The sequence below is a fragment of the Tiliqua scincoides genome, chromosome 8 (assembly GCF_035046505.1).
Source record: "Tiliqua scincoides isolate rTilSci1 chromosome 8, rTilSci1.hap2, whole genome shotgun sequence".
Lineage (NCBI taxonomy): Eukaryota > Metazoa > Chordata > Lepidosauria > Squamata > Scincidae > Tiliqua > Tiliqua scincoides.
Genome location: NC_089828.1, coordinates 17,838,115 through 17,982,293, shown reverse-complemented (window position 1 = coordinate 17,982,293; position 144,179 = coordinate 17,838,115). Strand labels below are relative to the sequence as shown.

Below are 144,179 nucleotides of genomic sequence, written 5' to 3'. Positions count from 1 at the left end.
GGTCCCAGGCAGCGGGCATGATGCTGCACCATTGCTCTGCCCTCTGCTGGTTTTTTGGCTATAGCTTTTGGTAGAATAGAGATATTTCACAGGGTTGTTGTGAGGAGCAAAGGAGGGAAGGGACTATGTACACCACCCTGAGCTCTTAGAAGGAATGGTGGTATAAAAATGTGGCAGGGGCAATCATGAGCCTCTAACCTGATCAAACCATATAGCTGTATCCATTTTATTTGTCCATTTAACTTCATTGCTTTGCACCATGTTGGGAATGCTTGTTGTTGACAGATATAAGTTGTTACAATACAGGTGTGTATTGTCAGTCATGGGATACTACCAGTGGCATCTCTAGGGGGTGAGGGGTTGCAGTCCACCCTGGATGATGCGAGTGGGAGGGGGTGACACCACTACTGGCCAAAATTTTTAAAATCTTGGTATTTATGAATAATACCATCATGTTATATATCAATCGATGCGTAATTTCATGCAGAATGCAATGAAACAAACTGCATTGAAATATCTCTATTCTATCAAAAGTTTTGGCCCCAAAACCAGCAGGGGTGGGGCGATGGTACATCACAATGCCCACAACCCGGGGCACTGCCCCACCCACTGCATGGGAAGAGGTCCATCATGGGGGTGATGCACTGGCCTACCGTACCAGGTGACACAAGCCCTAGTGATGCCACTGGGTATTACAGTACATTCTTGCTTTCAGCCTCCTCGAAACTCGTGTTCAACACCAGCTAAACACTTTCCACCCCAGGAGAAGCAGAGGCATTTCCACCACAATAATGCCAAGTAATGACGGGACCTTGCCTATAAAAGTGTAGAACTTTGTATCAAGTAATGCTCCAGAAACATCAGCTCTCCTGATTAATTTTCAATGGGCCTTCAATGAGACGAAGGGAGGAATTCATTCATCTCCCAGCTCAGTCATTTACCTGGGATGTAATGAGGGTCTATAATGAAGCATGAGCCTTAATATGATGAAGTGCATACGGAAACGGTGAAGGTCTCACTGATTCCCTTCCCGCTGCCAAAGGGCCCTGGGAGCTGTTGCTAAACACAGCTTCTTAGGTAAATTACTTACTCAGGGGAGTCTCATCAGCTTGCTGTTCGAAACGGGAGCTGTGAAATGAACACTGCTTAATGGGCTACGTGCCCATGCTTTCACTGATCCTTCCTGGGATGCAGCACCATGAGATTGAATCCATGAGATGGTGAGAGAAGCTAAGTATGAATTAAAAAATTAAAAAAAAAAAAACCAACAGCCACAAATACCTTTCTTTCCCACTCTTGCCAGAATCTGAGACACACACAAATTCATTTTTTACAGCAGTGTTTCTCAAACTAGGTGGGTCACGAGCTAATTTCAGGTGGGTCCCCATTCATTCCAATATTTTATTTTTAATCTATTAGACTTGATGCTACCATGGTCTATGACTGCATCTATACTTTTAACACACTACTCTGTATATGCTTTTGACAATGATAGTCAATGGGACTTACTCCTTGTGGACAGGATTGAGGTTAGGATTGTCAAAAATTTCCCTGCTTGATGATGTCACTTCCAGTCATGACATCACTTCTGGTGAGTTCTGACAGATTCTCATTCTAAAAAGTGGGTCCCGGTGCTAAAAATTTGAGAACTACTGACTTAGAAGACTGGTGGAAAAGAAAAGAAAAAATTGTCCCTGAATATATCCTTACTGACTCCTTTCCTATCCTGAGCTGAATCCAGTTCTTTCACTCCTGTGAGGCAGGGTCTCTGGGAGGAATTTTATCAGGAGGTACAAAGTTTCTTTTGGGCCCCTTTGCAAAGGGGGAAGGGTGAAACAGAGCAAGAGAGGGTGGTGACGGGTGAGCAGAATAGGGGCTGGGAGGGGTGAAATGGTGGGGTGAGGATAGAGGCAGCTGGAAAAGTCTTTGGAGCCCAGGTCTACCAACCCATGTGGCATCAGTCGTGTCCCCAGTATCCCCAGTCATGGTAGTGTCCCCAGCATCGAGTACGGGCAATAGGTAGATAGGAAAGCATAGGATCCCAGGAAATTTCTGGACCCCCTCCTTTGACTTGAGTTCCCCTTTTGACCCTGGGCCTGGGTACAAATTACCCCCTTTATCCCCCCTCTATTAGGCCCTGCTGTGAGGAGTAGTTGATCCTCCTGGCAATGCACCAGATCCACTGTTTCCTGAATACACTAGGGCTGGTGTTGAGATCCTCCTCCTTTTCCTCCAGGATCTTGCCTGGTTGTCATTTCAGCTGGTCTGGGAAGTGGTGGTGGTGGTATCTGGGCATGGTTGGAGACTGACTGCCATGACAGGCTTGGCAGCATTTGCATGTGGAAGAAAGGTATAGAGCCCAAGGTCATTTTCATCGTTTCCAAACCATGAGTGACAAGATGCCAGGATACTGGGAGAGCAAGCAGCTTCCCGACAAGTCACTTTCAGATGGCCTGCCATGTCACGCTGCTCAGCCAAGTCAAATTCAAAGTGACAGGCACCGTTCCTTTTCCTTGTCAAACACCCCAACCAGAGCCTTCGCGCAGACAATTCAGTCCTGGGCACGACGACGCACCAGCCACCTTTTCGAGAAAAGCAGCGCAGTGGAGGTGGCGGGAAGATCGCAAATTGTAACAAAGAGGAGTTTTCATAATCTGTCATGAGTACAAAATGTCTTGTCTTCTCGCCGCCGGAGCCTCTCGCTTCAAAGCAGAGTGCAGGTTTTCGAAAGTGGCCTTAATTTCATCAGCTGTGAAAAAGCCATTAGCATCCTACTCAGGCCTGCCTTAAATATTCATCGGCAAGAGATTTTATGCAAAACCACTCTCTTAAAAGGAGCAGCCAAATTTCATGTCAGCTTTTAAATCCCTCACCCCTGCCACTAAACCCCCTCCCCTCCCACTAATTCAAGAGAGAGTGTTTGAGGAGCAAAGCAAAGGAGCTGTGTGATTATAGGAAGAGTTGTAAATGATGCGATTCTCAAACAGAACAGATTCAGAGTTTGGGGCTGGCCCCTATATGTGGCCAACTGAGGGCCCGATTCAGCGCTATGCGTGCTGGCTTACCGCCGGCATGCACTGTCGCAAATGTGCCGTAAGCCTTACCGTGGGCCCTGTAGCCCAGCGTGAGCCCATGCTGGGCCAGCACCAGCACTGGGGCTGCAGTTTGCCACCCAGCACTCTGTGCAAAGCGCTGGGTGACGGAGAGGCAACACAGGGTGGGGGGGATGCAGGGGGAGATGTTCCAGAGTAAGGGGAGGGAGTGGGGCAGGACCAGGGGATCTCAGCTCCACCAGATCCAGAGCCCCATGTCTGGCCTCGCGGCCTGACATGAGGCTTCCTGATTCTGCATTGACTAAGTAGCTGGTGCAGAGGCAAGTAGCCCCATTGTGCTGCCACCGGCTGACTGGTGTGGTTAGGATGTTACGGCAGCTATTTTGGTGCCGTGAGAACCTCCCGTGCTGGGCAGCTCAGGATTGGGCTGTGAGTCAGTTGTCTCAGGCAACAGATTGTCAGAGGGCACCCAGCAGTGGACTCTTTTGCCCTCTCATCAAATCTATGTCTGCCACTTATCCTGCTCTCTGGATGAATGAAAGAAGAGGGCGACAGAGTGGAAGAGGAAGTGTGGGGAAGAGAAGAGGAGAGTGGTGGGCTAGAATGTCAGAAAAGCTATAAGCTCACTGGATGACCTGGGCAGGTCAAAAATTTACCATGCTGGGAGGCTGAAATACGTCTATGAACCCATTGGAAGAAAAGTGGGAAACAAATATAACTACAGGTATTAAACATTTCTACTCCCAGAATGAAAACACTCATGTCAAAAGTAGTGATGTCACTACTTTTATATTTACCTGCCTCAGAATGCAAACATCACCAGCTTGCACTATTCTGTTTACATTCTAGCTGAGCTTCTGTTATTGTGGCTATTTAAAACCGCAATAATAGATGCTCAACTAAAGTGTAGGCCACAAGTTCTAAAAAAAACTCTGCGCATGCTGGAGAGATTTGATTCTCATTCCATTCCAATTCCATTCTCTTTTTATTACCCCCCTCATTTCCGAGAAGCTCCCCCTTTGAAAGTCAAACATGCCAGTGTTGGACTTCTTTGGAAACTTTCTGGTGACATAGGGCCCAATCCTATCCAATCTTCCAATACCAATGCAATCACAATGCAGTCCGAGATAAGTGAGCAAGCATTTCCTTGTCTTGCGAGGACCTCCGTGACTGCCCCCCCCCCGCAGAACATCGTGGGTAACCCATTGGCTCAGTTGCGCCGGTGCTGGAAAGCTGGATAGGATTGGGCCCATATACAGTATTTGGAATGGGATAGCATAGAGTCACTGTTCCCTGTTGGTTCTACAACACTTACTTCTCATACAAGGCCCCCAGGTAACATCTGATCCAGTGCAGGCAGCCTCCCATATCCACAAATCCAGTATCCATGATTTCACTTTATCCATGGATCTAGGAGGAGGCACACACACACACACACCCCATTGACATTGTTTATTTGCTTACCAATGAAAAAATGTTCTTCCTTTTGTAGGTCGCAATAAGCATGCAGACTTAGAGTGCAAAGTATTGGCAGGCTGCTGGCAGCCTGTATGCTTGAAAAGACTAGACTGAATGCTGATAGAAAGCAGTTGAACTTCCTGCTTCCTGTTTCTAGTCTTTTCAAGCATTCAGGCTGCCTGCTGTTTCCATGGCTGTTTCCAGGCCCTGGAATGGATCCCCACAGATATGGAAGGGGGTGCCTGTAATTGAAGTGAAGGATGAGGCTATTGGAAGAATTATGAAGTTCTGATTTCAGAACAGGACTTTAAAAAAAAAAAACCCAAAACCCCTATTTATTTATTTAAATAATTACACCCTTTTCCCTGCCGAAGCAAATGCCCAAGGGCAGCTTATAAAACAATAAAATCATGCAATAAAAACCTACAAAAAATTTAACGTACCAAACAAAAACATCTGGGGCAGCAATTCAGTTCAAGCAATATAACAAGGAGTAAAAACAGCATCTGTGGACAACAAACAATACACAATAAAGTATACAGATGCAGGAGGCTGACCGCCAAAACCATCACACAAACCACAAAAATAGAATTTTTTTTAGCATTCGATGATTTTTATTTTTTTTAAAGATAGTTTGGCAAAGTCAACTGCACACTGAAGTAGGGGAGTTCACACAGCCTCGACAGCCTACAGTCCACTCCATAAATATGTATACTAAACAGAGGTAGATATGCTATGAGTTCAGGGTTCTTGCCTCAAGATAGCTGAATGAGCAAGTAAATGCAAGTCCATGAAAAAAAAAATGTGATGGGATCATTGCCCTGCTGGGACTAAAATTCTTCAGGTTTGAAGGGGCAGGTGAATATCAACTGATGTTAGAGCCAATGTACAGTAGTGTAGGATAGATTAGATTTGGGAGGTTGGGGTTTAAATCTCCATTTAGCCACGAATCACAATGGGCAGCCTCTGACAAAGCATTAGCTCTTAGCCTAACCTCACAGAGTTACTATGAGGGTAAAATGGGAACAGGTCTGTGAACTGTTAGCACCAGGAAGTTGAATAAGAACAATTGTTTAAACATCCAGATGCTTTGAGTCACTTATAATGAAGATCCTCCTTAAAATATCCCCATTTAAGAACCAGATTCTATTTGTGACTTACGCTGGTGGATCTCGTGGTCTGTTGCCATAAAGCCTAGGCCACTGGCATGACAGGTGCTCCTCTGTCCTGCAGGCCACTGCTGACAGTGTAAAGCCTCAGAGGTCACACGCAGGTGATACTGCCTGGCAGAACCTTTGCTGCCACTGGTAAGTTGGCAGTAGGGGCAGATCAGGTCAGGACATTTCTCAGCCCAGACCTACCCCCAGTCCATTGGGAGGTAAGTAAAAATATTCTTTACTCAGCTCTTCTGGGCTGTCTGGTCTCCTGCCAACATGTTCCCTGTCCACAGCACTCCATGCTGTGAACCAGTGGGGGATAGAATTGGACAGTAAGGTACTCCTTAACAAGAGGTGGTCTAGCAATGAGGCTGGCTGAAAGGGCTATCTTGAGCAGCAGGGAACTGTTATCCTGCACATGCCTGATCTCGTCTGATCTCGGAAGCTAAGCAGGGTCAGGCCTGGTTAGTACTTGGATGGGAGACCGCCTGGGAATACCAGGTGCTATAGGCTTATACCATAGTCTTTCGAGACTGGAGGTTGCCAACCAATGGGTGGTGGCAAACACATGGGGTACTGGTGCCCTGCAGCTGCTGCTACCAACCTCCGTCCACCATCTGCCTGGCTGCTACCCAGAGGCATCCCTGAGGCAGATGCCACCTGGGACAGAGGCTCTTACCTGAAGGAGCTCAACGTTCCGAAAGTTCGGGGGTGATGAAATAATCATATCGCCCCCAACTTTCCAGGCTCTCACATGGATTTAAACATGAAAGCGTACCTCCCTTTGGTATCCTCAGACTGCTTTGGGTCTCTAGGTGCTATGCGCTCTTGCTGGTGAGAGGCGAAAAGGCGGTTGATGGTGAGGACATGCAGCAGTTGGGCCAAAAGTGGCCCAAAGATAGCCAAAGGATGGTGTGGTGACATGTGGGGGCTTAAGCGGGGGTGGCCCATCTCCCCCCCTTGTGACGCCACTGCCACTGCCCCATCCTCTTCTCACGTCCTCTCCTTCCTTGATCAGCAGGTAAGTCGAGGATGAGTCTGTTGCAGGCTTACCTCCTTCTTCAGTGTCAGTGCCCAGGATCACAGGGATGGTGCTGTAGAATGTCATCACTGCCTCAATCATTTTCCCGAGTACTCTGGAGCACTTGGGGAAAGGACTCCCTGCTTCCTCTTCTGCTGTGATGCTGCTGGTTCTGAGAGATTCTGTTCCCAGCCTGATCAGTTGAGAACCAGCAGCAGGTGAAGTGCAGTGCTCATGTGTGTATGTGTGTGTGTGTGGGGGGGGAAACAATGTGTTAGTTGGCTGACTGGCTGGCCAGACGGTGCAGGAAAGGACACCAGAATTGCATGCCAGTTGGTGGATCATCTGTCATTTCAGGGAGCAGATGAGCCCAGGCTGCCCCTGACTTCTCAGCACCCTTCCATATTCACAACAGCAGTGCCTCCTAAAGGATATCTCCCCCCCCCCCCAAAGATCGCTTAAGCATGCGGGTAATCTTGAACCATCCATCAGGAAGAATTTTGAGCAGGTCAGGTGGGTGGAATTTGGAGCCCTGCCACTTTCTAGGGAGGGGGAAGGAGGAGGAGGGGACCAGTTGCTACTGGAGACTTGAACCAAAAATTGAATACTTGCCCTTTAAAGAGACATGCCAAAAATTTAAAAGTTTGTCTTATAAAAAAAAGGGGGGGGTATTCTCTCCAGGTGAAGTGGTCAATCCACTGGCCTCACCCCAGTTATTATCCTGCTCTAGGAACAGAGAAAGGAGAGAATACTGGCTTGGCGTATGAGGCCAACAGTCCTGAAGGCATCAAAAGTGGCTACCAGGATTGTGGTCCTTCCTGCAGGAAAAGTGAGGCACGGAGAGGCCAAGATGCAGTTTCCTCCCAGGAGGGAAGGAGGAGAAACTGCTTACTTGCTGGCAAGAGATGGCTGTTGCCAGGGTGACAAGGATTGATGACCTACCAGATGCAAGAGCTGGTTCTGACCATTTGGGACTTACCTGTAAGTCATTTTGTCCAGCGCTCTTCACTGCCCTTGAAGGGGCCTATAGAGACCTTTATCCTAGAGCCCCATCCTATGAGTACATGTGCTGAAGGAGCAAATCAATGGTTCTGCTATAGGGGTCCTATGCCAGCATAAGGAGGGGAACACCACTTCCCTGACCTGCAAAAACCATGAGGCCAACTGAGGTGGGTGCATCAGGTGGTGGGCTGGCCGGGGGCACCTGTCCCTCCTCCACTGCTTCTCTTCCTAGATTGAAGAAGAAAGATGAGAACAGTATTTGAGGGATCTTCTCCTTCCCATATAATCCTACCCATCCTCTTAGATCATCAGAGGGGGGCCCTTTTGTTTGTGCTGCCATCAGCAGAGGTCAGGGGGATAGTGGCTAAAAACAAGGCCTTCTCGGTGGTGGCTCCTCATTTGTGAAATTCCCTCCCCCTGGAATTCAGTACAGCTCCCTCGTTGGAGACCTTTCAAGACTTTTTTTATTCAAGAAGGCACTTAACTGCTGGCATAGGCTGGTACTTTAAATGAATGTTTAAGTTTAATGGCTTTGTGTGATCCATTGGGGGTCTAATCTGCTTTATTGTTTTAATTGTTTTATCTTTTAATGTTTCACTATTGGTTTGAATTGTCACTTTTTGTTGTGTTTTTATGTTGTAAGCTGCCATGAGTGCCCCCAATGTGTGGAAGAAAGGCAGGGTAGAAATTCTCCAAATAAATAAATAATGGAGCCGAAAATAGTGGTGGGCTAGAGCAGGGGTGCCCAAACCCCGGCCCTGAGGCCACTTGTGGCCCTCGAGGCCTCTCAATGCGGCCCTCAGGGAGCCCCCAGTCTCCAATGAGCCTCTGGGTCTCCAGAGATTTGTTGGAGCCCACACTGGCCCGACACAACTGCTCTCAGCGTGAGAGCGAATTCTGACCTTTCATGTGAGCTGTGGGATGAGGGCTCCCTCCACTGCTTGTTGTTTCACGTCTGTGATGCAGTAGTGGCAGCAAAGAAAAGGCTTTGTGCGAGGCCTTTTATAGGCCTTGAGCTATTGCAAAACCTTCCTTCATTCATTCATATAAGTTCATCTTTAATATATTCATTTATGTAAACTTATGTAAATTTATTCAAATTTTAAATGTAAATTAATTCTTTTTTTCCCTGGCCCCTGACACAGTGTCAGAGAGACAATGTGGCCCTCCTGCCAAAAACATTGGACACCCCTGGGCTAGAGCATCCTCTCACTTCCTTTCTCTCTACACTTCCTCTTTTGCTCTGTTTGCCTCTTCCTTTTCAAAGTAAGGGAGCAGAAGAAGCAGCAGAGGAGATGCTACCAGGTGGGAGGAGAAGGCAGCATCAGGCACTGGGAGGTCTTGAGTTGACTCTACAACAGGTCACCGGCATTGCCAGTTAAAGAATTCACATATAAAACTGATTCATACCGACTGACACCATCGGTTCATCTCACCCACTACGGCAGCCGTTTTCAACCACTGTGCCATGGCACGCCGGTGTGCCGCCAATAGTCTGCAGGTGTGCTGCAGCAGTTTGGGGAAGGGTCATTTATTAGAAGGGCTATTGGCGGATGTGTGCCCGCCCCACCGGCAGCATGGTGTGCCTTGTCAATCTTCAAAAAACCAGATGGTGTGCCTTGACCATTTCAGCACCTTCTCAGCATGCCGTGAGATGAAAAAGGTTGAAAATCACTGCACTACAGTCTTCTCTGACTGGCACACAAAGATAGTACAGTGAGTCATGGCATGACCCCCAACTCCTCCATCAGCTAAGTGGACCAAGAATCTGACCCACTACAAGGCAGCTTCAGTTCATTCACAGGGAGTGAGAAATAGAGGTAAGAAGAGCGGGGGGTCGGGTGGGTGGGCAATGCTGACCCACTTACTAAATATAGGCTATTCCTTCAGTGACTGTGACACAAAGTACTGTTTACACAATAGCAGCTAGAGCACACTCCCTAAGATGAGCATGAAACAGACCCACAATTTAACTTGTTTTAACTTTCCTTCCTGTGATTCTTATTTATGTAATGCTATTTGTGTACAAGACACTTTGGTGAGTAGTTCCCACCTCAGAGCAAGAAAAGCAAGTCCCTGCCCCAAAGAGATTACAAACTAATTGTGCTCCTGCTGAACATTTCTAGGCCTGAGGCCCAGCTGTGGAGGGAAGTTGTAGGTAGGAGAGCAGATGAGAGAGGAAGGGCATGCTGCTTTGATAGAAATCAGGATACTGCCTTTGGTCTACTGCTTTAGATATTCCTTCCAGGAATCAGAAGCAATCTATGTTCTAAAACTTTCAAACGTAGCTCTGCCTGGACACCTCTCCTTGCTACCTTGTGTATTTCTTATTTCCTCTCTCCATTCATTCTCACTAGAGCAGTGGTTTCCAACCTGTGGTCCAGGAACCACAGGTGGTCTGTGAGACCCTGAGAAATGGTCCACGAGGTCTCAGGCAAAAAGATGACAACCTTCTAGTGTCTCATCAAGTGAGCGCTCCCCCATGGACCACTGAAGTATTGGCTGTGGCTTTAGGTAGTTCATTCAGCACTTGCTGAAGTGCCACCTATGAAAGGGACCATTCTCCACCCTTTCTGGTAGTCCGTGGAGGAGCAGTCACTTGGTGAGGTGCTTCCCCATGGACCACCAGAGAGGGCAGAGAATGGACCCCCCACAGTTGGCATTTCCACTCTCCCATAGGGTACCAAATTGAATTCTATTTTGTGTGTGTGTGTGTGTGTGTGTGTGTGTGTGTGATGGGGATGGAGGGGGTTGCATGTGGTGCACAACAATTCCAATGTTTGCCTCAGTGGTCCATGGGCTCCTAAAGGTTGGGAACTACTATACTAGAGAAACCACTGCTCAGATCTGAGCTGTAGCTGAAAGGACACTTTCTAGAGTTATGAAGGCATCGATAATACCACTAAAATTCAAACTGTGATGATGTGCTAACAGGCACGTCTATACCTAAACATATAGGAATGTGATCACTCCGCAGTGGTGCAGATAATCTCTCTCTCTCTCTCTCTCTCTCTCTCTCTCTCTCTCTCTCTCCAGGTAGGTCGTGGGGTATGGATTCCATTCATCCACTTTCTAGGAACCTTTGCAAGCCATTTCCATGGAAACAAAAAGCTGCAGGAAAGAAAGGGACACGCTCTTGGATAAGCCTTTCAACCTGTCTTCCTGTCCCTTGCATCAAAGAAGCACATTGGGTATTAACTGAGCTTGTAGGCTCTGAAAGTTTAAATATATTGGGTGATGGGCAAGATGTTGGCTGATGTAAGAGAAAGAAGAGGAGGACAAAGCAGAATGTAAATTTCACCCAGCCACAGGTTTTTTTCTGTTCAGGGTGCTGCTGAAGGTCCAGCTTGATGATGTCACTTCTGGTCATGACATCACTTCCGGTGGGTCCTGACAGATTCTCATTCTAAAAAGTGGGTCCCAGTGCGAAATGTGTGAGAACCACTGATCTAATGATATGAGCAATTTTGCACCTTTGCTGAGTCAAACAGGAACATAAGAAGTGTCCATCTAGTCCAGCATCTGGCTTCCAACAGTGGTTAACCAGGAAGACTGCAAAGAGGCACAAAACAAACAACCTTCCACATACTGTTTGATAGTCCCTCAGCAGGCTATCATAGTTAATAGCCATTGATAGGCTCTCCTCATCCCAAGATCTGCCTAATCTCTCTGCAAAAGCATCGAAACCGGTGGTCATCACCACCTCCTGCAGCAGCAGATTCCACCCTCTCATTGACTGTTTGGTTAAAACATACTTTCTTTTCTCCATCCTGATAACCCTGAGTTGTGGTGCTTTGGGAGTAGAAATTCTGACATCAGGGGTGACAGACATGAGGCCTGCGGGCTGAATGTGACCCCTGGAAGCAATTTATCCAGCCTCCGTTATAATTGGGCTCTCCCATGATGATAATTGGGCTCTCCCATATCTTGAAAATATGAACAAGATTTGCACATTTTCTCTTCTGTCATTTGCAGCTCATGAGTTTCTATGTGAGAACAAAGTGCTTATTTCTGGCCATCATCTGCTTAATGATGTCACTTCTTGCTTAACGATGTCACTTCCAGCCCTCAGCAGGCGCCATGAATACTAACTTCAGCCCTCTGTATGGAACGAGTTTGACATCACTGGTCTGTGTCATTTGCACAGTGAACAATTTAACAAATCTCTGTCACATCCCCCTTACATGGCAGCCTCTCCTCCCTCCTCTTCTCCCTCCATCTCTGCTCCTTCTCCTTCTCTCTGGATCCAAACAGGAATGGAGCAAGAGAGGAAGTGTGGAAGAGAGGTGAACTAGAACATTCCACTCTCTTCCGTGCTTCCTCTTCTGCTTCAGTCTCCTCTTCCTATTTCAATCCAGGGAGCAGGTTTGGAAGGGCAGATGGAGATGGATACCCTCTTGTCAATCTTCTACCTGATGCCACTCTATTAGGGCCCAATCCTATTCAGCTTTCTAGCACTGATGCAGCTGTGCCAATGGGGTATGAGATGCATCCTGCAGTGGTGGGGCAGTCACAGAGGCCTCCTCAAGGTAAGGGAATGTTTATTCCCTTACTTTGGAGCTCCATTGTGTCTGCAACGGTGCTGGAAAGTTGGATAGGATTGGGCCCTTAGTCAACCTCAGGGACAGGCCGGACCTGGGTATATGCCCATCGTACAGCACAAAATCTGCATGCACGTAACATTGTGATGTGGTCCCACTTCTATAGGTAGTGACAAACTCCAGAGAAAGCTCTATAGTGTTTTATTTCCTTCCTTTGAAAGAGCACTGGAGCCTGCAGGTGAGGGATGTTTGCTGCATTCAGAAATAAACACTGAGAGGCAAGCTGCACCCATACGAACCACCAGATCTGTTACTTTGCATCAAAGAGAGAGAATGACCCTGCACCCCAAGGTGTTTTCAGCTGTAGCCAGCACACAGCTCTAGCTAATTAAAGCAAATCGACTAATTAGCAACCCCATGTGGGTGCTTTGAAGTTTGGGGAAGTTTCATAACAGTAGGAGAGAATATTTAACCTTTTCCTCTTGTGCCTTTGCCCTGATCTAAATGTTTCCCCCTCCTTCCAGCTCCATGATTTCCGGGGGGGGGGGGAATAAAGACAGGTGCAGGTGCTTCTGTTTGCATTATAGCAAAGGGTTAAACAGCCCTCCCAGAGCACCACTTCCCTGACCTGCAACGCCTAGGGTTGCTAATTACTTTTTTAAAAAATGGGAAAAAATGCAGGTGATCCTAATCACAGATCTGTCTCATTCAGTTCTACAAATTCAAAACTACCAAGTGTTGTTCCTTGCACGCAATTCGCCAAGCAGTCGTTGCAGCTCCTCGAGCCCTGCAGGTGACTTGCCAGATCGGGAAACATTCACAACCGTTAAAGAAGATTAAGGCTCTTTGGCGTCCGATCCTCGACTCCTCTCCAAATTCACTTGAGGCAAAACGGTAAGGAAAGACCCATTCACAGCCATCAGACAAGCACAGTCACCACAGTCAGGGCAAGCCTGAGATCTCCTGCTTGCTCCCCCAGCTCCTCCCCGTGCACTTGCTGTACACAGCAGGCATAACACCTGCTACAGGCTTGAGAGCATCTGCATTCTCAAGTCCCACAACATCACTCTGAGCTCCTGGAAGCACAGGTGGGTTATAAATGGACTAAATAAATGTAATAAGCAGGTAATCTTCAGGGCTGTCAGCTTGCCAAGAATGATCCTGATTCTCCAACTTTTTGCTTGACTGATTTTTCCAGTACCAGATTTTTTCCCCCACCTTCCAAGCTGCCAACCTCATTCATTCATTCATTCATAAATTTATACCCTGCTTTATCTCTCTCATGGCACTCAAATAAGCTCTGATGGTAGCTTATCACACCACCAGGCCCTGCCTTTTCACATCACCAGGCCCTGTCTCAGAAGTCTCAGGTTTGTGGATGCACCTGACCTGGTAACCCCAGTTGAATTGTACTGGCAGATTTCCCCCAAATAGCCTAGCAGTTGTTGGTGCGCGGTTTGTCTATGTTTCATGACCCGCCCCCCCAAAGTGAAGTATGGAAATTGCCAAGCAATAGTGGAGATGGAGGTTGTGCAGTTAAAAAGACACACCAAACAGCCAGCACAGTCTATATTTCAAAGGCTCTGATATTAATTATGCTTATTTGCTGTGATTAATTTGGGCAAACACAGTGCCCAATCCTACGCAGTGCGCACTGGCTCAACACTGGCATGCACTGTCGCAAATGTGCCATAAGGCACGTTTGCAGGCCCTAGTGCCAGTGTTTTGCTGGTGCTAGCCCAGCTAGCGCCGGTGGAGCACTGGAGCTCTGCCGCTTGGTGGTCGCACAGACCGCCAAGCAGTGGAGAGGTAGGTGGGGGCATGGGAGAGGTGGGGAGGAGGCGTGCCAGGGGAGAGAGCTGGGTGGGAGGGAGGCAGGATTGATGGAGCTTTGTTCCAGGCTGGCCACCTGACAAGGGGCTACTCGCTTTATCCAGGGGAAGGGGACGAATGTCCCCTTCTCCCGAGGAGGAGGCAGCAGCTGCCTAGGGCATGCTAGATACAACATCAGCCATTTTTGGTGCCACTGCAGCCTGCATGCCAGGCAGCTCAGGATTGGACTATCAGTCTTCTCTTCAGGGTATCCTCCTGAAACTGGTGGGTGGGACTCACACATAACCCAAGGTTGGCTGGATCCTATTGGACACTAAGAAACAGAGAGCATGACTAGACGCAGTGCAGGGCAGAGCTACTGCATCCTTAGTAAAGGCACAAAAGAGAGCAAGTAAAACCTAATGTATGAGTTACAAATTAAGACATCCTCTGTGAATTTTCACAGCCTTCCCCTGCCACAGATCTATTTGCAGCCTGCCAGTATTAATGATAATAATTATATCTGAGACCCATTTTCCACTTAAGGAGTGTTAACGTGATATCTGCTAAGGATAAAATCTTTTATTTCCTTCAAAAGCAAAAATAATAAAACTCATCTCCATAAATTTCAAAGCGGTAATCAATGCCATCAGCTGGTGATGGCATTTAGCGGCGGTCCAGCAAATGCCAAAAGACCATGACAAATGGCGCATTTGCACCTATAGCCTCAAAGAACAGGAGTTTATTCTAAGCGGTAACTTCAGGGGACACACAGTTTCCTTCTGTGCTATCTGCACTGTCAACTCTGCATACACCCCACTGAGTCAGCAGTGCAGAGAGTTCAAAAGGGAAATATTTGGTTTCTCTTATTTATTTATTTCAGGCATTCTAACCCCTCCTTTTCATTAAAACAATAACGGTGGCAAACAATATAATAAAACCAGAGGCGTAACTAGAAGCCCCGATGCCTGGGGCAGTGAGGTCATGATGTCATAAGAACATAAGAACAGCCCCACTGGATCAGGCCATAGGCCCATCTAGTCCAGCTTCCTGTATCTCACAGCGGCCCACCAAATGCCCCAGGGAGCACACCAGATAACAAGAGACCTCATCCTGGTGCCCTCCCTTGCATCTGGCATTCTGAAATAACCCATTTCTAAAATCAGGAGGTTGCGCATGCACATCATGGCTTGTACCCCGTAATGGATTTTTCCTCCAGAAACTTGTCCAATCCCCTTTTAAAGGCGTCCAGGCTTGTCGCCATCACCACATCCTGTGGCAAGGAGTTCCACAGACCAACCACATGCTGAGTAAAGAAATATTTTCTCTTGTCTGTCCTAACTCTCCCAACACTCAATTTTAGTGGATGTCCCCTGGTTCTGGTGTTATGTGAGAGTGTAAAGAGCATCTCCCTATCCACTCTGTTCATCCCCTACATAATTTTGTATGTCTCAATCATGTTCCCCCTCAGGTGCCTCTTTTCTAGGCTGAAGAGGCCCAAATGCCATAGCCTTTCCTCATAAGGAAGGTGCCCCAGCCCCGTAATCATCTTAGTCGCTCTCTTTTGCACCTTTTCCATTTCCACTAATGATATTCCAATATCACATGATATTGTGATGTCACTTCCAGGTTTTCTCTGGTGGAGGAGGTGCTGGTGGCCTCACGCCCCCTGTTCCTTCTCCCATGAAGCATCCAACGTCTCCTTCTCCAGGGAGAACCCAGAAGTGACTGCCTTACACCAGTGGTTCTCACACATTTAGCACCAGGATCCACTTGTTAGAATGAGAATCTGTCACGACATGCCGGAAGTGATGTCATGACCAGAAGTGACATCATCAAGCAGGAAATTATTTTTTTTAACAAGACTAGACTAGACTATGGCAACCTTCAGTCTCGAAAGACTATGGTATCGCGCTTTTTTTAACAATCCTAGGCTATAATCCTACCCCACACTTACCCAGGAGTAAGTCCCATTGATTATATGGTAGCTTGTTAAAAGTACAGTTCTGTAACATTTCCCCAAATGCAGTCACATACCATGGAAGCATCAAGTCTAATATATTAAAAATAAAATGTTGAAATGAATGGGGACCCACCTGAAATTGGCTTGGGACCCACCCAGTGTGTCCCAACTCACAGTTTGAGAAACACTGCCTTACACATTGTGCCCTGATATGGTGCCTGGGACAGGTGCCCTTCAGGTGCCACCCTAATTACACCCCTGAATTAAACTACCTGAACTGTAACTGGGCAAAAAGGGACCTTTTTTCCAGTGGTGGTTCTCTTATATTTAGCAGGGGAAGACCAATTGTCCCTACTCTATCCAGCACTTTCCCGGTGACTGCTGGTATAATTCCCCCCCCTTTTTTTTGTATATAAACTGCTTTGTGAACATTCCTGTTGAAAAGAGGTATATAAATATTTTTAGGAATACTACTAAAATCAGAGAAGGAAGAGGTGATCATGCAACAAGCAAAAAATTGTGATCGCACAGCAAAGTTAAAATTACTTTTACCATAAATCAACAGTGAGTCATGGAGACTGATGGCAGCCGACAATCACCATCTTAAGAAGCCCGACCTCAAAAAGCCCACTGTAAAAGGTGTGGCGGCAGCCTATCGAAAAGCTGAGCAGGCAGGACCAGACAGATTGGCAGGACCAGTCTTTCTTGGGAAGGATTTCCAATGTCTTGGGCCACAGCAGAAAAGGCCCTGTCCCTTGTGCCCAGCCCATGCATCATGAGAGATCCTCTAGCCCACCACTCTCCTGTCCTGTCCTCCTCCTGTCTGCTCTTCATTTTCCGTTTCAAGGGGAAGGAGGGTGAGTAGAGATTTTGAGATAAATTGATCGAGGAGCTCAAAATACTAACCTTCCCTGGATGATTTCTTGCCTGCATGAGTGGGGCAAACCGAACCCTGGTTATGTGCGGATGCACCGAAGCAATCATGGCTCAGTTTCCCCCAATCCTGTGAGCTTTCTCTGCCACCACAACCTCCCCTCCTTCTGGCCTCAAGATACCCTAAAACTCCTTCAGACTGGAGGAAAACACTGGCCATGCCAGCAGAGTGGGCACTCCAAGCCCAGGTCCTCAAGGGCTTTCTCCTGGCCGAAAAAGGCACATGGAACCTCATTTAGCTGCAGAGTATTACATCCCATTGGAGCCCCAGTACCCAGAGCTAGTGCCCCCAGCACTTCTTTTCCCAAGGAAATATATTGCATTTGCTCATCACTAATGGTTCCTTCCTTCATAATAACAAAGGCAATTCTTCTCTCATAATAAACCCACATAGCTGTAACACTCAACCTGAAGGTAAAGGGAGGGCTGGAACCCACCCAGGTAGCTGTGGAGACCCCAAATCTGGAGCCAGCTCTGTGAATACGGCTCATGGGTTGATGTGAGTGGGAAAGATTTGATCTGTAACCTCCTTGGACATTATCCAAGTTTTAGATGCTGCCCAAGAGCCACATTTCTGCTTTTCTCTTTCCTTCCTGCTTTTCGGGTTTCATAAGGGATGGACGCGAGGCAGAATTTTCCTTGCTTTTTGTAACCGTGTCTGCATTACAGGCGAGATAAACAGCTCCCAGAATACCAAGGGCTGGGGAGAGCTGCCGACTAGCGAGAGCGATTTTGAGTTTATTGACAAGCCCCTGCTAATGAGGGAATGAGGCTGCTGATGATAAATACGTTTGGCAGGGATGGACAGAGGTAGTGGGGGTGGGAAGGATCGCTCGAGGCATTGTGTTAAAAAAAGAAAGTGCCCACAAGTCGGTGGGAAGCCACTCGTTTGGAGACAGACATGATCAGGAAGGCGGACAGGAGCTAAGCGGGGCTGGGAGAGGCTGCAGGTCAGTTTCAAAACTTGCATGGCCATGAAGGAATGGAGGTAGGCCCAGGATGTAGACAGGTGGCAGGGCACCTCACAAAAGCAACTCCCCCCCCCCCCAGTGAATCCACAAGCAAGGATCAAAGGGGGCAAATCCAATTCTGATCACAGTCTGCTGTTAGCAGGGCGAGGAAGGCTGTGGTTGTCTGAGTCCTATGAGCTGCTTCACCATCCCCTGTCCCTAACCCCCCCAGGCACTTACTTTGGGACAGAGAGACAGGCAGAGGCCTTTGCAGAAGCAGTAAACATTCCACACCCTGGTGGAATGTCCTGATGCTGCAACTGGGCTCTACCTCTTTCCCACTGAGATTCCCCCCTTCACCTCTGAGCCACCCCCGGTACTGGTTCCCCCCCCCCCCCCGGTTTTTCAAGGGTTGGCAGTCTTACGATATCAGCATGCTCCACCTCAGAAATTTCAGGTTTTTGGATGTGCCGGACTTGGCAATCCGAATTCTTTCCCAGCTCCAAGTCTCCATGTCATTTTCAAGAATGGTCCTCAAGATTCTTGCTATGTAGCGATGAGGTTCTATGTCATGATGATGTAATGGTGGGCAGGAGGTGTGGGCTGAATTGCCTGTACCACCTGAAGAGTTAAGCAGAGGAGATACCATGGTCTCATTTCTGAATGGGAGATGGAATGCCAGGCTATGACAAGCTGCAGTACCCTTTGTGGCAGAATGGAGTCAGTGTTGAGCTGAGTCGCCACCGCAGTGAGAGTCTGGGGGAGAGTGTGTAGGCCAGCAGGCAAAGAACAGACAAAACCTTGAGAACCTGTCCAGGCTTGATTTGTGATGTCTGCTGAAGCTCGATGGCTTGCAGCCAGAAGAGAGAATCCACTCTGTGAAGGCAACAACTGGAGATTGAGGGTTCTGTGAGCCTTCCACAGAAGGAATGGTAAAAACCCCATTGAAAAATAGTGGCTTCGACTAAGCCTGCCTATGTAAACCACCTTGAATCATTGGACCATTGGTTGAACCACTGTCGGAAAAGGCAATACATAAAGACTGATGTATGTTTATATGTATGTTCATTCCCCCCTCCCCCAAAAAAGAGAGATAAGATTTATAGAATATCCACCTCTGTAACAAACACCAGATTTTGCATTTATACAATGACCTTGCACAAAGGCAGCCCTCTTTGACATGCACATACACACACAAAGCCATAGCAGATCTTCCCTGAAAAGTGTGTGCAGGCAGAACCCAAGTCCCCTTCGTTAAAGAAAGGACAACGGCTGGTCGGCGAACAAATGAAAGGTACTGCAAGGTTGTAACTAAGTGTAAATGAAACGGAGAGAGAAGGGAAGGGTTTTGTTTTGTGTTTTTTTTTAATTCCCCACCAGCTCCATTTCTGGAGGCAGCTGGCCACTTTGCAAAAGAAGAAGGAGATTAAAAAAAATCTAATTAGCACAAGCTGTCCTTGAACAGGGTCAGCAGGCTGGGTTTCTCCATCTGATTGATATTCTGCCTGCAGAGGTCATGCCAAGGATGAGGTCACTGCAGACACCATCAAAGGCACCTTAATCTTCAGCTGCTAGATTTGCTGCGGCCGTCTTTCTGCACTGTTAACGTGTTGCATAGCTGACAACAAGCAAGCCTGCCAACTGGAAAAAAAAATCTGCAAAAAGAAAACCAGAGAAGCTTCACTTCCTGAATCTGGAGGCTCCTCTGACGGTCTCTACGACTTGATGCAAGGTGGAAGTAACCCAGAAAAAAAACAGCTTGCATAGCATGAGAAGGCCACCCAGAGGGTGCAAAAGCAGCTAGCTACAGTTAATGCAAGAGACTGAAGAGAAGCCCTCAGCGAGATCTCTCTGCAGACAATGCTGAATAGACCAGAAACCCAGAATTGTGCTTAGTCACTGAACTCAAGACGCATTCTGTCTGGGATGACAAGTGTGGTAGGAGTACCAAAGCATTACATGGAGCAGGCAGGGCCAGCCCATCCATGAAGCCAACTGAAGTGGTCGCCTCCATCTGTGGATTGGTTGGGGGTGCTATTCTTCGCCCAGTGCTGCTCCTCCTTCCACCCCCCAGATTGGAAAAGGAAGAGGGAGGCCGAGAGGAAGAAGAAATGTAGAGGGAAGGAATCCGCTGAGTCAGAGCATTGGAGAATGAGAGCAGTGGAGGTTGGCACATCATTGGGTGAAGAGGGAAGCATTTGGTGTGCCTCCTAAGGCATCCTGGGCCAACCCTGGAAGTATTGGTCTGTTCACTCGGATCATATTTGAGAATGTATGCAGAGAGAGAGAGAGAGAGAGAGAGAGAGAGAGAGAGAGAGAGAGAGAGAGAGTTACATGCTTCATGCTGAATTGAAACTTTAAATGGTTTCTGCTGAGCAATGGCCTTGCTGGGGGTGCAGAGAGTGTAGGCTGCACTGGGTAACACACGTGGGGTGAGATGCCGCTACTGGACAAACTTTTTAAAATCTTGGTACTTTTGAATAACACCATCATGTGATCTATCAACCGATGTGTGATTTCACGCAGAATGCAATGAAACAAACCGCGTTGAAATATCTCCGTTCTGTCAAAAATTACAGCCAAGAAAAGCCGCAGGGGAAGTGTCAGTGGTCCATCACCACCGATGGTACATCAAACCAGCAGGCCCAGGTGTGGGAGGAGGTCCATCGTAGGGGTGATGCGCTGGCCTCCCTCACCGGGTGATGCAAACCCTAGTGGCACCACTGCTGTTGAGAGACCTCACCTTGCTCTCTAAATAACTGGTGCTAGGAAGAAAGGCTTCCCCTGAAGCTTGACTATTCTTTGTGGTGCAGGCATTGCCCCTCTGGTCACATCAGGGTACCAGGATTCCGCCTGCCTAATGTGTGTGCATTTTCTCTCCCTTAATTGCCAACTAGGGCCTGGGAAGCCATCGCTAAGCCATCACTCCCTTCACGTTCATCAGCTGTTTGCACAGCTCACACTCAGTTCAACATGATCCCTGCCTCGATTCTGCTTCTCGCACACGGGGGTGATTAATAGAGCTTCTCCCGTAAAACAAAGGGCCATTAAGACCTTTTAATATTTGCTTTCCTTACTCCCTGCCTACTTCATTTCATAGTTCAGTGCAACTTCTGTGTGTTTTTCCCTCAGTGAGGAATTAATAAGCGAGGAAAGCTATATTGATTTTGGAGTCCGTGGCTGTTTTCCAGGGTCTGGATGAGAGTCACTGAGCAGCAGGAGGGAGCGGCTCTCACGCTGACCCCCCCTCCTCCCTCCGTTTCACCATTTCACATGAGGTTGCACTTCAGGCAGCAAGGCTGGTGCCCTTGTTGGGTTCTTTGCTGATGTTGCCCAGGTGTGCTGACTTGAGGGTTCACCTCCTGCCCTGATCAGAGATAAGTAAGTGGTATGGCGTGGGGTGTATTCATTATAGAAAGATGTTCATGCTAGAGGGCTGCACATGATTGCGCTCTGCAGTTCTCATGGAAGCCAGGGCTGGCTTGCATTGCCAGGAAAAGGCTCCTTTCCAGAGAGGTATGAATTGGTCCTTGTAGCATCTCAGTGCTGCCCTCTGCTGGGAACATTATATCATGAAGACTTTCAAGCAGGGCCAGCCCAAGACCACGGCCACCTCAATCTGCATGCCAGATCCCCCACCCCTTCGTTCATTGGCATCCTTCAGTCTCGGAAGACTCTGGTATCATGCTCTGAAAAGTGGTTCTGGAACAGCGTCTAGTGTGGCTGAAAAGGCCAATTCAGGAGTGACAATCCCTTCCACGCTGGGAGCAAGTGCAGTCTGTCCCTGGTCTGTCTCCCTGGCTACGGGCCTTCCTTTTTTGCCTCTTTGCCTCAGTCTGTTGGCCAAGTGTCTCTTCAAACTGGGAGAGGCCATGCTGCACAGCCTGCCTCCAAGCGGGCCGCTCAGAGGCCAGGGTTTCCCACCTGTCGAGGTCCACTCCTAAGGACTTCAGATCCCTCTTGCAGATATCCTTGTACCACAGCTGTGGTCTACCTGTAGGGCATTTTCCTTGCACGAGTTCTCCATAGAGGAGATCCTTTGGGATCTGGCCATTGCCCATTCTTACAACATGACCAAGCCAACGCAGGTGTCTCTGTTTCAGCAGTGCATACATGCTAGAGATTCCAGCTCGTTCCAGGACTGTGTTGTTTGGAGCTTTGTCCTGCCAGATGATACTGAGGATGCGTCGGAGGCAGCCCATGTGGAAATCATTCGGTTTCCTCTCCTGTTGTGAGTGGAGAGTCCATGACTTGCTGCAGTACAGAAGTGTAAAGACACAAGCTCTGTAGACCTGGATCTTGGTAAGTTCCATCATACAGCAGCATACCAATGGTCATGTCCATTGCTCCTCCTCTTTCCACTTCCTATATTAGAAAAGGATGATAGGAAGAAGAGAAAAGAGGAAGTGTGGAGGAAAGAAGAGTGAGACACTCTAGCTCACCACTCTTCTCTCTTCCTGCTGTGTTCCCATCTTCCTTTTCTAACCCATGAACTACACATGATGAAGAAGCATGTCATTTCATATGCTCTAACTGTCCCTATTAACCAGGACAGTCCCTATTTCCTGAGCCCTGTCGCTTTTAAAACATTGACCCCTATTTTGCCTTTGGGGGGAAATTAGGGTGGCTGCAAGGCCAGTTCTAAGGCTGCAATTGTTCCTCATTATCATCTGGTAACTCAGACCCCATGGAAACACTCACCAGGTTCCTGCAGGAAAGCAATGGCAGCAAGGACTCCTTCCTTCCCCTAGTGTGACGTTACAGTTCCCAGATATCCCGATGCTGCTGTTGAAACCGGAACATCCAAGAACCATGAAATAATTCCAAGGAAGTTTCAACAGCCCAACTGCTGCCATCTGCTCTTTGCGGTCTCCCAGTAAGCCTCTCCACTGGGTGCCCAGCTGGGAAAGGTAATCTGGAAGCTGGGCAGCAGAAGGCAAGGCTCCTCCTTTACCACTTCCATGGTAGCTGCAAGTGGCACCATGAAGAAGGATTCAACTGGGGCATCATAAAGCCAAGCTTAGCCTCTGCACACACTTTTCAAAGCATGGGAAGGGCACCATGGTGGGGGCCCGCAGGGGTTTTTGAGCCCCCAAATCTGGAGCCACCACTGGGGGAAAATGTTAAATCTTCAATCTTTTAGAAGCCAACCATTTTCTGGTTCCTGGTGCCCAAGCTACAGATGTTTTCTTTCTTTCTTTCTTTCTTTCTTTCTTTCTTTCTTTCTTTCTTTCTTTCTTTCTTTCTTTCTTTGGAGAGTTAGAAAGTTGGGTTAAAAGATACTGTTGCTGGTGGAGTGTACAGCCATTCCACTGTCATCTCCAGGTGCTGCAAGTTTATTGCGTTTTTTTAAATTTTCTTTCCATTTTGGACAATGCTGTCAGGAGAAGGGATGGTTTCTAAGCCCAAATAAAAATTGTTTTTTTGCTGATAACATTTTTTTTGCTTTGTTTTCTCCTTTTTTCCCAACTGGCAAAAAACAGGATCTATGCTTCGGTCCCTTAAGGTGCAACAGCTTGCAGCTCCATCTCCAACCCTGGGTTTATTGTTTGAATATGACTGAGGGTCGAAAACTGTGCCCCTCAGCTACCCAAATGCACAGTGGTGCCTGAACAGCCACTGCTGTACCCTGAAGGCTGGAGAAGCAACCAGAGGTCTCCTTGGGAACAATGGGAACATTGGTTCCCTTATGCTGTATAGTGCCACCACAGTGGGTCTACTCGGATCTGTGCCAGCTCAAACACTGGTGCAGAACCTAGGAGACCCGTGTTGGGCTCCAAGGCTCAAGAGGGGGGATGAGATCCAGGGGGATAGCATCCCTGCCCCCTCCCTAAGCCTCATCTGCCCTCCGGCCCTTCCCTCTTCCCTCCACCCAGTTTCACCCCCTCCCCATCTTCCTCCCACCCAGAAAATGCCTCCCTGCCACTCAGCAAGGAGCTTACCATGTGCTGCTCCACCTGCTCCTGAAGCTGACTGGGAAGCCCAGGGCCAAGTGGACCAAGCTGCTCATATGGCGTCTGCCACAATGTGCCTTATGGCCTGTTTGCAACCACTGTTGCCTGGGCAGCAGGTAAGTGAGTGGCCCTCCCCAGGCCCAGGATCGGGCTGCCCGGCATTTATACTTCTAACAGTGCAATCCTATGCATGTTTACTCAGGAGCTCCATTGAGTTCAACAGGGCCTACTCCCAAGTAAGTTCGTGGAGGATTTCAATTTAGATGTCATAAGTATAGCAAACAGCGCCATCTTACATGCTAATGAAGTTATGCATGATGCATTTCATTGCTTCAAGGAGTACAGTAACATTAGCACTGATAAGGTAAGAAGTAGTGAAATTACCGTATGTCAATTTTTCTCCAAATTCCCTGTTTCTCCCCCCCCCCCAAAAAAAGTTCCAAAACCCTTTCCCATGGCTTCAAAATACCTAGAAATTTTACACCTCTCTTTGTTCTCTTTGTTCCAAGCTGCCAGCTTACCTTGGAGCAGGAGAAGGTATAATTTGGCTCTACGTCCCACTGAAAAACAGCAGGAGCGGATGATCTGTGTCTCTCATTTCTTTACATGGCGTGTGATTAGTCTGTGGAACTCCTTGCTGCAGGACACGGTGATGATGGCTGGTCTAGATGCCTTTAAAAGGGGACTGGACAGATCTCTGGAGGAAAATTCCATCATGGGTTACGAACCCTGATGCATATGTACAGTCTGAGATTAACTGGTCATGAGAGCTGAGCAAGAATTTTTTTCTATCATCCAAATTGGCTGTGGATGGCAGTTTTTTGGCCTACCCCAGCCTGGAAAGGGAAGGACGGTGTGTTTAGTAGTTTTAATGTTTTAAATTAGTCACTTGTATTTAATAAAGTGACCCAAGTTAAACCCAAGTGCAGTCTGGGGTCCTCACTGGGGAGTGTGAGGGTAAATAGAATGCCATATACAGGGGAGTAGCAGCGAGATGCAAGTATCTTGTGGTCTTGTGGTCTTGTGTGTGCTCCCTGAGGGATCTGGTGGGTTGCTGTGAGACACAGGAAGCTGGACTAGATGGGCCCTGGCCCTGATCCAGCAGGGCTTATGTTCTTATGTTTACCACACACATCCACTTAAAAAAAAAATGGATTAGTAGTAGGAAGAGGGAGCAGCAACAAAGTTTCGACCCGTAACGGAGGTGGGCAGTCTGGACACACGCTAAGGCAGCAAACAGAAGCAGCAAACAGATGTGGGGGTGCATTCAAAGCTCCCGCCCCCCACTGCCCCACATCAATCCACTCTCTGAGATGACCACTACATCTGACCTCATCAGTGGGCTGCCTCTGAGAATCCTCATGAATCTCCACTGACAAACATGGAATCCTCAAAAGTTCATGTGGGGTTGTGTGTGGCATGCGTGTTTATGTACATGTGCACTTAAATGCCAGCAGACTGGGCCTCCATTAGTGGAACAAGCCCAGAATAACCAATGAAGCTGCAGCAGCTTTTTAGCATCCAAATGGCATTGCTGGCTGATCGGAGATCACCATTGCCTGTTAGCTGGGCCTCTGCTGCTGCCCTGTTCCATTTCTCTTTTCCTTTTTGCTTGTCTTCTCCACTATCACCAGAGCCTCACCATCTGTTTCATAACTAGAGCATCCCAGACTTGGAGGAATCAGAAAGAAGGGCACAAACCAACCCAATCAGAGCACTTTCAAGACCTAGTAAATGAACTTGGGCTTTAAAGAGCTTTTTTTTGGGGGGGGGGAGTTCCCAAAAAGAGGACTTCTGAGCACATGCAGAGTGTTCTCATTAAAAAAAAAAAATATAGTCCAAGCTTTTGGGACTAGGAAATCACAGACTTCCAGGAACATAGCTTTAGATGGCACATTGCAATGCATTTATATTCCCTCCCTCTCCTATATATTTATATTTATATTTATATTCCTTCCCTCTCTTGGGGGAAGTGCAGGAGCCCAACATGTCAGCAGTGTGGCAAGGAGTTTTTTCATATAGACCAGTGGTTCCGAACCTGGGGTACATGTACCCCCAGGGATACTTGCCAGGACCTTCAGGGGTACTTGAAAAAGAATTGAATAATGGTGGAAAATGGCAGGTCTGTATTAGAATGTTCTGCGTGGCTGGCAAGGCAGGCAGCTAGCTGGCTGCAAAAGCCCCAGCAACTGCTAGTTTCTGGTAATCAGTTCATGTATTATCAGATATGGATCAGTAGTTGAAAATATAGCAATTTGAAACAACAGCAATTATATTAGGGCACGATCCTAACCAGGTCTGCTCAGTAGTAAGTCCTATTTTGTTCAATGAGGCTTACTGTCAGGAAAGTGTGGTTAGGATTGCAGCCTCAATGACAAACATTTGGCTAATATGAGGGGTACAATTTATGGGAATGGGGTGCCAAGGGGTACACTTGAAAAAAAAATCATTGGGAACCACTGATATGGACATACACCCAAAGCTGGTATATCCACCAGAAAGCTGATCAAAAGTACAACTTCTGTACCAATCAGAAGTGGTACAGTCCATTCTAACATTGGACCTTCTTGTTCCCCTGAATGTATGTAGGTCAGGCCTGCAGATCCAGCCTCAGGAAAAGCACATGAGATAAAATGCTGGGAGCAGAAGGAAGGAAGATGTTTCAGAGCACAGAATAATGTTCAGTTGGAAAGGAGGGTGGCTTTCCTCTACTACAGCATTCTCAGTAAGCGCCATTCAGCTGCTGGAATTCAGTGCACTCCGGAGGCAGAAACTGATAGCAGGCACAGTATTTCTGTGTCCCCGCATCTTTCACAGGCAGTCTTCAGGGAAAGAGAAATTGACAAAATCATGAAAAAGTGACTGACGTTTAAATCAAAATATAAAAAAAGAAATAAACGGCTCTGCAAAGGATCGTCTTTAATTAGGAATTATATCTTCATTGGTGATGGGTGGCAAGAGAATACCTAGGAAATTGCACAGTGATGCATCAAACGCTGTGGAAAGAGGAATGTGCTATGCGCACAGCTAAACCCAGAATGGAAATCATTGATGCCACTGAGTCCATGTATGCATCTGCCATTGCTCAGGGAAATCAGGACTACTTCAGTCTGCCCTCTAGTGGATGGTGGTCAAGGAGGTACATGCTCAAGTTCATCTATGGATTGATTTGAACTAGTGAGTTAGTTGGTGGGTTAGTAACCCAACTAGTGGGTTATTTTTCAGTTAGTGGATTGGTTCACAACTGGGTCGTTCTCCATTCTACGGTGTGCTACATGAGAGCATCACAGGCATTTTCTGTTCATTGATTATTTTTTTAAGGAGAAAGTGGTAAGAATGACAAGTGCATAGAAAGAGTGATAAGGAGCAGATGGGGAGACAGAGAAAGGAGAAAGATAAGAGGAGACAGAGACTGGGAGAAAGAAACTAAGAGTTCAATCCTATGCATGTCTGCTCAGAAAGAAGTCCCATTATAGTCAATATGGCTTACTCCCAGATAAGTGTGGATACGATTGCAGCCTAAATATGGGCCCCATTTTACAGATGGGGGTTAAAAGTGGGTCCTAGGTAGCCAAAGATGTGGATTGCCAATGAAATGGCCAACTGCCACGGAAGGGCAATTTAGCTGTAACCACCAGGAGAGGACAACAGAGGCCAATTGATTGATTGACTGACTTTAGACGTAAGACCTGGAATCTGCCAGGACCCACTGGAAATGATGTCATGACCGGAAGTGGCATCATCAAGCAGGACCATTCTTAACAATCCTAGGCTGCAATCCTACCCACACTTACCCAGGAGTAAGTCCCATTGACTATCATTGTTAAAAGAATATAAAGAGTAGCCTGTTAAAAGTACAGATCTGTAACATATCCCCAGTGCAGTCGCATGCCATTAAGTCTAATATATGAAAAATAAAATATTGAAATGAATGGGAACCCACTTGAAATTGGCCCGCGAGCCACCTAGTGGGTCCTGACCCACAGTTTGAGAAACACTAGTCTATAACATCCATGCCAGGGGTGGCTAACCAGTCACCAACTATGTTCTTGCATGGTACTGACTGTGGTGCCCATTTCCTCCACCACCAATCCCAAAGTTTGCCAGTCCTTTTGGGGATCTGTGTCGACTGGAGTGCAGACCTCACTCCTCTTGCTATCTTCTCCCAAAGGGAGAGAGATGAGTAAGATCCAAGCTTGAGCCAGGATATTGCTAGGGGACACCTCTCTCTGATGATTTGCGCACCTTCCCTGCTTTGTACCCAACACTGCCGCTTTCTTGACAAACTGTGCTAATTTGGCTAACAAAAAAATCCTGTCTGTCTGTCTGTCTGTCTGTCTGTCTGTCTGTCTGTCTGTCTGTCTGGGGAAATGGTGTCACAACTACACTAGCAAGCAGGGAATTTTGAAATTCTAAAAACGTTTGCATTGCGGGAGTGAGATGCCTGACGGAGTGTACACATTCATGACAACTAAATGTGAAGAAAACAGGCTTTTTGAGCTGTCGGAAAACGTGTTTTGAAATCCCTCTTTTTAACAGTTTGCCGGAAATTGTGCAATATGCCCCAACAATCAACTCCCTTTCCCCCCAAAATGAGTCTCTTGACCCTTTAGAGCTCCGTGCCTGCAGAGGGTTCTTACTAGTTCTCCTTCTTCCGGAGGGTATTTGGCTATTGAATCCCTGGGTGTGAGTTTCTCGGATGCAGAATCCACTGTTCTGATGTGTGTGGGTCACTCGGTGGGTGTTTCTATCGCAGCTATTTGAGCGGGCTCTCTTTGGAAAGGTTGCTTTTGTCATCTTATGCCTGTAGGAGAAGCATTCAGATTTGTTAGCATGGGGTCATGCATTAGAAAATATAAATAAATAACTCGTGGGCAGAGCTTGAAATACAATCTTCTTCTCCTTGAAAAGTCTGGTCCCAGGTGGCATTGGAGGGCAGCCAGGACAGGCGCTGACCAAGGGCGGAGGTGGACTCACTCAGCAGATCTACCATCTAATCAGGTCTACATCTGAATCTCCAGTACCTTTGGCAGTGTGCAATGTACAATCAGTGGGCTCCATGGGGGCCCAGTGCAGGTCTTTGTCTCAGAGCTCCCGGCAACCTGGCATCAACACTCTCTGGCCCCATTGTGAATTGGGCTCAGACCGTTCTAAGCTGGACTCCAAGTGGGGTGCACCAAGCCCTGCTGCTGCCCATCCCTCTTGGCAAATCCCCCACCTGTCCGTTTTCCCCAAGAAAAGAGGGGATTGGACAAATTAAGAGAGAACTGAACAAATTTCTGGAGGAAAAATCCATCGCGGGTTACACGTCATGATGTGCAAGCTTCTGGTTTTAGAGATAGGCTACTGCAGCATACCAGGTATAGGGGAGGACACCAGGATGCAGATTATGTCTTGTTGTCAACCCCCATCCACCCATTAACCTCAATTTCTTCTCCTCCTCCTCCTATTCTCTGGATTAGAAAAGCAAGAGAGAGACAGAGAAGAGAGGAAATGTGGGAGCAGAGGTGTAATACGCTGCCCCAGCACTTGGGGCAGCGATGTCACAAAACCATATGACATTGTGACATCACTTTTGCGTTCTTCCTGGAGAAGGGAGCACTTGCTACTGCAGCTTCATGACCCCGTTCCTTCTCTTGCAGAGGCTCCAAGAGGAAGTCGCCTGCACCTTCTTCTCCAGGGAGAACATGGAAGTGACTGCCTTGCCCCTTTTGTGATGCAAGACAGTCACTTCTGGGTTCTCCCTGACTGAGGGAGCTCTCTGCGGTGGCTTTGCTCCCCTATTCTTTCTCCTGTGGAGGCTCCCATTTGGAGGAGAAGGAACTGGGGGTGCAAAGTCACCAGCAGCTCCTCTGAAGCTAGGGCGGAGTCTGAGGGGCAGCCATGTGCTCCTCTCTCAGCATAGCACCCAGGGTAGGTGCCCCTCAGGCTCTGCCCTAGTTATGCCTCTGTGTGCCTCTAGCTCATCACTCTCTTGTCTTCTATACCTCCACCTTGTCCCCCTCTTCATCTTCCAATCCAGGATTTAGGAGAGGCAGAAGTTGGCACATCACCAGGTTTTTTTGGGGGGGTACCATTTGACACACTGCCTCAGGCACCTTCAGTCTTGAAAGACTATGGTATAAGCCTACAGCACCAGGTATGCCCAAGCGGTCTCCCATCCAAGTACTAACCAGGCCTGACCCTGCTTAGCTTCCGCGATCAGACGAGATCGGGCAAGAGCAGGGTACAATTGGGCGCTAAGTCCTTATTGATGAATTGTTCCATAAGTGAACCTTTAAACCAGGGGTGTCAAACACAAGGCCCACAGATTAAACATGCACCCCCCCCCCCCGAATCAATGTATCTGACCTCCACTATAATTGGGCTCTTCCGGCTTGGTAATTGAGCTCTTTCATACCTTGTAAATATGAACAATTTGCACATTTTCTCTGATGTCACTTGCAGCTAATGAGTTTCTATGTGATAAGATGGCTTATTTCTGGCCATCTTCTGCTTGATGATGTCACTTTCTGCTTAATGATGTCACTTCCCACCCTCAGCAGGCACCATGAATGCTAACTGCGGCCTCCTGTATGAAACGAGTTTGACATCCCTGCTCTGAACCATGAGACTGTATAGTCTGGGCAATCCAGTGCAGAGTCTGAGCCTATTGATTTCAAGGGCTGAGTATATACTCATTATCCAGATGTAAACAGACAGCATAACAATTATAGAGTATATATGGCTATGGTAAGTGATCTAATTTGCCGAACAGTCTCCGAGTTCCAAGTCGTTCAAAGTCATCAGGCATTCATAAATAGCAGCAGGCTAAGGACAACACAACACAGACTTTGAGAAGTGCCAACTGTTCAGTTTTTATTGGCAACATTCAGTGTTGTGGGTCCAGCTCAGGTTTATCTGGTGTGGCACAACTTGAGCAGCAGCCAAGATGAATTTGGTGCCACCACCATCACCCAAAATTCATTCCCAAGTGCCAATGCTTTGATCAATAGCACCAAGAGGATGGTGTAGCAATTTGGGAGTTGGACATAAGACCTGGAAGATCCAGGTTCAAATCTCTGCTCAGCCATGAATCTTTCCGGGTGACCTTGGACCAGTCACTACGTAATAAATAAATTAGTGATCAAGAGTTTAACCCAAAGCAATGCATATAAAAGGCCCATTCTTTCTTTTTGTTAAATAGGCTAAAAAATGTTACACTGTCCTTAATGGTGTGTTTATTTTCAAATGTCATCTTAACCAGGATGGTTAGACCACCATGCAGCATGCCTTCATCAACCAGCGTTGACCCAATCCTGCCTCTGCTCACCTTCTTGCTTCACCACTACTCTGCCTCTCCCTAAAGGCTGGTGATGTGCCAGCCTCTGCTCCCCCCACTCTCCAAGGTTCTAGGTCAGCAGTCTTCCCCTCCCCCCCAACAACATTTTTTCTGTTCCCCACTTCCTTTTCCAATCTAGGAAGTGGAAGGAGAAAGAGAAGCTGTGGAGGCAAGGAGACTGATTGAAATGGGTATTCCCCCACCAATCTGCTGCCTGAGGCAATTGCTTCAGTTGGCCTCATAAATGGGCCAGCCTCGGACCAGTGGACCATCCACTCCAATTGGCAGACTTCCACCCTCATCGCAGAGTCTTTCCTGGCATCCAGTGCCTGGTTCTAACTAGTTATATGTGGGACCTTCTGCATGGAAAACATGTGTACTACCACAGAGCAATGACCCCCTGCTTGTACCTGAGGCACCTGCATCACTCAACAGCGCCTTGAGGTGGAACCACTATGTCACAAGGCACTCCAAATGCATGGGGTGCAGGCTAGAGAAAAGGGTGGATGTAACCCTGCAGTTTTGGTTTGAGAGAGTGATCATTAATAATGATGATGATGAAGAAGAAGAATATAAATCTGGAGGCAAAAATCTGCAACTCTGCTAGGGAATAAAAAACAGTTCCTTCCTTCTTTCAAGGCTGGTGTGCCATCACCACGATCTGAAGTGGATGTATTGATTTCGTAATGCTTTTAAGAAGTGAATTATTATAGAACAGTGGAGCCATTGATTTTAATCCAGGGCAGCTCAACAGGGATGGAAAAGCTAGAGTCCTTGACTGCATTTGGGATTCCCTACCGCCTACCCCCACTTGTTCACTCTTTATTTATATATTTTTATTTTAGAACCTCAAAGTGATGACTGCAATGCTAATGATGGTATGCAACTCAGAGAGCTCTCTTCTCTCTGAGCAAGGAGTCAAGAATCAAACCTGAACTGGTTCAGGTAGAGGAGTTTGGTGAACCTGAACCTCACCCAAACCAAGAATCTCTGGATTGCCTTGAATCCAAATGAGAACCCCTGAACACAAAAGTGTTCAGACTCAGGGGTTTTCATAATCTCCGTTGGCATCTGCTTTGAGACCCACCTCTCCCCTGAGCCCAGTAGATGGTGGTAGGCACCCTCGCCCACTAGAGCAGGGGTCTCCAAACCCCAGCCCGGGGGCCAGATTAGGCCCATAGCAAGCCTCTTTCCGGCCCGCAATCAACCTCTTGTCCCCTGAAAGCCTCTGGCCCACTCAACGGAACATGATCAGAACTGTGCTCTGATTGTGTCTGGAGGGTGTTCTGAGGGCCAGAGAGGTTGAATGAATGAGCCCATTCATTCATTTAGTCACTCATCTAAGTTCCATCTCTAATTTATTTATTTAAATTTTATATTTAAATTTTTTCCCGGCCCTCCACACTACACCAGATATTGGATGCGGTCCTCTGGCTAAAAAGTTTGGAGGCTCCTGCACTAGAGGTAGGCACTCTCACCCACTCTCCTCACTCACTTCCGCTCAGCCTTCCTAGCTGCATTATGGGGTTAATCAAATTTCCAGGGCTGTTTGCATCAAGGTGATACACGAAGTGCATAATGTATTCAGAAAGAATTACACAAATGCACTGACAAATGTTATTCTAATTGCTTGATTCATGTTTTATTTCCCTGTTTGTTTTTAAATTCTGTTGCTTGGTTGGTGTTAGAAAAAACCTTTTAAACAGTAAGAAAGCTCATTTTAAAATTATGTTTTCTGAGGTGAGACACTCACTGTATTCATGGTATAGAGTTATACTGCAAGCCGAAGAGTTTGATATTAGCCTGTGATGCATAGTTCTAAACTGATTCAAAGAGTCTGGACTGGTTGCTCTAAAGTTGATTTCTGAACCAGTAGTGTAGCTACAGGGGGGGAGGGTTTTAGAAATGGGTTATGTCAGAATGCCAGATGCAAGGAAAGGCACCAGGATGCAGGTCTCTTGTTATCTGGTGTGCTACTTGGGGCATTTGGTGGGCCGCTGTGAGATACAGGAAGCTGGACTAGATGGGCCTATGGCCTGATCCAGTGGGGCTGTTCTTATGTTCTTATGAGGGTTGTCTAAGTTTTGCAGAGCATCACAGTGCATTGTGCAAGCTGCCCCTCTCCCTTGTTGTCAGAGCTATTCCTGGCAGTGAGACCGAAGCAGAGGTGTCTCCTCCACTTGAGCTGCCCTGCATACAGAGTGCTAGAACCCCCCTGTAGCTATGCTGGAGAGTTTAAAAAGCCACCACTGCCACTGGAATTGTCAGGGGAATCAATCTGGGCTAGTGAGCCCTCTATCTGACATGAGCTTTTGGTCACTTTCTGACATGCCCAACCATCAATTCTGTATTCATCTGCTTAAGACCACTGAGGGTCTTTCCCCTGGGATCTTTCCCCTGGGGGCTGGGGGTAAGAATAGGCCCTCAGTTTGGCTGTACTTGTCGTAAGAGGCGACTAAACAGCCACCGGGTAGATGGGACTCGTCAGTCTGGGAAGGCAGCTCATCTGAGAGAAGGAAAACTCTGATCTCAAACCTCCACTACCTTGTGGCTACATCCAGTTATGGAAAAGGCTTCAGGAGTCAACCTCGAGGCAAAATCCGGAGCCGGAGTCCCTGAGGCAGTTCATGGCTGAACACAGTCACGTTCTGGCAACTCCTGCGACACCGCTGGAACCAACCGTATTGGCCTCTGCCTTTCCATTGGACCATTTCAGTTACGTGGAGAGGGGGGATTTGCTGCATGGGTAACAGCCTATCCTCCATACCTACTTTACCCAGGCTTTGCGCACTGGAGAGGACACTCTGTTCCAGAACCACCATTCAGAGCGTGACACCATAGTCTTCCGAGACTGAAGGATGCCAACACAAGACCACTGAAGCACACTACATGATCTTTCCTTTCCTAGAGTGTGAACCTTTGTCTGTCTACTCAGGGGTAAGCCCCATGAAATTCAGTGGAACTTACTTCCAGATAAATGCGTATAAGATTGCAGTTTAAGGACAGTCCAGAATACCTGGCAGTCATAAAATAGATGAGATATGAAATATGCGTTTTCATCTCTTTAAACTTATTAAAAATCACAGCCATGGGGGGCACTGATCTCCATTGGAACAATGGCACTGGGGCTGGCCTTAAGAGCTGTAGGGTCCAATGCAAAACATTTCTGTGGGGGGGCACCCACAGTATTTACAGTATTCCAAGTCAAATCAATGGCCCGTCTAGCCCAATAAGAGTTGACAGTACAGCAAAAAGCAGCCTATATTCTCTCTATCATGAATCATTAGAATATCAAAGGCCGCTCAAGTGCTAACGCAATTTGTGCTTATATATAATCATTAGCTGAGTCTAGCAGCCTTCATGACTAGCGGGGGGGGGGGGAAGCATTTCAAAACATGTCCAAACAGCTGGATCAAGAAAGAGCAAAGACAATATACAGTTGACTGGAAAAGTTAAGTTAGCCGCAATTGCTACACAGTCTAGCACAGAGCTGGTGATCGAGGTGACCACATACCTGCCAATGTTTCATAGAGAGAGATCTTGGATGCTCGTAAAAGGGGGAAGAATGGGGAGTTCTGGGGGAGGAATCAGGGAGGTTGGGAGGGGGAGGAAGGGAGTGGGTCTGGAGGCAATGGTGCATGCTGCATCTTATCCCCTCTTTTGGAAACCTCCCCACCCCTTTTCCCTCCTCAGACATACGCTTCCAAAATAGGTGTCATATTTCGGAGGAGACCCATAATAGCCTGAGGGCTTACACAGAGGTAAGTAAAAAGCACTTTGACTTGATTCCCATTTGCCTTCAGGTCTCCCCCTCCCCACCATAGCATACCGTGCTTGCCTTTTCGGCACGGCTGCATCAGTGTTGGTGCCAGGGAATAGGCTTGGGGCCTGAGAACTTTGAAGGGGGCATCAGGAAATAGTTGTCCAGATCCAGAAGGAACAATCTGGTAATGTCTTTATTAGGGTTAACCAAAAAGACACAGAAACGTAAGCGTGTTGTTTTTTGCTCTCCAGAACTGTTCATCAGACTGGATGTTAAGAGCAGCAAAAAAAAGAATACATAAATAAAAGGGGGTGACTAGACATGATGTAATAGCCTCTAAAGTTTGCAGTTTATAACAGTCTTCAGATGGAGTTATGTAGATATCGATCAGTTTCACTAGACAGAGCAATAATAGCTTCCATCTCTGCTTTAACCAATATAAAGATGACCACGGTTCGCTTTTTCTTGTTTTCCCTGCCTGGCAAAGGCCCCATGTGTTTCAATTAGTGCCGGGATAGGAAAGAGTAACTGCTGAACTTTATGTTTTCAGAAAATGAGAGCATAGCCACGGTCATGTCTTCATCCCAGAAGTTTCTAACTACAAGCTGAGATCCTGACTGATGCCCACTGACAATGATCAACACGAACCTGTTTCATTCCCAGCAGTGTAGTGGTCAATTTGAAAGTGCAAAAGTTTCTAATGCTCTCCCCTCCCAATCCCCACCATCAAAAAAAAAAAAAATCAACTTTAAATTTATTCACTAGAGCCTTTGCTTTCCCTGCCACTTAGGCCTGCATTGAAACTTACTGCATTTCATTTCAAGATCTAGCTCGTTTCATCCCCAGCTCTCGGAGTGGATTGCAATAGTTGGAAGCGAGTGTGTAAAAAATGAAAAAGGGGAGCTGAGAAATTCATAAGCAAAGACTGCAGGAAGCTGGCGATGAGCAAACAGTGAACACAGCTACACAAGGGGGGGCCTGCTGCCCAGCTTTTTATGATCAACTTTGCCATAGGGGAGGAGAGAGACTATTGTGGAGTGAGTTCATCAAGGACCTTTCTTTTGTTTGTTGGAAGGTCTTTGATGAGCCATCACTGACTTGAGGGGGTGACTCTACTCTTTGGCACCCTACAGAGGAGAGTCCTTTGATTGCTCTGGAAGTCTGTGCCTTAACTGTCCATACAACTCTTGATTGAGTTTGCACTGAGGTTGGTGAAAGAAGCCTAGGTTAGGGGTCTGTGTGTCTTTCCTCCCATACTCCATTTTAAGATTGTTATAATAAACTGCAGATTACACAATGCCCAGCCATTCTCCCCTCCTTTAAACTTTGCTTTACAGCCAGCCAGATTAAGTGTTCTGGAGAATTTGAAATCTTGCTTTAGATTATGCATCTTTTTGGTTGGTATTACTAGACTGTAGTTGGGGATGTTTTTTATGGATCAACACAGCAATGTTGATTTCATTCATTGTATGATTTCATTCATTCATTCATTCATTCATTCATTTTGGAGGCGGGGAAGAAACTGTAAAGATAAAAAGAGAGTGACCTACAGTGGAAATTAACACTCATTGATGTCCCTTTGATTTTCAGATGAAGGTTGCTTTTCTGTTGATCAGCCAGCAGAGCAATCCTATAAACGTCTACTCAGAAGTAAGCCCCATTGATTTTAATGGGACTGACTCTCTAGAAAGTGTGCATGGGATAGCAGCCCGAGTCACCTATAATGTCATGCTCTCCCCCCGACCTGAAATAAATAGTCTCCCAACAGAAAGGAGCAGGGACTCACATATCATGGGGAACTCTTTGTTCTTGCAAGAGCAAAATATCCAATGAATCAGATTCTAAGAAAAATCATAAATAAACATGGAGAGAGGGAGGGGGAACACATGAATAGATGCCATAAAATGCACCTCTCATAACAATCCAGGGTGATTAATCCATCAGTGGCTCCGAGTCACCGCTGCTGAATCTACAGCCTACACTCCAGAATAATAAAGACTTGAATCTACACTTCAGCATTAAAATGTTGTAACATGATGCTTCTTGATTATTATTATTTTTTTCTTTTAGCACACATCTGGGAATATGAACACAATGAACACAAATATCAGAATACTGTACTCGCTCTGGTTTCTGTGACAGTCTCTTCATTCAACGTTCACCCTGCGTGTGCAGACTTCCGCATCCTCTGAACTCTGCACAGATCAAAACAGAGAAGCACCTGTAACACCCCATTGCTGAAGGTTCATCTCCAGTCTGTCTGTTGGCTGGATTCTATTATGCAGGGGCAGTTTCAGGATTGCTCATTTAAGGACTACCCAGCTGGGTCAACCCCTGAACCCCACAGGGCTTGTGATAGCAATGACATAAATTGAAGAGATGTGTCTGCTGCATCCAGAACCACCCCCCCCCATACAAATGGGAGTGTTCCCCAGAAGCTCCAGCTTCATTGTTGGACCTCAGAGGGATGCTCCCATTGAAGGGAGAAGAAACAGCAGCTGTTTCATCACCAATGCCTATTACTGGTACATTTAGGGGATGTGGGGACCCCTTGTGATTCCATGGGGTCTCTAGGCCAATGCTTTGCCCCAGAGCCTGCAGCAACCTGGCACTGGTACCGCTATCCTGCAATATTACATAATATTAGAATTTTGAATTGCATTTAAAATGTGTCTGTATTTTACAAAATCTGTTGTAATGAGAGATTTTCCACATTGTTTATTTTTCACATTTTATACCGCCCTTCCTCCAAAGAGCCCAGGGTGTTGTACATGGCTCCATCCCTCCTCACAACAAACCTATGAGGTAGGTGAGTCTGAGAGATACTGACTGGCCCAAGGTCACTCAGGAAGCTTCATGGTTGAGCAGGGATTTGAACCTGGCTCTTCCATGTCTACGTCCAGCTCCCAAATCACTACACCATCCTGGCTCTCCATCAAACATAGGTAGATTCCACTGGGACTACAGCTTGGGGTTGGAGTAAATCCTTTGCTTGCAGAAGGCCCCAGGTTCACTGTTTGGCATCTCCAGGTAGAACTGGGAAACAGCCCTGAATGAAACCTTGGAGAACTTCTGCCAGTCTGTGCTAATATGATATGAGAATAGTCTGTGCTGGGCTAGATGGCCTGATGGCCTGATTCAGTTCAGTATAAAGTCAAAGGGGTAAGCATCACATTATAAAAAGAAAGAAAAATCTCCTATTTCCTTCTGGAAATTCTGCAGGATGATGCGACTAGCCTAGGAATTTCTTGCAGGACCCTGGTCAGTATTTTCGTGACTCTTGGAGCCGAGTCAGGATCATTCATCACAGCACTATGCCATAGTGATAATGAGAACGGAAAGACAGGTGTGAAGGATTGGGAAAACATCATGGAAAAACAGCACACAATATCCATCGCTAAACCTAAGGCAAAATGTACAAGTCACCTGCACTGAAATCCTGAATGAGTAAGAAGCAGCTCAAAGAGGAGACAAGTTTCAGTTGAGAAGTGCTCAGGAGGAGGCAGTGGTACTTATCATTTTTCTTTGCCCATTGCTTTATCTTTCCAAGTACCTGGAACCCAGTGGCTAACAAAGTGTGTGACTGAGAGGGACCACGGGCCCTGGGTTCCAGGCTGGGGGGGGGGGAGTGACATGCCTCCCCTTCACAGTCCTCCAGGTGTTTCCTGGGCTCTCCACCAGGGCAGCGAATAATGCTCACTGCTTAAAGTGGCGGGTGCTTCAAAGTTGCACCCACATGCCCTCCCTCACCTTTGTTTGCTTCTGAAATAGAGCCATTCTGGAAACAGAGGAAGGTGTCTGGCACAGGATTGACATGATAATATGGAAAGGGTGATTTTTCTGCATCACCGCATTGCCCGGCTCCAGGTGCCAGGAGACCTTTGGATGCCACTGCTGGAATCTGTGTATGTTAATGTTTATCCTCCACCTGCTGGGGTGGAGAGCTAGAGATGGGCATTACAGAGAAAAGGGAGAAGGTGGGGAAAGGGTTAAACATCCTTTCCCTTCCCACTTTGGGGGAAGAGCAGTGGTTCATTGGAAAGCAGAAATACTGTGAATCAAGAAAGTCACAGGGTCCATACCAGGCAACTCTGCGTAGGGCTAGGAAACCACTGCTGTGTTGACCACACTGAGCTAGAGTAGACAAACCAAATGTTATGTCCCAGTAAAGCAGTCCCTTGCGTACCTAGACACTTGGCTGAATACTGCCCTCTCCAGTAGCCTTCCATTACAAGAAAGAGCTGCTGCAGTTGAAATGCACACATTTGAGGATAATGTGTGGTTTAGCCCTCAGAGTGCCAGTATAATGTTATGGCTGATTTGAAAAAGCATAATTCTTTTATTATTCATTTTTCAAGTGTCTAACATGCCCCGCCATTGTATAAAAGAACATTACCTGCTTTCATCGTTGCACTTTCCTTTCATTGCTTGCGCTGTGGCAGGCAGCTTTCCGGGAGCACTTTTCACATGCCAAAGGCTACAGTGAGTGAGGCTGTGCTTAGTGCGCATCACCAGAAATGGTTTCTAGGAATATACCCTCATTGAATGGTGAGTAGGCCTGCTCGTCTCAACTGAATTTTTTGGGTTTACCGCAACTTGTTTAAGCAAAAACATTAGAAATCACCCATTGTCCTGGTTTTTTTTTTTTTTTAATTTCCAAATACATTTGCACACATATCTTTTATGCAACTTTCAGTTCCTCCCACAGTGTCAACATGCACCATGCACAATGATAAAGGTTGTAGGTTGGCAACCTTCAGTCTTGAAAGACTATGGTATAAGCCTACAGCACCCGGTATTCCCAAGCGGTCTCCCATCCAAGTACTAACCAGGCCTGACCCTGCTTAGCTTCCGAGATCAGATGAGATGGCACAAAAAATGACCATAGCTAAGTCTCATATGCTTACCTGTGGAGGATTTTGCTTCATACATCTCATGTGGTCTACAGCCCATGAATGCTTATGCTGAAATAAATGTCTTCATCTTTGAGGTTCTCCAAGGCACCGTATTGTTTTGGCTTCCACGGGTGAACCTGCCAGCTCGCTTTGAAAACTAGACAAAATCCACCTTGAAGGAGTCGTACGTTTTTTTGCATCGAGGTGATTCATGTGCAGTGTTTTACCAGTGTTCAAGAGTGTACGTGCATGTTGGTAAAACTTGGTACAAAAGGCATCTTGATGCAATGATACATACGAACACATCAGTCGATGTTGCCCATGTTTTATCAATGTTCGCATTTATATGAGTGGAATAATAATATTTATCAGTTGAATTGCAGTGTCTGACAGCCCAAGCCTATCCCCAGCAGCGCTATCAGGTGCAGCGGTGCCAAAATGGCAACTGCTGTAACCAGCAGCCCCACTGGGGCTGCCGAGGTCTCCTTGGGGGAAGGGAACTTTTGTCCCCTTCCCCCAAGGAAGGCCACAAGCCCTGCAATGGGTCTCCTTAAGTCTGCGCCAGCTATTTTGCAAGCGCAGACAAGAGAACCTTTGTGTCAGGCTGCAAAGCCCGACACAGAGGATAGAATCTGGCTGTTTCTCTCTCCTCCCACCCTGAGAACCACTGCCCTAGTGAAATCATGGCAGTAGTGAAATTTGATCCAGGAAGCTTACAGAGCAATCTCATGTATAGCACTCAGAAGTAAGTCCCACTATGTTCAATAGATGTATATAGTAGCTTCCAGGAAACTGCATAGAATTCTAGCCGGAATCTCTGAGTCACTATATCAGTGTTCTTCAATCTTGGGGTTGGGACCCCAATGGGGTGGCGAAGTTGGGGGAGGCGCCCTCAGTTGTGGGGTTGCAACAACTTCCAGGAATGAAAAAGGTTGAAGACCACTAGACTAGAGAACTGTCAGGTAAAGGGGGGAGACATCTGGTGTGCCCCTTCAGGTCCCAGGAGATGGTGTCCCAGTCCTGCTCAGGTTCTTAGCCATCGTGCTAAAATAGCTTTCACTAGTGCCAGGCTTCATGGTAACTTTTTCTGCTCGATCTAATATTTGGTTACAGTGAACAGTGTTGGGAGGGCATAATTGGGCCAGGAAGTGGGCTGGTAGGGGACAGGATTGATGGTGGAGGTCCCCAGTCCTGTACCTCGATGTGGCACGGAAAAGCTTGAAGTCCACTGCACTATGTTATATGAGGGAATGGTTCAAATGACCTGAAGCTACAGCACTCTGCATATGCTTCAATTCCAGAGCATTTTTAGAAATGTTCTTCATGAAACCAGGAGTCAGGAGGAACACAAACCAAAGGCAGAGCCAACCCCCAGGGTGTTCAGGAGGGGTGGGGTGGGGGAATCCACACTTCTCCCTAATGGGAGTCCCAGTAGAGCTTCCTTGTGGTCATCAGCACAACTGCAAAGCCACACTCCCTCCTCCTTGCAGCAAGCCAGATCAAGGGCACCTGCAGGCAAGAGAGACTGGCAGGAATGCCTCTATATACAGAAGTGGAACGCCTTCCTTGAGAACCCTCTGAATAGAGCCTGGGGGAAAGGGAAGAGAGCTACACCAAAACAAACCAGTGTAGTAGAGCATCAGACACTGAAAATTAAAGGGGGGGAATCATGTTGGCATTTATGCAAATCACACACACACCCAGGTTGGGAACCACAGTATTAGAGCATTAGACACTGAAAATTAAAAGGGGGGAATCGTGTTGACATCACACTCACTCACTCACACACTCACTCACACTCACCAGGTTGGAAACCACAGTATTAGAGCACTGAAAATTAAAAGAGACAAAAAAATCATGTTGGCATTTATGACACACACAACACACACCAGGTTGGAAGCCACAGTATTAGAGCATTAGAGACTGAAAATTAAAAGGGGGGAGGGGAATCATGTTGACATCACACTCACACTCACCAGGTTGGAAGCCACAGTATTAGAGCATCAGACACTGAAAATTAAAAGGGGGGGGAAATCATGTTGACATCACTCACACTCACACAGAAGAACTGTGTACGCAGCTGGTGGCCAAGCTGCTCAGGGGCTCTGGCTCTTTAAATCTCTCTCCTCCTCCAAGGCCCCGCCCCTTTCTCTGACACAGCACAAGCCAAGCATCTTTAAGCTGAGCAATAGCCTTCAGGCTGGCAGACTCGGAGGATGCGGGGCGGGGGGACCGGTGCGGCTCTGCGCGGCTTTCTAGCGGGCAGACCTGGCTCGGGCGTCTGCAGCGCGCGCACCTCCACCTGGACTCCGCCTGCTGAGCAGCCGGCCGGCCCCAGCAGCTGAAGCGCGCCCCGGGAGACCTGTCTTGCAAGAGGATCCCAGCGCTCCGCTTCTCTCCTGCGCTGAAGCTGCGGGCATCGCGAGCTGCTGCTGCTGCTGTCAATCAAGGCGGAGGGCTGGAGAGCCCTGAAGCTTTCCAAGGAGACGTGCGTTCTTTCCCCTCTGCCTTGCCCCGCTGCCAAGGGGCGGCTCCAGCAGGATGTGAGCTGCAGTAGCCTAGCTTGGCTCCGGATGGGTCCCGAAGAAGCAGCCGCCTGCTCCAGAACAGCCTCCTTGGGGGCTTTGCCCAGCTGAAAAGCAGCTCCAGGGTGGCTGCTGGGGAGAAGCTGACCTGGCAACATCCTCTGTGCTGGTGGGATGGGGTGCAGGGAGAAGGATGCTGACTTTCTCCCTCTCTTCCTCTGCCTCTTCCCATAGGCGTCTTCAGCTGGAGCCATGTCACCTGTGGACTGGTGCCCAGGGCCCCTGGGCCAGTGGAGAGGTGCCCTTCTGCTATGCAGATGGAAAGGCTGCAAAGCCAGAGCTTCTGAACTGAATTGATTAGTCTCCCCAGCTGGTTGGCTAGCTGGTTGCAGGAAGAGGGGCTCAGTCTCTCCTTCTCTCTCCATGCAAGGAGTGGGCACAGTTTCCTGTTTGCCTCACTTCTCTCTCCTCCATACTTGAAGGGAATTGAAAGGGCAATAATCACCAGGCATCTCTGTGCAGTGTGAGAGGGCTCATTGGAAAGCAGGGTTGGCATGCTCTGGATTGACTCTTGGATGTACCTGATGGCTCACCACCCATGTCCAGGTTCACCCGGCCCCACAGATGGGGCTGAGGACCCATGGATTGGCCACTAAAGTCCAAAGGCACAGGAGGAAAGGAGCGCAAGCTGAAAATGGGAGCTAAAGGGAACTGAAGCAGCTGCTTTGCTAGTAAGTTGGCACTTTGAGTCCTCGTCCTAATTCAGGAATGAGCCAGTTTTATTTTTTTCTTTGCAGAGAAAATGTTTTTTTTTAAGAATCACTTTGAGAGCTTGCAGGCATTTGCCAGGGAGGCACTGCCATTTGAGGGCCCCAAAGGAGAAAGCATTGTGCTGTGCTGTGTGCGTGTGAGTGGTAAACTTTGTGCTTGATGTGACTGGGAGAGATTCAAGGGCTGTGCCAAAATCAGCACACACTTCAACACATTTTGCATAGTTTGTGCATAATATGCGTCTTTGTGTGTAGTGTTAATGTTCTACCACTGCTAGCTGATTCTCACCCAATGCCTGATCCTTCATGTTGAAGTTGGAGCTGCTTTGGAAGGGATGGAGTTTGTGGGACAAGGCAAGGAAAGGGGGGGTCACAGAGCATGGGTGATTCTTCTCAGGAGGCAAGGTTTACTTTCCGTAGAGCAAATCCCTATGTGATGGGTTCTCTGGGGGGGGGGGGGAACAGATGGCTCTGAGTGTTCCCAGAGGGAATGGAACCCCAGGGGCCTGTGTCACATTGATGCAAAGATATTTGAAAGGTTGATTATATTAGAGGGACACTTCTGATGATGCTTGATGTGTGTGTTTTTTTTTCCTCTTCCCCCCCCCCCCTTGCAGGAAGTGGTATGGGTTTGTCAGTGCTTCCAGCCTCTCATGAATGCCCTCCCTTTTATGCTTAAAACCACACTTGTCATTTTAAGGAGCTTCCCAAGATCCCAACAAGAAACCTCCAAACATATGTTGGTTTTTGGAAACCTTGCATCAACCCACCAGGCAATAGCGATGACTGTGGTGCCAAAGTGAAGACCCCCCTGAAGAAGGAATGTGGGGAAGGTGCAGAGGAAGAAAATAAGACACTGCCTTCAGGATCACCAGGAATTTTCTTCTCCCAAGGGACTAGCTCATTGGCTGTAATGCCCAGGCTGTTGGGATAGCCAGCATGACATAGATTGGCACAGTCTATCGGCCTCGTTCTGCACTTTATCTAGAACCTGGCATTTTGGAGCCGGCAGAGTTGGCTGTTCGTGGCAGTCCTTTGCCACCAGCTGTGCAAGCCAATGGTGGCCTCTGTTCTCTTATACTCATGAGCATTTCTTAGATTCTTTTCTTATTTCGTCCTACTCCATTCACCCCAGCTTTGCTGCCCCAGTCCAGCTAGGCTGGGAAGATCAAAAGGTGGCAAGGGAGCGTGCAGCTGGCGTTTTCTGGGGCAGGGGGGGACGTTAAGATGTGGAGATCTCCCCAGCCAAGAGGGGCTCCGTGGAGGCACAGTCAGGCTGGGCTAAAGCAGAATGCCCCCCGCAGCTCTGCCCCAGCACCCCGGCATCCTGTGAAGGATGAACTCCCGGGGCTTGCAAGATAGGCAGCCCACGGACAACGCGACCAACGGCGGCAATACCAGTGAGAGGGAGCGCATCAGGGGGCGCATGAAAATGGTGATCGGACAGCTCGAAGGCATCTTGCAAGAGCTCAAGGAGGTGGCCAAGGAGCTCCGTGAAGTAAGTGGAGATCTCAGAGAGTGGGGGAATGTGAACTATATCTAGAGCTGGGAATTTGGGGGACAGTGAAATGTAGACTCATACATTCATAGACTGGTTGGTTCATAAATTGTGTTTGGAACTAGGAACACTATGTACAAGAATGTGCAAAAGTTGCTGGAAGAGGAGAGGCAGCATGTATGAAAGTTATAAGTGCACTGACAGGAGGTTCTGTTTAATTCTATATTCAAAGCCTGGTTCTCATTGCCTACCTTTCCTTTGATATTGTCAGTGGCTTGCTTCAATTAAAGGTCCTTTTATGCTGATGAGCCTAATGCATCATGGGGCTTGTTGTCTCAAGGCTGTTTAAACGCTCTGTGGACCTGTGTTTCATTCTTGGTCACAATGCATCATGGATTTTGTAGTCTTCGAAGCTGCGCAAATATTTGTGCCTAATGGACACCGAAGCAACTTGTTCCACCTTGAGATTCTGAGGTTTTGTGAGATGCTTTGGGCTCAAACAGAATATTGCACGGATGAAACTGCCTTGTTGCCTGGCAGATATTGTGAGAATAGATCAGTGTCGTTGATGTAAGTGAGAAAATATCTTGGTCCAATAACAGCACGCTGATGAGTCTTTGCATGCATTGCGGGATGGGTCATTAGTACATTCCAAGTAGATTTGAACTGAGTAGAACTCGGTGTATATCCTGCACTTTTGTGATATGTGTGTGCCTATATGGGCAGCCTACAACACACATTTTTGTGCCTAATATGTGAGAAACCAAACAAGAACTGTATTCCAAGAATGTGAAATTATGTGGTTTATGGAATGTTGTACCCCGTCGTCTAATGTTACCAGGCTTTGATTGCCCAAAGCGCAAGGCACAGCAGAATAGATTCCTCTGTGCAAGGAAAGATCCTGGAAATCAACTTCAGGAAAAAGGAGGAAGGTTATCGTCTTACTAAAATCCATCAGGTCAAGGAACTGAGACACACTCCATTTGATCTGAAATAGTGTTTACTAAAGGTCGGTTCACTGTTGAAGCTGGGTGAAGCTACCACCTGAGGCTGTGGATTGCCTCTGCCATCTCTGATGGTGGGTGATGACCCTCTGCCTCTGCCAACTCTGCTGGCTGCCTGACTGCTCAGTTGTCCTGGCTCTCCCTGGCCTAACCCAGCTCTGCACCAAGCAGCAATTATAGCTGCTGCTGCTGCTGTTGTTCCTCCTCTTCTTCTTCCCACTTGCTTCCCAATATAAAGAAGAGAAAGGTGGAAGAGCTTGGAAAGCACAAGATAAGAATAGTACTTTGCAGAATAGTAATAGCAGTGACCTAATAAGAACATAAGAAGAGCTGTGCTGGTTCAGACCAAAGGCCCATCTCGTCCTGCTTCCTGTATCTCACAGTGGCACAGTTGTCTTGACCAGACAACAAGATACCTGCCTCCTGTTGCCACTCCATTGCATCTGACATTTTGAGGTTGCCTACTTTTAAAAGGATGTCTATGATGTCTCCTGGTAGATACAGGTTGCGATTCTGTCCATGCTTACCTGAGAGCAAGCTCCATTGACTATAATGGGACTTACTTCTGAGTAGAAATGCATGGCTCACATTCTGTTAAATTCATCTGGTCACGCTTTGAGACTGAATTCTGCCCGCTTAAAATCAATTCCTGTTCATTTCTCTAAGTCAGGGGTCTCCAAACCCTGGCCCGGGGGCCAGATGCGGCCTGCGTACGGCCTGCGGCCAGCCTCTGATCCCCTGAGAGCCTCTGGCCCAGTTGACCAAACACAACCAGAGTTGTGCTTGTGGGGTAGGGGAATGGGGGTCCATTTGAGTGTGTACTTTATTTCTTGGGCTGTGTCGGTGCTTGGAGAAGTCCCGGACATTTGAGCCCATTCGTTTATTCATTCATCTAAGTTCCATCTCTAATATATTTATTTATTTAAATTTTATATTTAATTTTTTTTCCGGTCCTTGATACCATGCCAGATATTTGATGTGGCCCTTCAGCCGAAAAGCTTAGAGACCCCTGCTCTAAGTTATCAAGGGGGAAGTTAGAGAATTTAGAATGCCAGCCAACATGGTACACTTGTATCTGGATCGTGTCACCTCAGATTGCAGGTGGGGGTGCATTCTTTCCACAGATCCCTGTGTACATGCAGGAACACTCCCATCATGTGGGCAGTCTCGAGTGGTACAGCCCAGACAGAGGTTTATTAATTTGGTGAGATCTAGGCCGCAGATGCTGGGCTTGGCACGGGTGGATGGGCAAACTTCAGATTGTCGGTTGTGTGTTATTTACAACCTGGATTTTATGTTGTCTTCACAAATCAATACGGCTCTGGGAATATGAGGAGGGTAAAAGAGCAGGGCTGCTGTTGAACCTCTTGCAGCATCTACTTTGAATGCTGGAGCATCTGGGACTCTTGCAGTTGCTGTTGTTTCAGTATGAGCCCAAAAGGTCAAGAAAACAGAGGCTGGGTAGCTTAAAGAGTTGGTAACAAAAGCTTTTGCTTGTGCTCTTAGTGACTTGGATTATGAAGCAGTGCAGAGATTAGTGCAGCAAGCTCATGGACAATCCCATTTCTTATTTCCTGGTACTGTTTGGGAGAAGCACAGACTATAAGCACCTCCAGAGCATCCAAAACCTTCCGTGGGGGTGGGCGGAATGGAGTTGCTTTCCTCCATTGAGCGGTGGGTCAGTGGTATCACTAGGGATATGCGGGGGGTTCATGTGGGGTTGACAATACTACTGGCCAAAATTTTTGAAAACTTGGTATTTTTGAATAATACCATCATGTTATATATCACTCGATGCATAATTTCATGACAAATGCAATGAAACAAACCACATTGAAATATCTTTATTCTGTCAAAAGTTATAGCTAAGCAAACAGTAGTGGTGCCATGATGGTGCCTCCCCAGGCTCACCGCAGGGGGCGTTGCCACGCTCACTGCATGGGAGGAGCTCCGTTGGGGGGGGGGTGATGCTCCCGCACCAGGTGACACAAACCCTAATGATGCCACTGCGTGGGATTAGTACTTGGGAGATTTGAAATCAATTTAATATTCTGTAACCAACATTCTAAGTCCATCTGGAAGTTCTGAAAATGCTTTTGATTGGTGATGCATCTCCAGTTGCCATTGGACCTTTCCCATCCTCTGCCCATTGAGATCTGTTTCACCTGGAAACACCTGTTTCATCTGTTTCACCCTAGGGATCACTCCTAGAAATTTCTGCATGTATCTGCCCCTGAACTACAGCCCTACCCCACAAGGACCATTCAGCTCTCACTACAGAAGAGGCTCTGCATGTAAAATTTACAGAGAACTAATGAACACCTCTGTGCTTACCACTCGCTGCACTGTCAGCGCAGTTGAAGTTCATGTGTTCCCCCGCATTGCTCCCACAAGCCACATTTGTGGCAGGCATCCCTGATGCTAACTTTGGCAACAAGGATTATTATCCAGGGGACGATGATTGAAATTTGTTTTAAGTGTAATCAGCTCCTCCTGGACTTGCTGCCGCAATAGGCAACAGCAGGTAGACAGAGCAGAGGGAAGCGATTGCCTGTCCTCAGGGTTGATGTGGCTAGCAAGCCAACCCTGCAGTGCTGTGAAAAGGGGCGTCAGGGCCCTGGGGAAAAAAGGGTCCATTCACATTTTATGTAGTGGATGTGTCTGGTGCTTCTCCACTACGTTTTCAAGATGAAGCCAATGTCTGAAAGGGAAATGCATGTAAACGCACAGGAAGGTGCATTGCAGAACCAGGATTAGCCACTGTTCCCTGGAATATGCCCATAGCATGCTTATAGGCACAGCTGCCTCGGGGAAGGACTGCAGCTTGTTAGTAGAGTACATGTGGAAGATTCCAGGTTTCATCCTTGACATCTCCAGGTAGGGCAGAGAAAGATTCCTACTTGAAATCTTGGACAGCAGCTGCCAGTCTGTGTGCAGCAGTACAAAGCTAGATGGACCAATGGTTTGACTTGGTATGGCAGTTTCCTGTGTTTCTCCAAACATTGTGGAAGAAACAAGGCAAAAACGTACCTTCCGGGTGAAATAAACCCTTCTCAGTCTTGTGATCATTACTATAAATATACTGCTTGCAGCTCTTCAAAGTACTTCATGTGTATTTCCTAATTATAATCCTTACAACAACCCTGTAAGGTAGACTGACACTTATCTCCTTATGTTGCAAATAGGGACTGACTTGCCCAAGGCCACCAAGGCAATTCTTGGTAGGGTTGAGATCTGTAAGAGGGGTTTTCTGATTTGCAAATCAGGTGCGTAGCCAGGATTCGATCCTACCATAAGGCAATTTTTTAAAAAAGTTTAAATAACTTAAATCTTAATTAAGTACTTAGACATCCCAATCTTAGAAGATGCATTTCACCTCTTTTTTCATATAGGAGGGAGTGCCTTTTCTGCACTGATGCCTGCAGGGAATATATATATATGAATCGTCTAGAAAGAAATATTCCGAATGATTGTTTTAGTCATAGGCACATTTATACAGGTATAATTGATCAATCCATTATTATAGTGGTTCTCACACATATAGCACCGGGACCCACTTTTTAGAATATGAATCTGTCAGAACCCATCGGAAGTGATGTCATGACCAGAAGTGACATCATTAAGCAGGAAAATTTTTAACAATTCTAGGCTGTAATCCTACAGTTACCCAGGAGTAAGTCCCATTAACTATCATTGATAAAAGAATATACATAGTAGCTTGTTAAAAGTATAGGTCTGTCACATTTCCCCAAATGCAGTCACATCCCATGGAAGCATTGTCTAATAGATGGGCAGGAGGTCCATCTAATAATGGGCAGGAGGTCTGGTCTAGAGGGTTGAGCCTCCGTTTGCCTGAAGATAACATCCGAAGGTCGCCAGTTCGAGGCCACCGGCACCGTGCAACCTTGAAGCAGCTGACAAGCTGAGCCGAGTTATTCCATCTGCTCTGAGCGTGGGAGGATGGAGGCCAGGATGGAGGCCAGATCAGAACGAAACAAATCTGAGGATCTAGAAAGGTGGTATAGAAATACCTGTATTATTATTATTATTTAGATTAAAAATAAAATATTGAAATGAACAGGGACCCACCTGAAATTGGCTCGAGACCCACCTAGTGGATCCCGACCCACAATATGAGAAACACTGCATTATTAGATTCCAAGCCATGAATTCGTAAAAGGTGTTGCACACCCCTACAAGACAGCTGAGAGTTGTACGCTTAGCTTTACTCTAACAGGGTTGACAATATACTCAGTGAGTCAGGATTTGTGCTCTATTGGCATTTGCCTCACAGCCTCTGAGCTGGATAATCCCTAAAAGCAGATGGGATGAGTCAGAGGCCTTACCTTCTTGCTAACAGGCTCAGAAATATCCTATGTTGTTTCAGAGGTTGTGAATGCTCCTTAGCTTTTGCATTGTGCTCTTGAGGGTTCAAAGCAAGGTTGGCCCAAGACTTCCCAGCATGCCAAATGCTGCCACCCTCCTTGTGCAATGTTTTGCCATGCCAAACTCAGGCTTCCTCTTAACCCAGCTGCATGCCAGCTTCAGCCCCCCACTGTTCCTCTTCCTGCTCCTTGGAACTGAAAATGACAAAGAGAACAAAGTGGGAGAGGAATTATGGAAGAGAGTGTTGGGCTAGACATTTCTGGAGGCACTCTAGCCCACCACTCTCCTCTCCTCCACACTTTCTCTTCTCCTTTTGTATTTTTTCATTTTTGAATCCAGGGAGTGGGAGGGCTTGCGGTGGAGTGGTTGAGGTGGGTTGCTGGCTCACTTCTGGGTAAGGAGAAGTGGTGTGGTGGAATGCACCACCTCAGACTCCAGGAGGTCTTGATCCAGCCCTGTATTCAAGTTTAACTCTGATTGTTCACCTTGCTTTAACCATATTTACAAGTGACGCATTCCAGACTTAAAAGTGAACCATCCTAGCATCACCTGTGACAACACCCACAGGCTTCCAGCATGGAATGAATGAACCAAAAAAGCTCCTTTGAACTCCTTGCAGAATACAAGGCCCTGGCCTGATTCCAGGAAAGCTAATCAACACTGAGGATCTCCCCTGTGATATTAATCAGAAACTTATTTTCTTGTTCATTTTGTGCCCTTCTGTTTTTTCTTGTTGTTGCCTTTGCCTTGTTAAACAGTTCCCTGGGTGCCGGTTCGCAAGTGAAAGAGGGAGGGGTGCATGTCGGTGATGGGGAAATTATTGCGGTCTGTTGGCACTGCCTGCAAATCAACTTGGGAGAAGGTTGAAATCTGTGAGTGAAACATGTAGTCAGAGACCTGGAGATCAGCATCAATATTTATGGCCAAAGAACAGCTCTCTGCCCACTGTTCTGCGAGAACTGACCAAAGCCCATAAATTTCCGCCCAGGCCTGCTATGGGCTTGGTTGATCGTTGGCCTCCCAAGTGCAAATCAAAGCCTCAGAGAGAGCTTTCTCTCCTGACTAGCAGGCAGCCACTGCAGCAATAGGGGACATCCACTAAAATTGAGTGTTGGGAGAGATAGAACAGACAAAAGAAAATATTTCTTTACTCAGTGTGTGGTCGGTCTGTGGAACTCTTTGCTACAGGATGTGGTGATGGCGACTGGCCTGGACGCCTTTAAAAGGGGATTGGACAAGTTTCTGGAGGAAAAATCCATTACGGGGTACAAGCCATGATGTGTATGCACAACCTCCAGGTTTTAGAAATGGGTTATGTCAGAATGCCAGATGCAAGGAAGGGCACCAGGATGAGGTCTCTTGTTATCTGGTGTGCTCCCTGGGGCATTTGGTGGGCCGCTGTGAGATACAGGAAGCTGGACTAGATGGGCCTATGGCCTGATCCAATGGGGCTGTTCTTATGTTCAGCTGAGTCAAAAATCCATTAAGCAAAACCCAGAAGTTGGGACAGGCCTGGTTTCTTCTCAGAGAACCAAACTACTACTTGGACTGGCTTTGAAAAAAATAAGTTGTTCAGCTGTCACTGTATAGGTCAAAGACATTTGCCCAAGACCTCAGTGGCATACTAAATGCTGCCCCTCTTTACCTGCTGGTGCATCAGCTGTGTCCTTTGCTGCTACTCCTCCTGGTTAGGGAACCAGGGACTGGAGAGACAAGTGGACTGTACCCAGGTCAGACCCTCTATGCCTGAGGTGGCATGCCAAATGCTTCCCCACCCTTACCTGGTGGTCTGCTAGTTTCTGTTCCTCTTTCCAGTTTGGAAAAGAAAGGGGGAGAAGCAGAAGTGTGGAGGAGAGGAGAATGTTGGGCTAGAGTGTCTCCAAAATTCTCTAACCCACTATTCTCATCTCCTTTATACTTCCTTTTCTGACTCTCTAGTCAATGCTCTCTTCTATTCCACACTACCTCTTCTTTTCTCTCCCCCTGTTTCTTTACTGGGCCGAGGAGGAGGAGAGGTGGAGGGAAGTCGGCAGACAAAGATAGGTTCCTTTTGTCATCTGCTACCTGAGGTGACTGCCTCAGTTGCCCTCATTAATTGACCAGTCTCGACTGGACCATAATGGAGCTCACTTGAACTGGAAGCGTATGGTATCCTTGCAAGGCAATGATATTCTGCAATTTGAGACTTCTTAAGCAGGAGTCTTGGGGATGACGGAACTACAACATTGTCCCAACTATCTAGTGCAGTGCTTTCCAAATTCCTACAAGGGAGTTGGGAGCATTGTAAGTGTGTGTGTGGTGGGGAGGGGCTATGGTAGCAACACAATGCCCAGGATTGCACTGGAGTCTGTAATTCAGCAGCTCCTCATTAATATTTTTATTGTATTCTGATTAATCAAACTGTACATCTCTCTTGTCAAGTGGTGTGACACTTACCTGGACACAGCCTTCCTCCCTACCAGATTTTTGGTTTTTTTACAGGGGATTTTGTTACTAGGGTAGATGCCCATCTCTAAAGCTTAACAACTTCTAAACAACTTTTATAACATGCCAATATAACTTTATGGCAATTTAGATCATTTATACAGTGTGGCATAAAACCTTGCAGAACAACACAGCTGGCAGGTGTAATATACTGGCACAAAGGCTCACCTTTTAGCAGGAGCTGGATATAACCTGTAGCCTGACCTACTCAACTCTTAAGAATTAAGCTACGTGTTTGCGGGAACACCAAACTGCCACCAGTAGCCACATCCCCATGCCAAGTTCTCCTCTTTCCTCTGCAACTTGCGGGCAGCTCAGTGAAAACATCAACCCATTGCATGGCCGCTGTGAAAACCAATTCCATGCTTGGAACCACAGGGAAAGGATCTGAAAATAAAACTGCTACTATTACAATGACTTTTTTAAACCTATGGTGCAGTTCTGTCTGGAATAGTCTGTCCAGTTCTGGTTAACAGTCAGGAAGGATATGGTAGAGCTGGAAAAGGTGCAGAAAAGGCCAAATAAAATGATCAAAGGGCTTCCTTACAAGGAAAGGCTACATTGTTTGGGGCTTTTTAATTTAAACTAAAGACAGGGGAGCATGACGGGGTCTTAGCAACTCATCCATAAGGTGGAGAAAGAGGGAAGTGAGAAGTTCGTCCCTCTCTCGCCACACCAGAACCAGGGGTCACAAGGACTCCTGACACCCTTACCTGATGGTGTGCCAGCCTTTGCTTCTCCTGCTCACCAGTGCTGTTGCTCAGCACTCTCTTCCCCTCCACATCTACTCTTTCTTTTCCAGTCCAGAGGTTGTTGATTTTAACATTTCAAGCGCTAAACAGCCTGGAATCCTAGTATTGTGAAGGATTACCTTCTCCCATGTGGAACTCCCCATCCTCTCAGATCCTCAGAGAGAGGGCTTTTATGTATTTCATCATCAGCAGAAATACATCTGATGGCAACAAGTGAAAGAGCCTTCTCCATGGTGGCACCCAGAGCTCCCTCCACAGGGGATGAGATCAGCACCATACTAATTCAGTTTTGTTGGCAGCTGAGAACCTTTTTATTTTCACTGGCTTTTCCCTCTGGATCACAGTATTAGTTTACTTTTTCTGTCTGCTACTTCAGGTCTGCTTTTGGTATTATTGAATTATAGGGTTTTTTTTTGTGTTTTCAGTGAATCTATTGTTGTTTTTAACTTTGCACTGTTAGCCACCTTGAGCATGTCCCTAACTGGAGGGGAAGAATAAGACATGAATTTGGAAAGCAAATACATGTAATACTGTCCTAACCAGGAGAGACTCTTGAAGATGAAGGGGCACTGTGAAGGAATTAGACCCCATGGTGTTCATCCCTCATTATTACATTATTTGCTTACATATCCTTAAGGGGTAGTCATGTGTGTATCTGGTTCTAATCTGTGTACTTGGGTTCAATCGCTGTTAGGACCTGATCGTATCCCATTTTCCAGTGCCAGTGCAGCTGTGCCAATGGGGCATGCCCTGCATCCTGTGGTGGGGAGGCAGTCAGTGGCCTCTTCAAAGTAAGGGAACATTTGCTCCCTGACCTTGGGGGTGCATTGCAGCTACACTGGTGCTGGAAAGGTGGATAGGATTGGGCCCATAATCTTTACCTGGGATCAGATAATCAGACATTCAATTCAATGCTTGTACAGTCTGTGTACAGTGTATTGGTACACTAAGCAACCTATTGGTTGCTAATCAGTAAAAATGAACCAATTCATGTGAAAATGTATACCTGGGTACAGCATAATGTGTGAGCAGCCCTCACAGTTTATCGTAGAGTTGGAAGGGTTCCACAGTGTCAACTAGTCCAGCCCCCTGCCTGTAGCAGGAAATTATCCTAATCCCTGGCAGGTACCTATTGAGCCTCTGCTTGAACATCTCCAGTGCGGGAGAATCCATCACCTCCCGTGGCAATCTGTTCCACCAGTGACATCACTAGTGGGGTGCAGGGGTGCGGGCCACACTGGGTGATGTGCATGGGGGTTACGTGCCACCATTACTGGTCAAAATTTTGAAAGTATCGCTACCTTCGAATAATACCCTCATGTTATATCATATGATGCATAATTCCATGCAGAATGCAGTGAAACAAACCACATTGAAAAGGCTCTATTCTGTCAAAAGTTTTAGCCAAAAAAACAGTGGGAAGAGGCAATGGCGCATCACCATGTCCATCACACAGGGCGTTACCCCACCCACTGCACGGGAGGAGACCCGCCATGGTGGTGACACACTGGCCTCCTGCACAAGATGATGCAGCCCTTGTGACACCACTGTGTTCCACTGCCAAACCACCCTTACTGCCCAGAATTTCTTCTTGATGTCCAACCAGAGCCTCTTCTCTTGCTGTTCGTATTCATTGGATCTAGTTCTTTTGCCATACTTGGATTCAGAATGTTTGTACCTAGGTATGTCTGTTGGTCCATGTGAGGTTCCAGGGATACTTTAATGTATGAACAGCGCTTTAGTCAAAGTGAAGTGTTTGTTTGGTATATACTGCTTTGTGAGCTGTTGTTTTAGTTCAAATATATATTAAGTATTTAAATAATAGTGTGTCACTCTAGTACAAAGTCTTCCATCTCCAAAAGTGTATGTCACTTCTGATATGACACCTCAACCCACGTTTTTGCTTGTGATGAAAAATTCCATGTACTACTACTACTATGATGACGACTCTCTCTCTCTCTCTCGCCCCCCCCCTTGACAAATGCTCCTCTCTAGCATCAAAATGCTTATGACAGTCCCTAATAGCAAGTTTGAAATGCGGATCATGGCAGAATTCACGGGAAATGAGTGGCACTTTCATTTCTACCTTCCAAAATTATTCCGCAGCTTTTTGCTTTTAGGTCTTACCTCATGCAACCACCCATCCAGGATATTTGTCATTTAAAATAAAATAAAATTGCATTACCTGCATCGTGGCTATAGGGTATGTACAGTTGTGTGCATTTAAGCAATTCTCACATGTTCTGGAGAATATGAGAAGGAAGAGGCAACGAGGCAGAGAAAATAGCCTGGACTTGGGAAAGGCAAGAAAAGAAGTGAAGTAGAAACAGGCAAAAGATTAAATCAAATATGAGGTCATGTGGAAAAGGTTATGATAAAGCGATCTTTCCTGATTCCATTTAACTTCCTCTATCTCTGTGATCCTGTTATGTTTTGCTCCTCAAAATTGCTATCTGGGACGATCGTAAAATGTGGATGTCATAGGCGAACGTGAAGTTGAATTGAAGGCTTGCAACATCTTTCCAGGGGCTTTCAGACCCAGGAGCTCCACGAGGGCAGACCCTTCGATAGAGGAGAATCAGGACTAGGGCTGCCAGTTGGCCCAGAATCACCCTGTTACTTCAGTGTTTTGTTTTTGTCTCACCACCACCCCCTCCCTTTTGTTCCATTGTTCAAAACTTGGCAGTCTTGTGACATCATCAAGCCTCACTTTAGGATGTCACCAGGCTGTGCCTTGTCACATCACCAGAATCCAGCTCAGAAATCTCCAGTTTTAAGAGGCACCCAGTTTGGCAACCCACACCCAATGCTTGTGTACTTGATACATCCCTGTTTTCACATCAAAGGTAACTGCCTGAGATCCAGACACGCGCCGCTCCCCCCTCTTTTACAGATTTTTACAAATTGCAGAAACTTTGTCTCTACCTACTGTTCATTTATTCCACCGAAAGCCTCTCCAGAACTGGCTACTGTAGCAAGGGATCCAGATATGCAGTTATAGGGATGGACAGAAATTTGGGCAGTAGCATTTCTGTGTCTGTGCGCATAAATTGACTGGCATGCACACAGCTAGAGTCAACTTCTAGAGCAGTGGTTCCCAAATCTTTTAGCACTGGGATCCACTTTTTAGAATGGCTGTCTCTCTGGACCCACTGGAAGTGATGTCATGGCCAGAAGTGTTGTCATGGCCAGAAGTGACACCATCAATTTAGGCTTCAAACCTCGGCCATGATCAACCGAAGGTCCCATTTCACAACACACTTGCGCTGTTATTTTGCATAGCTCGGAATTCAGCCGTTCCAGCTCGGAAGTCAAAGCAGAATTCAGATTTGGCTCCTTCTCCAACCACACTGCCCTCCCCCCCTTTCCAGCGTCCCATCTTCTCATCTATTCAGGGGAAAGCACCAGGTCTGTCTCCCAGAGTCTGTCCTGCCCAGCAAACTGTGTGCCATTTTCAGCTCTGTATTTTCAATGGTGACTGAGCTACATGACCCACCTGAAATTAACTCACTACTCACTTAGTGGGTTCCAACCCCCATGTTGAGAAACGCTGTTCTACAGCCATGGGCAGAGTCTGAATCAGAAAAAAAGAAACTTATTTGTGCACACTGTCTTCAAAAAATAGATCCCCAACATCTCTCTCAAAGTCCAAACACAGACATTGTTTTTCCAGACACCGGTAACAGAAATGAGGTACTCTTCTTAGTAAAGAGAGGCAGTGGTAGAGTATAGGAAGAGATTGGAAAAACCCCTCTCTGAAACTTTGGGGAAATACTACCAGCCTCTGCAACCAACATGGAGTTAGATGAACTCTAGTCAGTGGTCTGACTCAGTGGAAAGCAGCTTCACAGGGCTGGCTTTTTGGCAATTGGGACCATTTCATCCAGTTGGGTCCTGCACATGGTGGGGGCCTCGCACTGCCTTTCCGCCCACAGCTACTTCCAGTTGGCCTTACATTGGGTCACTTCAGAAGCTGTTCCTGCCCGCCGCAGCTTCCGGTTGGCCTGAAATTGTTGCCATGCGGGTGGCAGCATGAACACCTTGCTCTTTCCCTGCCCTGACATCTCCCAGCACCATTCTCTACCCATCTTGCTCCAGAGTGGTCTGCTGTGGATGGGATGGCGACGGATGAGAGTCAGGGAGCTCTGCGGGCTGGTCGGACGCTCCCTTCCTCCCTCCTGATGACCTCCCCGGTGTGTATTCTGCTCCACCACTAGAGGTACAGGAGTCCTATCCACCTATGCAGAAGTAACAGATGCTTTTTTCTTGATCTGACTCCATTCAAGAGCTAAAAAAATTAGTAGAGGGATCCCCACAAAAGCATTCCAGTTGGGCCCTGCAGCTCCTAAGGCCGGCCCTGCAGCTTAATGTGTTTAACTCTGCAAAAAACTGAGGGCAAGCATTGTAGCTGAGTGGCGTAGCACCAGCGCAAGCGTGACATCCCAGCTTACATCCCTGGCAGCTCCAGGAAGGGCTGGGGAATATCGCCTACTTGGAACTCTGGCGAATCACTGTCAGATAGGCAATGCTGAACTAGATGCAACAAAACTCTGACGCAGGAACATGCCTTTTCCTACACAGCACTGTTTCAGTGTCCATAGTCTGTGGCATCCAAGTGCTTATGCAGTCCCCTGACAGCAAGTCCAAGAACGCAACAGAATCCCAGGCGCAGAGTCTGTTTGAAAGAATCCAGAGAGATCACTTCCTATCCTTTTCCCTCCCTCCCTTTGGATGCTATGCGCTCCTTGCTCCAGCACCACGAAAAGCCCACTTTTTGCTGATGCGTCTCTTCCCCAGTCCCATTGCCCTAGAGACTCGGGGATTGTCGAACGACGCAGCGAGCTGGGCTCGGTTCCAAATGTCACACATCACGCAAGGCAGCTCCGAATCCCTTGCCAAAGCGGCTTCTGCAATCCTGGGGGCTTGCTGAGATTAAAAGTAAATCTTCATTAAAATGAAATTATATATACAGAGGCCCGAAGGTTCCCGGCAAACGGCAGCGACATAAAAGCAGCCGGGGCAGCTGAGTGAATGCAGGTAGATGCTAGTTAGGGCTTAGTATTTTTTTATACATCACCCTTTGCACTGCCCCCCCCCCGCATACACCCCGCTCAGATTTATTTTGGTCTATGATTGACAGGTGTGAAGGAGAGGCAGCCATCTGGCTTGCTGCCCTCCACTGATGGCCGCCCGAGCCACTCAGCTGTGCCACAATCCACAGATGGCTTAACGGTAGCCACCGAATACTTCTTTTTGCCTCGGTAGCTGATGGATGAAGCCTATCTCTTTAAAAGCTGAGGGCTAGGCTCCCCTTCCAGCTGTTTCCATGGTAATCAGAGTGACCATGGCATGCAGCCTCAAGCGCATATCAAATCTTTTGAACTATGTGATTTATATTCCCAGGATCCCTCAAATGTGTTAAATACAGCATCTTAATTGACTCTTTCCTCTGAAGTCGGGTTAAATTAATTAAAAACATGCAAGGCTTTAACCGTGGGTTAAAAAAAAGGAGGGGGGGAAGATACCACCCCAAAAGAAGGCCACTTTATCTCTAGACGCCTGACAAGCGATCATAAATAATTGTAATTCTTTGAATCTTTGGCAATCCTCATCAGCATTCTGCTATCCGGTCTGTTTCAAATGTGTGGGCTGAGCCACAGGTTCTCTTCCTGGAATGGAAGCGCAGATGTAATGCCTCTCCCACCCCGCACATCCCCCTCATAAGTGCGCATGTGGCGAGGCGGCCCACATGATCATGTAGGGTCGGAGCTTAAGTTGTGTGATTCTTCCCTCTAATGGGGGAAAGGAAAGATTGTGCAATTTGGCCCTCCATAGGTCTATTCACCTGGGTACATATGTGCTTTGCGGGACACAAACCTGGGTTCATATGTGTTTTGGGGTACCAATCAATGAGTCCCATCTTAAGCGGCAGGTATGCCACCGGTACTGCACCTGAAACAGTGGAAGTGCCACAGTCAGTTGCATCACTAGGAGGTGCAGAAGGTGTGGGCCACACCAGGTGATACACATGGGGGAGTGACACCACTACTGGCCAAAATTTTTAAAATCTGTATATTTTCTAATAATACCACCATGTTGTATATCATTCAATGTGTAATTTCATGCGAAATGCAATGAAACAAACAGCATTGAAATATCTTTAGTTTATCAAAAGTTACAGCCCCAAAACCAGTAGGGGTGGGGCAATGGAACATCACCACACCCACTGCCCCCGTGTTGCCCTGCCCACTGGATGGGAGGAGATCCATCATGGAGGTGATGTGCTGGCCTCCCGCACCAGGTGATGCAAACCCTAGTGATGCCACTGGCCACAGTGACGACACGCATGATGAGGCATTGGCCCAGCTGCATTGGCAGGAGTGGTGTTCTTTAGGATTGGGCTGATGGTCGCTTTGTGCCTGGATTTGGTTATTCACACGTTCCCTTCAATGCAGGCACAGTGTGCAGGGATTGCTGATCTGAGAGCCTGAACGCAGGTATAGTCATTCACGTGAAAATACGTCCCCGTGTATAGACAGCTGTACCCAGTATAGGCATTCTGCACCTGGGTTCAGCATGATGTGTGAGCATATAGTTCAAGCTAGGTAGAGGGAATCTGTCCCCCCTGTTCCTCTATCCCAGGAAAAGAGGTTGATTGTCCAGCACAACCTCTGCTGCTCCTCTGCTCAGGTCCTTGATCACATGGCCCCAAATTCCACAAAGTAAGGGCAGTTGGGAAGACTTACAACATTCTATGGACCCAGTTCTATTCAACTTTCCAGCGCTGATGCAGCCGTGCAAACAGGACTGTGTTGCATCCTGTGGTGGTGGTGGTCAATCACAGAGGCCTCCTCAATGTAAGGGAACATTTACTACTAAACGATCGTTAGCTACGCCGTTGTCTCAGTGTCTTCAGGGAAGGAGTAAAATGGAGGATGAGCAGAAAACCAGGGAACGTTTTTGACCCCTACTCTGCTTCCTCTGCTTCCATGTGGCTCTGCCCACATCCCAAAAGACTCCACCTCTTTTGCTCCCAAACTCCTCCTGAGCCTGACTCTCCTATTCTGCAATAATTCTGTTTCAGCAATTTGCACTTTTTCTTCTGGTTTTCTAGACCGTGAAGAAGTTGGGCTTCCTTGATTAGAAATATTTGGTAGAGTGAAGATGGGATTTTACTTGCTCAACTAGAAGCGGCTTTTTTCTTTCTTTCTTTTTTTGTGCAGCTACTTTGTCAGCTTGTCTTTTCCTCCATGTAGACTTGTCTGTTTTATTCCCGACTTGACTGTAACCATCTCTCTCCTCTCCTCTCTTTTCTTCTGTATATGTAATTACGCTCCAGAGATCTCCCAGACAGAGTTTTATTACAGGAATTGGGAAACTGTATAGCAGGCCTATTGATCTGTAAAAGTGAATTCCCAGCACCTTTCCTAAACTACAGTCTCCAGAGTTCTTGGGGGGGGGGGGGGAGTCCCGCAATTTACCTGTTTGCAACCCATTTGTCCAGTAGATGTGCCCAGATCCAGATATGCAAAAGCCCTTTTTTTTACCAGCTGTTGGTTCCTTGAGGTCAGTGGAGCCGATGGTGCCATACGTTAATAAGAGAAGCAGCAATTCTAGCATCTGATCCAGGTGTCACTATTTTCTGGGCCCTGTCACCGATGAATTATTACTTCTACTTTTGTCATCTGGGATTACCTTCTTAAATGCTTTCTGTATAAGCTGCTAGATTTATTGTTCCAGATTTCCCTTCCCCTTTTGATGGTCAATCTCGGGCAGCCCAATCCTAACCTGTGCTGTATCCATCGCAGGTAAGGAAGTGGTTGGAAGCCTCTTCGGGTAAGGGAATATTTTTCCCTTTACCCTGAGTAATGCCCCACCTGGCCATATGGGGCTATTTGGATCTCCTCCAGCTATATAGCTGGCGGAAGTCCAAACAGTCTGGTGTAACACCGGCTGGCCCAGGAAGAGGGTTAGGACACAGTGGAGGAGGCCTCCGCTGATCTCATCCCCCTCCCAGACCTGATCTAGCCCCATTTCACCTTCCACCCACCCAGAAATGTCCCCTCCCCACTTCTGAAATGCCCTCCTGACATCCTCTTTCAGCCCCTGTGCTGGTTGGTGCAAAAACAGAGGCTTGAAAAGCACCTGTTGGAGATGCTCTAGGAGGAACTCCTGCTACAGGCAGGGGGTTGGACAAGGTGACCTATGAGGTCCCTTCCAACTTTATGGTTCTCTGATTCTATGAACTCACCTCTAGTGGTGGCCAGGGGCTCAGATCCAGTGCTGGCAAATCTGTCTCACTAGCGCTACTTTCCTCTCGAGTCATCATTCAGTGCTTTATGGTGCTTTCAGGATGGCTCGTGCCGGTGTAGTGACTGCTATACCAGCACTTCAGAAAGATAGGATTGCGCTGTGAGTTGGGAGAAGGTGGATACGTGTTTAATGAATACACATGTGAATACACCATTACTGTGCTATAGGAAGCTTCCTTGTACCTAATCAGGTAGGCAAATGGTCTGTCTATCCCAGCATTTTCTACACTGATCAGAAATATTTTTCTGCTCTGCTCTGGAGATGCCAGAGATTGAATGAACCTGGAACCTTCAGTATGCAGAACATGTGCTCTACCACTGAGCTCTGGTCCCTGCTGAAGGTCCCAGAACTTTATCTGAGGACATCTGCTGCCTCTACGATGCTGACACTAAACAGGCTCTGGTCTGGTCAACACCTGATGGGAGATCACCTGGGAAGCTGCCTTGAGTTCTTCTAAGGAAGAATATGAACGTGATAAATAAATCAGTAGTGCACTGCTGGTCATTTCACATGCTGGTAGAGCTTACTTTGGTAACTGATTGTTGGGCAATTATGTTCTTGCAGCTTATCTTATATCACCAACTTGGTGGGGGGGGGGGAACCCAACGTATCACCAGAAGAAGAATCTCTTCTTTGCCTTTTAAGACAGAGCGGGTCAGACGGTTGCAGAGTCTTGGAAAGCAGCAGAACTGACAGAGGAGCACCTCCAGCAATAACTGTGTAATGGGGAATGGAGCGTGAGCGATGATTCTTGGCAAGAGAATAAGGGTGTTACAAGGATATCCCTAGTTTCATTTGTGAAGTGTTGGAGGATATGTGATGTGTTAGGAGACAAAGGGTCGGCCCGTCCATGAGGCCTGCTGAAATGGTCATCCCAGGCAGCAGACCTGATCCCTGAATTTGAAGGGGGCAGCAAAGCAGAAGATAGCCTGTTAGGGAGAGCAGAATGGTGAAATAGAGGAGGACAGGTCACAGCAGCAGCAGCGAGGTACCGCCTATTAAGGAGGTGGCATTTAGTGTGTTGCATCAGGTGCTGGGAAGTTCTGGACAAGGCGGAACCTTGAGGCTGTAAACCTTAATTTGAGAACTGGAGCATCAGAAATACACCAGAGTGTCCTTTGTTTTTATTTGTGAATTACTGGCAGGTCTGGATAGTCCCACTGCTATTATTATCATGGATGGAATGAACTCCTGTTGGAAACGTTGATCTTCTGAGTTCAACAGAAGGAAGTCTTCTTGAGTCATCGCTTTCAAGTAATTTAAAAAAAAAAATTAAAAGAATCTGATGCATTTTCAGCGGGTGTTGTTCTAGAGAAGCTGTTTGTTCTTCTGAGGGGATGAGAGCATTGATGAGAGCAGAGAGAGAATTTGCTGGTGCGGTGTCGTAGCTCAGACACTGCACTATTACTCAGGACTTCCCTGGTGTGTTGCCATAAACTTACTAGGTGGCCTCAAGCAAGATGTTCTGTCTGAGCTTCAACTGCAATTTGGGGATACCTTACACAGGGTTGTTGTGTAAGAAGGCACTATAAAATGCCAAGGGTTTTGTATTTTGCTCAGCTCCTCCATAATTACATCATCTGTATTCTTTCACGTTATCTTGCACCCCCCCCCCTTTTAAAAAAATTCTGATTTAAGGTTTTTTTTCCCCTCTTACATCTTGAAAAATGGTTTTGGAGGGTGAGGTTGTAATATATTCCTTCAAGGAGGGCAGATGTTTATAATCCAGACAAAATAGGGCATCATCAGTTAGTCCATCAAACTGATGGTTCATTGCTCTGTTACATGCTGAATTACATTAGATGAAATTTGTCGAGGACGGTTTTCTCAATCTTCAGCTATTAGCAGTGAAGCCTGTGTGGAACTTTCATGTTCATAGGCAGTATACCTCCAAATACTAGTTGTTGCAACCTCTTAGACCAGCCATTTTTAACCACCATGCCGTGGCACACTAGTGTGCCACGAGTGGTCCACAGGAGTTTGGGGGAAGATCATGTATTAGTAGGGCCAATGCAGATGTGAGCCCCCCACTGGCAGCATGGTGTGTCTTGTCAGTTGTCAAAAACCTGATGGTGTGCCTTGACCATTTTAGTGCCTTGTCGATGTGCCATGAGATGAAAAAGGTTGAAAAGCACTGTCTTAGACTAACAGCCCAATCCTATCTCATGCTGGAAAGGGGAGGCCAACCGGCCTGCCCTGTATCCAGAGCAGGATTGGGCAAGTTGAGGCTCAGCCAGGGGCAAGGGGAATTCCTTCCCCTTACCTCAGGAAAAGTTGCAGCAGACCCAGTGGGGCTACTCGGATCTGCGCCACCTCAAGACGAGGCACAAATCTGAGCAACTTGGAGCTGCTCTAGGACCAGGGTTAGGATCCAGCACAAGTGCAAGATCCTGGCCCTACTCCCACTCAACCTCCGTCTACCTGCTGCCTGCTTTCCCCCACCCCGGAACGCCTCCCTCCCATCCTCTCCCTGCCCCCCCCGACCCCCACCCTGGCCTGACTCGGCCGGTGTGGGCTTACCTTATCCGCTGGCTGCACGGGGCTTGGGCCAGCCTCCCTCCTCGGATGGTGGCACAAATGCTTTACGGCCCTTTTGCAACACTGTTGGACTGGTGCAAGGGACTTTTGCCGACCCGTCATCAAGTTTGCATTGCGCCCTGAGCCAACCCTGGCTATTAAGTATATACTAAGGCCCTTTCCTTTCTTGCCTGTGGCCATCTTCATGACTATGAATGTACAATTCCTTTATTGAATACATTTGGCCGGTACCAGGCAACCTAATGAACTTCTAATTGTTTGTGTTTATCCTATGTATTAACAAAATAATCAATGGTACAAGAAAGGGTTCTGTCAATACAAATTGTTCACAGGAAGTGCCGGTGCTGAAAACATGGGATGACTGACCAAGTGGAAAGTGGATAATATCAAGTTGGAGTGAAAGCCCATCAAGTTTGATTAGTTAGCAGGGGAGGAGGAGTGTTGATTATAGAATGATGTTAGGTTGCCTCCAGCTTCAGAGGCAGCCTGAATCCAGTTATAGGGGAGCAGTGGCAGGGGTGGGGGGATGTGCCTCTCTCTCTTGATTGTGGGCTTCCCTAAAGCATCTGTTTGGCTGCTGTGGGAAACAGGATGCTGGACTAGATTGACCTTTGGTCTAGTTCAGCAAGGCTCTTCTTATGGTGGAAAGCTTCCATACTTTCCCCAGTTCCACTTCCCAAAAGTCCAGGACACCATAAAGGTGGTACAGTTCACCCTCAGCATCTGCAGGGGTTTAATCCCCAGAACCCCCATGGATGCCAAAATCCACAAATAGTGGGATCCTTGGATGGACCCATAGAGGGCCCATGGAGTTGCCCTCTGGTTGCATGAAGAAGTGCTCTCTGGTCATGAGGCATGAGATGTGATGAGGCCACACACAGCCTCCCTGCGACTTGGAGGGCCTGGCGGAAGTATCTAAGGTGCACTTTGAGTTTTTTTTGGAAAAACCAGAAGTGAATCTTAGAGGCCTCAGGTAGGCCTTCTGAGACATAGGCAGGCCACCTCCAGTCACATCCAGAGGATACAAGTCATCCCTCAAATGCAGGTTGTGGACCTGTGTTGAGTCAAATCTGTGGGTTCCAAGCCCGTGGATAATTAGGGCCAGTCTGCACTTAAATCTGTATCCTGCACCTGTCCATCCCATCCAGAAACCATCCTGATTCACACTATGTGAAGAAAGTTCAGAACCGGGTGGATGAATGGATGAATGGACATAGTCAGTGATGGACTATAAGCAAGCACGCAACAAGACCCATGTTACGTATGCACAAGTTCTCAGATTCAAGTCCCTCACTGAATAATAATAATAACAACAACAACAACTTTATTTTTTACCCCGCCTTTCTTCCCAAAGGGACTCAAGGCTGCTTACAACAGGTTAAAAACAGATTAAACAACATAATTAAAAAACAGATTAACAACATAATTTAAAAGCAGATAAAAGCATATTAACACATATCATAAAAACAGTAGTCAGATAACAAGTAGTAAAAAGGTAAAAAGAGCATAGAGCAGCAAGTCATAAAAGAATCAGGCCTGTAAAAAATTAAAAGATGTTGAAAAGATGTTAAAAAGGCTGAGAACTCAGAAGGCTTGTTTAAACAGAAGGGTCTTCAGGCCTCACCAAAAAGTCTCAAGGGAGGGAGCCATTCTTAAGTCAAGGGGAAGGGAGTTGCATAGCGTTAGTGCCACTACTGAGAAGGCCCTATTTTTAGCCGCCGCCCCACATACCTCCCTAGGCAGTGGCACTTGTAAAAAGGCCTTCGCTGATGACCTAAGAGGACGAGCTGGATTGTACAGAAGTAGGCGATCTCTAAGATACCCTGGCCCAGAGCAGTATAGGGCTTTAAAGGTCAAAACCAGCACCTTGAATGAAACAAAGAGTCATGACCATGATTAACCAGTAGCATTCAGTAAGGGACCACAGGGACAAGCCCAGAAGTTGTTCACTCAAGAATCCTGCTTTAAGGCGCCAGCAAAGTGGGGACAGAAAAGAAACGAAGTCATTCGGGTGTAAATACCTTTTCATGTATTCCCAATGCATCCCTCTCTGCTGCTGTGTACCTGATCATCATTAAGCTTCATTTGCCAGGAAGGATGCAAGAGGCAATTTATAAAGAGCAGCATTTTTTGTCAGCGTCAATTTCTCCCAGACTGATAGTGATCCCCAATTTACCTAGATTGCCTCCAAATGACTGTGGCTGCTTTCCGTGGTGGCACTCGGGCTGTGTAACTCCATGCGCAGACGCATTTGTTATCATTATTATCTTTCAGATGCCAAGCTAAAGCCCACACTATGCAGAGTGTGTGAAAGAATCTCCCAACAATTTTTTTTTCCTTTTGTTAAAAGGTGCAACAGGAGAGGGAGGTTTAGATCAGGGTTTTGTACTGCGGGAGGGGGAGTTTCCTAACATTTTCCTCCCCATGCCACAGTCTGAATTTAAGTGGGGGTGATGGAAGTTGCATGCTTTGTTTTAGGAAAATAAAAAGATTATTCAAAGATGCATTCATGCACCTCTGGCATCATATTTAGTTGCAATGTCCTGTCATTTTGCTAGCTGAAGCAGAGCACCAAAGCATAAGAACATAAGAACAGCCCCACTGAATCAGGCCATAGGCCCATCTAGTCCAGCTTCCTGTATCTCACAGGAGCCCACTAAATGCCCCAGGGAGCACACCAGATAACAAGAGCCCTCATCCTGGTGCCCTCCCTTGCATCTGGCATTCTGACATAACCCATTTCTAAAATCAGGAGGTTGTGCATGCACATCATGGCTTGTACCCCGTAATGGATTTTTCCTCCAGAAACTTGTCCAATCCGCTTTTAAAGGCGTCTAGGCCAGATGCCGTCACCACATCCTGTGGCAAGGAGTTCCACAGACCAACCACACGCTGAGTAAAGAAATATTTTCTCTTGTCTGTTCTAACTCTCCCAACACTCAATTTTAGTGGATGTCCCCTGGTTCTGGTGTTATGTGAGAGTGTAAAGAGCATCTCTCTATCCACTATGTCCATCCCCTGCATAATTTTGTATGTCTCAATCATGTCCCCCCTCAGGCGTCTCTTTTCTAGGCTGAAGAGGCCCAAACGCCGTAGCCTTTCCTTATAAGGAAGGTGCCCCAGCCCCGTAATCAACTTAGTCGCTCTCTTTTGCACCTTTTCCATTTCCACTATGTCTTTTTTGAGATGCAGTGACCAGAACTGGACACAATACTCCAGGTGTGGCCTTACCATAGATTTGTACAACGGCATTATAATATTAGCCGTTTTGTTCTCAATACCTTTCCTAATGATCCAAAGCACCCCCCCCTTTTCTCTTCCCTCCCTTTAGTTCAATCAAAATTATGCCTCTAATTCTTTCCTTCTTTCAATCTCCCCCCCCCCCATCATAATAGAAAATGCAGGAAAGGGTGGAGAAAAGCAGTGGGGCACCATTCTACCTTCCTTCCTCTGCATGCAGTGGTGTCTCTAGGGAATGGGGGGGGTGCGTGCCACACCAGGTGACACGCAGAGGGGGGGTGACACCAGTACTAGACAAAATTGTTAAAATCTTGGTATTTTCAAATAATACCACCATGTTATGTATCATTCGGTGTGTCTTTTCATGGTGAATGCAATGAAAGAAAACCGTGTTGAAGTATTTCTATTCTATCAAAAGTTATAGTGAAAAAACCACTGGGGGTGGGGCAATGGTACATCACCACTCACCACACAGGGCATTGCCCTTCCCACTGCATGGGAGGAGGTACATCATGGGGGTGCTGACATGCTGGTCTTGAAGCACCAAGTGCCTCTCTGCCCTTAAAAACTGAATGTCATTTGCTAGGAAATAATATCCAGAGGTGCAATCTGGAAATGCCTTGATAGAGGCATGGACAGGCAGCAGGGAGGGGGGTGGCACCAGGATATGGCACTTGTGCCGTATCCGACCCCCATTCCCTGGCAGCCTAGGGGGGCTCCATTATAAACAACAACAACCAAAAACTCTTGTGCTGAATAATCGTGTAGGATAACACAGCTTAACTCACCTTAACATAGCCCACTGGGGCTGCTTCAGCTTTACCCGGAGTAAGGGGAAACAATTCCCCTCACCCTAGGCTGAGCCACTTTGGGCCCCAGCCTTGCACTGGATATGGTGCAGGACCGCTGGCCTCCCCATTTCAGCACAAGTTAGGATTGGGTTCTGCATGCAGATCTTAAATTGGAAAAATAGTTGCTTAAAGTGGGAGGGGGAACACAATTGAGACTGATGGACTATAAAGGGTGCTGAGAATATTGACAGGCAGATGCTCTTCTACCTCTTTCACAATAGCAGGAGCAAGGATCACCCAGGGAAGCTGACTGGCTAGGAGATTTAGGATGTGCCAAAGGAGGTATTTCTTCACACACAATTTATCTACACAGTTAGTTGCCATAAAATGTCAAAATGAATACACGGGACACCATGGGAACCCCGTGCAGACTACAGGACACAGATTGGTCTGACTCCATCTCTCTTAGAATAGAAAATGGCTCCACTGCTTCCTCATCACCTGAGGCTGTGATGTCAAGATGTCACCCCTAACCACCCAAATGCCTAACCTAGAAGTAATTGCAGTGATATGGTGGTGGTTGGCAACCTTCAGTCTCGAAAGACTATGGTATAAGCCTACAGCATCTGGTATTCCCAGGCGGTCTCCCATCCAAATACTAACCAGGCCTGACCTTGCTTAGCTTCCAAGATCAGACAAGATTGGGCATGTGCAAGTGATATGATGACATCACCACCAATTACCTCCAGGTTTACAGCGCACTTAGAGCTGTTGCAAGCCACTCTGAGTAACTGACTGCTTATTTTGCTTTTTTTACTGCTGGAAAAGTAACAAAAAAGGGGTCAGCCACTCACAGCAGCTCTCAACGCCTCTGAGCACCCGCAGGGGGGTGCAGGAGGAAATACTGTAGTGGTGAGGAGGCATCCTCTCCGTCGCAGTACCTTCCCTTGCAACCCCTCCATGGCTCGGGAACCACTGTCAAGGATGCAGGTGTGCATCCCATGAAAATGTGGTCCCCAGGACAATGTCCCCCCTGCCCCCCTTAGCTACGCCACTGCTTGTCCTGTCTTGATTTCAGAGACAACAACCCCAAGATTTCTGACAAGTTCCTTAACGACCTCGTAATCCATTCGCAACGAGTCGACAATTGCTTCAGACAGGCGAACGCTCAGAGCGGAGGGCTATTATTCTAATAGCGGCTTCCTGAGATCTGTGTAAATGATTTGAAATGGTTTAACAGATGCCTATGTGCCACAAATCATCTCGGGCATGTGTCAGGAGTGCAGTTCCTTGTTTCTCCTCCTCCTCGTCTCCAGCCGCTGCCATCATCCCGTTGTTTGCGCAGAAACTGGCTTCCAGTTCATCGCCAAGTGCCTTATCAATTATTTACACATGTTGCATTCTGCTGGGAGGCTTTTGGGAAAGGCCAGGGTTCGCTTCCAAGAAAAATGCGAGTTCTGTTTTTGGAAACCGTTCACAGCTGGGTCAGAGTGTAGTGCTGCAATGTGGGCATCCCTCCTTTTGAGCTTGCGTCAGCCAAAGGATTTCATGCCAGCTGTGAAAGAATCCGGCAGGATCAAGAGGCAAGGCTGGGAGTGGAGGTGGCATCATGGTCATTCCATGTTGTGGGCTCATGGGATGTCTGATCCCAACAGCTGAAGTAGCATACCAGAAGCCATCCTCTTGAGTAGTGTCGTGTTGGGCCAAATGCTGGTCTCCCTATCCAGCAGTTCATTAGCCTCCTCTCACTCCCTGGTTTCAGAAAAGAAGAGGAAGTGCAAGAATGCCTGTCATTTTCATCTCCTCTGCATTTCCTCTTCTGTCCCATTCCTTCTTTCATTTTGAATCCATGGAGCGGAAAGAGGAGGAGGAGGAGCAGAAACAGGAGATAGAAAAAAGCTCATTTGGACCTGGGACAGTCAGATCGAGTGTCTCAGTGATTCTGCAATGCTGGCCACCTTACCTTGCCAGGGCCAAACAGAACACCTCCATACTTCCACTTCTCCTCCTCCTTTTGAAATTCATTGAGTGGGAAGAGGAGGAATGCTGGGAGCAGGTGAACGGAGATGGGCAGCAGGTACTCTCCCGCCAGTCCTTTGGCTGAAGTGGCTGCCGCAGGCTACAACCTTACACACACTTGCCTGGGAATAAGCCCCATCGAACAACAGCATCACTAGGGTTTACATCACCCAATGCGGGAGGCCAGCGTGTCGCTCCCATGATGGACCTCCTCCTACGCTGTGGGTAAAGCAATGCCCTTGGCGGTGGGCATGTTGATACCCCACCCCCACTGGTTTTTGTCTATAACTTTTGACAGAATAGAGATATTTCAATGTGGTTTATTTCATTGCATTCTGCATGAAACTACACATCAAATGATATATAACATGATAGTATTATTCAAAAATACAAAGATTTTGAAAATTGTGGCCAGTAGTGGTGTCATTCCCTCTGTGTGCATTACCCGTGTGGCCTGCACACACACCCACACACCACTGCCATTGAACATGTGCACAGTTAATGTGCACAGGGTTGTGTGGTGAGTCTCCTCTTGGCAGGTCAGCTGAGCCCACAGAACAATGAAGAATCAAAATGGGAGGATGGAATCAAGTAGTCAAACTTATACAATCTAGTGGAGAAAAGCATTGAAATGGTCCTTCCGAATCAGATCAAACTAGTTAATCATTCCAAGATCCGAAGGTTTTTTAAAATCACTCAGCATTGGGATGGATGACTCATGGCCTTGAAACATTTGGACCTGAGCCAATCTCTTGTTACCAAAATCCAAGAGAGGACATGAAAACAGGCCACAAAAAGGATTGATCCAACCTGCCCCATCTATACCAATGGTCTTCAAGTAGTCAAGAATTGGGAACCCCCTCAAACCCCAGCCTGCAACATGGAATCCACCTTCCCAAGCCCAGCATGCAAGAGGGGCAGGCAAGTAAGCGCCAGTGGTCCTTCTTTTCCTTTGTGGGTGTGGCCAATCAGCCTGTCATTCTGCCCATTCTTTAATTCTGGACCATTGGGGAAGAGGGGGACAGAGAGTGGCATGCCAACGTGGCAGATGCATGGGAGAGCAGGAGCCCCACTGAAGTTTAGGGGGCTTGACTGATGCAACCCAGCCCATGTCCCCAAAACAGTAGCCCAATTCCTGGCTGCTGTTCAAACTGTGCAAGCCTGAGCCTTAAAACAAAATTTATTTTATTTTTTCACGTTTTTATACTGCTTTTCTTCCAGGGAGCTCAGGCTGGTGTACGTAGTTCTTCTCCCTTTGTCCTTGCAACAACCCTGTGAGTTAGGTAAGGCTGAGGGGTAGTGACTGGTCCAAAGTCACCCAGGAAGCTTCATGGCTAAGCCGGGATTTGAAGCTGGATCTTCCAGGTCTACATCTGACTCCCAAGCCTCTACACCATCCTTGCTCTCCAAATGGTGGTGGCAGCACTACTGTGACCCAACTAAGGTCAAACCATGACTTACTTCTGGGTTATGACCCCTCCCCTATGTTGAAGACCTCAATATGCTTAACCAGAAATGATAAAGCATTTGGAACTGTCTAGTTCAGACAAAAATAAAAGAGGGATATCTATTATTAAGGTCTATGAAAGGTTGCATGATGTGAAGAAAGAGAAAAAAAAAGATTTCCCCCTCCCTTTCTCATTGGAGTAGTAGGTCATCAATCAAATAAAACTGTTGGGCAGTAGGTTCAGTGGCAGAGAAAAGAAAGTACTTCTTTATACTGTGTATTGTTAATTTATGAAATTCCCTGTGCTTGTGGGCTTCCCAGGAGCATTAGTCAGATAACATTTTAAAAAGCATAATGCTGGACAAGAAGAACCTTTGATGTGAATCATCAGGACTTATTATATTTGTATGTTCTCACCTCCACCCTGTTTAATGAGTTTGCAATGAGTTTACCAAAGTCCTAATGTCCAGTGCTGGATTAATGATAAAGCATCCCCAGTCATCTCAGGGCCTCCTATTCGTCTCTCATTTTAGGAATTTCCATCATGATTTTCATCATATTGCCATTTTTTTAGAGCAGGGGTAGGCAACCTAAAGGCTGCACTCAAAATTTTATAGCCCATAGTCCTGAAAAGATATATCGACCAGGACCACTGTGGTCCTAAAAAAGAATTCAGGTTTGTAATTCTATCTCTGTTAGGCTTACAGCACTGGTTCCCAAACTTTTTTGACTGGCTGCTCCCTTGACTTACTGGGTCATTGACCGAGGTTCCCCATCAGGGCTACAGTCCTATACATTTTATAGGGTGGTGGGGTGTTGTTGTTATTTTTTGCAAGGATTCTGCAGCTCCCCTACCTAATTTCTTCAACACCCCAGGTGTTGCTCACAGTTTGGGAACCACTGTGTATGGTTGGTATGAATACAGTATATGCAGACCAAGGGCAGAAACTTCCTTTGAACTTCATTCTCTGTCTGGGCGTGTCTCCACACCTTCTCATCTCTTTTTTCTTAGGTCTCTGGCCTAATTGAGAGGTTTGTGCATGCATGTTTAATGTGCATGTGTTCTTACTGTTGACGGACCCAGTGCCTTGGCCCCTATGCACAAGGAGGTTGATAACCTCTGCTTTAGAGAGCCTGTAGCTGGCTCAAGGTTGGTGAGAAGCAAAATGTTCAATAACAGTACCTGTAACGCAATGCAATGTTCCTCTGTTGACAGTCGGAAAAATAATCCTGGATGCTTTCCAGTTGGCTGCTGTCCACTTGGGCCCAGTCCAGTTTTGTTCCATGAACTCTAATCCATGAACTTTGAATGGAACCTCCACAATGACTGGGTTACATGTTGCTGAAGGGTCAATGGTGGCTTTAAGGGTATTGCAATGCAATGCACCAGCCCCATTGGAAAAGAAGGGGGGCAAAGCAGAAGGGGAAGTGTGAAGGAGAAGAGAGCGGTGAGCCAGAGAGCATTGGGGGTGGGTGGGGGAATATTGCATTAGCCCATGAATAAAAGACAAGCATGACTTTCCAGTTCCATTTGGGAATGCACTATTCCTGCAGCTAGGAGTGATTTCTTCAATTGTGTGCAACTACTGGGAAGTGAATGCACTTTTTAACATGCAATGAACTGATGATGTGAAAGGGCCCTTGGACAAATGAACAGGAAAGGGAAGTTCATGCTATCGCTGCAGCCTGCTAATTACTCCCCTCGTCTTCATTACGTGTCAATTACTACTGAAGCTAAGGGAAGGAAGTTATCTCTCCTAGTAGGAGAGGGCTGATTCCATTATCTGCTCTTTCCTAGCGTCTCTTCCCCCCCTCCCCCCGTAAGGACAGAGGGGAAGTCAGAGTCTTGCTTTTCCAGACAAGAAGCTGGTATCAAGCCCAATCAAGCTGGCATCAAGCAGGCAGCTTTCGTGATTGAAGGGTTAGCAGCCTTGGATGGTTCTTAGCAGGCAACCAGATTGCCAATCTGCTCCCATTGACCCCAGTTAGCTTCAAGGTCTCCTGCTGGAGTGGGTGGGGAAACTGCCAGCATCCCGGGTTGCTCAGTCAGTAGTAAATGCAATCCCTGCTTCCCATGGTCTTTCGGGACATGTTGCTAAATGAGCAGAAAAGCACTAGGCTGTTTGTGGCTGTTTTCTGTATGGCCCCCTTGCCAGAAGAGAGGCACTTTAGAAAGATGCATGCCTCTGATGAATGTGCAACTTTTGTACTGGTCTGCATTCCCAAGCTCCCAATGACCTTGGGCTCTGCTTCCGGATCTTTCTAAAAGCAACAGTGCTGCTACTGGATTCCCAGAGGAGTACTTTTTCCCAGTTGGGCTGGTGCACCAGCTGTGCCCTTTCCTGGGGAAGGTAATTCCAGGTCACGGGTAAGGAGCTTTATTTGTTTCAAAGATTATTTATACGTGTTTTTCTCTGATTGGGCTCAAGGTGGCTTGCTAATAATAATAATAATGATATATGACGATGATGATAGAAAAACAAGTCAAAATCATTGATATAGAAATACTAAATGCTAGCACATTTAGTGGAAGAAAAAGAACTGGAAAAAACAACAAAATACAAATATTTACAAGTAGAAATTGAAAGGCTGTGGTAAAAGACCAAAGTGATCCCAGTGGTGATTGGCGCTTTCGGTGCTATTCCAAAACACTTTGAAGAACACCTGAACAGCATCAGGGCCACAGAAATTACTATCAATCAACTTCAAAAAGCAGCGTTACATTTTGCTTTTTTAGGATAAAAAAAAAGGTTTATAGGATAAAGCCAGGCATCCCAGGTCCTTGAGAAAGACTCAATGTCTGAATAAAACAAACCAGTCAATAACATCTACCTGGCTCTGCGAAAATCTCATCATCATCATCATCATCATCATCATCATCATCATCATCATCATAATTAATAATTGATAAATCCAATTTTTCATTGGACATTGGATATAGGCATGATTTTAATATTTAATTAGTGGGTTTGATGTTAAAATTAATGTTTTTGGGCCCTTAGGTTGTAATCTTATCTTGCTGGGGGGAAAAAAACAACACCTCTACCTATAGTCTGTCTGAGACCAGAGCAAAAAAGCTGGAGCAACACAATCATTTGGGGCAAATTGGCATCCCCTAGTTAACAGATAGAGTTAACTAGGGGTCTGAGAATAAGTGAGTGATGGGACAACTCTGGCCTGCACTATAAATAGCTGCATTTAGTCTTCAGAGCTCCAGCCTGCCAATGGCCAGGTTGGCCTTCCTTGCAGTCTCCTAATCAATCCCACTTCCCCAGCATTTCAGCATCTTGTTGATGGGATCACTTTAAGAGCCTTAATTGGGAAGATAACAAGAGGAGAACTGATAAGAAGTCATCTTCCTGGCGAGCCAACGGCCTCTGTTCTTGGGATGATTTGTTGGCAGAGCTCCATTCAAGGAAGGCCAGTATCTGCTATACTTTCTGCTGAGCATTACTAGAAGTCAGAAGTTCCCAAATCTACTCTGCTTATGACACCCTTCCTTTGCAGTGGCCTCTTCTTCCTGGCTTTCCTGGGCACTGCCAGCTTGGATCACGCGAGATCTTATGTGATCCAAGGTGGCAATGCCTGGGAAAGCTGGGGACATCCCATGCCGTGGTGCCCTAAGTTCGCCGTGGCTCTCTAAGACACCATAGCTCGGGAACCACTACTGTAAGTGGAACTGATGATGAAAGAAGCAGTAGTGTTCACAAGGCAGTAATTCTGTTCATTACCAGGAAATGCCCCAGTGGCCTCTGGGAAATGTGTTTATGCCACATGGCTATTGTAGCAAGGGATTTGGGGATTGAGAGGAGTAAGTAATTCTTGTCCAACTGAGAGGTTTAATCTTGCCTGAAGGAGAATTATCATCTCTCCTTTTGAGTTGAAATGTACAAGTTCCGGAAGTGGGGCTGGCCCATCCTTGCTGCCTACTGAGGTGGTTGCCTAAGGCAGGAAGTTGGTAAGGGGGCATCTGCCTTCATTACCCCTCCTCCTTCAACTCCTCAAAGTCAGGGCTTGCTCTAGTCCGCCACTCTCTTCTCATCCACAATTCCTTTTCCCTTTTTAACTCCAGGGCGTGGAAATGAGGAGTGGCAGAGGCAGGTACTGCAGCCTCGGATGTTGGGACGGTATTAGATCCAAAGACACAGCTGCCAATGTCAGTCAACCTCTGGAGGACTTGGGGTGTTTCAGTAAACCCATGGGGCTGCTTTGACCAAAGAAGCAAAAAAGGGCAGAACCATCCCATATTCTGAGAATATAGACATCAATTCAATTCAGTCCAATCACTGACACTAATTTGAAACCTGCAGGATTCTTCCAGGATAGAGATCAGGCAAAAATAAAGCAAGAACGTGAACTTGTTTTCGAAAGAAAAAGAAAAAATTAAGGCGATTTTTAGTGGCGTAGCTAAGGGGGTGCAGGGGGTAGCAGTTTCACCAGGCATCAAACTTTAGGGGGGGCAACAAGCTGAGTTTGACACTAGTGACCAAAATTGTGAAAATCTTGGTATGTGTGAATAATACCATCATGTTATATATCACTGGAAAGGTAATTTAATGCAGAATGCAATGAAACAAACAGCACTGGAATATCTGTTTTCTATCAAACGTTATGGCCAATTAACCGGAAAATGAAAACACAACTGTCTTGTGAAAGAAAAAGTGGATTTGCTTAACTCAAAACTGACCTATGAAATTGATTGTTCTGAGAGACAATGACATATTGTTATGATACAGCATGGAGCCAATAACTTTTTATTTATTTACTTAATTAAATTTGATTTTGTCATGCAGGGGAGGCTACAAAATCTTCTTTGACCCCAGGTTGCAGACAGGTGCCTTAGCTACGCCACTGATTGGCAGCAGAGCAAGTGAGTGGTGAGCTGTTGGGAGGAGGAGGTGGGTTCCTCCCAATTTTCACTTTTTAAAAAAGCCTGGGTGTGATGTCACTTCCGGATGTGACGTCACTTCCGGGGCAACATTTTGAGCTTGGCACCAGGCTACATGATCATTAGCTACACCACTGGCAATTTTACTAGGCTGAAGTCAGTTGGAGCCAAATCTGATGTATTTCCTCCTTACCGATACAAGTGTTTACTACACTATATTGTATAATCATATCCACCTTTACTCTTATTGATTGATGATCGTTGTTTACGATGGTTGGGTTGGATATTTTAAGATTGAAAGGGTGGTTATATTTTGCAAAGGCCACCCCCCCCTCCCGTTTGCAAATATGTTGCGCTGTGAATACTTGGTGTCATTGAAATCTTCTGTGATGAGAAGGAGTGGGGGCGCCCCCCACTGGTCAAATGTTAGTGTATTAACAAGGTTGTTTGCCAACTGCCTCTCTAGCAAAAGGACACTCTGTTTCATCTTCATCCAAAAGACTCTTTGAGAACAGGATGTAGCCAATGTAAGGACAATGTCCAAATGTGAGTGTATTAGAAAGGGTGGAAAGATGGGTTACAATCCAGGCATACTTAAATCTCTCTCAGTGGAACTGAAAACTGCTTAACCTTGCCTGGGTCATAACCAAATTGGCACCAATCAGATATCTAGATAAAGGGTTCTTTGTATCTTCTTCTCCGTCCAAGGGATTCTTCAGAGAATCAAGCCAAGTTCAGCTATTCTGTGCTTCACCGTCTCAGCAAATGCATAGGAACGATCTTTCTCTTTCCAGGGACCCTGGTACCTTGATCCATAGTTCATTTATTTGGGCTTTCTATAGTTGCTGAAGTGCCTGGAGCAAAGTTCTGCCCTGTGCTGCTCTGTCTTGCCAACCTACTGGCAGCAGGGGTAGAAAGCAGGTGTGCAGCTGAGGGGAAAACTCTGGGACGTCTTCTACAGCAGGAGCCGGAGTGCCGAGGGGCTGCCTTTGAAACTGTGTTCAGACAAGAAGATACATCAGGCTGAGCAGGAAGGAAACTGAGAAACTTGCCTAGGGACGTTGACTGCCAGAGGCGCACAGGATACAGATCATGTAATATTAAGGCTACAATCCTATGCGAACATACCTAGGAGTAAGTGCTATTCAACATAGTGAGATATACATCTGTGTTATCATGCAGAGATTAGCACTCTAATATTCCTTTTTAGGGCTATATCTGGGATATTCTTTTAATTACAGTTTTCAGTGTTTATACAGTGTTTATAAAGATTGGGCACAAGTGCATCAAGGCCTGTACACCAGTGCATCAGTACCTGTCCCCATGACTAGTGGAAACCGAATCAATGATGCAAATATATTAATTTGTATACTGTAACGATGCAGCAAAATCCACCTCCTCTTGGCACAGAATTGTGATGCATTTTTAACCCAGAGTGCCACACAAGCCCCTGTTCTTTCTAACAGTTTATAGAATCTGGAAATCCCTCCATTAGCCTACTAGCCTATCAGTTTGCCTAGAAAACAGGCTTATTTTCTATGTAACTGGCAGATGTGTCAATGCAGAGAGTGGCACAACTGCTGAAACTGGCATCCTAGATAGGCCTGAGTGTGCCAAGCTGACATTTACAGTCATCCAGGTGGAAATACAGCTCGCTCGCTTTCTGCTGAGGGAGCAGCATCCTCTCTGTTGGAGACAACTGGGGCGAGGGTGTGACTGCTGCTACTGTGTAGACAGAAGTTGACTGCATTTCCCCTCTGCCACAGGTACATCAGTGCTCTGGCATGCCAGGGACACGAGACAAAGTCCTGATGTCACTGAGTAAGATGTGATATGGTTCGCTCAATTAGGATCCCAATCACCAAAGTCTGGAACAGGGAGGATGAAGGAAATGAGCATCTTTAAATTTGGCAAGACCTCCTCCTGGCCTTGTCAGTCTTGCCGGAGGCCAAAGATGTGGGATGATGGAGGAACTGGTGGCCATTGTTGCTGAAAGGGGGTGTTCTATACCAGGGATGTCAAACTCCTGACATACAGAGGGCTGAAGTTAGCATTCATTGTGCCTGCTGAGGGCCGGAAATGACATCAATAAGCAGAAAGTTAAGCAGATGATGGCCACAAGGATAAGCACATTGTTCTCACATAGAAACTCATTAGCTGCGAATGACAGAAAATATGCAAGTCTTGTTCATGTTTTCAAGATAAGAGACAGCCCAATTATCAAGCTGGGAGATCCCAATTATAATGGGGGCCAGATAATTACTTCCGGGGGCTGCATTCGGCCCACAGGGCTTATGTTTGACACCCCTGTTCTACACAGTCAAACTGTTACCAGCCATATCAAGACAGGATTTTATCCGCGTCTATATTACGATTTGATTGGATCCAAATCACAGGGCAGTATGGACCAGCAGCTCAGGTAAGACATTGATGAGATGTCTTCTCCTGCGCTAACTAGAGAGGGTGTAGTGCAATTTAGAGATGGAGAAGCCAGACCTGTGAACAGCGGGGTCATGAACATTCACTAAAATGGGAGAAGATTCCCAATTAATTGATCATTATTACAACAGAAAAACTGCATTTGTGAATTCGGAGTAGACTGTTTCAGACTTTCAGACTTTTAGCACACTTTCATTTGCTGATCTTCTCATTAAGGCAGCATTTATGTTCCTATAATGACTGCTTAAAAATAATTAGATAAGCAACTGGTGTTTGGGGATGTTTCTTAACCATGATATTTAATAGCCACTGAAATTGCCCTTTTCTGAAATTGCCTAGTAGTTTTTTTTGTTTGTTTGTTTGTTTTGTTTTGAACGGAGGCAGGATGCTTCCTGCTATGTTCCGATTGGTGTCTGTGTGTATCTTGGGAAGTGATGGCATGGGTTTGCAAAACTGCAGATGAGAAGGGGCCACTGCAATCAACTGAGCTTTTCCATATTTCCGTGAGGTTGTCCTGGGAACAAAAGCCTGGGATTTCCTGGATAACTATTAGCAACTGCCATTGAAAATGCCAAGATGCTCTGGATGACCACTTTGGTCTCCTCCACTCTTCCACTTCTTCCCCTATTCCTTTTAGAAACCAAGGAACAGAAGGAGCAGAGGAAAAGATGGATGGGTGGAGGTTGGTGATGCCCCAGGAGGCCTCATAGCTAATTTGATGATCATGGTAAATCACAGTGCTAGATCTCAAACCCAGACCCTGGGGCTCCAGGTTCAAGCCTATACTCCTTATATTCCTGAAAGGATATAGAAGGTGGGAAAGTATATGACTTCTAGGCTCTTCAATGACAGTTGAGTGGCTGTAGCTGGCTTCTCATTTACTTATTTATTACATTTTTATACCGCCCTTCCTCCAAGGAGCCCAGGGTGGTGTACATAGTTCCTCCCTTCCTTTTGTCCTCACAACAATCAAGTGAGGTAGGAGAGGCTGGGAGTGATTGGCTCAAGGGGAGGCAGCAACTGTTACCCTGCACATGCCTGATCTTGTCTGATCTTGGAAGCTAAGCAGGGTCAGGCCTGGTTAGTACTTGGATGGGAGACCGCTTGGGAATACTGGGTGCTGTAGGCTTATACCATATGAGACTGAAGGTTGCCAACCATCCAGGGAACTTCATGGCTGAATGGGGATTTGGACCTGGATCTTCCAGGTCTTAGTCAAACTCCTAAACCACCACTACACCATCCTGGCTCTCATGCTGTTAGGGACAGTGCCTCACATACTTGGCTTTGGTTCTGCAGTGCTGCCATCTCTGTTTGATTACTCGTTGTTGTGATGCTTGATTATTGCTTTAAACTCTTGGGAGTCCTACCATTTATAGCAAATCTGTTTCTGCTTGGAATCACATGGCCTGAACCCAACAATTAAATGGGGGGGGGGGGAAATCCCCATTATTTTAAAGAGAGTCTAGACTTTGGATGCAGGAGGTCTGACTCCTGGTGGAGCTAAAGCTTGGTAATATCACACAACTATATTCCTGAAAATATGTGAATTGTTTTGTTCCACCATCAGCTCCTTTTAGACCCTGTGATTCTGCCAGTGGGACTTCCTGGCTTGTGTTTGCGTTATTATTTTGCCTGGCTGACTAGGCTGCTATTAACCAGTGCAATTAGCTTTAAAGCTGTTTTATAAATTAAAGGAATAAGATACCAGCTTGGTTTCAGGTTTGCTGGTCCCTCTACTGCTGGAGTTGTATTGGGTCTTATTATTGTATTGTTGTTTCAATTAGTGTCTTGAACCCCTGCCAGCCAATAAGGCCAGGACTGTATAGTGCATCGGTTTCCAGACTTGAGCATCGCGACGTCCCAGCCTGAGGGCCCTGGCCCCTTTGCCCTTAAGGGGCGGGGGCAGTCAGGAGGCAGGCAGGAGGCAGCGGAGCAATCCCCAGGATTGCGCTGCTCGGGGGGCTTCAGGGGTTTGCTCGCTCAGGGAGCCGCACTTACCACAGTCTCCTGCAGCCTCCCGGGTGCAAGCATCTGCAGAGCTCCCCAAGGCTTCCAAAGTGAAAGTATGGCGATTGCACCCCGCCTCCGCTAAACCAGAAGCGGAGCGCGACTGCTCCACTTTCACTTCTGACGAGGCTGCAGGGACTGGGGTGCACCCACCAGTCCCTGCAGCAGCCTTCCCAGGGTGCAAGGAGCCCTGTGCGAGCCTCTGCAGGGCTCCCCAGGTCAGCAGCAGTGAAAGTGGAGCGATCGTGCTCCACATCCAGTTTTGCGGAGGCAGAACTCAATCGCTCCCTTTTGCTGCTGCTGACCTGGGGAGCCCTGCAGAGGCTTGCACAGGGCTCCCCGCACCCAGGGACGGCTGCTGCAGGGACTGGTGAGTGCACCCCAGTCCCTGCAGCCCCCCTGAGCGGCGCTATCCTGGGGATCGCGTTGCTGCCTTTCCCCCTCCCCCGCTGCCTCCCCCCCATCCTCACAAGGACTTACTGCGGGTTTCAAACTCCGGGGGAGTTTGAAAACCGCAGGTATAGTGCCAGGGTGTCCAACTCATTCCATACAGAAAGCCAAAGTTTGCATTCATTGAGAGCTGGAAGGGTGTCATTCAGCAGGAACTGATGTCGTTGAGCAGATCCTGACCAGAAATAAGCACATTTTTCTCACTTAGGAACTCAGCTGTAAATGATGGAAGAGAAAATGTGCAAATCTTGTTCATATTTATATGATATGAGATAACCCAATTATAATGCAGGGAGAGCCCAATTATAACGGGGGGGGGGGCTAGATAAATTGCTTCTGGGAGCTGCATTCTGCCCACAAGCCTTACGTTTGACACCCCTGGTATAGTGCATTTGGAGACTGTTCCTGATAGGCCCATGCACCAAGTTCAGGGTTTCTCCCAGATGTTGAACATTGGCTGCTGAGCTCCAAACTGGGTTCTTCCCTGAACCCTGCACCAATCTCCTTTCCAGTGAGATGCAATGAGGCCAAATCTTTTGCTTGCCATCCAATGTTTTTCACCGGTCACAGTAAGAGGGGAAGCTTCTATCCAAGTATCAGCAAGAGGGAAGGTTTTGCACTTTCAAGTGGCTGTGATGAGTGGCTTACGATCCCTGAAATCAGCAATTCCCAAACTTACCTGGGTCACAACACCCTTCCTTCATGGCGCCCATCTTCCCAGCTCTCCCGGGTGCTGCTGTCTTGGATCACTTGAGATTGCACATGATTCTTGCAAGATTTTATAAAAATCATGTGTGATCTCACACAATCCAAGATGGTGGCTCCTGGAAGAGCTGGGAAGATGGGTGACGTCAAGGAAGGGTGCTGTGACCCAGAGAAGTTTGGGAACTGCTGATCTCAGGGATCGTAAGCCATTCATTACTGCCACTTGAAAATACAAAACCTTTGCCACGGCCGCCTCAAACGCCATGGCACACAGCCCTAAATCATTGCTCAGGAAGCTGTGATGGAGTGCTGTTCAGGGCACCCCTCCCTACAATGAGCATCTTGGGACTGGGGAAGTATGTTGGATACTTCTCTGAAAGGCAGAGATCCCATCAAAGGTGACGTATCCTTCCCTCCACCCAACTGAAGCTGAGAATGTGCAAAAAGAGACTGCAGTTTTGCTCACGGCTTCTGAAGAAAAACAGACAAAAGAGGTGATCAGAGTGTGAGACAGGCAGGGACAGACTGAATACAAAAGCTAGGAGAGCACAAACCAAGAGCTGGAGCAGCTCTTGATTTGCAGGAGTGGCTCTCTGGGGAACTGATGTAACCTGTTGTTGCTTGTAAGGAGTGCTGTCCTGTCAACCTTCACCTAAAACCTGTAGATTTGTCGAGAAAGCAAACACTGCAAAGAAACTGGAAGCCTCCAGTGATCTCTCTTCCTAAGGAAGCCAGAGTATGATCAGTTCAGTCCCTGAAATGTCACATGGAGGGGTTTACAACAGTGGAACAGAGTTGCACTCTCAGAAAAGGTTTTCCGTAGCACGCACAGTGCACTACCAGTGGCCATTTTTCATGTGCTGCTGCAGGAGGCCTGTTGCCAAACCAGGAACGTAAGTTCAATAGCAGCAAAGGTGAAACAGGACAGGGAGGAGTTGAACAGGGGTGTTCCCAGGTGGGACAGGGGGCAGGGAGGGTAGTATTTGAGTGCGCTCATATCCTAGTGCCTTCTGTCTTCATTTCCACCACCATTACACGCCTTGGACTTACACATGGAAGTACCAGGCATAGATCCAAGGAGTTCTATGGTGGTGGTGGAGGTTTTCCCTGGAGTTAGTGTACAATAATTCAATTGCCCCAAGGAGATCTTTTCAATGCTCCCCCCAATGGAAGCAGCCAGTGCTCCACTGGCATGGCTGCATCAGTGGGGGGGGGGGTTAGGTAGGATTAGACTGCCCCTCCCAAGTAAATGTGAACTGGATTCCACCCTTAGAAACCAGACACATATAAAACACAAAACTGATAGAAAATTTTTTTAAAAAAAGCTCTATCGTTAACATTCATGAATGAAATCCAATGTTTTAATTCTCTTCCAAGAAATGATATGGTTTCTATCTTTTGTAATTGACCCGTCTTCCTGTTCTTTCCTTCCCACATGCCTTTTAGAAGCTGTGATTTTATGTCTCTTTGCTACAGTCGTGTAGTTAACAAGTTACCTAGAAAATATCTGTATTTCTTTCTAATTTGGTCCAGGAAATCGTTTAACAAGCAAATCTGAGGACTCCTTGCCAAATTCACCCTTACTATAATCTTCTTAAGCACACACAAAAAAATCCTTCCAAAATAATCTCTTGGGGGTGTAAAATATCAATGAAAACCATATCTTAAAAAAATTTTTTTTCCTTGATAGCAATATTGGATGACTAGGTTGACCTTATTTAACAAATAGTTTTCCAATTCTCTAGTGACTTGACTTTTGTTTTCTGTACTGCAGACTATGGTTTAATTCATTCATGAATATCGGATTCACTGAATCCACTGGACACAGAATCATTGCACAACACAACCTTCGTGCTGATTGGGCCAGTACAAGTATCGCAGCAGTTGTGATATTCAACCAGCAAGTCAGGCCAACCCCTTCTATTGTTCTAAGAGGCAACACATACCTCTTCTTCAGGTCGTTCCTGTTTGGTTAGGGCTGGTTCATCCATGAAGCCGATTGAGGTGGTGCTTCAGGTGGTGGATTGACAAGGGTGCCCACCTCTACCTACCTCCTTTGTTCCTTCTCCTCCCTGGATTCTAAAAGGTAAAGGGGAACAGATTGGAAGAGGAAGTGTGGAGGAAAGAAGAGAGGTGAGCTAGAGCCATCTCCAACCTTCTGGCCCACCACTCTCCTCTTGCGTGGAGAGAAGGTGCCTGACCTCCTTCTGGGTAAGGAGAATGGCTGTTTGTACAGCAGAGCACTCATGAGTCCTGAGCGGGCCTTCTATATGGGCACCACTCTTGCCAGTGTAGCTTCCATGGGCAAGTCCCCACCATTTCCCTACAATGCTCCCATCATGCTTAATTACTCTTCCTGCCCCTCGACAGCCGTGTCTTCTCCCCTTTCACAAGCAAGCTTCCTGCTCTGAATGCACAGCCATGCTTTTTGTTGTGTTTTATGTCTCTATCTAACTGCTTCACACAATCCTTCTTTTCCTGCCTTATTAGGTTCTTATAATTAACATGCCAGAATCCACACTGTCTTTGGTTCCACTCAGTTGGATTACAATTCCCTTTTTATAACATAAGTCTTTTCGGCTTTTAATATCCGCTTGAGCGCTGCTGTTCTTCCCCACCCCCACCCGGCTCCCCAAGTTTTAATTGGGGTATATATTTATGCTGAGTTTCAAATGTGGTCTTTATAACTAGCTTTGTGTTTTAGTGTTTTTCCTTTAATAACAATCCTTTTGAATCTTTTTTTTTTCCCCCACTAGGAAAAATCTTTCTCTCTTATGAAGCGAATCATTCTCCGTTATGCAGTCAATTGGCTCATGGAGGGATACATCTGAGGCTACAACCCTATACTGTACACTAGTGATTTTCAACCTTTTTCTTCTCATGGCACACTGTCAAGGTGCTAATATTGTTAAGGTGCACTGTTTTTTTTTTTTACAATTGACAAAACACACCATGCTGTTGGTAGGGAGCTCACACCCCCCAATGGCCCTACTAATAAATGCCCCTAACTCCCATGGCACACCTGTAGACCATTCACGGCACACCAGTATGCCACGGCACAATGGTTGAAAATGGCTGCTGTACACACTTACCTGGGAGTTGGTCAAACTGAACAAATTTGGGCTTATTCCTAAGCAGACATGCTTAGGACTGTGCTGTGAGTCTGTCACATTTGAGGTTCGATTTGAATCTTGCACTGTTGAGCTTCTGATCACAGATCTCTCTCATGGTGTATTTTTTGGCCCTTACTGAATGTATCCTTGTTTCAGATAAAAAGGGCTTGGGCAGCAAGAGGCATTGCCTTGTCACCTTGTCAGGGGGGAATATTCTAGCACATGACACCGCAGAGACCCCCTCCTTTTCACTGCTGCTTTTGTGAAAGTTGTAGGAACCCTTCCATGCAATGGGGGAGGCTCCTTCCTCCTGCCTCATTTCCTTCCATCTACCAGTGCTAGAGGCATATCTAGGGTTTGGAACATGTAGACACCTGGCTCAGGTGCAACTTGAAGGGGGCTGTATTGCCACTGAGCAGAAGGAAAGGTGGGGGGGGGGCTAGCAAGATCACAAAGCCACCACCTCCTTTTTCAGCCATTTTGAGATCTGGCTCCCCCCACCCCGTTCCTTCCAGGGGTAGCCTCTACAGGAGAAGGAACAGGGGTGGCAGCCATACTGTGAAGCCACTAGCAGCAGTTCCTCCTCTAGGAACACCCGGAAGTGATGTCACAAAGTCACATGAGGTCATGACATTGCTGTCCTGGGTGCTGGGGCATCAAGATAACGCCATTCTCCAGTGCTTATCTGAGGATACCCTGCCTCTCCATAGAGGAAGGGAGTTGGTGCCTACCATAAATAATGACTTGCAAGCAAGTCAACATTTGTGGACCCCTGGATGGGGGAATATATTGATGATCATAGGGTTTGAATTGAGCTGGAAAGCGGAGGCAAGAAGGGATCAGCTGAGTGAGAGACATGGGAACTGGAGTGCATGGGAATGGCTTGGCTATACTTCCCTGCAAGAGAGAGAGCCAGGATGGTGTAGTAGTTCTGGAGTTGGACTTGGGCCTGGAAGATCCAGGTCCAAATCCCCACTCAGCCACAAAACGTCTTTGGGTGACCTTGGGCTAATCACTATCTCTCAGCCTAACATACCTCACAAGGTTGTTGTGAAGATAAAAAGGAGGGAAGGGACCATGTACATCACCCTGAGCTTCTTGGAAGATGGGTGGTATAAAAATATGAAAAATAAAGTGTAGGTCTCGCCGTAGTGCTTGACCTCAAGTAGCTTTTTTACCAATAGTTCTGCAGCTTTCTGGTGGCTGCTACGGACATGGCTCTCCTTCGTTTTAACAATGGTGGAATCTACCCAGTAGTGTATTGCACTGTGTAAAAGATGGTAGCAACCAGTGCACATATCAACCGAGCAGGAGGACAGCATACCATGCAGGCATCAGTACATGGCTTTGCCTCAAGCCCCCCCCCCCCCCGCCCGGCATCAACCCAGGAGGCAAGGAAGCAGAAATCGGCTGGAGGAGGGAGGGCTCCTGTGTGTCTTTGCTAGCTTTGAACATGAAGGTATTTCAACTCACAGCAAATGTTCTTCTTTCCTTGTGTCTTACGGCTTTATCTTTGCAACGTCGTTCATCCGAAGCTCTCGAAAGAGGGAGAGAGGATGATGATATCGTAACAATGCCGCTCCTTGGAGGTCATCGAGAGTCAGGCAATAAAGATGCACAGCGGAACAAGTCGACTGGCTTCTGATGAGGCGAAGAGGGAGTTCATAAAAAGAGAGAACTCATTATAGGTGTCGCAAATCTCCGCGTGCCCACTGTGGGAACTGCAGAGCTCCCAGAATGGATGTTGCAGCTGTAAAAGATGGGGAGGTGACAGCTGTAAATAAATACTAGGGTAGTTTGACCTTTGCCTGTTTGAGCATAGGCTGAGGAGTGGCTGTAGCTCTGTCCTAGCGCACTTGCCTTGCATGCAGAATGTTGCCTGTTCAATCCTTGGTATCTCCAGATAGGGCTCCATCTGAAGCCCTGGAAAGCCACAGTCAGGTCTTGTGGATGACACTGTGCTTGATGGCCCAATGGGCTGACTCTGGGTAAGCCAGCTGATGTGTGCTTGCTACAACCTGGGAATGAGGGTATTCCATCAACACACTATAGGGTAGTGATGCAAACTAGGGTTTGCATCACCCAGTAAGGGAGGCCAGCATGTCACCCTCATGATGGACCGCCTTCCATGCAGTGGGCGGGGCATTGCCTTGGGTGGTGGGTATTGGTGATGCACCATTGCCCCACCCCACTGGTGCACCGAGACTCTGCTGCATCCTTCACTTTTTCACAGATGCAAATAGGGAGACATGCTTGTAATATCCCTGACCTTAATCCAAAAGCTGCTTTGCGAGTCCCACTCCGCTGTCATATATCGTTGAAGGCCTTCCTCGCTGTTCGTTGACTCTGCAACCATCTGTCCTCCAAAGACCCAAGGGCGATTTTATTTTTTTCTTTTGGCTTGGAGAAACACTAGTGAAACATCATTGTCCTATAAATAATACGTTATCAACTGGGCAAAATACACCACAGCAGCTGCTGCAGTTTCATGAAATAACAGGATGTGAGCTGCATGGTGCCTTGATGTTCATGTGCCTGCATTGATCTGTTCATTTCCCACTCGGGCTGTCATCTCAAGTACACCTAATGGGAGAAAATCTCATTGTTGCTTGTTTCTGAGTAAGTGTGCACAGGATTGCGCTGTCAAGGGACAACAGCACTGGCAACACAGAAACAAAATTGCAACAAAGCATTCTCAGAGGCACCAACAGGGACAAAAGGAGGACAGGTCAGTGGCCTGGTTGGTTGGCAACCTTCAGTCTCGAAAGACTATGGTATAAGCCTACAGCACCCAGTATTCCCAGGCGGTCTCCCATCCAAGTACTAACCAGGCCTGACCCTGCTTAGCTTCCAAGATCAGTGGCACAGTTAAGGGATCTGGACCCTGGATGCACAAAAATGTCAATACCTCCTGGGGGCCAGATGCCCCAAACACCCTCTGGGAGCATCTGGGAGGGTTTGAGGTGCAGGGAGTCTTCTCTGTAGCTCAGACCAGGGCCTCTGAGAGGAATGTTATCAGGGGGTACAAAGTTTCTTTTGGGCCCCTTCCCAAAGCGGGAGGGGTTCAATGGAAGCAGGCAGAATGGGAGACAAAATAAGGCAGGGGGAGGATATTGACAGCTAGAATAAACTTTGAAGCCCAGGTCTACCAGGCTTCTTGATGCGGAGCCCAGGCCTACCCAACCATGCAGCACTGGCAGCTAGATAAAGTAATATGGAAAACCAAATACACTCCTTAGTCTCTCTAAAATCTTTGAAGTATAGTAAATCATTGCAGAAAATTAGCATCCTTGTAGTTAGTCACACTAGAATGGACAGTGTCCTGTGTGCACCAAAATAAACTTCTGCAGCAGTTGTAGCCCCGCAGATGTTTCCATGAGCTCCTATACAGTCCTTCAAGTGGTTATTGGAACCACAAGGCAAAGAGCTACTGTAGCAGGCCAGTTTCCTCCTAGATGTGATACAGTGTTAAGGAGGGTCATGGATGCATTCCTGGAACTAGTGGTGTATGGCTTGCAGCAGCAGTTGCCGCTGTTGTGCCCCCCAACATCATGCACAGGCAGGGAGTTCAAGTGAGATAGGAAAATGTCAGATCCCAGGAACTTTCTGGGCCCCTTCCTTTGACTCCTGGGCCCCCTTTCTAACCCTGGGCCCAGGTACAAATTACCCCCTTTACCCCCCCTTTCCTAGGCCCTGCCTCAGACCACCTCCTGGATGCCCACCTGCCTCAGAATCCACCATTGGGGGGGTGCGAGTTGGCACCCCCTCAAGGCAGTGTACCCAGGGCAATGTAACCCCCACCCCTCTTAGCTACACCACTGGGTCAGGTGTTCTACGGCAAGTTGCAGGGCACGGCACATGAGGTATATCAATGTAGCCCTTACAACATTCCTTTAAGGTAGGTGTTATTATCCCTGTACTGCAGCCAAAATGGAGTAGCTGGTGAGTTTATGGCAGAGGTGAGACTTGGTTTTAGGGAAGTATTGATTTGCAGTTCAGGGCCGAAACCTGTCCAACTTTCTAGTGCCAATGCAGCCCCAAGAAACATTTGTTCCCTTACCTTGAAGAGACCTCCGTGCCTTCCCCCCCCACCACCACCACCACAGGATGTAGTGCACACCCTGTTGGCATGGCTGAATCAGCACTGGAAAGTTGGATAGAACTGGAACCATAGGGTCCATCCTAACCTGTGTTGGGGCAGACCAGCTGGCCTGCTCTGTATCCAGTGCAGGGTTTGAGGTGGATCCCGCACAATTTGGAGTAAGGGGATTTATTTCCCCTTATCCCATGTCCCGAAGCAGCCTTCCCAATGGGCTACTCAGATCTGCACCAGTGAAATCGCTGGTGCAAATATAAGCAGCCCAGTATAATGCCAGGTTGCTCGGATAAAGGGTTACGATCAAGCCTAAGTACCTTAGGACAGTCCCACTTCCCTCCCAGACCTGGTCTGCCCTCCCCCCACCCAAAAAAAATTCCTATCCTGCTCTCCCCAAACCCCTGTTCTGGTTGCTCTTGGCCGGCATGAACTCACTTCAGTTCACTACTCACTACTCACATGGGTAGGCCAACACACATCCTTGTGCTTGCTTCTCTGACTCCCAAGGTGGCGCAAATGTGCTTTACAGCACGTTTGTGATACCTGGAAGCTTGTGCAAGGTACTTGTGCTGGTTTAACAGTAGGCCTGGATTGCCCTGTTCGTTTCTTAGCCACTATATGAGAACAACTCTGCTACAGCTTTTCTCTCAGTCTAATATTCCGCAGCTCTTGCACAATACTCCCTAAACTAGGAGAGGTTAAAAGCAGCTTCCGGCACTCATGTGGGGAGCTGCTAGAAAAATTACAGTGCACATATAGATCTAATGCAGTGGTTCCCAAACTGTGGAACTACTGGTGGGTCGCAATCTGATTTTTGGTGGGTCCCACAGAAGCTAAGCAGAGCCTCCAGTGAAAATACAGGTGATAGAAAGAACAGATAACTAATTGCCTCGAGCCCCGAGGCTATTAAATAATCTTATAGCTGCTAATTGCCCTGCAAAGAGCTCAGCTCCTGCAGTTTTCAAGCATGTGTAAATATAGGGAGATAAATGTTTGAGTATCTTTGGAGGTTGGTTATTACTTGTAAATAAATAAGCAGATGTATTTATTTTTTAAGTCTCATAAACCTAAGTGGGTCCCGATACGGTGTCATTTTAAAAAGTGGGTCCCGGTACTAAAAAGTTTGGGAGCCACTGATGTAATGCATATGGATCATACAGTTCTGTTAATGTAGCTATAAGAGCGCTCCTGTGTTTGTGCAAGAGGAGCTGCATACTGTAATATGGAAAGAGGCCAACTGCCTTGCCCTAGAGTCAGCCATGCCTGCAATGAGGACACGACTAAGGATGGAAAGGCCATATGGACCGTATTCAAGTGATTAGTCCTTGGGGTATTTTCCTTCCTTCCTGTCCCTCGACCTCTGCTCCCTTTGCCTCGGCCACACCGTGGGCGACATCGAGCAAATGATACAAATCTATTTGCCAGCTGGTCTAAATGGCACAGTAGGTGGCTTGTCAGGTTGCCAACAGCATCCGTTCTGGAACACTAGGAGAGAGATGAGCGGGAGATGAGTGAGAAAGGAGAGAGAAGACCCTTAGTTCTTCTGTAGGTGTCAGTCTCGGGTTCTGCTGTATTCCCCGTCTCTCTTTGGTTAGCAATCAAAACTCTGGAAATAGGAACGTGCTGGGGAAAGGGGGAATGTGCTGATGATACTAAATTGGGAGTCAGCAATACTGAAGACGAGAAAATTATGCATGATGGAATCAGCAGCACCAACCCACCCATGAGACTGTCTGTGGTGCCCTCAGTTAGCAAATTAATGAGTGTGGAGGGTTGCCTGCCTCCACTGGCCTTCACGACTCCTCCCTTCTACTCCTTGATTGGATTAGAAAAGAAAGAAGAGAATTGCCTGGAACAGAAGAAGGAGAGAAGAGTGGTGGCCTAGAGAGTCTCCGATGCTCTAGCTTACCACTCTCCTCTTCTCCACACTTTCACTTCTTCTCCACTTGCCTCTTCCCTTTTGAACCCAGGGAGCTGGAGGAAGATTAGCAGAGTGACTGGTTCACTGTGGGTGGGAAGGGTGGTATTTGATTGCACTGCTTCAGGTGCTAAGAAATCTTGGACCGACCAGCCCTTGGAATTGGGCCTGTCATCATCACAGTAAATCACAGAGAAATGTTGTATTTACCAAGTATATGATCATGTCATTGGGAACAAATAGTAAATGCTTTTGTTATCTGGCAGGGGTTTGCCTGCTGGACATGACAGAGGGGTGATAAACTGGAAGGCATCTGGTTGCTGGAAATAGAATGTATGGGCTAGAAAATGGACATTGGTCTAATCCAGCAAAGGAATTGTCGTTTCCCTGGTGTTCCAGTAGAAGAATGAACCCAAATTCTCCTGATACCTGAGACAGCATGCTGCTTCCCTGTTACCTGGTGATGTGCTAGGTTCTGGTCCTCTGATTCCCTGGATTGGAAAAGGAAGAAGGGGTTGGAGACAAAGAGGAAATGTGGAAGATAGGAGATCTGTAGGCTAGAAAAGCAACCCTTTAACCCACATTCTCCTTTCCTGCCTACTTCCTCTTCCACTCCTTCCCTCTCTTCCTTTTCCAGTCCAGGATGTGGGAGAAGGAGTGGATAGAGGTGGGCGCCCCAACCAATCTGCTGCCTGAGGCGAACAGCTCAGTTGGCCTCGTTGATGGTCCAGCCCCACCCAGTGGGACACCGTTGCTGTTTGTACCTCCCCAAATTGCAAAGGTTTACAGAATCTCAACTCCGAACGGATGAAAGACCAAGGGGCAGGAAGTTGGAGAAAGTGGTTGCTTTTAATTTTAAAACGAATCAATAATCAGTGACACGCAGAAGGTCCCCAGTTGAATCCCTGGCATTTGCAGTTTAAAAAAAAAGAAAGAAAGGAAAAGATCAGAGCCTGCCTGAGACTCTGGAGAGTGGCTGCCGGTTGAGTAGACAATAGAGAACTAGATGGAACTGCTGTCTGACTTAGCAGGAGGTCGCTTTCCTTGTTCATAGGGCCTCCCTTAAGATGTGTGAGGCAGTGAATTGCATCATTGATCTTACGTTTGGAGCCAGGGTGGGGCTCCTTGCACCCAGCAAGAAGCGGCCCAGGCCTACTAGTGCATTGTGCTGCCAGAACTAGTATTCCTGTGGCAGAACATGCTTTCTGGCATTCGCAGAGTACAGTCCTTCAGAGCACATGGACTGGCCACCTCCAGGAGTGGTGAGCAGCCGGCTCCAAACAGCGACAGCCCCCCTCCTGCCGCTGCAAGTAAGAGCACATAGAGGGTGGGAGGTAGGCAGAGGTGGGGGGAGTGGGGTGGTGACAGGGGTGGAAGGAGGGTGGATTGGCCCCCGAGAAAAGGGCCAGTTCAGTGGTGGCAGCACCCACTGAATCCTAAGCCCCTTCCTAGGCCCATTCCGCCGTCATGGATTGTGATATCGCTGGTGCAGATCCTAGTAGACCCACCGGACCAGCAGGGGCTTACTGAGAGGCAAGGGATCAAATGTTCCCTTACTCCAAGGAGGCCTCTGGAGGCTGAAACTCCCGAGTGGGGTGCAGCTGTGTTAGCTTCCCTGCATTGTCACATGGGAGTTAATTAGGATTGGGCCATAAGAATGTTACAGATCAGACAAGCCCATCAATGAAACCATAGCCCGTAGTTTAACCTGTTTTCTATGTATCCTTATTTATACATCACCAATGTACACTAAGCTTGACAGCAGCAGTCTCCGAACTTTTCAGCCAGAGGGCCGCATTAAATATCTGGCATGGTGTTGAAGGCCAGAAAAAAATTTAAAGTTTAAATAAATAAATTAGACATGAAACTTAGATGAGTGAATAAATGAATGACTGGGCTCATTCATTCAACCTCTCTGGCCCTCAGAACACCATCCAGACACAACCAGAGCACATAAGAACATAAGAACAGCCCCACTGGATCAGACCATAGGCCCATCTAGTCCGGCTTCCTGTATCTCACAGCGGCCCACCAAATGCCCCAGGGAGCACACCAGATAACAAGAGACCTCATCCTGGTGCCTTCCCTTGCATCTGGCATTCTGACAAAACCCATTCTAAAATCAGGAGGTTGCGCATACACATCATGGCTTGTACCCCATAATGGATTTTTCCTCCAGAAACTTGTCCAATCCCCTTTTAAAGGCGTCTAGGCTAGACGCCAGCACCACATCCTGTGGCAAGGAGTTCCACAGATCAACCACACGCTGAGTAAAGAAATATTTTCTTTTGTCTTTCCTAACCCGCCCAACACTCAATTTTAGTGGATGTCCCCTGGTTCTGGTATTATGTGAGAGTATAAAGAGCATCTCCCTATCCACTCTGTCCATCCCCCGCATAATTTTGTATGTCTCAATCATGTCCCCCCTCAGGCGTCTCTTTTCTAGGCTGAAGAGGCCCAAACGCCGTAGCCTTTCCTCATAAGGAAGGTGCCCCAGCCCCGTAATCATCTTAGTCACTCTCTTTTGCACCTTTTCCATTTCCACTATGTCTTTTTTGAGATGCGGCGACCAGAACTGGACACAATACTCCAGGTGTGGCCTTACCATAGATTTGTACAACGGCATTATAATACTAGCCGTTTTGTTCTCAATACCCTTCCTAATGATCCCATGCATAGAATTGGCCTTCTTCACTGCCGCCGCACATTGGGTCGACACTTTCATCGACCTGTCCACCACCACCCCAAGATCTCTCTCCTGATCTGTCACAGACAGCTCAGAACCCATCAGCCTATATGTGAAGTTTTGATTTTTTGCCCCAATGTGCATGACTTTACACTTACTGACATTGAAGCGCATCTGCCATTTTGCTGCCCATTCTGCCAGTCTGGAGAGATCCTTCTGGAGCTCCTCACAATCACTTCTGGTCTTCACCACTCGGAAAAGTTTGGTGTCGTCTGCAAACTTAGCTACTTCACTGCTCAACCCTGTCTCCAGGTCATTTATGAAGAGGTTGAAAAGCACCGGTCCCAGGACAGATCCTTGGGGCACACCACTTTTCACCTCTCTCCATTGAGCACAGCTCTGGTCATGTTCAGTTGAGCGGGCCAGAGGCTTTCAGGGGACAATATGCTGGCCGCGGGCCGGATAGAGGCTTGTTGCGGGCTGCATCTGGCCCCCGGGCCGGGGTTTGGAGACCCCTGCTTTATAGGGTGAAAGGATAGGAACCTGCCCTGAGGGGCTTGCAATCTAGATATTGACAGAAGGGACAAAACGGAGGGAAATGGAGACGGGCTAAGCAGGGAAAGAACATTCTGTTACATGTACTTAAGCATAGTTACAGCAGGGAATTGGGACTCAGGCATGTTGCCAATCCTTTCACGAAGGGATTTGAAGGCAATTGGGAAGGAAGCATCACACAGATGTTCTGGGAGGCAGTTTCAGGTAGAAGAGGCAATGTGGGAGAAAGGATGCGGTTGGTGAGAGGGTTGGAGGTCTTTGAATGGCTGTGAGTAATGGAGCTGTGGAAGTGAAGCTCCTGGGCAGGAGCACTGCAGGAGATGAGAGGAAGGAAGGGGCAAGGCCATTAAAGGCTTTGAACATGAGGACAAGGAGCTTGTGGTGGATCTGGGAATACACAGGATGCTAAGGAGGGATGCAACATGGTCTGGTGCTCTTTTTTCCCTTTTCCCCTTCTCCTTACGTTTGCCAAACCAGGTCAGGGAAAGCTGCGACACAGAATGTATTTTTCCTCCTCGTCTGTGTCCAGCGGCCAAGAAACTGGTTGCATAATTGCGTCCTGGAGACAGACAGCAGCTCAGAGACAGAACGAGGGAACTTGGCTGCTACTGGAAATCAGGGCAGCAGCTGTGTGCGCGGCGCACAGAAACAGGGAGATGCAAATGCCAAGGTAAGCAAAATTCTGCATGCAGAATGTATTACACGGACGGAGCCAAAGGGGATCTGCTTCCTTGTTTTGCAGAATTTATTCTGCTTTCGAGACTCGAGTTTTGACAAATGTTGGGACTTTATGGGGGGGGGGAGGACTTAAGGAGCAAATGCACAACTACAGTAGGACATGGGGTTGAGCAGTTGCGGTATCCTTGAATGGTTCTGCAGTTGCTCCTGAGATCAATAAAGGGTAACACCCAACAGCAGCAAAAGAAAAAGGGAAGACCAGGGTCAACAAGATTGACATGAAATTGATGGGAGATTTATTGGGGGAAAAATCAGTGTTGTATGTCCAATGTTGCAGGAGATGATGATGATGTTGATGGGGATGGGGCACTCTAACTAGAGCACGTCCCCGCCCCTATCCTCTCCTCCACTTCCTCTTTCTCTCCCTCCCCATCCTTCTTTTCAAATCCAGCATGAATGGGGAGGGAGAGAGGAAGAGGAGCAGGAGGATGGCAAGCAATGAGGAGCAGGTCTTCTGATCTTTCCTCCTGGCGCTGGGTGCACTGGTATGCACCCCACCCATCAGATAAGGTGGCAGGGCCAGGAACAGCATGTAGCATTTCACACTGCCAAGATGGAGGCTGGGATGATGGAGTCTGGCATCACCACCTTGAACCCCAGAGACTTTGAGCTGCCCCTGGCTGTGCAAAGTATATATGTAGCCCTGCAACATGTAACACTGCACAACAAATTTTTAGAAAGGGCATGCCCCCAAGATTAAATTAGTCATTTCTTATATATTTTGAGGTGCTGAACCCCATCTATGACAATGAAAATTCAAAATTGGCTACAGTTTGTGAGATTTGCAATAGACTGTTCCATAGACATGACCTGGTAAATATCCATTTCTTTCCCATCACCTAAGTACACAATGCATTTAGTTTCTCCTAAACTAGCGCCATTTGTCATTTTCATGTTCAGCACATTGATATTAGTAAGGATTTGCTCTTCCAGAGGCAAATGGTGCGTTGTCCAGCGATACTGACAACATTTTTTGGACTGAAAGAAGGAGACTTGAGGATGCTTGTAGAAGAGAGAAAGTGTGTCCCAGTTATGGGAATGTTGGGGGATAAAACTCTAAAATAAACTGATGTTTGTCCAGATGTGACATTCTTTAGCTTGGTGAGATGTAGATCCCTTCTTTGTAGTTGGAAGCTGTTTTAAATGTGTTGTCAGCTGGAAGAATTTTAATTGCACAATTTTTGGCGAGTTCAGCGCTTTCTGCGTGGTTCACCAACTTGAAGATGCAGGACAGTGTGAAGATGAATCAACTTTCAGTGTTAATAAGCTATCGGGAAGGAAGAATGGTGTGGAACGGATGCATAAGTGGTGATAATTTGTCGCAGTTTGGAAGGCAAGATCAGAGGCTCTGAATCCTAATCCTGATTTCAGACTTTAGTTAAGGAAGGTAAAAGACTATTGTGAGTGCAGTCAGTTGAGATGAAAACAGTTTAGGATAATTAGGGACATCATGAATGGGTGGTGCTGAGGTTATGAGTTCATTGTTATTGTATAAACAGCAGCCCCCCGACTTATGAACTGTCAAGATCTCTCCTTGCCTTCCTGCTCGGAGGAAGCTGAGGAAGTCTTGGGGCACTGTCTTAACGTGATTAGGGACTGGATGAAAGCCAATAAGTTGAAACCGAATCCTGAAAAGACAGAGGTCCTCCTGGTCAGGAAATCCTCAGTGCAAGTACTGAATCATCCACACCAGTGGTTCTCACACATTTAGTTCTCAATTTTTTAGCACCAGGACCCACTTTTTAGAATGAGAATCTGTCAGGACCCACCAGAAGTGATGTCATGACCGGAAGTGACATCATCAAGCAGGAAAATTTTTAACAATCCTAGGCTGCAATCCTACCCACACATACCCAGGAGTAAGTCCCATTGACTATCGTTGTTAAAAGAATATACATAGTAGCTTGTTACAAGTACAGGTCTGTAACATTTCCTCAAATGCAGTCACAAACCATGGTAGCATCTAATATATTAAAAATAAAATATTGAAATGAGTGGGGACCCACCTGAAATTAGCTAGTGGGTCCCGACCCACAATTTGTGAAACCCTGATCTACACATTTTGAATGGGTCCACACTCCCCCTGAAAGAACAGGTGCACAGCTTGGGAGTTCTCCTGGACTCTCAGCTCTCTCAGGAGAACCAGGTGACAGCAGTAACCAGAAGTATGTTCACCCAGCTTAGGCTGGTGCACCAACGGACACCATATTTGAGCCGTTTGAACCTCGCATTTGTTTCGGCATGGGAAATGTGAGTTATAAATGTCTCAAAGAAATAAACAAATAAATAAGATAAGAATACAGCTGGTCAGGGGGATGGTTGGCTCTTCTACTGCCTGAATTATAACACAATATTGTGAGGGCTGGCTGATTGGGGTGGATATAACACACTTTTTTTTTGAATCATAAACTTCTTTTTTTCATATTTCACAACATGCTGGCTAAATGTTCACCACTGATAATACTGATATTGGACATGAGAATGAAACGACTTAAGAGCAGATCCCTAACTGGTTTGTAAGTAGGGGAGCTTCTGGACAGAGATCAAACTGGGAGATGTACTTCTGGCATTCTGCAGGTGTTATGGCAGCTTCCTTGAAGGATGTGTTAGCATTTATCTGTCTGTTAACTACTTTTACATACAGGTGGGACCTCAGTATCCATGGGGGTTCTGTTCCCGGAACCCCCCACTGTTACCCAAATCTGCAGATACCAAAGTCCAATTTTAAACGTCTTGAAAAACAAAAAACAAAGCACACAAACACACACCAAAAATTGGGGTTTCTTCGTTTTCCCTACAAGACCGCACCATTTCCAAGCCGGAGCTTTTTTCAGTGCCGAAAGACCCACTTCCAGGTCATGAGGAGGATCCTTGCTCCTCCCAGCCTCGCCCCAGAGTGCATTATGAGGTCCTAGATGCTGACACCCAAATCCCATGAGATTTTGTGAGCGCCAAGACGGCAGTGCCCAAATCTCACGAGGCAATAAAGCCTTGCGAGATAATAAAATCTCACAAGTTTTGGGTGCCACTGTCATGTGAGATTTTGCAGGATCCAAGATGGCAGTGCCTATGGGAACAGGTAGGAGGGGCAACTGGGGACATCCCGTGGCACACCTATGAGCATGCCGCAATACTTTAAGGTGTAGCGACACACCCTTTGGAACCCCTGTATTAGTATGTCAGGTCTTGTTCACCATACAATGATACATAAGGGGGAAAAAAGAAGGGAAGGAAAAGATCAGCAAATCCATGCCCCAGGTCTTACCTAATGTTGCATATATGTTATCGTGACCAGGTGGAAGCGCTGGTGATGGAGACAATTCTGGAAGGGGAGGAACCGATGCAGGGGACAACACTGCGCTGCCTTGCCTCTTGCTCAGACCCGGCTTGCTGGAATGGCTGCTGGTGGAAACCAATCTTGGATGAGGGGGGCGGTTTGCCTATGTAATGTGCTGGTTACTCACAGGCTGCTCGCCTTTATATCTGACAAGTGGCGGTTTGGCATCAGTTTACCGCTGGATCATCTGTTGTTTCCTCAGGGACGTTTGAAAGAAAGTGCAGACAATTTCAGAGTACAGTCTATCTACTTATTCCCTCTGGGCATAAAGACTCTGGTAGCGTGCGCATTTCCATAGGCAACATCTTCCATGATCAATGCAAAGGAAATGGGATAATCACTACATTGATTTGCCACCCCCCCCGGGGCGGGGGGGGGGGGTAGAAGAGGCACAAAGTTGGGAAAGACACCAGTCATTTAATTCTAACTGAAGCAAAACACTTTACCGGCAAAGTTAGGGTAGGAATCAACTAATGTCAGTCGAAACAGCTGAGGTGAAGAAGCCCCAAGTCAGTGGCTTCAAACACATCTCAGCATTCAGAGAATGCCACTTAGTGAGAGTCGCTGATCAAAAAAAGACTGAGCTTTGAAATGTAACAATGTCTGATGTGCACCAAAAGACCCATTGTGACCTAGATTGCTGGGATAATTGTAGCACATCAAAGCCTGACCATCGCCTGACCAAAGGCTGCGACCAAAGACTGCTACCATCCCATCGCCATGCAGCAATGCCTCATAGAAATGCAGATGGAGGATCCAGCATCTCTCAGGTTCTAAGAATATTTTAGCTGATGCTTTGTCGTGCATGCGGTATAGTGAAAATCAGCAACGCACTAGTTCAGTGGTTCTCGAACTTTTTGGCTTGGACTTCCTCTGATCCTTGTAGCCATTGTCCACAGCTCCCCATTACAACACCTCACCTCAGTTACCCCCAAAATGGGGATGAAGGTGTTATAAAAAGCGGAAGAAAGCGGAATATAAATCGAATAAATAAATAAATAAATAAATAAATAAATAAATAAATAAATAAATAATCCTAACCACACTTATCTGAGAGTAAGCCCCATTGAACAAAATAGAACTTACTTCTGAGTAGACCTGTTAGGATTGTGCCCTGAGTTTGTTAGCAGCACACCTGGAGGGTTTTGGAAAGGGAGGGGGGAAGAAGTGATGACTTTGCTGGGGGAGGGGAAGACTTTGTTTTGTGTGCATCTGCTAATTGCAAACTGAGACTAGAGACTGTTTGGCTGGAATCCTAACCCCACTTTCCTGGGAGTAAGTCCTATTGAACACAATAGGACTTACTTCTGAATAGACCTAGCTAGGATTGTGCCTTTCATCTTACAATAGCAGCCAACAGAGTACCCCCCTCCCCAAAAGGAGGCAGGAGAAAAAAGGGGATGGCTGAAAAGAAATGGGGATTTTTATTTTTAATCCATTTTTGGAGACAAAGACTTTTTTTCTTTTTTGAAGGGGGGGGGGAGAGAAAGGTAAAGATCCTGGGTTAAGCTGACACAGACCCCACGCCTATGTAGGTCTACTCAGAAGTAAGCCCCATTTGAGTCAATGGGGCTTACTCCCAGGAAAGTGTGGAAAGGATTGCAGCCACATACAGCAAGATTACAGCTCACCCCAAAGCAGATGGGGGCTGCTCACACACATACACCCAGCATGCAGATGCCACCCCTGTTCCCCCCAGGCAAGACGGAGGGATGCAGGCTGGGACATTTGGACACACCCCCCACTAGGAGCAGAGGAAAGCGCTGCACTGCCTGTACTTACTCTTTCCTCCCAGTTTGAAGCCTCTTGTCCTCTCTGCCTGCCTTGACCAATCCCAGGGCGAGGGGCACGCTGCGAAATGTAGTCCTTGGGGCGAGGTTGCACATGGAGAGAGCTCCATGAGATGCGGCACCTCTGCCTGCCCAGCCAGTCTTCCCTTCCACTGCCCCCCACCATGTTTCACACACCCTCCCAGCCTCATGCTGCCCCACCCACCTCGTTCACAGCTGCAGAAAAGCAGCAAGGCAGCACATGCAGCAGAGCAGAGCAGCCCCGCCTCGCCTCTCTTCCCCCCCCAGATGCCTGGCAATGCCCCTGGAGGCGAGCCACACCTCACCAGGGAGGCAGGACGCACAGATTGAATACCTCAGCACTAGTTCATAAGTAGTCACCAAACTGTATTAGTACAAAGTCTTGAAGTACTCCCCATGTAACCTCACCGTATCTAATGCTGGTAATGCAAACTGCCTTATAGCTTTCACTGCTTTATACCCTGTTAGTAAACCCTGCTTAGTAGGTAACTGTAGAGTAAGCTCATGATAAGAAGTGCCCTGACCTGTGTGTTCGCAAAGAGTGGCTGAAGGTGCCGAACCTCCGAGCCTCTCTTCCCAAAAGAGAACATGTCATGGATATGTACACGTTAGGCCTTGGTTAGCATGCAAAGCCTGAACCAACCTAAGTCAGTAACGGAGAAGCTGCTAGCAGTTCCCAGCTGCAAGAATGTGAGTAAACAAACACAAAGATTGTTGTCTCTCCTCTGATGGCCAGAAAGGACAGACAACAAGAATTACAACCCGTTGGAATGTAGCACCTTTGCAGACAGAAAGGCGCCCTATCAAGCTGATGAAGTGCAGCTGTGGATCTCCAGTTGGGAGGGGTAAGAACTAGGAGGGCTAGCAACCAGACCCACTTTGAGAAGGTTCTGTCCTCAAAAGTTTCTGATTGGACAGTCTAAATAAGTATGAAGTCCCCTCAGCACTATTAGCATGAGAAGTATAATGAGTGCCCCAAGGGATGTGCGTGCTCTTCTTGGGCAGAGTTTTTGGGTGCAACATCCTGCACGCTGTGAGCTCCATGGTCCAACATGGGCATCTGGCCTCACAGCTAGCCTGGAGCTAAAAGATCTACAAGAGAAGCTGACCCAGGTAAGAGTTAGGGATTCATAGAGATAGCCAGCTAGCTTTATTATTTTATTGCTGATATGTTTCCTAGATGTTTATGCATCTAGCATTTGCTGCCTTATGTACCTAATAAACTAAAATCTCTTTTACCAAGTTGTTTCATTGTCTGTTGGGGACAAAGGTTCAGAATCCTGCCCAGCAAGCTTCCAAATGCTCATTGAGGTCTAGTAACTTGAGGACTGAAGCTTTAATTGGAGAAAGTGCTCAGTGCCTGCAAGGGATAGAGTTAAGCCTAGAGGGTCCCTGAACTGAGGCACTGGCACATATAGGGTGGTGGCAGTACTACTGGGCAGGGGGGCCTTGAGGGCTTTAGGGTTCGCGAACCAAGAACTCTGAGCATCCCAAACCCCCCTAAGTTTACGACACAGGCTTTGACCAAAAGCTTTGACCTTCATCTACCAGCTTTGGAGAACATCTATACATCTCGCTGTCTGCAGAAGCCACACAGTGTTCTGAGAGACCCCTTCCATCCGGCTCATAAGTTCTTTGAACTGTTGCCTTTGGGTAGATGATACAGAACTATTAGAGCATGCACCACACAATTCCTGAACAGTTTTTATCCCACAGCCATAATTACGTTGAATAAGGCGATATAGTTGTTACAATGCTCCTGGGCATTATGGTCTGTTATACTGTTTTTATATTATGATGCATGTTGTATAGAATGTGTAGTTGAGTGTGTAGAGTGTGATTGTTGGAATTGTAGTATAGATTTATGCTTGTATCTCTAAGGTGCATAAATTTCGTTGCGCTGTAGCATAATAACAATAAAGTTACTACTACTGCTGATGAACACTAGCAGTTCTACAAGCATATCCAGGGGCAGCCTGGAGGCAGGGAGGAGGCAGTGGCTCAGGAGGGTTGCAGGGGTTTGGGTGCACTTACCCAAGCCTCCTGCAACCTCCCCAGGGTGCGGGGAGCCCAGCGCGACTTCTGGTAGGGCTCCCTGCAGCTGGGAAAGTGGATGCGCAACGATCGCGTCCTGCCCCCCCTAACGCTGAAGTGGAGCGCAATCGCTCTGCATCCACTTTCACTGCTGCAGGCAGCCCTGCTGCCTCCTCCCTGCCTCCAGGCTGCCCCTGCCCCTTAAGGTGGCAGGGGCCAGGGCCCGCAGGGTGGTGCGTCACAACTCCTCAGTTTGAAAAGCCCTGACCTATACCTATATACTTTTACCAATGATAGTAAATGGGACTTAACCCTAGGTAAGTGCGGGTAGGATTGCAGCCTAGGGTTGTTACAGTTTTTCCTGCTTGGTGATGTCAGTTCCGGTCATGACATCACTTCCAGCCGATTCTCATTCTAAAAAGTGGGTCCCAGTGCTAAAAGTTTGAGAACCGCTGCTTCAGAACATACAAGTGATGAGCGTGATCATGATCAAATATGTTACAGAGTCCCAGAGATGTTATTGGAGGTATGGCACATCCAGTAGATGGACAAATCCAACTGGCATCCCACGGGAGCTGATGTTCCAAGCTGTCATCCTTCTGCATCTCCACGACCTTCACAAAAGGACACAAATGAGTTAAATGTGCTGATCATACACAACGCCAGGTGGGTGTGTATGATGTAGAGTGCAGAGACAGCAGAAGCTTTTGACATTTACCAGTTTTTGGCCCTGCTTCTGCCTGGAGGTGGGGGGGGGGAGACAAGCCTGCAGGGATCAGACCGAAGAAGAACATTTGCAAAGAGGGGGTGGGAGAGATAAAATGGTCAGAACTGTGCCTTGTGAAAAATCTGATTCCATTTGAAAGATTGCCCAGAGCAAGTTAGAAACTGGTGGGCAGATCTGGAAGTCATCAGCAATGAATGGCTATTAGTCATGATGGGACCTCCATGTTTGGAGGCAGTGTGCCACTGAACACTGGTTGCTGCAGAGCAACAGTGAGAGGAAACAGTGAGTTTCCTCTGGGAGGCTCACAAAGGGCTTGCAAGTATCTACTTACCCATTGGGCAAAGCAGGTTATGGTGGGGGCAGTCCAAGACCTCCCAGTATTTGGGACACTGTACCAAATGTTGCCCCTCTCCTGCAGCAGCACATCAACCAACTTTGGTGCTCCTCCTGCGGACTGGAAATGAATCAGAAGAGGAAATGTAGAAGTACTCCATACTTCCTCTTCCAGTCCATTCCTGTCTAAATCCAAGGAGCAAATGGAAGTGGAGAGGAGGGTATTTGCCACCAATGGGTGCCAGAGTGGTTTCCATTACCAATTTGTCACCTCAGCCCACCATCTCAGGGCCCAATCCTATCCAACTTTCTAGCACAAGTGCAGCCACAGTGTAGCCCGGAAGTAAGATGACAAATGTTCCCTTCCCTTGTGGAATCCTCAAGGTGACTGCCCCCCGATTGCAGCATGCAACACGCATCCTTTTGGCATGGCTGCACCAGTGCTGAAAAGTTGGACAGGATTGGGCTGTCAGTTTGCCTAATGGATAGGCTGTCCCTGGCGTAATTAACCTTTGGTCTGGTCCAGCAGGATTCCGCTTATGTTTTTAGACCTATGCTGTATATAAACCACAACCTACCCAGAACCTGCATGAGCACCAACTCAATTCAGGTAGCTGCCTAGAATCTCAGCTGTACCAAGAAGCCTCATCAACCTGCACCTGGCCCACATTTGCATCACTGCCGCAAAAGATCCCACGCAGGTTCCTGAATCTGAGATGGCATTATGACCATTCACATGTTTCCCTGCCATTTGCAGAAGGAATGTGGGCTACAGCCAAGGGGAGAGGAACCAGTTGAGTCCTTGTAAAAATGTCCAGGGAGCTCTTAAGTGCTTGGCACGGAGCCTTTAGAAGTTCTGTAACATTGGCTGTGCCGGGACTGGTGGAAATTAAATCCAGTCGCTGATCAGGGATTGCAGTGCCAGCTGCTCCCATGCGTGGCCCATCTAACTCAGCATTGCCTGCGTTGTTTGGCAGTGGCGATTTATGGGTTTCAGACAGGGGGGTCTTTCCTTGCACATCCTAGAGATGCTGGGGATTGAATCTGCGACCTTCTGCATGCAAAGCAGATGTTCTAGCACTGAGCAATGGCCTCAGTAGGGGAGGGGGTTGCATTTCACCTCTGGAGCTTTTGCATGCTCAACATGTTCCAAAAGCCACATTATTTGTGGAGCAAGCTGGTGGGGAGGACTCAAAACACATCTCTGTTGCGTATATTTCTAATATCAGTCAGCACAATCTCATCTTTCCGATTATCCCAAGAAGCCTCTTTTCGGTGGACATTGGGAAGGCAAAAGTAGGAGGCAGTCTCTGTGTACAGTCGTCACGGAATCAATAAAGAGAAAAACGATATGATGATCTCACATCACCGGCTCACTCCCCGCCCCCACCCCAGGGCATCTGGAAAAGGTGCCGAGAGTTAGGCTGTCTTGATGGCAGATGGAGAAGGTATCTAACCAGCCAAGAAATCTAGTCCCAGGGATGTCAACTGGAAAGTGATAGTAATCATCACAACAACAGATCACTGGCAGGCAACCACAAATGTAATGTGTAAGAATTATAGGCAAGCTGGAAGGGCAGCAGGAGAGCAGGTGACTGCCAAGGAATGTTGCTTCTGTAGTCACCTTCAAATGTATTTGATTTCATTTACGGCCCTGGCCTGTCTGTGGTACTGTGAGTTATATCAGAGCAGGGGTAGTGGGTTTAACCCTTTTACCCATGTAGTTTTCCTGAATCTCCCCATCACTTTTGTCCTGATGCTATAAAAATTCAAATACCTGTAGTCCCTCCCCACATACACTCATTTCAACTTCAAACAGGCGAAGGTGATTTTGTTTGGGAAAATGGTACAGGGGGAGGAGGCAAGGGTGAAAGAACCCCATTCCATTGCTGCTTTAAAAATTGGCACACATACTGGGAGCAAGGACGCGATGTTAGATTTGTAGATATGGGGCAGGGGTGGGATCTCACACTCCATCTCTCCTTGTCTTTTCCTAAGCAGCTAGTTGGACAAGGAGAGTGAGGGAGTAGTAGTAATGGTACCAATGCCCCAGGTACCAAACTCTGAGGTTGAGGGGATGCCAACCCACACCCCCGATGGTGGATCCTAAGGCAGAGGTGGAGCCAGCCCTCCATGTCTCCCTGCCCATGGTGCAGGGGGATGCAGGATGCCACCTTACTGCCACAGTACCTTCTCCCGCACTCCCCCTCGCAGGCATTCAGAGCAATTGTGAGCCCCTCTTTGAGTGGCCGAAAGCCATTGGCTGCTCAGAGCAGATCACAACCACTCAGAGCGTGCCATAAATCCATAAGTAATTGGCAGTGACGTCATCGCCTAAGTGCAGTTACTTCCAAGCCAGGCACTTCCAGAGGGTGACATCTGACATCATTTGACCCCAGTGAGCAGTGTTGACTTTTTGTTTCCCCTCCAGCAGTGCTTGATGAAGGCTGTGGTTGCCCCAGTCCTCTTCCCACTCACTGAGGAAGAGTGGGAAGAGGATCAGAAAGCCGATTGAAGTGGCTCGATGGGTAGTGTGGCAGTAGTAGTAAGAAGTGTGGTATGAGACACCCCCATCAGGTCATGGGACACCCCTCATTTGCCACACACACATCCCACTCACCATTCAAAACAATTCAGCCAGCTCCATCGCTAGGCTGTCCCTGCTCTTCTGTGCCCTAATTATCCATTTAGGTTGAGATTCAGAATGCAGTTTCTCTCTCTTGTTCATCTGCAGTGAGTAGAGGGAGGGGAAGATATGTCATTGCCCTACAGATGGTTTTATATTGCAGACCACCTGACAGTTACTTTAATGGCCCGGGGCAGAAGAACGTGTCCAATTTCCCCGTGGAAATAACTGTGCCACTTCCTAGTCCATCCCACTCATTTTCATATCCCTAATGACCATCATCACTTCTTTGAGCTTGAAATGAATATTCAAAGCAGCATTCCATGGTGATGAATTTCACAGCTTTTGCACAGTGTGAATTCCAAATGCAAACCTTGTTTGGGCTCGGAGTGCAAAGATTTGCAAAGGAGTTGCAAAACACTTTTTTCTCTCTCTCTCTCCCCTTTTCTTCTTTTTGCTCATTGTGGCTCTGCGATATGTGGTTTGATGTTGTGTCAATATTTAAGCAACTGTGGCTCTTCCCATATGAATTATGAATTGCAAAGTCACAGGCTAGAAATTCGCTATTAATTGCGAAGCTAAGCAAATTCATTATCACAGCTGCTGGTGGTTATTGTGCAAATTCAGGCTCTCAGACTCCCTAAAGGAATTGAACACTGCAACCTGAGACTGTGTGTGTGTTGGATAAGCGTATGGCTTCAAAAGGAGTATGGGTAAATGCATGGGTTGAACGCCCCTTGCCTCAGTTCAGAATTGGCTCAGTAATTACGAGTTGTCTCTGAGGATCCATGGGGGAAAAGTTCATTTTTCTAGCAGTCACACTGAATACATAATCTGATGTGGGACTACAAAACCCATGATGCTATGCAACTGGGAGTCAGTTGTGGCTGTGCAGAAGCAGCCAGAAGAATATGGCAGCACAGTGGATAAGTGTGCAGCATAGCAGACTCTGGTTTTCCATCCCCAACCTGGAGCTGTAGGTGTGACTTCCAGGTAAGCATTGTGCTATCCCATTGTACTGATCACTCAGCAGGTTATCACCTGCAGTGCTTTATGGTTTTGTGTGCATTCAGTGGAGCATGCGCAAACCACCAAGCCCACTTCGTGTCAAGTGACCAGATGCTTGTGCATCCCTATGCACCGTTGACTGACAAGAGTCTTCATATAGTTGTGTGCTTGCGCATGTCTGAAATTATGTATATTTAGGTCATCACTGATTTGCCCAAAATAAACCAGTAGGTTTGTTTTCTTTTTCAAACTGGTGGGTGGCAAACATTGTTCTGAGGCCATTGTGAACCACCTGTCTCTGACCCATTGTAAGAACATAAGAAGAGCCCCACTGGATCAGGCCAAGGGCCCATCTAGTCCAGCTTCCTGTATCTCACAGTGGCCCACCAAATGCCCCAGGGAGCACACAAGACAACAGACACAACCTGTGTCCTGGTGCCCTCCTCTGCATCTGGCAACCAGAGGCAGCTTGCCTCAAAAACCATGATAAGAGCATCACACACACACACACACATGTCAACTTTAAAATTTATTATCTTACGCAGGTTCACAGTATATCCAAGATGGTGCTTCAGCTGGGTGTCAATTATTCTTATTCAGTTTTTGTTTTTTTAATGCTCTGTGCTGGTGGATATTCTATTCCGCTGCAAGCGTATAAGAACATGCCACATGTAAAAGATTTATGTATCAAATACTGTCATACGCTGTGACTTACTGGTTAGTCAGTTTGCGGATAAAATCGCTCATATCCGTCATGATTTGGACTCTGCAGTGACAGTTCCCATAAGGATGTCCTTTCTTCATCTGTTTATCCTCTTGCTATGGATTCTTTTCACCCTGCACAGACTAGGATGTGGACACGATCCCCTGCAATGTGAGGTTGTCTATAGACCCTCCCAACCCTTGCCCTGCATGACTGATAAGAACAGCTCACAGGAGACCAGCCAGGTAGACAATAGACAGGGAAGGTTATACATTAATTTTTGAGTGGGGTGCAGAGGAGCAAAAGGGAAGCTGCTGGTTTTCCATCATTGAAATTGATGCCAATCTTAAACCAATGTGTGTCTTTTTAATTGCCTATAAAACTGGTTCTTTGTATCCAATCCCTATGAAATTTTTCAGGTATGATACCATAATGGAATAATACAACCTCTGAGAATTTCATGCACTTGAGATAGAAAACACCAAAGTTACAGGGATCAAAAGAAATGACAATGGGTTTCCCATGTACTTAATGTAAAACAGATCTGAATTAAATGTGAATATGTTTTTAAATTGCTTATAAGAGGGTTCCTTTTGTTCTGCGTCTCTGAAGCAGACAATACCTTAAAAGTGTCATGCAATTAGGTTTGAATATGACAATGTTCTAAGTATTAAAAGATGGGGAGGGTCTCCATTGATATCAGCATAAAAGGAAAACCAATGGCTTCCCATTCCTTGTCACTCATTGTCAATTTTGCTGACATTTCCAAAGCAAATTGTATGGAGCACATTTGTTTTCATTCTCATTCCTTGGGGAAATGAATGCATGTTGGCAGGCCTGTGACCTCATCAAGCCCCCCTTGTTGACATCACCAGACCCTGTTTCAAAAATCTCAAGCTTTGGGAGTGACATCTGACCTGGCTACCCTAATCTGTATATAAAGAGAACACCTTTAGTTGTGAATGCTGATGATCTCCAGCTTATCTGATTGCACAGACCTGCGAGTGTCTGTGTTTAGCCCACTGCCCTTTGTTGGAAGCAAGGCTTCAAATTTTCATTCCCAGTCATGCCTCCGAAAGGTGTCGTACTGATTTAATTTTAGCTGTCAAGGACAATAGTGTGGGAATTGTCCTTTAAAAGGCATGCCTGGGAATTCAAATTCATAACTTTGCTGCAGGCACAGGGCAATAGTTTTTAAAAATCAATACCGTGAGTTCCTGGGTTATGACAACAATCTGTATACCCCTGCCTGTCAACGTGTTTTCTACCCAAATACTAAATATTATGCAAATAGGGTAGCAAATAGGGTAGCAGCTCAAGTTTCATGAGAAGAGAAACTTCTAAGGCCCAGCCAACCTACCCACATTTTCAGCTGTTGCTTCGAGTTTAATAAGTAAAAAAGCAAAACACAGCTTTACAGATTATTACAGATCCTTCATTGGTTGTAAACTCCTGCTGAATGGGTGCTTGGTGACAAACCCAAGCCTGCCATGATGTGAAAGATAGGGTTCCTCAACAAAATCTCAGGTTCTGCCTCTTGAGTCCTCTCTGGCTTAACCAAACCACGTTCCTCTGAAACTTTCAGGTAGCCCAGTCCTATGCTTCCTGGCACCTGGAGAGGTGCATGGAGCCTCATGCATCTCTAGGACCACATGGGAGCCTCCCTGAGGCTCCCAACACGGTCGAAAACCGAGCTTTTGGTTTGTCTGAAGCACAGTTTAAAGCATCGGGGAAGCTTCAGGAAGCTTCCCTGACGTGTGCTGGAGTCGTGCGAGGCTCTGTGCGCTCCAGGTAAGTGGGGGGGGGGCTGATTTGCACTCGGGGGGCCTCAAGGGGCTGGGGAGGTCCACTAATGCAAAATCTATATCCTGTGGGCACTGGGAAGCTGCCAGAGGTCTTCTCAGGGACTTTTATCTCCTTCCCCCAAGGAATGCTCCAGCCTCAACAATGGGCTTCCTTGACACAGGAAAGCCCAACACAGCTTTGCAAGCCTGACACAAAGCTTTGGATCCAGGGGAGGAGCACTCTGCTGGTCTCACCCCCCTCCCAGCTGGTCGCTTCCCCCGTTCTGCCCTCCACCTGCCCAGTTCCACCTTCCCCCTGCCCTCCCTCCACCCTGTAAAGGCGCTTTGCTGGCCAGCAGCAAGACTTACCACCAGCTGCACTGTGGAGTCGTCCTCCCGGCGCCGAGGCCCAGTGCTGACTGGTGCTGTCCCAGCATCAGTGCTCCCTCCTCATCCAGTGCCATAAACGTGCTTTACAGCACATTTAGGATTGGGCTGCCTGAAACGTGCTTTATGGCACATTTACTACACCTGTGCCAATGCTGGGCGCCAGTGCTGGTGCTACAGGACCATAGGATTGGGCCCTAAAACTGTAAAAAGGGCAATCACAAATGATAAGGGAAATGAGGCTCTCTGGCCCCCTAATAATTCAGGCATTGGCATTCCCATGACCCTAAAGGTTGGTTCATTAAGTGCTGCTGCCTTAGCAATTTTGTACTGGAACAGCTGTGTTACTAGGAACAATCCGGTTGGAATCAAAAATATGAACCAACACAGGGTTTCCACAGTGCACAAAAGTCTGTGTTGCAATGCGCTCTCTCTCTCTCTCTCTCTCTCTCTCTCTCTCTCTTCATGCATAAACATGCACTGTGTTAGCTCATCCTCCTCCCATTTATGGCATGCATCTGTGCGCAAAGATTTTCCAACCTCACAAGTGTCTTCCCTTCAGCTTATTTGAAATGCTGATTCTGGATCTCTTCCTGCAGCAGGAGGGAAATTTCATTGCCATTAATAGCTTTCTCCATGCGCGCACATGGTGAGGATCAAAGGGTGGCTCTGGGCCATCCGGACATACCACAACTCTTCCTTAACCCAGCGGACCTCTCAGCGGCTTTCGATACCATCGACCATGGTATCCTTCTGGGCTGATTGGCCGAGTTGGGAGTTGGAGGCAGTGTTTTGCGGTGGTTCCGCTCCTACTTGGAGGGTTGGTCCCAGATGGTGGTGCTGGGGGATGCCTGTTCGACACCTTGGCCTTTGAGGTGTGGGGTGCTGCAGGGTTCAATTCTATCCCCCATGCAATTTAATATCTACATGAAACCGCTGGGAGAGGTCATCTGGGGGTTTAGAGTGGGGTGTCATCAATATGCTGATGACACCCAGCTCTATCTCTCCTTTCCTCCAGATTCCAGGGTGGCGGTCGAGGGCCTGGAGTGCTGTCTGGAAGCAGTGAGGATCTGGATGGGGGCTAATAAACTGAAATTAAATCCGGATAAGACAGAGGCTCTCCTGGTTCGGAAATCCTCGATGCAGGTGCTGGACTATCGGCTTGCTCTGAATGGGGTTGCACTCCCTCTGAAGGAGCAGGTCCGCAGCTTGGGGGTCCACCTGGATTCGCAGTTGCTCCTGGATTCCCAGGTGGCGGTTGTGGCTAGGGGGGCCTTCGCTCAGTTTCGGCTGGTGCGCCAGCTGCGGCCGTACTTGGATCGTGCAGACCTGGCCATGGTGATCCATGCCACAGTGACATCGAGGTTAGATTATTGTAACACGCTTTATGTGGGGCTGCCCCTGAAGACGGTTTGGAAACTGCAATTAGTGCAGAATGCAGCGGCCCATGTGGTCACTGGAGGTAGGCGGTTTGACTCTGTCAGCCTGTTTCTCCAGGGGCTGCATTGGCTGCCCATTCATTTCTGGGCCCAATTCAAGGTGCTGGTTTTGACCTTTAAAGCCCTATACCGCTCTGGGCCGGGGTATCTTAGAGATCGCCTACTTCCGTACAATCTGGCTCGTCCTCTTAGGTCATCAGAGAAGGCCTTTTTACAAGTGCCGCTGCCTAAGGAGGTACCAATGTTATGGAACTCCCTTCCCCTTGACTTGATAATGGCTCCCTCTCTTGGGACTTTTCGGCGAGGCCTGAAGACCCTTTTGTTTAAACAAGCCTTCTGAGTTCATGGCCTTTTAAACATCTTTTCTATATCTTTTAGTATTTTTACAGGCCTGATTCCTCTATGTTTTGCTGCGTTTTGCTCTTTTTATCTGACTTTTTATCTGACTACTGTTTTTATGGTATCTGTTAATGTGTTTTAATACATTTTTATTTGCTGTTAAATTATGTTTTTAATCTGTTTTTAACATGTTGTAACCGCCCTGGGTCCCTTTGGGGAGAAGGGTGGGATATAAATAAAGTTTATTATTATTATTATTATTATTATTATTATTATTATTATTATTATTATTATTATTATTATTAACCCCCTCAATCTTGCCCTTTTGTATGGGGAAATGCACTTTCCCTATCTATTTCCCCACATCCAAGCCGGTGTGACATACTAATCCATCCAGGTGCTCTACCTACGTGTTCCATTCCTGCTTCTTGAATGAAGGAGAATAATAGCTGATGTGTACTGTTTAAATACAGTATGCGAGTGGGTGGGATGGTTTGCTGCTGTCTGGAAACCTGACATACCTTAGCCTTTTGGAAGCACCATTAGGTTTTATAATTCTCCTTGTCCACATTTTCTCCAGGATTTTGGTGTTCTGGATTAACTTGTCTTGTCTCTGAAGCAGAACTGATGCACTCGGAATCCTCAGTAGCTCAATTTCTGTTTCAATATCTTGTACAGAGCGCTCTGCCTATACCGTTTGCTAGCACCAGCTTTTGTTTTTGTGCTTTCTGATTTTTTCATGCATTAGGGGAGTGCCTTTTTTGCACATGGAAGGTCACAAATTCAGTCCCTGGCATCTTCACATAGAATTGGGAACACCCCTGTCTGAAATCCCAGAAATTCACTGCCAGTCATTGAATTTATTGGGCTACATGGATGACCAGATTGTCTCCAGGCTCATTCCTAACCTATGCCAGTACAGCCAGGCCACAGTAACTGCACTGGATCCAGTGCAGGTTAGGAGGCTGTTAAGAGGTCACCTCAAGGTATTTTTCCCTACCCTGCATGGAGCCCCCGCCTGCCTAATGGGGCTACTTGGATCTGCTGGTGCAAATCCAAGCAGCCCATATAAGGCTGTTAGGTCCAGCAGTGGAGGTTAGGATCCAGTGTGTACTGTCGCCATCAATCCCACCCTCCTCCCAGGCCCAATCCACCACCTGTTCTGCCTCTCCCATCCCATCCCATGCCCCTTCTCCACCCCCAGAATGTCCTCCCACCACCTTCTCTCACCCCCTGCACCATCCAGGGAAAACTTACCCCATCTGGCTGGTGCAAGATCTAGATTCAGCCCAGGGGAACCTATATGGGCCTCTGCAGTGGCCTGACTGACTCCCGAGTCTGCACATTTACAATACTCGGGAGCTGATGCAGGGGGTCTGCACTCAATTTATCAAGACTCACCATTGGTTTTTTGACAGTTGACAAGGCACACTGTGCTGCCTGCACAGGGCTCACATCCCCAAATGGTCCTACTAACATATGACTCCCCCCAAACTCCCATGACACACCTGCAGACCATTCACCATGGCACAGTGGTTGAAAATCACTACATTAGAGAGACCCACAAAGTCTCTGCTTTGCTGGAAATGAGACCTGGGGCATAAGTTAGAAGCGGCAATGGCCATATCAGATTGCTGGGGGACCAGGGGCATGTTGGGTCTTTATTTTGACCAAGAGTTATGATCCCCAATACCTTCTGTGACCCAGCTCATGTTCAGCAGCCACATCTCCTGATGTATGTAACACTGAGCAGAGGAGGCATGAATATTTATTAGCCAAACAAGATGTGTAAGGACACAGGTAGACATCCATTATTCAATGTGACAAGTGCAGCTAAATGCCTTTGTGCTCAGAGACCAGACTGGTGAGCTGCCAAACCCACGCAGCTCGTTGACTTCTCAATAGCTTTCATGGCCAAAGCATTGCCATGCCCAGACATTGAAGGTGTCAAACAGGGGGAGGGTTGTAACAATTCCATTGGCACCATCAGATTCCAGAGAATATTTTCTGATCCAGAACATAAGAATAGATAGTCTCCTTCCCCAGAGAAAAAAAACCCCAAAGGTAGGTAGCTGAAAAGACTTGGTCAAAACATGTGTGAAGTAGGATGGGGTAGTCAGACTTGCAGAATCAACCTGCTTTTCTCTAGAACCCCAAGATCCGGCAATCAGTGTAGTCACAAAATGGGGGTGGATGGGGCAGAACCCATTTGTCAACAGCACCCCATGAGCCGTATAATGCAGTGTTTCTCAAACTGTGGCTCAGGACCCACAAGGTGAGTCAAGAGCCAATTTCAGGTGGGTCCCCATTCATTTCAATGTTTTATATTTAATATATTAGACTTGATGCTACCATGGTACGTGAGCGCATTTGGAGAAATATTACAGATATGTCCTTTTAACAGGCTATTGTGTATATCAGGGGTGCCGAACCCCGGCCCGGGGGCCACTTGTGGCCCTCGGAGGCTCCCAATCTGGCCCGCGGAGAGGTCCCAGTCTCCAATGAGCCTCCGGCCCTCCAGATTGCTGGTGCCCATGCTGGCCCGATGCAACTGCTCTCACTGTGAGGATGACTGTTCGACTCTCACTTGAGCTGTGGGACAAGGGCTCCCTCCACTACTTGCTGTTTCACATCTGTGATCCAGCAGTGACAGCGAAGAAAATGCTGGCCTTGCTTTGTGCGAAGTCTTTTATAGGCCTTGAGTTACTGCAAGACCTTCATTCATTCATATAAGTCCCATCATAAATATATTCAGTTATGCAAATTTATTCAAATTTTAAATGTGAATTAATTCTTTTTTTCCCCGGCCCCCAACACAGTGTCAGAGAGATGATGTGGCCCTCCTGCTAAAATGTTTGGACACCCCTGGTATATATGATAGTAAATTGAACTAGGTAGGATTGCAGCCTAGGATTATTTAAAAATTTCCGGCTTAATGATGTCACTTCCAGTCATGACATCACTTCCGGTGGATTCTGACAAATTGTCATACTAAAAAGTGGGTCCTGGTGCTAAACGTGTGAGAACCACCGGTATAGTCCAATGACCTGCATATATAAGGACAGATCTTCTGGGTTGCCATAGATCAGGGATTTTTAATAACAAACTCTAAAACTGCCCAGCAGCAGAGCAGCAGAAAAGCAACCATTAATATCCCAATTTTACAGGTGAAGAGCCCTGAGGGCTGAGAAATTAATGCAGGGCTGGTCATGTTTTAATGTGCTATTGTTAAATAACAGGGGATCAGAAATCGAGGAGCTTGCCAATCTACTGCAAGTCCCCCAGAGATCTACAAGAGATCCCAGTCTACCTGCTGACCACCCTCGATGTTGGAGATCCATGATCAGATCTTTTTTTTAACTTTAATGCAATTGTGGGAATTTTCTTTTTTTATCCAAGCAGTGGGAAAGAGTGTTTAACCCTTTCCCCAACCACATTTCTTCTATTCATGCATCTATGATTGCATCTACAGTAGAAAAAAGATATCTTTACTGCTCCTATATTTTTTTTTCCACAGCAGTGCTTTAAGCAGATGGGGGGGGATGCAGTGACATCACTAGGGGGTGCGGGGGTGCAGGCCATACCGGGTGACACCCTTGGGAGAGTGACTCCACTAGTGACTGAAATTTTGGAAAACTTTTGGAAAATTTGTATAATACCATCTAGTTATATATCATTGGAAAGGTAATTTCATGCAGAATGTAATGAAACAAACTGTGTTGAACTGTCTGTGTTCTATCGAACAGTACAACCAATCAACCAGAGAAAGAAAAACACAGCTGCCTGATGTAACAAAAAGTGGATTTTCCTAACTCAAAACTGACCAATTACACGGATTGTTCCAAGAGCCAATGAGGTGTTATTATGACACAGCAGGGAACCAATAAATTATTATTATGAGCCAGTTATCATTTCCATGTATCAGAGCTAATACTAGAACTCTTCTTCCATTGTGTGAGTGTTGGCCACTGATTTTTTATTGGTTAAGGATTTGTTGGTTGACCTGTACTATTATATATTAAAATAAATAAGTAAATGGGGGTTACACCAACCCTAGGATGCCACTGCATTTAGGCTGTGCTTATGCTGCTATAATTTATTCTGTATGGTCTGGTACAGGAGGAAGTTCATCATGGGGCTGGTGCAATGAGCTTGAGTGATGTAAACCCTACTGATGTCTCAAGGACACAGTTTTGATCAGGGGAACAGCATAGAGGTAAAGGGCTAAAGACCATCTCTCCCTGAATCAAAGATTAAACCAGACTCTCCTCTTCCCAAAATTGCTTTACAGTTTAAAAAAAAAAAAAAAAAAAAGACTGGAGCAGGGGAGGTAGTTTAGGCTGCAAAGTTCATTACATCGGAAAATAAAACACTAGTGGCTTGCAGAGTAGTGCATTGCAGCCTGTGGGTTGCAGGGTGAATTTAAAGTGCCATGATTGGGTTTATTTTGTCATTGGGAAGTCTGAATGCCCTCCCTTGGTGCTTCTGCCATTCTTGATCTGGAGAGTGAGAGATTAACAAGTGATGGGGCAAGTTTTCCCAGTGCTAATGATTGATGTCTGGGTAATTCAGGGAATGAATGTGAAGCTGAAGGGAGTTGAAATCGAGTAAGGTTATTGTCTTGGCTATGTAGAGGGAGGTGCGGAGTGTTAAGTTCTGTAGAGACTTGCAGACAGTCACCTCTGAATAACCGGATCATCTCTACAACAGAGTTTAGCTTACTTTGAAAGTACCTTATTTGAAGTGTCTGCTTCAGGCAACAGATGCCGGAGGGAGCACCTTTTTGGGTTGCCAACCATCCTTTCCGCCTTGAACATGAGCCGAGATGGGATGTTGTTTTGACTTTTTAAGGATAGCAATGTCTCCAGTCAGCACTGTCTGCAAGGAAGAACAGCTTAGAACTCTGTGTTTCTCCAGACAAGAGCTTTTGTGTCAGGATAAGTGCCCTCAGGCTGGAATGATGTGTTTGGTGGCCGTCTCATGTCCGAATCCTTGTTGCCATTACTCAGCTAAAGAGTGGTATTGGAAAGCAGAAATTGCAGGAAGTCAGGACTAGGAGGCTGGCCCCCCAGCACATGAAGCATGTAAAATGCCCCTTCCCCTTACAGAGGGGCACATTGGCCACCATCTCCATCGCTCCTCCTCCTCATCCCACTTGAATAGGATTTGAATAGGAAAGGGAACAGAGCAGAAGAGGACACTCTACCAGTGATTTTCAACCTTTTCCGTCTTTTGGCACACTGACAAGGTGCTAAAATTCTCAAAGCACACCATCAATTTTTTGACAATTGACAAGGCATACCATGCTGCTGGTGGGGGGGGGGTCGCAATCCCATTGGCCCTACTAATAAATGACCCTCCTCCAAACTCCCACAGCACACCTGCAGACCATTTGCGGCACACCAGTGTGCCAAGGCACAGTGGTTGGAAATGGCTGCCATCACTTATACTCTGTGTTTCACCCTGTTCACCTATTCCTTTTTGAATTCCAAGGAGGGGAGGTAGGCAGCTATTTCACCACTAAGGGGAAGTTTCATTTGGTGTGTAACTCAGTGTCTTGGACTGGCCCTGTTCAAATGCCTCTTGGAATAAAAAAAAAAACCTTCCTTTGAAAAATAACTAAGAAAGGGGCCCTAGGGAGGGAAATTCTCAGCTTGATTGCCACCACCAATAAGTCTATGGTACCAATAAGGGCTATGGTACCCTTTCTGTCTGTCAGTGAAATTTCAGTTGATGGTGATAACCAGAGATCAGGCCCTTGGTAAATCAATAAGTCAGTGTTACTCAGACTATGGGTCGGGACCTACTAGGTGGGTCACGAGCCCAGTTCAAGTGGGACCCCATTCATTTCAATATTTTAGTTTTAATTTATTAGACTTGATGCTACCATGGGATGTGACTGCATTTGGGTAAATATTACAGACCTGTAGCTACTATGCATATTCTTTTAACAATGATAGTAAATGGGACTTACTCCTGAGTAAGTGTGAGTAGGATTGCAGCCTAGGATTGCTAAAAATTTCCTGCTTGATGATGTCACTTCCGGTCATGTCATCACTTCCTGACAGATTTTCATTCTAAAAAGTGGGTCCCGGTGTTAAATGTGTGAGAACCACTGCAATAAGTGATTAAGGGTGCAATCCTAACCCCTTATGTCAGTGCTTTTCAGCACTGGCATAGCGGTGCCAATGGGGCATGTGCTGCATCCTGCAATTGGATGCACTCACGGAGGCCTCCTTAAAGTAAGTGAATGTTTGTTCCCTTACCTTGGAGCTGCATTGCCCTTATGTCAGTGCTGGAAAGCACTGACATAAGGGGTTAGGATTGCGCCCTACATTGTTCCCATTCTATTGGTCTTCTTCAGGGTAGAAATGTTAAGACTTTGTAATTGGAGCTGAAGGAGAACTTCCAGGGCTGTGTATCTGAGCTGAGAATGTTGAGCCATCAGAATTCATATTTCAGAGTGTGAAACAGAAATGTGGGCATCAGACTTAGACTCTGGATCCCTTCGCCTCCACTCTTGTCATAGAGCAGTCTCTGCTAGGCTTCGCACAGCACCTTGTAGACTTGCAGCTTTACCGGAAAAAGATGAAACCAATCTTCCTGATCTGTCTCTAGGAGACTGTCCTTGCTGCTTCTAATCGCGTAGCTTATTAAAGTACAGGAAATTAAATCCCTGCCAGCCTTTTACACATTGTGATTTGTCTTATAATAGTACAGGCAGGCCAAACCAGTCCCTGCTGTACAGAATATGGAATAGGTATGGAATAAAGGAGTATCACCTGTTCTAGGGGGGTAACCATCTCAGTGGGTAGAACCAGGAAGCCTTTGCCCAGCTTCGGTTGGTGCGCTCCCTGTAGCTATACTTGGATCATGCAGACCCAGCCACGGTGATCCATGCCACAGTGCCATCAAGATTAGACTATTGTCATGCACTCTACCTGGGGCTGCTCTTGAAGATGGTTCAGAAACTGCAATTAGTGCAGAATGTGATGGCCCATGTGCTTTCTAGAGGTAGGCTGTTCGAATCTGTCAGGTCCTGCTCCATCAGCTACACTGGCTGCCCTTTTGTTTCTGGACCCAATTCAATGTGCTGGTTTTTACCTTTAAAGCTCTATAGAGCTTAGTGCCATGGTACTTCTTCCACACAAACCACCTCATCCTCTCCCTTTATTGAAGAAGGCCCTCTTATGAGCGCCACTGCCCATGAAGGTGGGAGGGGTGGCAGCCAGGAGACTGGCCTTCTCCGTAGTGGCACCAACTCTGTGGAATTCTCTCCCTCTTAGCTTATGAACTACACCCTCCTGAGAGGCTTTCCAGCATTTTATTTCCTAAAAAATATACCTTTTTACCCTAGTCTTTTGAGTTGATTTTTTTTTTAATGTGGACACTCAGGGTCTTTTTATGCTGATGAGTTCTATGGAGCTTTTTAAATTGTCTGCGACTGGTTTGTTCTGCTTTTTATCATCCTAGGCTTTTCTTGAGATTTTGAGGTCACTTCAGAATTTTAGGAGTTTTTAATATATATTTATTAATATATATTTTTAATATATATTTAATATATATATTTAATATATATTAGGAGTTTTATATATATATATATATATATATATATATATATATATATATATATATATATATATATATATATATATATATATATATATATAATACTTATTATTTTTTGCATGGTATTTGGAAGCCGCTTTGAATGTCCAAGAGGGAGATAAAGCGGGTACAAATTTGCAAATGAATGAATGACATAGACATAAGAAAAGAACATTACTGCTGACAAAAAGCCCTCCTGGATCAGGTCAAACCCCAGCATCTTATGTTCCATAACAGATGTCTCTGGGAAGCAGAAGAGAAAGGCATACCTCTCTCCCACAGTTGCTCCTTTGTAACTGGTACTCAAATGTGTCGGAAGAGCAAACAGCATATGTGTTAGATCTGTGCAATAACAGTGGGTATTGATATGTATATATTTATGCCCACCAGTAGGGGAAGCAGTCACCTGTTCAGTTGCTTGTACATTCCCATTGTTATTCGATTAGGTCGTTAAGCGAACATTCAGCCCAATCTAGTGCCTTTGTTGTGCAAATAGACACTTTGCTGCAGACTATGGGAGAATGATTTATCTATGGGGAAGATTCTTAAGTGACACACGCCTGTATGTGTACACACAGGGGATGTGCTGGAGTCACAGTGCCAAGTCTCAAGTGCAGTCCTGAGTCAGAAACCCAGCAACTCAAGTTGAGTCACAAGTCATAGCACAAGCCATCACACCTTGACTTGCGAAAAATTTCTTGTCATTTTGACTCAAGTCCCAAGTCATTTTGAGAAAGGAGTCAAGTCCTTGAGCAGAAAAAAAAGATGTTGATGATGTCACTTGATGACTTAAGCCTTCCTCCTCCCCTCAGCCCTCCCAGCCTCACCTCCTAGAACCACCTACCCTTCTCCCACCACATCTACTGCTGCCGTCAGTCTGGAAGATAGCTTCCAGATCATCCACCAGATCTTTCAGGGCGATACGGAAGCAGAAGGGGGAAAAAAAAGTAAGCAAGCACACACACACTAAAGTGAGTCAAGACTCAAGTCAAATTCGAGTCATGACTCTTTTTGGGTAAAAACCCCAAGTTATGAGTCAGTGCCTGAGTCAGTGACATGCATGACTTGACCCTCATGAGTCATGAAAAACGTATGTTTTCATGACTCGAGTCGAGTCTGTGAGTCTCGAGTGCCCATCCCTGGGTGCTTCCACTGCCAGAACTAGCATTCCAATGGTGGTACAAGTTTTATGGCATCACAAACATTAATCTGGAACCACACAGAGCTGCATGCTTCTGGGCCACCACCCAGGGAGGACCCCGTATTTGGTGGTGGGGAAGAGGAGCCCCGCCGACATTGGTGAGTCAGTGGAGTGGGTGGAATGGGGCAGGGGTGGGAAGATCAAGCGTAAACTTGTCTCCAAGTTGCACTTTGCTAAGCACAGGTTAAAGAAAGACATTGGAAGAACACTCCAGTGAGTGTTTCCATTCTGATTGCTCCTGCCTGCTTTCCTAGTTCGCCCAATCAGTATCAAATTCTGAAATCACACAAGCCTTCGGGGTCCATCAGCAGCTATGGTATGAAATGCCACTATTGCTGCTCCAACCCCCACATTTTTTTACCAGCACCATGGACAGTTCTTTAGTTCTGTTGCTCAGTTAAGTGCCAGCCTGTCTTCACAATGATCCAGCTTCCCACTTACTGCACGCAACAGAAGTCAAGCACACTCAGGCCTCATTAGAGCCCTTTTGTTTGAGAAGAGAGGTGGCTGCATCCGTGAGAGGCATTGAGTGCTCTGCCAGGGTTGATCTGCTCTGGGGAAAGTGAGGGTGCAGAAGAGCTCCTAATCAGAAGCCATCCTGGCTGACTGTTGGTAGCGTCTCTCTAGTGTCTCCCACCTCACCACCCTTTGGGATAACTCATCTCTCGTGCCTGACTCTGTCAAGCCCACACTGTAGTAGAGAAGCACATTAGCATCCCGGAGTTGCTTGTGACCCTCTAAAGAGAGGTGTATCTAAGACTGGATTTGGAGGGCTGCCAGTTAGTTTCTGTGTGCAGTTCAGGAGTGCCTAAGTGCCTGGGGTTCAAGAAACCTGAAGAACCACCTCACACACACCCCTTGAGTCTGCCCTTGCCTTGATGTCTGCTGAGGAAACCCCCCTGCGCACCACACATATGTCTGAAATGTGATCAGAGGCACCCCTGCCAGTGATGTCACATCACATGACATTGTGATATCACTTCCAGGTGAGAAGGGGCACTTGCTACAGTGGCCTCACACCCCCCATTCCTTCCCCTGTGGAGGTTTCCCTTGAAGCTGCCAGTGCCTCCCCCATAGTCATTCACCTCTCCTTGGCATAGTGCCCAGGGCAAGTGCCCCTCAGAATCTGCCCTAATTAAACCGTTACCCTGCACATGCCTGATCTCGTCTGATCTCAGAAGCTAAGCAGGGTCAGGCCTGGTTAGTACTTGGATGGGAGACCACCTGGGAATACCAGGTGCTGTAGGCTTATACCATAGTCTCTGCTCCTTCATACTACCTCTTCTGCCTCATTCCCCTCTTTTTGAATCCAGGGAGTGGAGGAATTGTGGAGGTGTAGGCTGGTGCAGTTCTTGGTGCAACGCTTTAGGCACTTGGAGGTCTCAGACTAATGCTAATGGTACCAATACAACAGACAGAGAACTGGTTTTCCTTTCTCCTGTAAAAGAAGTACTAGAGGGCACCCAGCAAAAATGTATGGGCAGTTGTTCTGGCACCTTGAGTTCCTGTCTTTTGCTTTTTCATACTGTACACAGGCACATCCTGTGGTGCTCAGTGGCATGTTGTGAAGGCCAGTAGGATAATTGACTTTTCAAAGAAGATTAGTCGCATTCATGGAGAACAAGCACTCACCCTTGGATGGTTATTAACTTGTCAGGGTGTTCAGAGGATCCAACCACATGCCAAGCATGTCCTTAAATCTCTGAGAGTTGCAAACCAGAAGTGACTGCTGGGGAACGGCTAATTGTCCCTGTGTTCTCTCATTCACTTTCTCCTTGAGCATCTGGGCTGGCTCATGCAGGGGAGACACTGAACATCTACACTGCACTGGTCTAATGATCTAATTCACCCATATCTGATGCAGGGTTTCCTCATCGTAACACATGTAAGAGGAATGTCTGGTCACTTGCATCAGACAGTAAGTTTCAGTAACTTGGGTTTCATTCCAGGTCCAAACAGGAATCACAACAGCTTCTTCAAGGGAATGAGAAGCTCTCTGTCTGCCATAGTCAGATATAAAATATTCCATGCATCAAAGGAAGCCATTGTGTCAGGTACGGGCTGCCTTTTTAACAGGGCCAGTCAAGAACTTGCAGGCCTGTAGTTGTGTGCCACATGACCCATATTTTACTCAGCGGTGTGCCAGCTGTGCAGTGGAGTATCTAGGGAAAATGGCACCCAATGGCAAGCACTGAAATTGTCCGCCTATCCAGACACAGAGGGGGAGATGTGGAAAGCCAGCCCTGTTCATCCCAAGTGAATTTATTCAACAGGCTACACAAAGAAGGGGAGATCATGGAGTGGGAAGTCAGCCCTGTCCCACCAAGTGAATTTATATAAAAACCCACAAATCTCCCTTTAAAAAATGAAAAATAGTGTTCATTTACCTCTTTTTGGAGGTCCCCTGAAACTGGTACAAAAACACACCATTGGCTGTGGTGCAGAAACACACCATTGGTAGAATACAAGTGAGTCTGTGCCTGGTGCTCCCCTTCAACAGGGAGAATGTCCTCACTTGCCGCACCCTACATATGCCACTGCAGCTGTACCTTCACTGCTACTCTTCATCCTTCCTGGATTTGAAAAGAGGAAATCAGGAGGAGAGGAGAGGAGAGGAGAGGAGAGGAGAGGAGAGGAGAGGAGAGGAGAGTGGTGGGCTACAGTGGAGGAAAAGGATCAGGAAGAAGAGGAATGTTGGAGGTGAAGGAACGAAGGTGGACATCCTCCACCAATCTGCCACCTGAGGCAACCACCTCAATCAGCCTCAGGGTTGAGCCAGCCCTGTTTTAAAATTGCATCATGGGGGGACCTGATATGAATAATGTGTTTGTCTCTAGAGTAGGGAAAAAAATTTAAGAAGCTAGTGGTTTCCCACAAAAGCAAGTAAGAACATAAGAACATAAGAACAGCCCCACTGGATCAGGCCATAGGCCCATCTAGTCTATCTAGTTCCTGTGTCTCACAGCAGCCCACCAAATGCCCCAGGGAGCACACCAGATAACAAGAAACCTGCATCCTGGTGCCCTCCCTTGCATCTGGCATTCTGACATAGCCCATTTCTAAAATCAGGAGGTTGCACATACACATCATGGCTTGTAACCCATAATGGATTTTTCCTCCAGAAACTTGTCCAATCCCCTTTTAAAGGCATCCAGGCCAGATGCTGTCACCACATCCTGCAGCAAGGAGTTCCACAGACCAAACACACGCTGAGTAAAGAAATATTTTCTTTGGTCTGTCCTAACCCTCCCAACACTCAATTTTAGTGGTTGTCCCCTGGTTCTGGTGTTATGTGAGAGTGTAAAGAGCATCTCTCTATCCACTCTGTCCATCCCCTGCATAATTTTGTATGTCTCAATTATGTCCCCCCTCAAGCGCCTCTTTTCTAGGCTGAAGAGGCCCAAACGCTGTAGCCTTTCCTCATAAGGAAGGTGCCCCAACCCAGTAATCATCTTAGTCACTCTCTTTTGCACCTTTTCCATTTCCACTCTATCCTTTTTGAGATGTGGTGACCAGAACTGGACATAATACTCCAGGTGTGGCCTGACCATAGATTTGTACAACGGCATTATAACATTAGCCATTTTGTTCTCAATACCATTTCTAATGATCCCAAGCATAGAATTGGCCTTCTTCACTGCTGCCGCACATTGGGTCGATACTTTCATCGACCTGTCCACCACCACCCCATGCTCCAGCCATCTGAAATGCGCACTTCTGCTTCCCCAAGATTTCTCCAGTAGGTTCCCCTCCCCAAATAGCATTATCACCTGTATACTTAAGTGACCCTGAAAAGGATCCTAGACCTTACAATGACACATGGTAGAGTGCTCCAGGAAGATAAAAGCTACCTTAAGGAAGCTATAACTTATTTAAGGAAAGTGTTCATTAGAAGCAGGTGAAAGCTTCTGTACTTATCCAAGTTATGTGTTTCTGTCACTGACAATTCATAGATAGTAAAATGAATGTAGACATTGAGGCATACTGAGAGGGTGATCAGAGTTTGTGTTATTACCAATTTTCCACTGCTTTCTTTGAAGCTTCCACCTGAAAATATGGCAGTCCTACCTAGTGATGAAAACTGAATAACAGCCCAACCCTAATGTTTATTTTGCCTCCGCACCCTATTTTAGAGCAGCAGCCATCAATGGTGGTGCTAGTGTCTCAGCACCACAGCCAGTTTACCCAGAAGAGCACAGGACCTTTCCCCAATCGGGGAACAAAATTGCCACCATCACAATGTCTCTCTCCTGTCCATCTTTTTTCTTCCCTTAAAAATCCAAAACAACCACAAAGAAAATGGGTGGGGTGGGGTGTTTCTCTTCATTCAGTTGTATTTGAACTAATATGTGGGGCTCAGATCACCAGTTCAAGAACTGTGTGTGAAACCAAATGGCAAAGAATGGTGATCAACTTGCCACAAGAATGTCAGCACCCTTCATGAGCAGATTCCAGCCTGACTCAAGACCTTCCAGAGCCTGAGGAAGCCTGCTTCATGCCACTTCCACCCCCTTACCCAGCAGCATCATTCCTCTTCCTTCTCCCACTGCCTGCATTCAGCAGCAAATTGGGGAATGGAGTAGAAGAGGAGGAGAGAACAGTGGCTTTGCTGGGGGATGTGGGTCACACCAGGTGACACACATGGGGAGACACCATTACAGGGTCAAAATTTTTTAAATCTTGTGTAAGGCCCTGTGGGGGGAGGGGAAGGGTCTGCCCACCCGGCCCACAAGGGACCCCCTTGTGGAGGCCTCAGAATAGTTCACGAGGAGAAAGAGGGGGTTGTGTCACCCGGCTCCCCCTCTTTGGGTTGGCAGCATTTGCCAGAGTCAGGAGCAGGGGCTGCTGTCAGCAGATCCTCCTGCCTGCTCTCCCAACTGCCTTGCCATCCCTGGCCTCCAGGTTTATGTAGGGCAGGCCCCTCCCCTTTGGCCCCTCCCCTTCCCTCACAGGGATGGTACAAAAAGGGTGTGTCTCTGGGACTTCCCTCCCCTGGGACTATCACAATTCCTCCCCTTCCTCTCTCTGTCTCCCTCCCACCTCCTCTCAGCTGGAGCTGCCAGGGCTGTTCCTGAGATGGCTGGGGAGGCTGCTGCCTCTGCTCTGGTCTCTGCCTTTGGGGGGTGGGCTGGCCCTGCCCACCTGGGTCCTGGAGCTCTGCAGACGACGTCAGGAGGTCCAGCTGTGGGCTCCTGACGTCATAGCCAGGTGCCCTGCCTGGCAAGGCAGGTCCTGGCTGGCTGGGCAGGAGAGTGTTCCTCTTCTCCTCCGAGGCGGGTGAGGGGTGGCTGTCCAGCAGCCAAACAGCCTGTGTTCTGTCTCCCCTCCTCCCTCCTCTAAGGCAGAGGGGGAAGTGGGGGGTTTGGCGTGCAGTGTTCCTCCACTGCGCTTTGCCGCCCACAGGAGTGCCCAGGCAGCATATGGGGAGGTGGCCCCATGTGCCACTGGCTTCCTCCCTGATCCTCTGACCCAGAAGTCTTCTCCCTGGGTAAGCTGGGGACCTGTGGGAGGAGGGGAACGCCAACATCTTGGTATTTTCGAATAATACTATCATGTTATATGTCATTTAATGTCCAATTTCATGCAGAATGCAATGAAACAAACCGTATTGAAATATCGCTATTCTATCCAGTGGAGTAGCTGGAGGGGGGCAGAGCACTCAGTCCGGTGGGGAGGCTCAGCGGGGCAGGCAAGTGAACCCTCTCTTTGGAGCCGTTCCCGGCGGGGGGGAGCATAACGGAGCCGCTATGACTGCGACACTATTTGATTTAAATTCCCACTGACGGTCTCTTCAATTAATTGAAGCAAGCGGCCCCTCCCTTTGGAGCCATTCCCGGCAGGGGAAGCATAACGGAGCCATTTTGCTCCCCCCACCGGGAATGGCTCCGAAGGGAGGGCCCACTGAGCCGCCCCCCTCCAGCTATGCTACTAATTTTACCTAAAGTTATAGCCAAAAAATCAATGGGGTGGGGCAATGGTGCATCACCATTCCCACTGCTTGGGATGTTGCCCCGCCCACTGCATGGGGAGTTTTCTATCATGGGGGTGATGTGCTGGCCTCCCACACCTGGTGACTCAAACGACAGCACTGAGAGAAAAGAATAGTGGGCTAGAGTGTCCCTGATAATCTCTCTCTCTTCTTCACACTTCTTCCACCACACAACTTCATGTTTCTGCATCCAGGGAGCAGGGAAAGGAGCATTGGCAGAGGTGAGAAGAGTGCAGGTGAGTGGCGGGCACTCCCTGCCAGCTCACCACCGGAGGCGACCACCCCTGGCAGCCTCACAAGGAGGCCAGTTCCGTGCAGAGTGACTAGACCAAACTCTCAATGTAAATGCTATCAAACCTCCGTCTTGTCAGGTCGTCCGGCCGCTGCTTGTTGCAGTGCGCTCTGACTGCGACACTATTTGATTTAAATTCCCTCTGATGGTCTCTTCAATTAATTGCATAACCGCACACTCCACCTAAGTGCAACAGACTCACAAGCTTGGGCTCATCTCTTGTGCTCATCTCTCCATTTTCAAAGACAAACCATCACAAAGACAACAACTAAGACTACTGGAGCCAGTTCCCATACGCTGGGAGCAATTTGCATCCCCAATACATGTTTGGGTATTTTTTGGTTGTAGTTTCTCCTGACAAAGAAGCATGGCTTCCAAATGGTCTGGATCTCTGAGCTTTTAGGAATAAATCACTGCTGAAGAGAAATGTTGGTGCCTGCATTTTTTTTTCCTCCAGGTATAGTATTGGATCTGCCCCTTTTAGCTTTCCTGTGTTCTTCATTCCTTGTTCCTGTGATGCTGCCCTTCAGTTTCACTCCATTAAAAAAAAGCACTGTAGGACACTGCGAATGCATGCTCACTGTCTTCCTTTTAGAGGATACAAGATGTTCAAAAGGAACTCTTCACAGTCAAAATGAATTTGCTCAGGCTCTGCTTGAAGCAATTGTGGGAAGCTCTCAGCCTCTCCAAGAAGCCAGAAATCAGCTCCACTTGACTTGTCATATACTCCATCTACTGGCTGTTGGGGGGAATTCGACTGCAAGCTTCCCCCCCCCACACACACACACACAGGCTTCTGACTTTAGTGTTCATTTCCTCACCTGCCTTTGTTAAGTGTAACATCTCCATCAAATAACATATAACATATTGTCCCACATCCATCATATAACATATACAGTATTGTCATATAACATCTCCATCTACTGGCCGTTGGGGGGAATGCAACTGCAAGCCTCTCTCCCCTCATTTCCTCACCTGCCTTTGTTAAGTGTAACATTTCATAGCAGGTAACGGTCATTGAAAGGACGGGTCATTGTAATGCATCTGTGGCTTGTACGCCAAAGTTTTATCTGCACACTTTGAGATAGGACTAACAGCCCAATCCTCTTCTCTCCCCCAACCCACTAATACAGTGGTGCCAAAATAGCTACAGTGCATCCTTTGGGGCGGGGGGGCGGGCGTCACTTGCAGAAGTCTCCTCTGGGTAAGGGAATAATCATTCCCACACCTGGGGGTAAGCCAATGTAGAGTGGGGTAAATCTACTCAGACCTCTGCTAGCCAAGTAGCTGGCACAGGTCTGAGTGGACCTGTGCCGTGGGATCAGGTCTGGGAAGGGGCTTAGGATTCAGCAGCTGCCACTGTCACTGAACCTCTCCTGGACCCCTTCCCAAATCCTTCTGGTCTCCCTCTGTCCCATCACTGGGTCATTTCACCCTCTCTCACTTCCTTTCACCCTCTTTCACTCTCACCCTTTCACCCTCTTTCATTCCCCCATCACCTTACTTTTGGCTCTGGATCGACTGCCACTGGCAGAAACGCTCTGGCCTTCCTGCCATCGTCCAGGAAGCAGGCTATTGAGCACCTTTTAGCAAGGGAACTACTGCTAAGGCCACCAGTCATCAGAGAGTGGGGGGGCGGGGGAGAGGAAGCCTGGAAAGAGGAACTGTCAATGATGGACTTTCCATCCCCTGGAACAGCCTGCCCTCAACCCACTGCCATATATTCCATGGCCCGTTACTCTATTGATGGTGGTGTCTTTCCCCTCTCCTGAGCTCTTAGCTGAAGATAAACACATCTTTTACCAGCTAGGCCCATCTTCTAAAAGCCAATCTATAATGCTCAGATTGTGGCCTGTCAAATACACTAAGCCTGGCACCAAGGCTTCCACTCTCACAAATTACAGACTAAGGAACGGGGGGGGGGGGGGGTTTGAGGAAAGACACTGGTCTGCTAAGTACGACTCATCAGTTTCTGAAGCCTGAGGATGTGGACAGGATCCTTTGGAGTGTGAGGCCATCAGCCTACTTGCTAGATCCATGCCCAGCATGGCTGATTAGATCTGCCCGGGAGGGACTGGCTGAATGGAGAGAGTGGGTAGTAAATTCATCTTTAAGGGAGGGAGTGCTACCAGTGCCATTAAAGCAGGCAGTGGTTCACTCCCTCCTTTGCTCCCTCTCTTGACCCCACTGTACTGGATAATTATTGGCCAGTCTCAAACCTCCCATTTCTGGGCAAACTGGTTCAGTGGGTAATAGTATCTCAGCCCTAGACTCTACATGGTGCTGTAACACGCCCCATGTATGGATCAGCATATTTGAGAATTCACCTTCTTCCACACAATCCATTATCTTTGGTCATTGGAGAGGGCTGAGCTTGTTGTGCAGCCATCAAGAGAGGTTAGGGGAATGGCAGCCAGAAATAGGGCCTTCTCAGTGGTGGTGCCTATACTGTGGAATTACCTCGCTTTGAGCTGAGAACGGCTGCTTCACTGTTAACCTTCCGATGTGCCCTGAAGACTTTTTCAGATTTTGGAAACCCTTTGATGCCCAGTAGGGGGTATGATGGCTGCTTTTTTTAATTAATTAATTGTTTTTAACTGATGGCTTTTATCATTGCTGCTGTTTCTCTTTTATTCTTTATTTTATAGTTTCATTTGTATTTTATAGTTTTTTATGTATATCTTTTATGGATTTTAATTGCTGTTAGCAACCTTGGGTGCCCTCCGGGGAGAAAGGCGGGTTACAAATCAAATCAATTCAGATAAATGCACATCATACAGGATCAGACCATTGATATGTACTGTCTACCCCAACATGGCAACATTTCTCTAGGTCAGTGGTTCTCAAACTTTTAGCAGTGGGACCCACTTTTTAGAATGAGAATCTATCAGGACCTACCAGAAGTTATGTCATGACCCAGAGTGACATCATCAAGCAGGAAAATTTGTAACAATTCTAGATTGCAATCCTACCTACACTTACCCAAGAGTTAGTCTCATTTACTATCTTTAAAGCATATACATAGTAGCCTGTTCAGAGTACAGATTTGTAACATTGTCCCAAATGCAGTCACATACCATGGGAGCATCAAGTCTAATATATGAAAAATAAAATATTGAAATGAATAGGAACCCACCTGAAATTGGCTCGTGACCCGCCTAATGGGTCCCACAGTTTGAGACCCACAGTTTGAGAAACACTGCTCTAGAGTTTCAGAGAGTGCACTTTCCCAATCCTGTCTGGAAATGCTGGGGATTCCTTTACCATTGATTCCTTTACCATAGTTTATTCAAACTTTTACAGCTTGGGGCCAGCCCTATACAGCATGAGGCCAGGATATTTGTGCCTTTTTCCATATAATCCGGCTTGTTGATGTCCTCCAGTCATCAGAGAGGGCAATTTACGAATGCCACTGCCTATGGAGGTGGGAGGGCTGGCAGCGAGGAGTAGGTTCTGTAGTGGAACCTACTCTATGTAATTCTCTCCCTCTTAGGGTGCAATCCTAACCTCTCATGTCAGTGCTTTTCCAGTGCTTTCAATGGGGCATGTGCTACATCCTGCAGTTGGGTGTCACTCATGGAGGCCTCCTTAAATTAAGTGAATGTTTGTTCCCTTACCTTGAAGCTGCACTGCCCTTACATCAGTGCTGGAAAGCACTGACATAAGGGCTTAGGATAGCGCCTGGTTAGGATTGCACCCTTAGTTTATGAGCTGCTCCCTCCATAGAAGCTTTCCAGTGGATCTTAAAGACATTTCTTTTTACTCTCACTTTCTGAGTTTCAAGCTTTTTAATACAGCTAAAGGTTTTATGCATTAGTTTTACGGGCTTGTGTTCTTTTTAGTGTTGATTTTCTGCTCTTTGCTCCTAGCTTTTAATGAGATTCTTGGACTGCATACTGTTTTCAGGGAATCTTAATGTTTATATTTTTAGATTATATTTTATAATTTATTTACTTTTTGTAAGCTGCTTTGAATGCCCACCAAGGAGATAAAGTAGGATATAGATTTGTAAACTAACAAGCAGACTTGGCGCTTATTTCAGAGTTTCATTGTGGCCTTCCATAGATTATAAGTTTTCTGGAGAAACGTTTAACTTTTAACCAGTTGTAGGTGGCTAGTTGTGGCTGTCACTGTTCCTGCTGCTGCCATTTGTGGTTGCTATCATGGTGATCTTAGAGAGCTGCTACAGCAGACTGAGCTCTTCCAGATTAGGGAGAACCCCAGTACCAGATCTTGCCTCTGCCGTGATCTCTGCTAGTGCGATTAATTGAGGCATTCTCAGTCTGCAGTATAGGGATGGTGAGACTCGCCTGACCCAGTTGTTGTAAGGATAACACCCAGATACTGCCTTTGAAGCACTTGGAATGTTCTAAAGCAGTATAGCAAAACTTACAAAGGAAAGAGAGGGGGTAGGTTGTAGCTCAGGGGTCAATTTTGATCACCGGCTTGAATTATGTAAAGCTGTTGGCTTGGAAGGTGTGCCTCTTGCAGGTGAAGCCATCTCTGAAGTGTTGATTGCATGGGCTGTGGTTTGTGAGGAGCAAGTGGTGGACAGTTGCGGCTGGCAAGGGCCTAAGGACACTGCAGAAGCAGCTGCAATCCTCCATCTGAGCACTCTTCATCTTTCCTTTCACTGCAGGTGGTGAGCCAGATTGATAAGTTGACGTCGGACTTTGAATTCGAGTTGGAACCAGATGATTGGACGACAGCCACAGTGAGCAGCACCTCCAGCAGTGAGAAAGGAGGCGGGATGTTTGACCTTGGGCACCTCGACTTCATGACCTCAGATATCCTCTCCGACAGCTGGGAATTCTGCTCCTTCCTGGAGGCCTCCACCCCATCAGACTCCGGCGATGGCTCTGAGCAGCAGCAGGGACGTCAGCCCGATTACCGGCTGATGAACGGCGGGGTGCTGATCCCCAACGGACCCCGGGTGGAAACCCCAGACTCTTCCAGCGAGGAGGCCTTCAGCTCTGCACCGACCCATAAAGCCCAGCACCAGAGGACGCCGGGCACCAGGGAACGAGTGCGGTTCAGTGACAAAGTCCTCTATCACGCTTTGTGCTGTGATGATGACGAGGAAGCAGACAGTGGCCCCCTTCCTGAGGATGCTCCGGAGGAACCCAATGAGACGGCACACAAAAACGTGCCCGTCAGCAAGATGACGCCACGGCGGTCGCCTCACCTCACTAGCGCTCAGCAACGGAAGCTGACGCGGAACAGCAGCACCCAGACAGTGTCGGACAAAAGCACTCAGACGGTGCTACCCTATATTTCGGGCAAGCAGAAAATTAAAAGCAAGAACTGAGGACCAGCAGGGTGGGGTTGGGGAAAGCTGCAGATTTCTATATAAATCTCTCTATATATTTAAGTCAATAAATAATGATGATGATGATGATACAATTGGTGACAGAATATCATCGTAAGCTACCTAATTGCAATGCCGAGACTCAGGGAATTTCAATTCTTTTATCGAATTGGCTTTTTTTCAGCTCAATAAATCTTTTGCCTACACAAATCCAGAAACACACCCCCTCCGGCCAAAGGGCAGGGGCATTTTTACAGGTAGGGGCTCCAGAGCTAAGAATATGCCGAAGACCACCTTGATTTCTCAATATGGAGTTGTGCAAAGGATAGTAGGAATTATCTCAGGGGCTGGAGAAAGCTGGTGATGGGCAAGTGGGAGAGACTTATTGAGAATACAGTTCTGGGGTTTTTTGTTGTTGTTGCAAAGCCACCAAAGGTTGACTTTTTAGTGACCTGTCTTGTGAATCCCCCAACGCCTGTTCAGATTGTAGACCCAACATGGTAGTTTGGTTCAGTTTTTATGCTTTCTTGTTAATATAGCTAGGGAGAGGTGCAAAATTACACAAAAGGGGTGGCACCTAGTCTCTGCCATTGTTCCTATCTCAGTCATGCTATTTACAGACCAAAATAAAATCTTCAATTGCGTTCAATCTTCAGAAGGCACAAGTTCTATCCCTTAGCCAGGTGTTCCCAAAGTGTGTGCCGTGATGTCTTCGAATGTTGCGGTGCATTCACATGGGTGCCTCAGGATGCCACCAGTGGCCTCTCCTACCTATTCTCTGGTGCTGCCATCTTGGATCTCACAAAATCTCACAAGATTTGGGCACCCCCATTTTGGATCTTGTGAGATCTCACCAGATTTGGGTGCTGCCGTCTTGTATCTTGTGATATTTTGTGAGATCCAAAATGGCGGTGCCTGGCTGAGCTGGGAAGAAAAGGTTGTGGGGGCGGGCACCATGACCCCAGTAAATTTGGGAACCACTGCCTTGGTCTCAAATGGCTAAGGGGGCCTACCATCTTCTTAAGTTAAAATTCCACTTTCACCCCATTCTCTCCTATCACATCCGCTAGAGAAATTCCTCTAAGGAATTTAAGTGTTAAGTGTTCATATTCTTTTCCTAGTTATCAGTTATGTTGTTCCTGGCCAACTGGAACATCTCAAGAACCCTTGCTGGGACTCTACCCCCACGTAGGCTGCTTGCAGGTTCCCAGTGTCACTGTTGTCTCCCGCTGAACATCAGCCCTCAAGCCTGTTGTTCACTTTTGTTCATGTTATTCTCTCTTACACACCTATCTTCCCAGTTTTTAGTGGGCTGCTGAGTGGGTCTTGCTGTCAGGTGAAGGTCTGCCCCCTCCCCCTATCAATGGTTCAATGGTTGTATTTTTCTTTGCTGAGTTGAGCGATGATCTGAGCATGAATTGAAGCATTCAGAAGACAAGTCACAGATTCTAAAAAGTCAAGTAATATTCCAATATGTAAAAAGAACAGTGGTGCACACCAGCCCTCCCTCTGAGTACGTAAAGATGGGTGTCAAATCTCTTCCATGACATTACACCACTAACTGTAAGGGGGGAAAGCCCTTATGTTCCACAAATAAGCTTTATGCAGTGTTTGTCCCTTATTGCAGAGAAAGGAACAAACCCATTGTTTGGATTTTGTTTGGAAAGAGAAAAAAGAAGAAGAAATGAATTCCAAAACCACCGTCCACTTTAGGACCAGCTTGCTTGTGAAAGTGAATTTTATTTATATTATATTTATTTTCTGATCCACAAAAACTGATTTCTGAATGGCTAAAATGTGTTTCGCTGTTCCCAGCTGATGCAAAGAGGAAATTGGGGGAAGGAAGGGCAAAGAAAAAGAAAACAGGAATCTCATGAGAAAGAGAGTCCACTTTCAGGTTATTATTTTTACAGAAATAAAACAATGTTTCATGGCAGGCTTTGGCATACAGGGATTGATTTGGGGCTGTGGGAATAGGGGAGCGAGTTTGGTCGAGCAAACTAGTTTTCAAGCACTGTAGGAATGCAAGGGTTTCCCTATAACAGTTGCTGCTTCAGGATCAGGTAAGGAGGGTGTACATTAACCCTTGCATGAATGGTTACTTTTCAGTAACGTGTGGCAGCCCAGATCTTAGTCACATCTTAATTAATACCTTTTCGTTTAGAATGTTTTTGAATACAACAACACTGGCTCTCTGTCTGCTCCAGGATCCAGCACAAGCTCCTTGTCTCTACCTTCAAAGCTCTCGGTGGCATCTCCTTCCCTCTCTGCTCTCATATCCTGCTACATTCCTGCCTTTGCTGTTCTAGGGCCCACATCCTCAACTGTCCGAAGAGTACCTGCTCCCTCAAACCACTCTGCCTGTCTCCCTTGCTGCCCCTTATACCTGGAACTCCCTTCTAGATCGCCTCCTCTCTTACTTACTTCAAATTCGTCCTCAAAATACACCTTTTCCATGAAGTAATTGGCCTTACTTTGGAGCCCTCTCATTCATTCATCTGTCCTCCAAGGAGCTCAGGATACATGGTTCTTTCCCTCTTTTTGCCTTCACAACAACCCTGTGAAGACATTAAGGCTGCGAGACAGTGATGGGCCCAAGGCCACCGAGGAAGCTTCATGACTGAGCAGGGATTTGAACCTGACTCTTCCACGTCTAAGACTAACTCCAGAACCACTACCCCATCCTCCTAATCCCTCCAGAACCACTACCCCATCCTCCTAATCCCTCCAGAACCACTACCCCATCCTCCTAATCCCTCCAGAACCACTACACCATCCTCCTAATCCCTTTACTACAGCAGTTCACAATTTTCTGTTGGGCATTACCCCCTTAAGGAGGGTAGCGACGCAACTGCGGACCTGTAGGTGTCATTAGTACGGCACTTCCAGGTTTTGTTGCTGCTGCCATCACCAAACACAGATGTTAAAAAAAAAAAAAACACACCCCATTTTACCTACCTGTGTTCAGCAGTGGCAACAGCAAAACCTGGAAGCACTGACTAATGGCACCTATGGGTCCCCAGTTGGGTCAGGACCCTCCTAGCATCCCAGAAGCAAACATGCATGCCTGCCATGGCCAGATTGCAGCCCCCAGCTTGGGAAACACTGCTCTTGTGCAACTAAACTCTAGCACAAGTACATGAAAGAATTACATATCCTTCTAGGTTAACACAACCACAATGCTCCTTGCCTTTCTCTGTTATCTCCCTTGTGTTTAGATTGTGAGCCTCTCAGGTCAGGGGCTGGTTTTCTCTTCTCGTTTTCACACTGACGTCGCTATAGAAACAATAACTAAGGCATTTGCTTCCCAAATTACAAGATATGGGGATTCCGCCAAACGAAATAAAAACAAACCAATCAGCAAAAGCAAGGAGAAGAACCGTCACAAAGCAAGCATGGTTTCACTGTCCAGGAATTTAAAGAATGAAATGACTGTTTGGTCAGACAGAAAGACTAGCCAAGTCACTATTCAGAGGATCAGGAGTGAGCAATTCAGAGGAAAGATCTCAGGTCTTTTGTACTTCTGCTCCGCTGAGTCAGTTTCAGATGGGCAAGGGAACCATTTTTCAAGGAAAAAAGTTCTGTGCCTGGGATTTGCAGCCATCCTCAACTGTGTTGCTATTTTGTCCATTCTCAGAATGTCCCAGATTTCATTGTACCAGCTGCTGGGGGGGGGGGAGGGGTTTGATCTTCCCATTTCCACCCAATTTAGTCTTTTGCTGCCATCAATGAGTATGAGCAGTTGTCAGATTGCTGAAATAATTTCCTGGTCACACAACTGTCACAGAGGCGTCTTAGGATCCACAGATCACTTATAAAACCTGTGAGTTCCTTAATACCCTCTGGGATCAGACCGATGCATTTTAGCACAGCTCCACCAGAAATGCGCCTGTGTTCGCAGGCACTTTTGCAGGTGTTGATTTTGTCTTACGAAACAAAGGCTGTGACAAGGACAGAGGAAGAGATGTGGGACTGCTTTCAGACCTGATGTGTCGTCCTGCCATTTCAGCTCTTTAAATGCATGTTCTCTCTTGCTTCTGTTTGCTCCAAAAAAACGGTGATGCATTTGTGCCTTCCTCCTTCATTTTATATTCTCTCATGCATGCAAAACAGTTAGGAGGAGGTCCTAGCCATCAGACCAACCTTTAGAGCAAGTAGCTGTGGCATGAGAAAACTCTCATGCCCATTATTATTATAATTAGTAATAGTATTGATTGATTGATTGATTGATTGATTGATTGATTGATTGATTGATTGATTGATGGCCACTAAAATAAAATTGCAGTGCCTGCCTGTGGCCAGACCTTTCACCCTTTTAATTGCTTCCTGTTGTGTGCAGCCAGATTTTTATCGATCAATGGCCTCGTGATGTTAGTTCCTGTTCCCCAAGTTGCGGGGGGAGGTTTTAATTACTGGGTTTTCTCTTTTTTCACGCTTTTATTGCAAAATAGCGCTATTATGCTACAAAGAAAAAGACAAGGAAAAATAATAAGGGAACCAGTCATCATCCCTCCCGCTTTGCAAGAGCTGAAATTAAGGACCAGGAACCAACATTCAGAGGCCATTCAAAGGGCAGAAGTTGCAGGGAAGAAGCTCATAATTAACTGGACTGACATGAGTAGACATTATAGGAGGATCTTGGGAATGGGCATTATTAGATAAAAGCACTATATTAAGTTCTACGTGGAGCCACCATTTTAACTTTGCATCCAGCAGATGGCGGAAAGCAAAATGCCTTAAAAGTGTTACAGGGTCCCCCATGGAAGCGACTGAAGTCTCTCACTTTCTCTGCAGGTTTTTAGCGTGGGATGTCACACCTTTTTGGTGGTTGCTGTCATCCATTCATCCTCAACCACAGTACTTTCTCTGGCTTTAAACTGTCACATTAATTAACATGAAAATCCAACTTAAAAAAAACACACACACCAAAAACACCTTGCAACTGTGCAATTTCTCCCGGATAGAGACCAATCATAGCGCAACAATTCCATTGCTTTTTATGGAGGCAGCCCAGGAGACAACATATCCTACATTGGTTCAACACATTTCCTTCCTTTGATCTGTCCTTCCCTACCAGTAGGATTCTCTCACCTTATCCCTTCCTTTTCTGTAACTGGTCTTGCCTCCTGTCTATTATTTTTGGCTGATTTGATTTCAAAATAATACTAATACTAATACTAATAATAATAATAATAATAATAATAATAATAATAATAATAATACAGGTATTTATATACTGCCTTTCTTGGTCTTTATTCAAGACTTTATTCAAGGCAGTTTACATAGGCAGGCTGATTAAATCCCGGTAGGGATTTTTACAATTGAAAGAAGGTTCTATCTTTCAAGAACCACAACAGTCCAGATGTTTCACTCTGATCTGGTTTCACGTTCTGGCCTCCATCCTCCCACGCTCGGCTTCAGCTTGTCAGCTGCTTCAAGGTCGCACGGTGCCGGTGGCCTCAAACAGGCGACCTTGTGGATGTTCTCTTCAGGCAAATGGAGGCTCTACCTCTAGACCAGACCTCCTGCCCAGTGGCTGCAGTGGGGAGGGGGCAGGGGGGAATAAGGATTGGAAGAGAGGGAAAGAGAAGGAGAGGGAGAGTTTAACCCTTTACATGCACAATCCCAACAAAATGACCAAGAGAAAGCTACCCATGTGAGTGCATGTATGGAAAGACAACTACTATTCAGCAAGCAGCTCAGTGGCTTCACTAGGGTTTGCATCACCTGGTACGAGAGGCCAGCACATCACCCCCATGATGGATCTCCTCCCGTGCAGTGGATGGAGTAACGCCCCAGGTAGTGGGCATGGTGATGCACCATTACCCCACCCTTGGTGGTTTTTTGGCTATAACTTTTGATGGAATAGAGATATTTCAATGCAATGTGTTTCATTGCATTCTACGTGAAATTACGCATCGCATGATATATGACATGATAGTATTATTTAAAAATACCAAGATTTAAAATTTTTTGGCCAGTAGTGGTGTCACCAGCCCCCCCATGCACATCATCCAGTGCATCCCGCACTCCCCCCCCCCCCAGCGCTGCATACTGTTGCAGCTAGAAATGGAAAAACAATGATCAGGTGCTAGTGGAATACTTGTATCTGGAAAGCTGCAATCCTAACCTCACTTTCCTAGGAGTAAGTCCCATTGAACACAATAGGACTTACTTCTGAGTAGACCTGGTTGGGATCGTGCCCGAAGTGCTTTTTGTGTGGTCAGCTGGCCAGAACCAAAAATAGCCTGGTCTCTTCCTGTATCTTTAATAACGGCTTGATCTGCACACATCAGAAGCTTTTCACAGCATGGAGACAGAGCTCTGGCAATCATCCATGAATGTCTGCAGGTAAAGGTGCTGTCAGCTGCTGTAAAAGAGAAAAGGATTGAAGCCCATCAAACAGTTTTTCTACTGTACTGCTATTACCGCGCAGAAACCAACATTGGAAAATGCCCTATATTTTTGGAAAGAAGGAAGGAGGGAATGGGGTGATGCCATGAGATGTTCCTGCCATGAGATGAGATTGCACTTGCCATCCAAAGGAGTGCAGTGCCTAGAAGAAAGTCTTTCTCCAAAATTAGTTGATAGAATTTGCTACACTAGGGCTTGCCAGTTTGTCCCAAAGCACCATTTCTCCAAGTTTTTTGGTTCTTTCCCAGGTACATGGGTAGCAAGCAGGACCAGTTGCAGACCTACCATTAGGTCCGATGGGGCAAATGCCACACGCCTCTAAGACCCTGCAGAAGCATCTCTGGGCTCCCAAGGGGTCAGAAACTATGCTTCAGGTTTCCCGGAAGCACAATTTATAGCATCCTGGAACCTCAGAGAGGTTTCCCGGATGTGGGCTTAGGTTGCGCGAGGCTCTGTGAGCCTCAGGTGAGTAGGGGGGGCAGATTTTCACACGGGGGTGGCGACAGCCTGCGGGAGGGGGCGCTATCGTGGACCTTTGCCCCACACGTGGTGCTCCGGTGGTCCACCGGTGAGCAGGGCCAGCCCAGCCATGAGGCTGTTTGAAGTGGCCATAGAGCTGTGAGCTGGGCCTGAACCCCATGTCTGCCTACCCACCCCCTTCCAGCCTACTACCACCCAACTGTTTCAGAAGGCTTTCTGATTCTCTTCTGCTTGCTGAGGGTGAGCAGGAAGAGGTCTGGGTCAGAAATGGTCCATTTCTTCCTGCAGTGCTCCTGCTGCAAAGGAACACAACAGGGCAGTCCTGTTCTGATCGCTTGCTTCTGTGAGCAATCACTCAATCAGGCCACTGCTTGTAGGGGAAGGGGAGGTAGTCTCCTTGTCACAGGGAGAAGCAGCACATGTGCATTAAGGCACATGCACCCTTTCCAAGGTTTCAAGGAGACTCTCCACCTAGGGTGCAAAAGGGGATCATGCCTGACCTGGACATAGGAAGACCAGAGGCTTCTGGGTAGGAAGAGGAACTCATGATAGTGTGATGTGGGGAGCAGCTGGAGCTCAGATCTGAGCACCTCTTTCATTGGACACCTGCAGAAACTGCCATATCCAGTCCTTTTCCATGAGAGTGTTGGGAGGGGCATGCACGTTAGGCCCACAAGTATTGCACAGAATGATCCCTTTTCAAGACCTCCCAGGTTCCCCAAATGGTTGATCTCCACAACATGTTCCTGAACTCATTCATGCCACTTCACCTCCCACAATGCCGTGACTCTCGTGTGTGTCACTCCGGAGACTCCGGCAGACCACCTGCCTGCTTTTGCAAGCCTGTCTCACCAGCCGCCCTGCTTAAATGAATGATTAATAGGACGAGTTGCGTTCTTTAATGTCTCATTATGATGGGTGCCAAGATGGCATCAGCAATCTATCCTCAGCAGCACAAGCTGCAGAGCAGCAGAGATGAAGGCAAATCACGCTAGGAAAGATGCCAGACCTGGGAAATCCCACTTGACACCTGCTTAGTACAAGTCACCTTCTGATTCACGCAATAAATCACAACTGAGTGACTAAATGGCCCCCTCACTGTTGAACAAGTTGAGGGCCAAGCTGCACATTACATAGCCTTCTGGGATTGGAAACTTGTGAGGTTTCTTTTCCACAAAAAGCAGCCAGTAGGGTGTGAGAATCACAAGTTCCCCCTCCCCGAAAAAGGACAACAGAAAGACTTCAGGAAGGACTTAAATCAGGGAATTGACCGGGGGGGGGGGGAGCTTAAACCTGAATCTGGCACAAGACTTCCTAGAACCTGAGACCACATTCCCAATGTCATCTTCTCTTACCTGCCAGCTGACATTCCTTCACTCCTCCTCCCTGGATTTCAGAAGGAACAGGGGAACAGAGCAGAAAAGGAAGTGTGGAGGAGAGAAGAGGAAAAGAAGGTGATAGGCTAAAAAGTCTCACCCATTGGGCAGCAGAGGTGGTGACCAGGTGCAGGTGGGACATCTCTTGCCTTTGTCCAGAAGCAGCAGCTTCAGCTGGCCTCATCAGTGAGCCGGGCCTGCATTTCTCACTTGTCAGTAAAGATGATTTAGAAAACCTCAGTGAAGACCACCTTGTCACATTCTAGATTATAAACTAACCAGAACTAAAAGAGATTAAGAAAGGAGACTTGTTCACTCTGCACACGGAGAGGTCTGGCAGGATTCAACTGAAGCAAAGCCAACTTGACAAGGACATGCTGATGGGGAGGGGTTGATGCAGCAACTGTTTTTCTTTTCTTTTTTTTCCTAGCCAGACTCTAAATAAACAACATGTCAAGTAGCCATCTCTGGGCAGACGGGCTTGTCAAAGAAACGAATGGGTGGCGAGTCTTCCCTCCCCAGCACTTTGCCGAGGAGCTCTTGACAGCGGCACTTGAATGATCAAAAATGTCAAAGAAAACAAGACCGCGACCCTGGAAGCTTAAAAGAAAGAGCTTAAAAGGGCCTTGTGGAGGGCTAGAGTAATGAGAAGGAGATGTCCCTTTCCAGCCTAATCACATCTGCTGGTGAGTGAAATTTGCCACAATTCCATTTCAAGGAGTCTGGTGGGGATAGCAAGGAAGCATCTCACTGCAGTCAAAGATCTTAATGATATGAGGTTATTTCAGGAGCTGCTCACCCACGATGCTGCCTGAGGTGGGCAACTCAGGTGGCTGATGGGTGAGGGCACCCACCACCTGTCTCTACCCACCCACCCACCTGCCCAACCTCTGCCTGCCTTTGTCATTCCTTCTTGTTCCTGGATTTGAAAAGGAAGAGGGAAATGGAGGAGAAAAGGAAATGCGAAGGAGAAAAGAGGAGAGGAGAGTGATAGGCTAGAGCAGCGTGTGCTGTGGTACACTAGTGCTGTGGTACACTAGTGTGCCGAGAGGCAGCCTCAGGTGTGCTGCGGGGCCAGAGGAGACAGGCAGCAGCTGCGGGTGGAGAAGCGGCTGCTTTGACCCTCATGGCAGCCACAGCCACCACCGAGCAAGAGGAAGGCTGCAACCCACTCCTCATTTACCTGGGGATTCTCATTTACCTGGGAGTAAGCCAGGGCTTACTATTATGGGGCTTACCTCTGAGTAGACACACCTAGGATTGGGTATCCATTGTTTGCCCTGTGTGCTGATTGGACTGAGAGAAGCCTGGAGGAGGTCTGGGTGGAGTGAGTGAGAAGGAGGGAGCCAGGGAAGGCAAGCAGGTACTAAGGAGTCTGCTGAGGCCAGCAGCCTAAGAATGGGCTGGCTGAGGGTCCACGAAAGTCCCTTCTCCTTGCCACAGTTGCCTGCAGCTCCCCAAGGAGACCCTCCCTGCCTTGCCTTTGCCTTTCAGAGGAAGGGCGCTAGGCCACAATCCTATCTACACTTTCCTGGGAGTAAGCCCCATTGACTATAATGGGACTTGCTTCTGAGTAGACATGCCTGAGCTGGGCTGAGCTCTCAGGTTCCTCTCCAATCCCACTTTCCTGGGAGTAAGCCCCATTGACTATAATGGGACTTGCTTCTGAGTAGACATGCCTGAGCTGGACTGGGCTCTCAGGTTCCTCTCCAATCCCACTTTCCTGGGAGTAAGCCCCTTTGACTATAATGGGACTTGCTTCTGAGTAGACATGCCTGAGCTGGGCTGGGCTCTCAGGTTCCTCTCCAATCCCACTTTCCTGGGAGTAAGCCCCTTTGACTATAATGGGACTTGCTTCTGAGTAGACATGCCTGAGCTGGGCTGGGCTCTCAGGTTCCTCTCCAATCCCACTTTCCTGGGAGTAAGCCCCTTTGACTATAATGGGACTTGCTTCTGAGTAGACATGCCTAGGATTGGGCATGCCTAGGCATTGCCTAGGATTAGTCACACTTATTTCTGAAATACAGATGCAGGCAATGGGGGGAGGCAGAATGTGAGGCAAGTCATTCTGGACCTTTGGAAGGTGAGGGGAGGGACAGTAGGAGAGGTGCTAACTGCAATTATAAGATGGGGGGAATGTGCCTGTGGGAGGGGGTGAGGAGGAGAGAGAAGTGCCAATTGCCTGCTCCTGTATTTGAGAAAAAAGAGCCCAATCCTAGGCATGTCTACTCAGAAGTAAGTCCCACAGGCACATTACCCCCCCCAACGTCCCCCCAGTCTTTGGCTGCCATCCTAACCACACTTTCCTGAGAGTAAGCCCCATTGAACACAATAGGACTTACTTCTGAGTAGACCTGGTTAGGATTGTGCCCTTTGTCATGTAATGATTTGATTGTATTAATTACATTAATTAAAAATTAACTGCAGTGTAGTAATTTAATGTAAGTAAAAAACTGGGAGTGTGCCTTGACCATTTTAGTGCCTTGACAGTGTGCCGTGAGCTGGAAAAGGCTGAAAATGGCTGGGCTAGAGTATCTCTGGCAGGCAGTGGTGTAACTTGGGGGGAACCTAAGGAGCACGTGCTCCCGGTTCTGCGCTGGGAGGTACATGACTGCCCCCAGGCTCCACCCAGTCACTTCCAGGTTCTCCCTAGAGAGTAGAGTGCTGCTGGCTTTGCCCACCCCATTCCGTCTTCTGTGCCAACCATCACCCCAGCCATTCTGTCACCTCAGCCAACACAGGACAAGGAACATGCAGCCACAGCAATGAGCGCTCCGCCCCTGGGGTGAACCCGGAAGTGAGTGGCTTGAGTGCAAGGCAGACACCACTGGTTTCTCCCTGGAGGGCAGGGTGCTGCTGGCTTCAGACACCCTGTTTCTTCTCCTGTGGAAGCTCCCAGCATTCACAGGAAAAGAAACAAGGTGTGTGAAACTGCAGCAGCGAGCCTCTGCCCTCTGGGGAGAACCTAGAAGTGATGTCACTACACCATGTGACATTGTGACACCATGATGTTATGTGGTATCATGATGTTACTGCCCTGGGCCAGTACACTGAACCTCTGCCGACAGGGCAGAGACTCGTCCTTTCATTCCATGTCCTCTCGTAGCCATGCACATGACTGGCACTAGATAAATAAGCAATATGTGCTTTAGTGCATTTAGGTGAACTGCGGTGAATCTATTACCTAAAGGAAAACTATAAGCAACCTGCCGCTGCTCGGTTACACATGCGTGTTCACCTATGTAAGCAATGCAAGACCTTCTTGTCTGAATGCACAAATGCTCTGAGTTTTCTCGTCTGCTGTTTCACATGACTGTGTAAACACTGCCTCTGTTCCATGGTGGTATCCACAAGACACCAAATAAATAACCTTGACAACGCCTAGCAAGGAAGGCCAGCAATGAATGACAGCCAACGGGGGAGGCTGAAAGTACATTAAAAGCATCAGGACATCGCTGGGTAGTAGGAAGGATGGAACACACACACACACACACACACACACACACACACACACACACACATGGATGTCTTTTTAGAAGAAACATAGAAGGGGGGGAGAGAAAGCTGGCAAACAGCCTAGAACAGCCGTTTGTGTTTCTGCCACGCTGTGCCAAACAGCCACTCAGAAAGCTTTAGGGAACAGCTGTAGCTCAGTGGAAGGGCATCTTCTCCCCATGCCAGAGAACCCAACCCCAATCTCCAGCATTTCTGGATAGGGTGAAACATCATTCCCTCTCTGCAGTCTGGGGAGAGCTGCTGCCCATTAGTGTCCATAGTAGGGGTCAAAGGGCTGGG

At 47.1% G+C, this 144,179-nt stretch overlaps 1 protein-coding gene and 2 pseudogenes across 1 annotated transcript; all 3 read left to right on the top strand.

The window, feature by feature from the left end:
- Positions 1 to 6,064: 6,064 nt before the first annotated feature.
- On the top strand, positions 6,065 to 6,181 carry LOC136659789 (5S ribosomal RNA; annotated as a pseudogene).
- Positions 6,182 to 44,454: 38,273 nt separating this feature from the next.
- INSYN1 (inhibitory synaptic factor 1) lies at positions 44,455 to 132,114 on the top strand. Its single transcript, XM_066636571.1, has 2 exons — positions 44,455 to 44,616; positions 131,446 to 132,114. Exons 1-2 carry the CDS (start codon positions 44,455 to 44,457, stop codon positions 132,112 to 132,114), a joined length of 831 nt encoding a protein of 276 aa, XP_066492668.1.
- Positions 121,656 to 121,774, top strand: LOC136659653 (5S ribosomal RNA; annotated as a pseudogene).
- Positions 132,115 to 144,179: the final 12,065 nt, after the last annotated feature.

Bases quoted from the DNA above. Each gene is read 5' to 3' on its own strand.
- INSYN1 (XM_066636571.1), top strand. From the start codon at position 44,455: ATGAACTCCCGGGGCTTGCAAGATAGGCAGCCCACGGACAACGCGACC. The intron at 44,617-131,445 runs GTAAGTGGAGAT...CTTTCACTGCAG, and splicing joins TGGCCAAGGAGCTCCGTGAA to GTGGTGAGCCAGATTGATAA.